The sequence below is a fragment of the Pinus tabuliformis genome, chromosome 2_2 (genome assembly GCF_031772625.1).
Source record: "Pinus tabuliformis cultivar Carrire ecotype Pingquan chromosome 2_2, CPIR1, whole genome shotgun sequence".
In the NCBI taxonomy this organism is placed as follows: domain Eukaryota; kingdom Viridiplantae; phylum Streptophyta; class Pinopsida; order Pinales; family Pinaceae; genus Pinus; species Pinus tabuliformis.
The window spans coordinates 52,503,852-52,648,030 of NC_142300.1; the positions used below are offsets into that span (position 1 = coordinate 52,503,852).

Below are 144,179 nucleotides of genomic sequence, written 5' to 3' on the forward strand. Positions count from 1 at the left end.
GCTCTTTAGTATCTGACTACTCTAGCCTTTGTCACTTTGATCTTTGACTGCATCAATCACATTGATTCCTCCTGCTGCATCCGTTCTGTTGCTGGTCCTGTCTCCCGGCACTGCATTCGTATTGCACCTCCTCTCATCATGTTGCATCGTGCTGCCCACTACTGCAATGCAACTCAGTTACTGAGAAGTAAGTAACTGATCACCCAAATGACCTCCCTGTTGGGCTAGAAACACACTTTGATGCTGAAGCTCCATCCACATCTATCTCTACCCACTCAGCCAGTCCTGCTACTCCTTGTTGGGGCTCCCGTAGCAAAGTCTAATCAAAGAGGTAGGGTACCTCAAGGATCCTACTCCTATTTCAACCTTCTTGGGACTATCACTTCACATCGCCCCACCTCACACCTGGAGGCATGGCTACATGTGATCGCTCTGCTGACTTGGCTCTAAATTCCCCCCTACTATAGGTCTCTGCATGAGTGGATGCCTCCATTTAATCTCCTCTCGGCTTCTCCAGTTGTGGCTGCTCCACGACCTCCTGAAGCTGCTTCACCAATTATGGCTCCTCCACAATTGTCTGAGACTTCTTCTGGTACTGCATGTTGAGAGGTAGTCTACTCTCCCTCTCAACCACCAAGTCTCCAATAGTTGCCTTGCTCCTCAAGGCTTTGCTTGCATCTTGAACCTCAAGAACATATAGCTTCTTTACTCATGAACTAATCTACTTCACCTGTATCGTGGTGATGTGTCTAAGGAAAACCTTTCCCTTACTGAAGACTACATCATAGCCTTTGTCCTCCAGCATCGCGATCGATACCAAGTTCTTCTTCAATCCTGGCACATACTTCACATCTGTCAAGGTAATGTGAGCTCCATGCTCCCTCTGAAAAGAAATCGTGCCCACTCCTGAAACACTATACTTTTCATCGTTACCCATCTCTATGAGTATCTTGAGGTCTTTCTCCTCCAAGGTACTGAACAAACTCTTATCACTAGTCATGTGAATGAGGCTCCACTGTCAAGAAACCAACCAAAACCCATTATCGATGAAACCATGCATGTGATGAGGGTAAAATCCAATTCGAACTAAGAGGCCAATGCCTCACCTTCAGATCCTTCCGCAGATCCCTTCTTGTATTTATTCAATGGACAATTAGTTGCATAATGGCCCACCTCATGACAATTAAAGCATCTAACTTTAGATTTGTCAATCTTCTTCCCTCCATGATAAGAACTCGATTTGGGATGAGAATCCTTCTCCTTCCCTTTTCTTGCCTTACTCACTAAGGCACAATTTTCTTCATCCTCCTTGGATGAAGAACCATCTCTGGTGCTTCTCCTGATCTCCTCCTACATCATATCTGACCACAATTGTTCCCAATCTGGCAGTTTCTCTCTTCCATTCATTGAGTCTTGGTAGCTATGCCAGCTTTTAGGAAGACCGAGGAGAGCAAGAATCACCATGTCATCATCGATGTCATGATTCCTACACTTCCAAGCTCATCCCTGCAAGTGGTGAGCTTGTTCAGATATGTAGAGATTGTGTCACCCTTTTCGCACTTGATTTTCTGAAGCTTGTCTTTTAGTGCCAGCTTCCTCTGATCATTGTTGTTTTGATACAAATCCTTCAATGTCTTCCACATTGAAAATGATGTCTCCTTCCCACGGAGACTCGAGACAATATGGTCTCGAACTCCCTCCAGAAGAATCCTCCTTACTCTAGCCACACATTTCTTCCATTTCACCAATTCTTGGGCATTAGCTGCTACTGGCTTGGGGACTTCTTGATCAATGAAGTCCTTCAAAACGTTGTCCTCTAATATCGCTTCCATGCAATCCTTCTAGGCTATATAATTCGAGCTGCCATCCAGGGCATACTCGAGTCTCAAACCATTGAACACCATTGGAGAACTTTGAGATGTGATAAGAATTTGATTTCTACAATTAATAACTTCAAACTTCTCCCTTCTTTGTATATTGTTCTCTGCTTTGATCACCTTTGCTCTGATACCATGTAGAAATTCTCTTGTAGATTAAACTAATAATGCAATGTAACTAAAGCAATATAATTAATCTACTTCTACAATCAAACTTGTGGAAGCTTAATCGATTTTGAGCAAGATCAAATAGAACACATATAACAGATGAAGAAGAAATCATTCACACATGAACATAGAAGAATACTCTAGGGAAAGCCTCAGCTAAAAACCCTGATCTCTATATCATCATACAAGTGGAAATATATCAGGATTACACAAAGCGTTAGCTCACAAGCTATCCATCTCTCAATACAATCCCTCACTGTTGCTCATATACATAATAAATAATACATATGCCTTCCTTTAGTTCTCCAAGCCTCCTATTTCCTTGCGCAGTTTCTCCTGGGTCCTCAAGCTGCCACCTATGTGTAATTACCTCACACATTGCTCACAAAACTCTGAAATAACTGTGCAATCCTGAAGGAGATGATTCCTTCTGCATGGATGAGTTTCCTATATAGGAAAATTCCTCCAACTGATAGTACATTGTCCCTTCCTTTGATCTCAATTGGGTCTTTGTCTGAAATAACATGCATGAGTTATTTATGAGAGAATATTCAGTTATCTGGAGAACACTAGTTGCATGCATGCATGCATTAACTAACTAAACTCACAATTAGTTCCTCCAACTGTTTGGAATTAATTTAACTGGACTTAACTCAATTAACTGAGCTAACTAATTACAACTCAAATACAACTCATCCTTATCTCCTTAATTAAGGGATAACTTCCTCAATCAAAGGGATAACTATTGCATTTCTTCACATAGACTTCATGTTTGATTTTCTCTAACTAATTAACTCAAGATAAATTAATTAATTATTTTACAAACAACTGCTCAACTCAGATTCGAATTTTAATTCAGGGACTAATTAAAATTGGAGTCTATCTCGAAATGATATTTATAGTAATGTTATTTTTAGCATTTCTATTTTATCATTCCTTGTTGCTATTTACAACACTGGTACCTGAAACACTATTTATAGCATTTCTTGTTGCTATTTTCAACAATTTGGAAGAGACTGCTCAAACAAATCAAGGGGCAAGGGATCATGAGAAAGATGTGATATAGGATGGCATCTATCCAAACCATATTCAATACTAAAGTTATGAGCATTAATAACATCTTGCATAATAGAGGGGTTCGTGTTCACCTTAGGCTCCATAAACCATTCCAAGGTTTCCTCCATTAGATCTGGATTACGGGAAATGGATTAAGGTTGAAGAGACAGATCAACCATTTGATTTTAAAATTCCCCAATTTCAATATTATCACCAGGAGGCACCCAAACTAGTATTAGAAAAGGAGGAGGACAATGAAGAAAAGGAATAGTAGGTTCCTCCTCTGAAATTAGAGGTATCTCATGATTTACAAAAGTTGGGGAAAAAACATCAGGGGGTTCAGGCTCACCATGTAAAGAGATATGAACCAAACACTCAAAATTTTGTTTGAAGAAATACCAATTTGTATCTTCTTCTGGAAATTCATAACATAGGTGAGGAATCAATTAGAAAAATACTCAATTGATTCATTAGGGCTCATTCTTAGTTGATTAAGTCTTTTAAGGACATCCTAGTAATCATACTTGTTGAAGGCTAAAAGAAACTCCTTGATGAAGTGTTCAAAAGAATGAATGGAAGCAAATAGTAGGTATGACACCATCAGTTAAATCGACATTCATGTGTAAGGAATAAAAGAACACAAACCACATCTTCACAATCGATTTCATAATATTCACAGAACTTAAGAAAAATATATATATGCTCAACTCTGGATGTATTAACCTCACCATCAAACTTGAATTGAGACAAGCCATAAAGAGGTCCATCAGGGATAAAAAGATTACCATCAGATCAATTGGAAAAACATCCCGCGAGTATGATTTGGTGAAGAGCCATTTAATATTAGAGATTCAAAATAGACTCAACGGGAAAAACTTGTCATTTAGCCCTCCTTCTAGCACCAAACGTTGACAGTGTTGTTAATTCGTCAACTAAGGGGGTCTCTCCGATGTGAAGTCCCAATTAGACCTCACACTGTTTGGAGTAGGAGCCCCATCCGGAGTATCGACCCGACCACCATAAATCAAATGTTTTCCTTAGTTTCAATGAATAACATAAGAGAGTACAAACATAACCTTTGAAATCAACAAGCAAGTTGAAACTATGAAACACTAATTGCAATGTGTAAAAGGAGACTTTCACTAGGGGAGAGAGAGGAGTGAGTCTCTAGGAGGAATTAATAATACTAACCTAAAAGAGACACATGAAAGCATGAAAAGGTTCATTAGTTATCTAGCGAAGTAGTTCACATAGACACAATGATCATTAAATAAAATACAACACACATTCAACAAGATAATCACCAAATCCACTGAAATAGTTCAATTTCCTTAGTACATGTGAAAAAAACAAACACCGCAAGCATATAAAGAATAATATTACTACATTCACAATACATGCATGAAAATGTGTTGGTTCATCAAATTTCTAATTATTAGGTGAAAGATCCAAGTACATTGTTACAATGGTGAGCCACTAGCTCCAATAGTGGGACATTAAGTCACTTCTTGCTTCTCCAAAGAATGACCTTCTCTCCTATGCTAAGCTCGAGAAACCAAGGCTATCTCTCCAAAGGCTAAGCCTCCAAAAGCCATTTGCTTGAGTTATGAGGGTGTATTTATAAAAAAAGGAATGATATTTCATATCCAATGACTCTTGAGTTACCCTCATGACTCTTGGAATCGTAAATGAATTTTGAACTTCTATTTGACTCATTTTTCCTCATGTGACTTTTCATATTCCACACATGACTCTTGGACTTCCACTTGCTTTACATTTCTCATTTCATTAAAAATTACATAATTACATCCACAAATGATGTGGCATATGACGACTCATATGACCCTTGAGATGACTCTTTGACATGACATGAATTGACACAATGACATGGACTTGATGATGATGTGTCAATGTCAATCTTACCCTCTTTGCTACTATCTTTTTGCCTTCATGAAAGGTGTTGCATGTTCTTCAACTTTTTCCTCCAAAGGCTTTAAGATAGGGAGTCTCCATTATGATCTTGGTATTTCATTCTCTGTCGCAATCTAGTGTCCCTTCATCTTCTTATTCAATGATCACTTGTCTTCACAACTTCGTAAGTGTCTTCTAGCCTAGTTTCCTCCTCCTCCTTTCTAAACATCATCCTGTCATGTCAAGACATAGTACTTTCAAGTGAAATTCAGTCATGATAAGATGACATCAGTCTAGAAATCTCCAAGTATAACTCTCTTCATGAAATTGACTAATTGATCTATAATTGAGTAGTGGATTGGGAGGAAGGCTTGGGAATTTCACAATGCATAGTTCTATAGGATAGGAGTGAGGGATTGAGGTTTGCAATTATATAATGCACCACAAATAGAGGTTTGGAGAGAAGGATTGTGTAGTTGAGGGTTATAGTGAGCCGAACTTGCCCACTATAATTGCACAATACACAGTTATGGAGGGATATTAGGCAACTGGATTACACAGTTTCACAGTTCAAGGATCCATGGAAAGAGATTGCTCTGTGTAACAAAGCATTGTGTAGAAAGAGGCTAATTAGAAGGCTGAATTGCACAGTTCTAGGGAGCAGGAAGCTTATCTTGAGAATTGTGATTGTGCAATGTGTAGTCCTTGGAGGCAGTGACTACGCATTGTACATTTCCAAGAGGAAGGGATGCATGACTGGAGTTTACAACTGTGCAATGCACAATTTAGAGGGGCAGAGAGGGTCTAGGTTGATTAGGCAGAAAATATTCCTGAATTTGACCAAGTGTGGGACTAGTGAGGTATAGATGAAACCAAGATAGGACTTGATCATGATCACACACTCAGAAAAAATTACAACACAACATTGAAAATTCAGCACTCAGAATTAACATGATACCCTTAGTGCAACAGAAAAACAACATCCTCCTCCAAGTGCGACACTTAGGATACACTTTGCAACGACAATGAAAAAACTAGTACAGCATTACATAAAACTTAGGGAATGTGTATAATGCATGTCTTTATGATAAATGGAACACATTAGTGAATGAGAATGCATTAGAACCACTCTTCAAGAATGTACAAATGACTCTCTTTAACTAGATGTGACACTTTCCTAACCATAAGATGACACTTGCAAAGTCTTAAAGAAAGTAAAAACGACACATGCCAAAGCAAAGATAACATGAAAATGAAACTTGCTAAAGTGAAAGCAAGAAAAAATGATAGTCTTAAACATGAAAGCGACACTTGTGAAAACAAAGGTGTTCCAAAGTGATAGATGAGAAAAATAACCAAAATAAAAGTACAATCACGATCAAAGTATGGAAGACTGTTAATGGAGAGTGTGCACTGACTATCACACGTGTTGCGTATTACACTATTTTTATGGATTGTGCAGTCATTTTCACTAGTGATTGTGTAAGCCTTACCGTTAAGAGTTGCACAATTCCTATCTGAGCTTACATAGAAAGATGTGTGTTTGTGATTTCATTAAAGACTGAACACATGTGAGCAAGTGACTTTGAAACTTACAAGAATATTTAATAGCTTTCAAGACATTAGACGATCATAAAGTGACCATATAACGACAAATCACAAGAACCTTAATAGACCCCAAAATTCAAGTGTAAGCAAAATTTTGGAGGGTGTTTGTCGCAACGACAACAACACATCTCACCAATCTTCCATATAGTTGATCATTAGTCCTTCAATGAATCAACACATAGGGGCTCTTGTTGAGTTGTTCAAAACTCCATTTGTGAACAACTTTGAGACTGCCCACTGTTGTTCCTCAACTCTTAGGGACTTCTTCCCTCTAGTGCCTTCTTGTGATTCTCGAATGAGGAAAACTTAGGGCATGAAGGGCTTCTGACTATGACTGTTAAATTTCCTTCTCCAATTGTCAACTTAGGGTTTATTCATAAGCCTACTTGGCCACACTTATTCCTCCAAGAAACAAACCATTAGGATTTACTTCCTCCTTCTTACATCTATCAAAGTCCTTCTAAAAAAGTTGATCTAAGGCATCAAGTACACCTCCTACTACCCTCCAAACAAGCCTTAAGATGCCTTTCCAAAACTGTCCAAACTAGGATTACTTATCTACTAGCAAACAACATCAATTCAAGAGGTTAAACATACCTTGTTCTGCAACCTTCTGTTGCTCCCCTTGACCTCAGCTTCTGTGCATTTTTCCTAAAGTACTCAACCTTTTGTTAGGGATGATTGTAACTCCTATGGCAGTCCCACAACTCAGCCTAAATCCTCTTCAAATGATTGTGGTATAGCTCCACCGGTAAGCCTACCTTGTTTGTTGTCCCTTTATCCCTTTTACAACCACTATTGAACTTTTTAACGCTCCAAAAGGCCACCTACAAAACTCGACCTGCACTAGGGCACATAGAAAAAAATTAGACCTATTCCTTGAGATACCCATCCTCAAATGTGGTACAAAAATACCCTGAGATTTTTCCTCCTATTCATTAGCTTATCCCTGCTCAATCTTAGCCCAAAAAGTCATGAAAAACCATCTCAAAAAAGACTTATTCCTCTCCTTCATTTGGCCTCCTAGAGCTGAGGCTAGTTCAAAGGTGTCTTGCTTTGATGTGTTGCTCTTTGGATGTGCCTAGTGAGCTCCATGACTTATTTTCTATTTATATGTCAATTATGGTGTGATAACTAGCCCTTCAGTCATATTGTTAATCTAGGTTGACTTGTCACTTTTAATTACAACTCTACACTTTGAAACAAAAATATATTTTCTCAGCTTGTAGCCCTCCTCTCTTGGTGCTTGAAGCTGCCCCTTACTCCTCTAAGGGTGCTCTTCCATCTCCAAGTTTCCAATCAATAAAAATCATATTTGGTTGCTTCTTCTTCTCCTAAAATGGTTTCAGGCCATTCCATGATTCCTTATTTCTAGTTGTAGAAGCACCCTTTCTCCCCACTGGACATGCGCTCTTCTTGGGCTACACATTCTCCCTCTAAACCTACAAAACTTCGCTAGAACTTGACTCCCACTGAACCTATGGAACCTGGACCTTCTCCTGCTTCTGCTTCTCATGATATATAGGCTTGCCTACCATCCTATATAAACCATTCTCCCTACCTCTAATGACCACTCCACCAGATCTAGAGCCTTTAGGCCTAAGATTCACTTTCCCATCATAGAAAATCATGTAAAACCCCTTGTGATCGATGATTGAGACATACAATACATTATATTTGATCTCTAATACATATAGTACATTCTTCACTTGGATCAATTGACTTGAATCCATCCTGAATGGCATAACACCTGATCCTATGATCTCTTTCTGACTCTTTTTGTCCACAACTGTTATAGACATTTTTGTGCCTTACAGCATTGAGCATGAAATGTCCATAATCCAAGGGATCCAAAGTCCCTAAACATGTTGTTCCTACCCCTAGAGGAACAAGGCTAACAAACCACAGCAATTCACAGAAGTTCTCCACCAGAAACTGCTCAAAAACAAGTCAATTCAGGATCAATTCAGAGGCTCCACTAGCTGTCTGCGCTGAAATGCAAAGTCTGCACTGCAACGCAGGTAGAAGCACTACCAGGGTGCGCTGAGCGGGAATTGACAAATGGCAAGTTCATTCAACAAGGTGTCAAGACCCTGGAAGCTTCCAGAATCTTCCTCAATGACACTTGCCTCAGTGAATTCGACTAGTGATGAGTAAGAGGTTCTCAATCTCCAAGTGGAAGCAAGAACTGACAGAGGGAGAGGACACTAGTCAGATCTCAAGCTGACTCATCCTCTCTCCAAACATCTATATATGGATCTCTCCTCCATGAGATCTAGAGGCTGGAATTTTGTTATTGCAAAGAATTGTTGTTGGTTTGAGGTTGGAATCATTGGGTGCTTAATGCTTTGAAGGAAGGTGAAGATAGGAATTTCATTTGCTGGGAAGGAGATGCTGGATTGGAACCCTCTGGGTTGTATCTCTTCCTGAACCTTGTTATTCATCAATAAAGCTATCTTGGTTTCTCCTATATGCTGATGTGTCTTTGATGTATGATTACATTAGTGTATTTAGTTTATTTCTAATCCTGAACTAGTTATGAATATGAATCTATGCCTTTGTGTAGTGTTCTCTTCTTGTGATCTTGCAGAAACCTGTTGAAGCTGGGCGAGCGAGAAGGCAAGTAGCTGGGAACTCTCAAAGAGAAGAGAAACCGGATCAAGGGACAAACGGAAGACACCGGTGAGTCCATCCATCTCTCTTCATTCTTAATTCATAAAGGAAGAATACTAGAATAGCTGTTTCTGTTTGTTGCTAAGGCACTGTCACACCTTAGGTGGATAGGATCGTCCTGCATAGGCATTTTTCCCCACAACAAATTGGCGACTCCGCTGGGGAGATCTGTTTAGTCATTTTATTTGTGTTTCTATCATTGTTTGTTTCATAGACTCAACAGCAACAATCGAACTGCATCTGCTATTCTCAGATGCAAAGTAGACAGCTGCTGCTTTGATCCAATCACTGGATTTTTCTATGATCTAAACAATGGACTCACAAATGATTTGATGATCCTTTGTGATAGATCTTAGCCCTCCCTCAAAGCATCCCTTTGATTGTACCTTGCTTGTTGCTTTTATTTGGCCTGTAACCAGCATAGGTACCTGTCCGATAACCCCTTTTCTCTGCTTAAATTCCGCCTCCTTTTGTACAAAAAGACTGTGAGTGTTTTTATGTGTTTGTGGCGTCATTTACAGTTTTCCTTTGCAAGAGTGAAATAATCATCCTGTAGCCCTTGATTCAGATCTGTTGATTGTGATCTTAGGAGAGAGTTCATTGGCTGTTTGCAGTTGATTGTACATTTACTTTTGCTTTTGGTTTGAGTTTGTCTCTTTTAAGTGTCGAAACAAGTATTCATTTCAAAAATCGTTAAGTGTTGTAATCTCTTCTACCCTTTCTGATTTCGAAAAAGTAAACTTGTTTGTATTTGTCATTTAAAAGCAAATTCAAAGTTGTACAAAAAGCTTTCTTTTTAGGCATCAATACTAAGAAAGCGGAAAACAAACACCTGCATTGTGCATTTGCATCTTGATAGTTTGCATGCTTGATTTAGGAAAAGTGCATTAGAGTGTGCTGATTGCTCTTTGAGAAAAGATGGTGTCTTTCTTTTCCCTTTGTAGCTAGGATTTTCATTGTTGAAAAGATAGAAAAGCTTGCTTATCATCTTTAGACTGCATTTAGGAATTGTATCATACATCTCGTGGTGAACCTCGAAAGGCAAACTTCTAAAAAGATAAACCTAAAATAAATTGAATGAACTTAACAACGCTTTGTAACTTAACGCACAACATAGAGGTCTAGGCTAGAGACGTGTTCTGGCGTCGTAAAGCCTGGTGACTGTCGATCTCGTTGATGGTGGGTGATTCCTCCTGAGGGAAGATAGCGCCAGTACGGATTGTGCTCCCACGTACTGTTGAGTATATATTGGGAGACCCCTATAGGCATAAAACCTTTATCCTTAGGAAGCCGTGTCGGTCGCCCTACTGATCGCAATGCACTGAACACAGCATTCAGGAAGATCGACCGCCCGTACCTTAAAAAGTATTCTGCGGTTTTGCGAAAAGTTTGGCACACCCTCTACCTAGAACTCCAGAGCAGTTCCTTTTGGCCTTTTTCAGACTCTATAACGGAAAAAGTCCATCCGAGCATTTGTCACTTCGGGCTCGTTAAAACATCGAAGGAGACTAGAGTCATCTTTAGCTTTTTCTCGACTCTTTAAAATTGAAAAAGCAAGTTGTGTCTAAAGCGTCGTTAAAATTTATTTTAAACGGAACAAACACCCCTATTCCTGCGTTGATCTTTAGGTTGAGAAAATGGAGCACACCAACCAAGGAATTCCCCTTGGTGGAAATCCTAGTCCCTTCTCCTCATGGGGAGATGTTGGAGCGCCCCATATGGCCACATTGTCGCTTCCAGGACTGACAATTGGCTTGCCGGTCTGGCTCTTCTCAACCAATGTCGTTCAGAACACCACTATTCCTGAACAGTCGAATCAACAATTAGACCAGACTAGAGTTACCCACCAGCCTTCTACTTCATCTAATTCTTCCTCTCCTCCTTCCTCTTCGCTTGACGGAACTGGTAAAACAAAAAACCAAGTTCCTAAGGAGAAGAAGGAAAAGAAGAAGAAAGAGAAGAAGAAGAAGGAGCCAAAAGCGACTGGGGGCAAACAAGTGTCGTCTGACAAAAATCCACACACAGCACTGACTAGGCCTAAATCACCATGTGTCATATGCAAGGGAGACCACTTCCACAGAGATTGTCCCTGCATCCCTCGGATACTAAGGGACTGGTCTCCCCGTTTGCACAATTCGGTGGCGTCAACCTCTGATAGCCATGTTGACAGCTCACCGTCAACTAGTGAAAGTGAAGTCACAGGACAGAGAGGGAAAGCTAGATTTCCCTGCAAACTGTGTGAAGGCGACCATGCCATCCACCGTTGTCCCTTCTTAGACGAGGCTAAAAGAGTTTTGGAAGATCGCCCGGTTTTACCAGTGCAACTTCCTCCTGGATATCAAAAACTCCTGCCAAGTCCTTCACCAGTTGAGAACCCGGCTGGCCCGCTCAGGTGGTCAGCCGAAGCACCTATCATTGAAGATGAACCGTCTGATTCCATACCTGACGAAAGTCAAAAGGTTGAAGCGGCAGTTGACCCGGTTTTGCCTTCAGAGGCTCTATCTTCGAATGATACCATCATAGAGGAGAATAAAGACGACACCGTCCAAATTCTCTTCATCAACACAGACTCCGACGAACAAGGGGGCAATTTGCCCATTCCTTTATCGCAGGAAGGAACTTCGTTAGAGTCATACCCGGCCGTCTATTCGGTCCCACCACCAAGCAACCTAGTTGTCTCGTTCGACTGGAACCAACTAGGCAGACCCCGTTTGCCACCTGGCACCATCATTGATGAGGGGGCATCTGTGAGTATCCTTTCCTCTATTGCTTGGAAAGCGCTTGGTTCGCCAGCGCTTTTGCTTGAAATGAGAAATCTGACAGGCTTTGATAAAGGAACCAGTCGACCTTTAGGGATCCTCCCCAATGTGCCTATCACATTGAAAGGGAAGACCGTTCAAATGAACGTGATGGTCGTTCAAGGACCCTTGGATTATAACCTACTCCTTGGACGAGACTATATATATTGCATGGGAGCCATCGTCTCCTCACTCTTTAGAGTAATGTGTTTTCCGCACAAAGGAAGAGTGGTCAAGCTCGTGGACCAGCTTTCATTTCCCGGATCACGCATCGCAAATAGTCATATACCATCCCTAAATGGTCTCTTCACGCAAGAAATGTCTCAACCCACGGTCCGTCCTCCTGATGAGCGCGAGTAATCCGGGAGGATATGACTGGAACCCAGGGGGCATGCGTCCTGGTCTGCTTCGGCAGGAAAACTTTGGGTATAGGGTAGGTTTCCGCGGGAGAATATGACTAGTCTGTACCCCGCCCATGCTGGAAGAGGGTTATTCTAGAATAAGATTCTCTTGTCAAAGTTATGTGAGTTGACAGACGGAGTCTCTCACCTTTGTCTATTTCGGTAGATATCGCCGAAGAAGTGTTTTGTTTGAAAGATTAACGAGACAATCTTTGGGTAACCTGAAAGAGGTAGGCCTCTCCCGGTAAAACAAATGTTTTATTGGACTAAGAAGGGGTAACCTTGAAATCGTACTTTATGCCTGGGGGCATGCAAACCTTTTGGAGTGCAAGCAAGGGGCGGCTATTTATTTTTTAAATTTTTAGGTCCTCCCTTTAAACCTGTAGGTCTAACCCTTTAAACTCGTAGGATTAGTCGTTTCCGAACTTGCATAACGAAAGGATCCGGAGCAAAGCTTTGTAAGATGAAGCTCCATAAAAAATAGCATCTTCAATGAGACATTCTTATCATATGACTGGATTAATCGAGCAGTTTTAGCACACAGTTCATGCTCGTTAAAAAATAAATGCAAGATCCGAGCAGTTTTAGCGCATAGTTCATGCTCGTTAAAAAATAAACATAAGATCGAGAAAATGTTTCCACCCGCGTTTAAGCTCGTTAAAAAATGAACTATCCCGGTAAATAACCACAGTGAATGTAATATCATCAGCCATTAAAGCCTTGGTCGTGTTTGCACCGTCACCTCCACTTTTCCATTGGCTGATCGTTCACCTCCATATGATTGTTTACCCATTTTGAGGAACAGCTGCGAAGAGTGATTTCACTAGCCATCCTTGTGACACTGCCGTGATTGGAAAATTCCAACCCGTACCTGGAATCAGCTGCTAACCCGTTTTATCACTCATTCCTCAAAAGACGAGTCTTCTTTAAGCTCTTTTCATCTGACTCGTAAAATATGAAAAGATTGCCGAGTTTTGGCCTTCCAACTCGATAAAGTGACCGGAAGAGCTATCCCTCCTCTAGATTTTAATTTTTTGGACCTGAGGGATTATTGCACAAAAAGATCGAGCGCTTGTTTTTTTCGGCTCGTTAAAACTATCGAAAACTCATCCATTCTGTATTGTTTTATACTTTTTCGGACTTAAGGGATTAGATGACGAAAAAGGACTTTTGGAGTTAACTTTATGTACCTTTTTAGACTCTCTAAAAATGAAAAGGACCGAGTTATCCTTGTCGTTAGACTCGTTAAATGCATTAAATAGCGACAAACTTGTCTTTAGACGAGAACGAGTTTCACTATCGCTAGGCTCGTTAAAACATAGCGATGGGCTTGCCCGAAGGGCAAGTTATAGACAAAGCATATGTTATCCTCCTCAAGCTTGACAAAAATAAAGAGGTACTGGTCAGCAATGACTGGGGAAAATTGGGAGAAACTCAAGAAAACTTTGATGGTAGCAAGTCGCTCTTGAACATGACACTTTTCCTCCGTACCATAATCGGGTTGGGTTGTTTCATTCACCGGTCACATCACCATGGTCTCGCCATACCATCCATATTTGGGGTAATGCTACCGATCCATCGCATAAGTGTCGCCATATGTTCAAGAGAAGTCGTTCAGAGAAGTCAACCGTGTCCCATCCACTGCCATACATTATCCTTCATCCTTTCATGACCGCCACCCTGAATCATATGTCATCAGATCGTTTTCACCTCCATCAAAATCATTAGCTCCGTTCCGTGTCATTGATGTGGGATTCATTAAGGCCCTCCTTTGACGGATCGCTTCTTGTCGACATCAGCTCATTATCCAAGAAGTTGATCTAGGAACAACCCCTTCAGTACTTTGAAGCTTGCATGCCTCAATGGCAAGTTTCTCACTTCCGGCGACAGGTATACATCAATGACCTTCGACCGAAAGATTTTGCGTGGTGTTCGACGCCAAGTCCTTTATTCACACCACGTGAATTGTACTGCAGTACCTTGACGGTCATTATCGTTATCGGTGATTCCTCTCGCGCTTGTTAACGGTTTACCTCATTGACCGGTAATCAAGCGATGTCTTTCCATGTTCGACTTCAGGACATTTCTCACATGGATCGACTTGTACTTAGAGTGAAGATCGAACGAGTTGGAAGACCCCGGATCTAGTTTCATCCATCCGGGCTACGATATGTATTCAGGAAAGATAAAGACATTGACATGTACATCATTGCAGCATATAATCATCCTACCCAAAGTATGATAATTTCATCAAAATTATCAGTCTACCATCAGACGATTGTCTGTTCTATGTACAGAAAAATGAATTTATAAAGCTGAGCATGGGAATGCCCGCCTCAGCTAGATCATGAAAGCAGTATGAAAAATAATGTATTGTATTGTATTGTATTACAGGTCTCCTCCCAGCAATGAATGAACTTCGGATCCTCCTGATAAAGCATTTCACCCGATAAACGGCCTCATACTTTAGGGGGCAACTGTTATAGACATTTTTGTGCCTTACAACATTGAGCATGAAATGTCCATAATCCAAGGGATCCAAAGTCCCTAAACATGTTGTTCCTACCCCTAGAGGAACAAGGCTAACAAACCACAACAATTCACAGAAGTTCTCCACCAGAAACTGCTAAAAAACAAGTCAATTCAGGATCAATTCAGAGGCTCCACTAGCTATCTGCGCTGAAATGCAAAGTCTGCACTGGCTACCTACACTGCAACGCAGGTAGAAGCACTACCAGGGTGCGCTGAGCGGGAATTGACAAATGGCAAGTTCATTCAACAAGGTGTCAAGACCCTGGAAGCTTCCAGAATCTTCCTCAATGACACTTGCCTCAGTGAATTCGACTAGTGATGAGTAAGAGGTTCTCAATCTCCAAGTGGAAGCAAGAACCTCCAAGTGGAAGCAAGAACTGACAGAGGGAGAGGACACTAGTCAGATCTCAAGCTGACTCATCCTCTCTCCAAACATCTATATATGGATCTCTCCTCCATGAGATCTAGAGGCTGGAATTTTGTTATTGCAAAGAATTGCTGTTGGTTTGAGGTTGGAATCATTGGGTGCTTAATGCTTTGAAGGAAGGTGAAGATAGGAATTTCATTTGCTGGGAAGGAGATGCTGGATTGGAGCCCTCTGGGTTGTATCTCTTCCTGAACCTTGTTATTCATCAATAAAGCTATCTTGGTTTCTCCTATATGCTGATGTGTCTTTGATGTATGATTGCATTAGTGTATTTAGTTTATTTCTAATCCTGAACTAGTTATGAATATGAATCTATGTCTTTGTGTAGTGTTCTCTTCTTGTGATCTTGCAGAAACCTGTTGAAGCTGGGCGAGCGAGAAGGCAAGTAGCTGGGAACTCTCAAAGAGAAGAGAAACCGGATCGAGGGACAAACGGAAGACACCGGTTAGTCCATCCATCTCTCTTCATTCTTAATTCATAAAGGAAGAATACTAGAATAGCTGTTTCTGTTTGTTGCTAAGGCACTGTCACACCTTAGGTGGATAGGATCATCCTGCATAGGCATTTTTCCCCACAACAACAACCATGTGCAACTTTGAGTCCCACTCAACTAGATTCTTAAACACATCCTATGATCCTATCATATTCTTTGACAAACCATTTTCCATGTTCCATGTAATCTTGTTGATGGCACCCTCATAGAAACGAGTGATCAAAGCAAAATCCTCACTCTCCAATCTCTTGGAGAGGTCCTCTATCTCGATAGAAGTGGTGACATCTGAAACCGCCTTCTCCTTCTTCTTATCATCATCTCCTTGCTTCTTCTTTAGAAACTTCAACGAGTAATGAGCATACTTTCCATGGTTGAAACACTTCAACTTACTCAAGTCCTTCTTTTGCTTGCACTTCATCCTTGTTGCAAGAACCATGTCATCATCATAAGGCTTCTTCTTAAGATGAAGATCCTTGTCTCGTAATTCTTCCTAAATGAAGTCATTCCACATCCCACTCTAGTTTGGTAGCTTCTCTCTCACAATGATCCCTTTGATGAATGACTTAGATTCTGGAGTAAATGCATTCAAAGCAATCCTAACCATCTCATAATTTTTAATAGTTGCACCGATGGTGATAAGCTCATCTCAAACCCGATATAATCTCAATAGATACAAAGTCACCCCTTCACCTTTTGTCATCTTGGTGGCCTTCAACTTATCATATAATACCAGTTTTCGCTTCTCGTACTTATTATGGAATAGATCCTAGAGATTTTTCCACATCTCATGGGTAGTGTTCTTAACAGGAAAATGAGGTATCAAAGTATCCTTGACACCATCTAGGATGATCAACTTGGCCCCCATATCCATATTTTCATACACTTCCATCTCCTTAAGGTTATTCAGATTCTTGATCTCTTTCTCAGTAAAGTCCCAGTTCCTTTTCACCATCAGAACCAACTTGATCCTTTCCTTCCATGGACTATAGTTGGACAACCCTTCCAACCCATCCTTGTATCATAGACCAACCAACATCTTTGGCATTATTATTAGTCCTTCAATAACAATGTGACCTACTCCCTCTTGATTTGTACTTGTTGTGCACACTTTGATTCACTAGCCCTTCAAAGTAGCTCTAATGCCGTGTTTTTTTCCATGATAGTGGAGAATCTATGTTAGGGTATTAGAATCTATGACACTACCAACTCAAATGCCACAACAAACTACTTTGCGTAGTGGAATAAATACAATTGTAAATCAACACATGCACAAATAGACACCTTTTTACATTTATTTTTAATAACCCAACTTTGTTATATTATCAATCTATAATACAATAATATAGGGCTCTCGTACCAGGTATCATGACCCTCATACAATCACTGATACAAGAATATAAAATAGGGTTTGTTGTTAACAATTATGACAACCAATCTACCCATAATAAGATACAACTGACTGTCTAGTTGATATAGTATACATCACAACTCCTCTTGGTTGTACCTTGAACACATATGTTGGTTCATCTACTCCTAATCTGAACATGGCTCACCAATATTCCCTCTAGTTGATCATTAGTCCTTTAACGAATCAACACACAAGGACTCCTATTGAGTTGTTCACAACTTTGTTTGTGAACAACTCCAATAATGCCCACTACTACTCCTCAGCTCTTAGGGACTTCTTCCCTCTCCTTCCTTCCTATGCTGCTCTAATGAAGCAAACTTAGGGCATGGAGGGTAGCCCACTATGGTTGTCAAACGTCCTTCTCCAACTGTCAACTTAGGGGTGATTCATAAGCCTACTTGGCTACCCTTATTCTTCCAAGAAACAAACCCTTAGGCTTTACTTCCTATGCCCCTCTTAAAGTTGTCAAATTCCTTCTCAACAAACTGATCTAGAGCATCAAGGACACCTTATGCTTCCCTACAAACATACATTTAGATGCCCTTCCAAAACTGTCCAAACTAGGACAACTCATCCACTAGCAAAAAACATCAATTCAAGAGGACAAACATACCTTGTTCTACAATCTTCTGCTACTCCCCTTGACCTCGACTATTGTTCCCTTTTTCTGAAGTACTCAACTGTCTGTTAGGGTTTACTATAACTCCTATGACAAGCCGCAGCTCGGCCTAAATCTTATGCAAATGATTGCAGTCTAGCTCCACCAACAAACCTTCCTTGTTCATTGTCCTTTTAGCCCTTTTACAATCCACTCTTGGCCTTTTCGGCCCTGCAAAAGGGTACCTACAAGATTCAACCTGCACTAGGGCACACACATAAAACTTTAGACATGTTCCTTAAGAAAACCATCCTCAAACTTGGCACAAAATTTCCCTACGATTAGTCCTCCTCTTCACTGTCTTATCCCTACTCAAACTCAGCCCAAATAGTCATGAGAAACCATCCCAAACCAAACTTCTTCCTCTCCTTCATTTCCCCTCCTAAAATTGCAACTAGTTTAGAGGTTGCTTCTTTTGATGTGCCTAATGAGCTCCATGACTTCTATTTATATGTCACTTATGGTGTGACAACTAGCCCTTAAGGGCATATTCTTAATCTAGGATGCCTTGTCACTTTTAATTACAACTCCACACTTTGACCAATAAATATATATTTTCTCAACTTGTAGACCTCCTCTCTTGGTGCTTGAATATGTCCCTTGCACTTCTAAGGGTGCCCTTCCATCTCCAAGTGTCCAATCAACAAAACCATTTTTGGTTTCACACCCACAAGCTTGGGTGCAAAGCCCACATGTTGGGTTCTTAGCCTGTAAAGCACTTTTGTGGTGCCAATTCCTCCACAACCCTTAACCCTAGGGTTTGGAGTATCTCCAAAGATAAAAATCTCAATAGCCATCGACATGGTTCCCCTCCCTCATGGGGCTTTTATCCTTGAGGAACTTGTATACCAGGGCCAATCCATTGCAACATGGATTTTGGGTGTGAGGTTGTCTTCTAGGTCTTGCACTCTTTTCTCGAGGTTTTCCATAGTTTTAGCTCGTGTAGTTACCTTAAAATTGTTTGGATCAAAATTTTTGGGTTACTTGAAATTTGTATGGTTGCAATGAGTGTGAGACAAGGAGTCTCTTGATGTAGGTCACTTGAAAGCACTTCTAAAAATATTGGGAACATAGAAAAATTAGACGCTTACGAACATATGGTATCACTGCGATCAACTTGTTGTCTTGAATCTTTTGGGCTAGGTCACTTGCAAGTGGAATTTTGGGACTCTGATAGGAGTATTACTCTCCGTTGAATAATATTGCGATAGCTGAAATCCAAAAATCTTGATACTGCAAAATATGCAGGAATTTGGTGGTCCCACTAGTCTACATTGCGACTGTGGAAACCCCAAGTGTTGGATACTGCAAAAACTGATAATTACTGTGATTGCAGAAATCCCAGCTTCTGGATAGTTCAAAATGGGGTGACCGATCATTGGAAGAGAGGGAACTATGGCAGTAAAAGATTGTTAGGTGCTACAAACCACGATATACGTCAGGGGGCCAACAATAGTACTTGGCCCAATCTTTCAGAGAGCTAACTAAGGAGGATCAAACATGCCCTTAGTTGTAATACTCAACTACCCCAGGTATGTGCGAATAATATCTCTGAGTGTTGTTCTTGGTGTATTGTAGCAACAAGATGATAAACAACTTATCTAGGGTTGGTTTTAGGGTAGCCTTGCGGGATTTCTAATATACCAGAGGTACATGGAAGTGTAATCCATGTACATATGTTGTCTAATGCACTACTACTCGAAGGGGTACCAATAAGGGTTATAAGGGAGTTCAATAGACATGAACACCTCTTGTAGTTCTTGTGTGTATGCTTCCCCAACAACAATTTGATGTGCATAATGACAGATCTCTGCAGTTTAAAGACATCGAAAACATCTCTAGCCTAATTTTTTTGTTGCTAAAATTGGTGGTGCGGCTGGCTTGGGAAAGTGCTCTGATACCATTTGTAGCATGCTAGACCTACAAAAAATAACTACGAAATATGCTATAAATACCACTAAAGAATACATAATGCGATGACAAAAATGAGAATATTCAATTAAGATCTACAACACTTGTTCACTTGCCTCTTCGAGGAGGCAACCTCTAATAGAGTAGAGCTCAATTACTCAACACAAGACAAGACTTTCCTTACTATCTTCGACATTATATGGTTTCATGAGACCCCAAAACCCTAACTACTCGTGGTCCCTTGCACAATGCAGGTTAACCACTTTATTTATTAACTATGGCTCGCTATAATTAATTGTGGCTCCTTTTTTATAATGTGGGTCAACCACTTAGAATGTTTACAAGCTTTATTTATTAAACTAACTAATCATGACTCTTATGGTGCCACTTTGGCTTATCAAATTAATAAAGGGGTTAGGGTCAAACCCTAACACATCACGGAGTGCCTTAACAGTATACCTTGTCACCGTCTATTCTATGCCCTGTGGGCAATGAACACCTAACTTCTTAAAATATATATTCTACTATTTTTTCTCCATAACATCTATGCTATTTTTTCCACCATATCTTAAGTGGTTAACATATTTCCAAATAGTATCCACTAAAATGGTTATATGTGTTTTTTTTTTTTCATTTCATAGTTCATCATGAGTTCATGATGGCATTACATGAATAGACATAATATCTATTTGTTTGTTTGTGACCTTTTATAGATGAGGATGATATGTAAGATGTAGTTGGATATGCATATGTATCTAGGAGGCATCTTTCATTGGATAGAAAGGAAACATGTAAAAGATATTGGTCAAGTATCAATGAATCTCAAGTATTTGATTAAAGGAACAACTCTAACCATGATGGTCATCCCTATTATCATAAATTACATTGAACCTCCAAATATTTACCTCATCCTAGAGATATTAGGAAACCTCTTACACACCATGATCACACAAACTGGAGCCTTGGTTGACATTGTTTCACCAAATTCTTTATTGACGTAGTTGTTCAACCTTGATTCCTAGAAGAGAGCACTCTCTCCATGGACCTAATTGACATATATGCAAGGATGGTCAAGCCTCATTTTCCATAAGGTTCTTAGTTGGGACATGAATTTTAACTTTTGAAAGAAAATAAATATTGACTCATTTGTAGATTTCAAAGCTAACTAAATTCTCTAACTTATTTTTCAATTTCCAACAAAAATATTTCATTTTATCCAATTTCTAACAATTTGAAATATGCATTTTAATATTTTGTCATGACATACATAAATGAGATCAAGTATATTTTACCCTATATTTTGTAAAGTGTCATCTATTAATGTGGCCAAAAAGGCCTTTCATCTTTAAGATATGGTTATATGTCATGATTCAAATAATGTTTCTCCTCCATATAATAAGTTTATATTAAAAATTTGTTATATGTCATGATTCAAATAACACTTCTCCTAGATATAAACAAATTTACTATTACAAATTTCTAGATACTAAAAAAATTCCATTTATCAAACTTTTTCTTAATCATAATGTCAATATTCTTAATATAAAAATCTATCTCAATTCTATTTTCTATTAAAATTAATAAAAATTTATAAATGATAATTTTGATCTTATTCTTTATTTTCATTAAAAAAATTCATTTTAAAAATACTAAAGAAAATCTACTGAATCTCAATGATGTTTCTAAAATAAGATCCAAATACAATCAATCTATTATATAAATCATAAAGAGTGAGTATTACCTATATAGGTATAAAACAAAAAAAACCCACAAAAAAAAAAAAATATATATATATATATATATATATATCATCCCATGCAATTTTCAATAATGAGCATTACAAAAAAAACTATAATATCTTATCGTCTTAAATTTTTAATAAAATAATATACCATAAATATTAAACAACAAAGTTATAATTATATGCTATTGTTTATTAAAATGATTACACACTTTACCATATAAACTCACTTTCTCCCAATGTGATCCGAATACAGTCAACCTATTGCATGAATGATAAATGGTCAGTGGTCACTGTCAGTCAACCTATTTCATGAATGATCCTATTTTGCATACCTCAAACTTTAACTACTGCCATGACAAGTCTTGACCACTGTGAAGATGAGAAAACATCCATTAAAATTAAGCATGATTGGCCAAGAAACCATTAAAATTAAGAAAAGAGCAAACTGCTGAAATAATGAGTTCCAATTACAACACCACGGAAAAATGTTATAGAATTCAATGGAAGTAAGCGTGACATTGTCATAATTGAAGTGTACAATTAGTACTGGGCCAAATCAGATTGTAGCTACGCTGTCGCTGAACTTATCTCAATTATTGATTTCAAAAATATTATAAAATTTGATCGACAGGAATGAACTTGAACTTATCTCAATTATTGATTTCAAAAATATTATAAAATTTGATCGACAGGAATGAACTTGAACTTATCTCAATTATTGATTTCAAAAATATTATAAAATTTGATCGACAGGAATGAACTTGAACTTATCTCAATTATTGATTTAAAAAATATTATAAAATTTGATAGACAAGAATGAGATAAAAATCGAATAGGATTTTAATCCTCCTAACAAAACTAGCTTATTAAAACACAAATACATCTCGAACACACACATACCAAAAAAAAACCATTATCCACTGAGTTCTCCGTGATTCCACCGGTGACAGCACCAACGACGTTCACTGAGTGCTCCGTGATTCCACCGGTGACAGCACCAACTTCGAAGCTATCTACCACTTTAAATGCTTATCAAGCTTCATCAGCCACTTCATCAATCTGTGGCTGTGCTAGTATTAATACCTTCACAATCTCATGAAAATGATGTATAGCTAAGCCATTTTTATGCACCACTCATCAGTTTTTAAAAGTTAGTTCTTTATTTAAAATTCGAAAAAGTGCTCTTATCTACTTATCCTGTATGCATAGAGGGTGAATACAAATGCAGAAGACCGACCGAGGTTGGTTACTCTCTGTTCAAACAAAGTATACATACAATGTTTGGTCTGAACTCTGTTCCAGAATCATACTCATTCTTATAAACGAGGTCTCTTTCTTCATCAAGCTTTTGCAGAGTCGAAGACAAACACATCAATGGGGTCGAATTCATGGGAATCAGATACAATTCGTCCCTCAATTACAGTAAAATATACCAAACTCTTTATCAACGGAGAGTTTGTGGATTCAGTTTCAGGTATTTTAATTTGCGAGTCCTTTTGCAGATAGAAGAATCAACATTAAGAGCTCGTGGGTTTTTTTAGTAGATGAAATTAAGAGTTTCTAACTTGTTTCGAAATCACTCTGAGATGGTTAGAAACCAACAAAAGTTTTATTTCATTTTTTTTTTTTAACTTTTTTTCTTTTTATACACCCTATGGAACACAAAAATCGCATTAAGAGTTGCCAACTTGTTCAGAAATCAGACTGGATGATTCGAAACCAAAAAAATCTCATCTGCTTTTTTCTGAGAATAACTCTTTTTTTAATATACATTATACACAACAAAAACTGAATCCCTTCAGAATTTCCTGAAAAATGCTTTTCTTTATATACATTATGCATCACAGAAGCTTCCATTCAGAGTTTCCAACTTGTCTCAGGGATTTTGATCTTCCCTTCTATTGTATAAATATTTTGATTGTTCTCAAGATGTTTTCGGTTTCTGGTTTTCATTCGTTTTCGGTTTCTAATTTTCATGTCTGTTACATAAATATTTTGATTGCTGTCCAAATTTATCCGCCATTTCATTTATGTAACTGTGCTTGTAAATAGCTATTACATTTATGAGGGCTTTGTAGGAAAAACTTTCGAACTTCATTTATGTAACTGTGCTTGTAAATAGCTATTAAATTTATGAGGGCTTTGTAGGAAAAACTTTCGAGACGTTCGATCCTCGAACAGGGGAAGTGATAACCAGCGTATCAGAAGCCACAAAAGAAGATGTGGATTTGGCTGTAAAAGCTGCTCGTGCTGCCTTTGATCAAGGGCCATGGCCTCGCATGTCCGGAGATGTAATCATAAACTACTTGAATCTAATATTGTGCTCTGCTACTCTTCCTAATATTTGAATCTAATTTCTGAATCGGCAAAGTAAGCAATTGAGTGTGTGGATTCAGGAAAGAGGACGGATCATGTACAAGTATGCAGATCTGATTATGCAACATTGTGATGAAATCGCGGCGCTTGAAACCCTAGACAATGGAAAACCACTGGATATGGCTCGGATGAGAGTTGTACCCTCCACTGCTGCGCTCCTACGATACTATGCGGGTGAGTCCTAAGTTCTACCTTTCCTTTGCATTATAGAGAAGGGTTTGAAATTTGTTTGAAATTTTGGGAATATTTTGGAATTGAGAAGGTCGTCAATTTATTTTTGGGATATTTTTAAATGCTAAAATGGCTAAATTTTGATATATTGATATTTGTAAATGCTAAAATATTTTAATATAGATTGCAGATATTTGTAGATTTTAAAATATTTTGAAAATTGTAAATTTATATAAATTTTGAAAATTTCTAAAATTAGAGTGCTAATATACTTTACTATACATTCTTGATATAAAGAAAAAAATTCTTATTCAAATTTAAAAATAAAAAATATATAAATTTCAATAAAAAATTTGTTTTTCTAAATCTAAAAATTAAGAACACTATATATAGACGATCTTCTACAGTTCGCTGATTTTCTACAGTTCACCGATCTGGGCATCTTCTACAGTTCGCCGATCTGGGCGTCTTCCTCTTTCCCTTACCGTATCATCCGTCTGTATGGAGGCGGGATTTGGGTTTCCACCACCATCCTCGATCTTGCTCCTGCTCCTGCTCCTACTTCGTTGATCTGGGCTTCTTTCTCTTTCTCTGATACTATTATCTTGTTGCGAGGAGGAGGGATTTCATCTTCTACCACCATCTTGACTCTGGTTCCTACTCCTACATTATTGATCTGGGCTTCTTTCTCTTTGATCTTCCATATCCATAGACTCTAGAAGTCGGATTCAAAAGATTTGACCAGTAAAGGGAAGTGGAAAAAAAACACAAGACGCCTTACCAGTGACAAGATGATGCGCAACGAAATAGAGGAAACACTATGACATTTATATACTATTGCAATCATCTTGATGCAAGATTTACCTATTCAAGACTAACGTAGGTTTTAACCCTATATGGACCTAATCACCGTCGATGCCTTTGTATCTTCCAGGTTCGCATTCTTCCGCATGGTGCATACATAAGCTTGGGAATCATCGATCGGCCTTGATCCAAATGGCTCCCGGTTTCGCGAAGATAATTGCTAGCTCAGTTTCGTCTGCCTCTAGGGGGCAAGCTCCTGCCCATATTGTCAGTGAAGCCCCAACTCCCACTGTCCAGGTGGTCAAGGCCTCACTCGATGAGGCTTTGAAGTTTTCTGAAAGTGCCCTAATCTGCCAGTTCAATGGTTTTTGGCCGCGGCTGACAGCTCTCCACAGTTAGATCTCGGAGGTATGGAAGCCTCTCATTTCTCATGAAATTAATATCTACCCCTGTGCTAGGGGTTTCTTTATAGTAGATTTTGAAACCCCTGAAAGTAGACAATGCATTCTAGATTGCAGCCCTTGGTTTTGGGAAAACTCAGGCCTATTCATGGAGCCATGGAACCCATCATTCGATCCCTTAACAACAATCATAACCTCAACCCCAGTTTGGGTGAGATTGCCAAACCTACCCTTGTATCTCTGGAATTTCTCCTCGCTAAATGCCATTGGAAATGCAATTGGGAAATTTCACTGCAGGTGCCCAGAAACAGAGGAATATTCTAGAACCCCCTATGCATGCATATGTGTGGAAATGCATTTCAACGCCAAATTCCCAGCTGAAATAAACCTAACAAGTAAAGACTATGTGTGGAACCAGAAACTTGATTATGAAACTGTTCTCTTCAGATGTCGATCCTGCTTTGAGACAAGCCATTTAGTCAAAAATTGCCCAAAAGCCTCCCAGAAAAATTCTGCTAGAAAGAATCACCACAGATCTACATGGTGGGAAGGAGCACAAAAAGAACATTACATTGTCATCAAGGAAGAATACTCTCCAAAAAACTCGGTATCACAAGAAATCGGGCAAGAAAGAAACAACTCTTAAGACAAGCAGGGGGAAAGCCTCGCCCAACAGCAAAAAAGTGAACTCGACAACCCCTCAAGCATCAACAGTTATGAGGATTCGAATACCGCAAAAAATAAATCTTAATTTAACAGCTGTAGAGCCTCTAACTTACACTTGATTATCCATCATTACCTACAGCTTTTCTTCACTTATCCCTCTCTTTTGCTCTATTTTCCGCCCAGATCATTACATTTGATGTCTCTAAGCATAATTAGTTAACTTTGCTTATGTTTTACTGTTGGTTTAGATTTTTGACATATAAACAGAGTTTCCGCAGCTGTTCAGCAATTCCGCAGCTGTTCAGAGATTCCGCAGCCTTTTTGTTGTTTGATATGCTCCACGTGTCTTCTCAAGGAACGAGCCACATGGGCATGTTAGGTTGGATGTACACATGGATCGTATGCTATTGGTTGAGCCAAACCAGTCATGTATGCCCTTGGTCAACGCAGGTATTCCCTCAGTCAAACGGTCAAGTTCTGAACGGTGGCACGGGAGCCGTGAGCAGTTGGGACACGGAACTGTAGCTGGCACCTCTTCCATGCCACGAGGACAGCTAAAGACAGGATCCAAGCATAGATTTGTCTCCCATGATGACCGTTTCCCTCAAAAGTGCACGGGGTTACCTACGTGTTTGCTGCACAAGTTAATTAGCTATGACTGCGTGTTGCTGCGTAGTTAATAGGTTAAGTTGTAGTTGCTTAGTTCACGCAGAGAGTAGTTGCCTCTGTGCTTATAAATAAGCGTGTGCCAACGCTTGTAGATTAGCTTTTGGGATTATTGTAATTGCTGCGCTGATTTTGTATAAAAACTCTGTTTTAAGAAGGCTGTTCCTACAGCACTTTTCACTGTATTTTTGACATGCTGTTTTTATAAAAGAAGACTGTTCTGTTCACCTTTTAGTAGCTGATCTTTCAAGTTGGCTGCGTGGATGGAGGGCCCCCATCTGTGACAGCCGTGTACATAGTGTTTGGTTTCATTTTCATGCTTTCAACAATCTTTATTTCTTTTATCATGTATAATAGCATACCATTTGATTTCATGTCATTTCATTTCCAGCCTTTATTTTAAACTGATCAGTATTGTTCTTTTGCAGGTTTTTAACCCGAGATTGTTTTTGTCTTTGTGTATTTGCTTTATATCTGATGGTATTTTCAGTTGACAGATTCAAAGTTGTTGCCTTTACTTTATTTTCATAGCTGATTTCTAGTTTAGTTTCTCAAAGTTGTCTGCTAACATATTGATGGTCTCTTTATCATAAATTGTTCATCTTTTAGAGATCAGAATACTAATAAATTACAGCTGGCTTTGAGTACTTTTTAGACTAATCTTTAACTACTTTCTAATCGTGCTTTACATAGTACCATATGTTGGAAGCAGAGAGTTAGGAAGAGCTGAATATTATAACTAGTCTTTAAAGTAGATTTTTCTCATTTTTGATCACTTTTTAAACTCATCTCTAACTACTTCCTAATCGTGTTTTACATAGTACCATATGTTGGAAGCAGAGAGTTAGGAAGAGATAAACATTATCATTGGTTTTTAAAGTGATTTTCTTACCTTTTATTTGCAGCAGCATGAATGGTGTCTAGTGCCATTAGAAAGTGGTTCTTTGCTTTCAGTTCATTTCAAGTTATTTATTTCTTTCAAGCTTTTTCTTTGCAGTTTAGAAGGTAGTTAGAAATCACCTGTAACACACACTCACTCATCTAGAAATCACCTTACACACACTCACTCATCTGTTTATAAAAACTCCATTTCATCTTAGGAAGATAAATTGACCACAAACAACACCCCCAAACGACAAAAAGATCTAAGAGGTTGCTTAAGTACATATAGTACACCTTCACTTCATCAGCTTACGAGCCCCGAGTTGACAATTAATGACATCAATTTAGAAACACTAAATTGACTAAACAACAGCAAAACAGATCTCCCAAACCAAACTTCTTCTCCCACTATCTTGAAAAGGACGAACACAACAGATTGCGAAGCTAAGAAATCAGTGTCCCAAGAATCAGAAGAGATGAAGGAGATGCAAGATAAAGGAAGTTGGAAGACCGTAGAGAAAAAAAAAGAAAGCTACAACACCAATCTCGCCAAGAAAGACAAGAAGCCAGACAATTAAGAACTAATAAAATTATAAGTCCAATAGACCAATTTGGTCTCAGTGGACATTAACCACCACCACCATCATCATCATCATAATTCTTATAAATTAAAAACATTACATATCATTTTTATATTCAGCAAAAATTTAATATAAGATAATGCTAAATTATTTTAAAATTTATATATATTTTAATTTAAATTCTTACGCATAAATAATTTCAAAAATAATTTATTTAAATATTTCAAAATTTATATAAAATTTAATTATATAAATGTAAAATCTAAAATTACTCATAAAACTATTAACAATTAAATCTAAACATAATAGATTTAATATTCAAAATCTGAAAATAGCATAGCCAAAATTGAAGTATTCAATATTCAAAAGCTTAAGTGAACAACAAAATAAAAGAGAAACGCAGTATAAAGACATATTCCAATTCTATTAATAACATCAATCTTATAGTTTAATCTTTATTTTCATTTTTTAGATTTTAAGTTGAGACATATTTCAATTCTACTAATAACCTCAATGTTAGATAGTTTAATCTTTATTTTAAGTTAAGGCAGTTGATTGAAAACACTCAACATTATATATTGTTACTAATAATTTTATTTATAGATTTGAATTTTTTTGTTTTATTTTAATTTTATTTCTTATAAAATTATTATAAATAATTAAAACTATATATAATTTAATATTTACTTTTCAAGTGTTAGGTTTTAACAGACAAATAAGAAAAACGTATATGTTTAGTGTATTGCTCTCGTTATAATATCTTATTTTGAATTTTAGTTGAAGTTATCATTGAACTTTGAAAAAGTGTGGGCATTTCATTTGTATTTCTTAATTGCTATATTCAAAAGTAAAGTGCTTTGAACTTATTTATGAATGAACATAACACATAAAATATTCAAAAGGGTTTGGTTATTTAGCTTTTCAACATAGTATAGAAATTATAATTATATATGTTATTTAGAGTTTGGTTATTTAGCTTTTTAACATAGTATAGAAATTATAATTATATATGTTATTTGGCTTTATTAATCAATATAGAAATAAAAAATTAATATAACATATTATTTTTCTATTTTAAAAATTATAAATATTTTAATTTAAATTAACAATCAAACCAAAATATGATAGATTTAATATTCAAAAACTTAAAATAATGTAGCCAAAATTGAAGTATTCAATATTCAAAAGCCCTAGTGAGAGAGAAAATAAAGAAAACATCCAAAGATATTCCAATTCTACAAATAACCTTAAATCTTACCTAGTTTAATCTTTATTTTCATTTTTTAGATTTTAAGTTACGAAATATTTCTATTCTACTAATAACCTCAATCTTAGATGGTTTAATCTTTATTTTAAGTTAAGGTAGTTGATTGAAAACACTCAACATTATTATGTTTACCAATAATTTTATTTATAGATTTTAATTTTTTCTTTTATTTTAATTTTATATCTTATAAAATTATTATAAATAAATAAAATTATATATAACTTAATGTTTACTTTTTAAAGTTCTTGGGTCTTAAAAGACAAATAAGAAAACCATATATGTTTAGTATATTGGTCTCGTTATAATATGTTATTTTGAATTTTAGTTGAAGCTATCATTGAACTTTGAAGAAGTGTGGGCATTTCATTTGCATTTCTTAATTGTTATGTTTAAAAGTAGAGTGCTTTGAACTTATTTATGAAGGAACTTGAAACCAAAAATTGAAAGATATTCAAAATGGTGGGTGGTAGAGTTTAGTTATTTAGCTTTTCAACATAGTATAGAAATTATAATCATATATATGTTATTTGTCTTTACAAACCAATATAGAAATTTAATTATATCTAAGATTCACTTATTTATTTATCCACTTGTATCAAACTTAAAAATGGCTCTACTCATTTATCCATTTATAAAAAACTAGAAATGATTAAGAGTTTATTAAATACTTGAGAGTCCTCACTCTAAATATAGGTGCACAATTTGTGAAGATGACAATGGTTAGACATTGTTCTAGCAATTTTTAAATCTATATCCAACTCAACTCGTAACACTCCTTATGCATTTTCTTGTCTAGAAGTAATTTAAATATATTCCCAACCCAATGAGCAACACTCATGCATTTCCTTGTCTATTTCTCAAAAATATAGCACACTAGTGCAAACTCTCACTGGACGACATAGATAAGATGCAACAATGGGAGTGTTACCACTACCAACTCAACAACAACTTCCCTAGTTTTAATGATCGACACAATCCAACACAAGGCAAATTTACCTCGTAGAGCTTAGGAATCAAATAACCCAATTACCTTAAGTTAAGTTCCCCCCTAAATGTTATACAATGATTTCCACCAAAGGATAAGAATAGGAAATTAGGGTTTAGGGTGGATAAGAGAGTAATTTCTAGACTTGGCTTCAAAGGTTTCTATGGCTCAATCTAAAGGATTATATTGACTAGTAGAGGCTCAATTAGGTCCCCCAAATTCACCAAACTATAATAAACTATCTAGACAATCGATAAGTTGCAACAATATAATAGTTTATGACAACGTCAAATTTAGCCCCCAAAATTATGATAATAAACTATAAACTGAAGACTAAATTTATGAGTAAAGAAGAGAATAAATTACAACAATTTTCTATGGCTAAAATATTACATAATAACACTAGAACCCTAGGTGTTAGTCCTAATTTATGGTTGGAAATTATTATGAAATGTAAATCTCACTTATTTAGTGTTTTCAAATAATTCCTAACTCAAAATCATTTGCATCTATGTCAATAAATGTGGTAAATATAAGGTTTTATTGTAAAAAAACCCTACTTTATGCTAGAACAAATTAAAAAAGATATATTGCATGATAAAATATGATTGCCACAAGAGAGAGGACTAGTGCCTTCTTAATCTAGGGATAAGGGAATCTAGGAACAAACTAATATAGTGTTTCCTTGGAGTAGAAACAATATTTAACAATTTAATAGGCAAAGTAAACCTACTTACCCTAGGGTTTAAGATCAAGGTTTTCAATTTTTAGAATTATTTAAGGGAATAAGCTAACATGCTAATTCCTCATAGTCTTGGAAGAAGGGTTAGTTTAACAACGGTCATAAAACAAATACCATGCTAACTAGCTTAATACATGAATCATCCATCCAATAAGAGATGAAACCAAGATAAAATAGGTAATCCTACTTACTTCAGGTTGCATTCATCTAAGATTCACCATAAACATCCATGAAACGAGATTAATCCACATCACTAGAGTCCCTAAGAGAGGTCACTCAATTAATTCTCCATAGTGAACTAGAGAAGGGATGTTAATATAATGCATGAATGATCTCCAAGTGTGACAATGGTCAAATTAAGTGAATTGATCCCCTATTGATATGAGGGTAACCATGCCATTAATCCAAATTAGGCTAAAAGCCCCTAAAAACATGAAATGCATGATACATGTTGGATAAGTCATCAAGATGACCCCCAAAATAGCTCAAATCAACCCACACGTATGAATTTCTCAAGGGTGATTACATCTCAAAATTGGGTAAAAGTCACTGAAAGGTCATGTCTCATCATGAAAAGGTGAATCTCTTCATCAAAAGAGCATATTCTAGCCCACAAAGTCACCTCCAATCATTAAAAGGTGCCCCAATATCTCATCAAGATAGTGTTTATCCAACAGGTGACATCCTCAAGCATAAGTACAACACCCTATCTTCAAAGGGAAATTTATGAGATGACGAGGGGAGGGATCGTCTTTAGGTGTGTGCCACATCATCATCTAATTAGACTTCCCTCAACCAATGTGAAACATCCAAGGTGTAGTGGGAGTCCCTCCAAAGGGGTTATCCTTAATGGCCAAAGAGGTTTGAGTGAAGCATCATCAATTTCACAAAGGACCATGACCATGTAAGGATCATCATCAAGCACACGCTGAAAACTGGTCTATATAAAGGATTTGACATGTCCCATTCCCAGGTTGATTAGGAACAAGGGGTGGTGTAGAAGGATTAACTTCATTGAAGGCCACCTAACCTTGGAAAGGATTCCTTAGCACAACTAGTTGCAAAGATGAGGGTTGAGTGGGAGATGGGGGTGGTTGATTAGCATGCTTGGCACTTTCCACTACTTCCCACATACAATGCATTTTAGGAAGAAGGGGACACTAATGAGTGTAATTTCCATAATCACTGCAACTAGCACAAGATTTACTTGTCCATATGTTCTTTCCCTACTTAGATTGGGTACGTTGGATTTTGTTGTTGGTGTTTTGGTTTCCCCTGATGTTGGAATTAGGTTATTGGCCTTGCCTTCCTAGGCTCCTTAGTTCTAGGTGTTGTTTTTACCCTTCCCTTTATTCTTATTCTTAGGGTTCATATTAGGGGGATTGGAAACATTTTGTTGTGCATACGCCTACCCTTAGGAGGGAGGTGCAAAATTGACTAATGGGAACTTGGGGTGTTTTGACTAGAGGAGTTTGGGCACCGAGATATGGAAAAGGAAAGGGGTAATATGGAACCAAAATCAAAATTGTACAAGAAACACCAATATAAGTTTACCTAGACACATGACGATGTGGACTGGAAGGTGTATAAGAAGTGTCAGTTCCTAGTTGCGAGGCGATGTGAGAAGGATCTAGGGGAGGATACAAGTATGTGTTAAAATTGGAAACTAGGGCCAAAATCCATGTGGGTCATCTTATTTATGGCAGCTGATATTTTTCTTGGACTCTTCTCATCAAGAGGTGTAGGATTGATCTAAAGATCATCCGATTCCGATAGGTATTCATGGAGTTATGAATTTATTTGTGTTATAAGACAATTCATCAAGGTCGGCCAACAACCAAATAACCCACACATATGCTCAACGTTTTAGTATAAAAGGAGATGACTTGAGAGTCATTTCACACACACTTCACTCTTGATTTCTCTCCACTTGTTTTTGGTTTTAGTGTGAGAGAAATCTAGGAGGATGTAGCCCTAAGACGCAAGAGAAAAGGAGGGATACAATCTGCCCTAGACGCAGTCCTAGCTTCTACGCATAACCTAGCCGTAGTCAAGAAGAGGATATACATTGTCCTAAATATAAGTATGATTCCCTAACCGCAGTCTAGACTAGGAGGTGAAACTGTTGTCTAAGCCATGCACTTATCTGCAATCAAAGAAGGGCTAACACTGCCTTAAACAAAGTCTTACAAGAAGGGTTATAACCGCAACTTTTGGAGGAACCATATCTAGAGTAAAACATTCCCTAGCTGCAAAGAATAGATGGTTTAATGCGACCCTTAGACACAGCTAACAACAAGGCAGTTTAAGGACCGTCTTAGGGCTCATTGAAGGATATCCAAACTATGGTTAGAAGGCTGAAGTGTTAAGGGATAAACGTTGTTGTGTTGAGCATAACCAAAAGCCAATTGTTGTTGTGCTAGGCCTCAAGCCATAACACCACAGTTGGGCTTGCGTTGGGTTGTTAAGAGCTGTCATATACCCTATGGCAGCAACCTAGCAAGGAAGGAGTTCACCTTCAACAAGCCATAGTATTTTAAGGTTTGTTTGGGGCAGATTGGATTACTGCAATATGCACTAACAAACAGGGTTGGAGCAACATGCCAAAGTGTGAAGACTGTTGATGATAAAGGCTGCCCAAAATACATGGAACAATATGACAACAATATGGAAAACATGGAATAGCAATGACAGTGGGACAAAAACAATGGCATAGTGCAATGATGGCACAACGGGATAGCAACAACAACAAAGTGACCCATGAAGTTTGAATGCATACTAATGTGATAATGCAACAAGATGCATGGGCAGCATAATAGCAACAATGACATGTGGCAGCAAAAGCACATTGGGACAGCAGTAGCAATGCTAAACAGTGGGACAACAACATGGTGTTACAATGTACAATAACATGGTAAGTGGTACAGCAGGACATGGTTCTTTTTGGAGCTCGGTACTTGGGACAACAAGCTATGACATGGTACATCAATGCTAAATGATGGGACAACAAGGACATGGTGCTTGCATAGGACAACAAGCAATCATGGTGCAACAGTATGATGTGTGCAGCATGGTAATGAGGTCCAACATAGTGATGATGGGTGCAGCATGATGCAGCACAGTGAGGTGCAGCATGATGACGAGGTGCAACATTATGATGGGTGATGGAGTCACTTGGGAGAATCAGTTGAAGCAACATGTCTTCAACTACCTCATGTATCATCTACTTAGAGATGATCTATGCTCTTATTTAAGATAAGTCAAAGTGTTGACTTCTATTGTAAATGTACTATCTCTCTCTCTCTCTATGGGGTGCTTTGGAGATATAATCATCATTATTGGAAAACTGAAAAATCATTTGAAATGATTTCCTAATATACTTGCATAGCAACTCCTCCATTTCTGCTGGTATTTCCTGCCCCATCTTAGATTTATTTTCCTTTGGAAAAAAAATTCCACTTCTATCAACCTTTTTATCAAAACCATCATACTCTATGCTGCTACCATTTTCCTCGTACTCTTCCTTCATTGGCCGCACCTCAAATTTCTTACCATCCTTGAAAATTTGGCAAGTGCTCTTCCTTCCTCCATTCATCGCATTCTGATCATATTGCTACTGTCTCCCCAAGCAGATACAACATGCTTCAATTGGCAACATTGCACAATTTCATCATGACAATACCCACCCTGAAAATTTACCATGTTGTTCCATCACAATCATTCGGCCGCGACCTTTTAACAATCATGACACTTAGTAAGAATTGAGATGTGTTGTTTATTTTAAATTCAGCTTTTGCACCCTTTCGATGGACACCAAATTATCTATGTTTCCTCCATCTATGATCATTTTGCAACACATTTTTTACTCTGAAAATGCTTTTTCTGAGCCTGGGCCCATTCACTTTTTTCTCCAATTTTAACAACGCTTTCTTAATCATCAAATTCCACATGTTGTACTTGTACTCTCCTTTGCTTATGCATCTTTTCTTCTACCTTCATTACTATGCCCACATTTAAAATGTGCCTGCGAACCGCCCACCATAGCTTCTTCAATTATATCCTCGACCTCTTTGGGGGTATTTCTCTTCTTTGTTTCCTTGATGAGTGGTGCCACTATCTTTTTCCTGCTTGTTGAAGGTTTCATAACCTTGAGGACCTCCTCCTCTGTTTGGTTTGTTGAACACATATTCTGTTAGGGTTATGGTGCTTTATCTAATTAGTTACTAAAGTCCAAGAAACCCTGGAAACTGAATTCAACTGTTTCAACATTGTATAAACCCTGGAAACTGAATCCAACTGTTTCAACATTGTATTTATATGTAAAATTATTTATAATATGAATTGAATTCATTTTCCAATTGTGTTTCCAACCATGATATCAGAGCATTGGTTTATTTTGCCGTTAAATAACTTGAGCCATTAGTTTTGTGGCCTTCGTGGGTGCTCCTTGTTTCTTAGACTTTTAGTGGAAAACACACTGCATTTATGTGACTTTTATCCGGCAAAGAATAAGGTTTTGAGTGAAATTGTGTGAGGAAAAAAAAGTGTTATAGGGAATGACAATGAATTAGAGGAGGAAGGACGAGTATACGGAGGTCTGATTATCAATCTGTGTTGGGTGGATGCCCCTGCCATGAAATGATTGATTGAGAGAAACAATTCTAGACACCCATCAGGATATTGCTCAGTGGATCTTCACGTCACTCTTCAAGTTTGCAAATCAATTTCCATATTTAATTTTACAAACACTGCTCAACAACAGACATAATTGGAAGTAACTAGTTTCACTACCTCTTGCAATTGTTGAAGCCAAACCATGAGATTTTCATTCCAATCATCAAAGCTATAAAGTTATGTTATAGATATCAAAGGATGTTGTTTTGTTAGGAATTTGAATGAATACAGTAATAGGTTCAAAGGAGATTTTGAGGAGTATTTGTTAGTCTCCAAGATGAAGATGGCATCAATAGTGTCCTGTCATTGTCGGATTTCAAGGACTTCAAAGAGATGAGAAGTAAATAAAAGAACTATCCAGGGGTAATTCCTTGAAGGTGTAGATTGTCAATCCTTTGACGAATTCTCATCCACGATGTCATGTTTTTCGAGATCTTGAGGTGGGGGTGAAGGTGAGGAGACAAATTTCTTGGAGATGGAAGGGGAGATTTCCTCATAGAGGGACTAACTCCCCCCTTTCGCCTCTCCTTTGATTTCTTTGCAGTCTCCATGAAGATTTCTTGCGACGACTTGGAGACTTCCTTGGCTAATTCTTGAGACTTCTTGGCGGCTTCCTGTGCGAAGTCACGGGCTACCTGAGCGACTTCTGGTGTTCAAATCTGACCATGAGAGTGAGATCTTATCGATGCTGCAAGAGGTGTTTGTTCTCAAAATTCGAAGCGTGTATCAGAGTTCCCTACCATGACCATGTTTTAATTACTGAGATAACTCCTTCCTTTGGGCGTTGTCCCACTTAATTTTGTCAATATTGTCGTAGAAGCCATTGTTTTTGGGATCCAGTCACCTCTAGCCCTGCAACGATTGAGACAGTAAACACGAATTGGATAAGATTTGCAACATACTTAGGGCTTGAATTTATGATCAATTCAAAGATTTATATATTTGAAATTTCCACCTGCATCTATTCCGGTATTGTGGCGTTATTATTGTGATCCGGAACAGTCAAAATATGGTTGTGTAGACAACGACCTCTAGCATTACAGGATTGACACATGGTCGGACATCAGGTTTTGAGTTTTGTTGAGATTTGACTTTGGTTTGGTTAAGCTTAAATTTGCTACTATTTGCTATCTGCAATATTGAAGTTATCTAATGAATCTGCTACTCATGTTTGTTGTTTGATGAACATTGTCATTTCATGAGCACGAGTCATATTGATTCTAGAGAACTACTCTACATTTCATACATTTAAGTTGAAGTTGCTTTGTAAGCGAGTGCATTTTCGGTTGAATCCGACAACCTTTTTCAAATTTGATTGCAAGTGTCTTATGTGTTCTAAGGAAATGGCCAAACTCGAAGGAGTATTAGAATTACTAAATATCCTGATACTATCAACTGTTGATGACAGTGAAAATCAATAAAGTCACTCTTGCTGATATCAAAATCTATTTACATCATGCAAATGAGTTGGTTGAGTTTCCCCAGCTTGAGTCACAGGTAAGAGAGATGAGCTACAACAAAAGAGTTGTGATTCTGAACTGGTTCTTGTTTAGAACAACTCCCCATTTGAGCCTAAATCCGATTAGTAGATAAAGATTAATCATGATAATAGAGCCATTTGAGGAGAGGATTTGCATGCAGATGTGAAGGTTCAACTTGCACTTCCTAAGATCTTCATCAAACATTGGGATGAAGTTGTGAACAACAAGAATAAAACTAGTGTCGGAGATGACAAGGATGTGTCCTTTCATATTCTGAAATATTCCAAGCCCATCCAGTTTCACAAGTGCTAGATTATTCCAAGCCCATCTAGTTTCACAAGTGCTAGATTCCTTCAGGATGATCCATCTTCACTTGCTCCTGTTGCACAACAACCATAAATTGTCAAATGCCAACATTGTGATCGAGTTGGCCATGTGAAAGATCAATGTTTTGATCTTCATCCTTGTGAGCATTGTGGTAAGCACACTCATCATTCAGACAAATGTTCTAGAAACAAAACTCCTGCAAGAACAAAGATTCACCTTGGATGGATTGCTTCTTGGCAATGGTCTTCAACAACCAAGAAGATATATCGGTCATACCACAAAATTTGTTCTCGAGTATTGACTAGTCTTGCATTGACCAGTCTTGCAGTGAATATTTCTTCATCTTCTCACCTTGTATCTGACAGGGGGGAATTAATGGTCAATTAGCAGCTTCAAAGATTCATCATTCAAAGATTTATTAAGTGAGCCTGAGCCACAACCTGAACCTGTGCCAACTGCCAAAGCCTAGAGCCAGAGTCAGCCATACCCAAATTCAGAGTTGTAGCAAGAGCCCCGTGAGCATGCCTTTGGTTGGTGGCCTTCTTTAAACCATTGCAGGTTGAGACCTCCCTTTTTAGGTTGAGGTTCTCCCTTTTTTTTCTGCTTGAGGCCTAGAGTCAGAGTCATCCATTCCCAGATTCAAAGTTGTAGCCAGAGATAGAGCAATGCCCCATGAGCATGCCTTTGGTTGGTGGCCTTCCTTAAACCACCGTAGGTTGAGATCTCCCTTTTCAGGTTGAGGTTCTTCCTTTTTCTGTCGGTTGAGACCTCCCTTTTCTAGGTTGAAGGTCTCCCTTTTTTTAGAACATTAGGAACACTTCCTCTAGAAGACGACTTCAACTTCTAGCTAGATTTGGAATTATTCCAGGGACTGCTTCAAGTTTTAGTTCTAGAGTCGGTGGTCAGCCTTAAACCACCACCGGTTGAGACTTGGAGTTCTCCCACCTTTTGGTTTGTTTTGGTTTGAAGTTTTTTTCTTAAGCCACCATTTCAGAGAGCATATTTAGCTATTGGTTGTTGTGCATTTTTTGCATTTTACTTGTCTTCTTGGGCTCATATACATCCCTTTGGATTAAAGGGGAATGCTGGACACATAATATGTTAGGATTATAGTGTGTTATGTAATCAGTTACTAAAGTCCAAAATTTTTTTGGAAACATAATCCAATTGTCTTAACATTGTATTTATATGTACAATATTCTTAATATAAATTGAATTCATTTTCCATTTGTGATTCACTGCATTTTTGTAAGCTTCCCTTTTCCCTTTTTCTCCCGGAGTCAACACTATGTGAAATCACATCAAACTAATTTCCACCGGGAAACCTAGGCCATTAATGTATCAAGCAATTTTTTACTAGTTTTCATCCATATGTCTGGATCTAATGGTGATGTTAAATTCTTCCATGTATTCTTTTACGCTCATCTATTTTTGCCTTACCTTTTGCAGCTTCTTCCGTAAACTCCAGTGACAATCATAGGAAGAAATTTCCCTTTCAACTCAGCTAACCTCCTATCCCAAGCCTTAATTTTCTATTTATCCCTTGATTCGTGTCGATCTGACCTCTTTCCACCACAATGCCGTATGCCCTTTCAAATTCTTACAAACAAACTTAACACTTTGACCCTTTGAGGGCAGTCAACATGTTCATGGCCAAAACTTTCTTCGAGCGAGGTTACCGAATTGATGAATTCATCTGGATTTAAACTACCGGAAAATGTAGGAGTTTTAATGGAGCTTTACCTGCCATTTTTGCAAGGGCTTGAAAGTGTCTTTCCTCCAGGTAGGGTTCTTCTTCGTCTTGCAAATTTCATCCCGCTTTCTCCTGCTGGCTCATCAGCATCAATCTCACCATCAGCGGCGGTAACTCCCCTTCTGTCCAGTTTCTAAGCGTCAAGCCTGGCTTGCACTGGCCTCAACATTTCCGCAATGTCTTCACTGTCAACACCTTCTCTACGTGGTCTATATATACCCCATCCAACTTGAATGGCTCCTCCCCTATGGGCCACACTCAATAGTTGATTGATAGGAAAGTATACAAATAATATAGCTGTTTCTCTGTAACTAGAATTGATTAATTTAATTGATTGAAGTTAACAATAGATATGCTAATCTTAACTAGTACATGCATAACTAACTGTTACTAAAATGACTCAAGATAAATTGCAAAAGAAATTACAAACTAACTATATGAGCAATTATCTAACAACCTCTGCAATCTTCTCTCAGCTGAGAGGCTGTGCTCTAACTATTGCCTGTGGTAGTTTGATTCCACAAGTCCTGAGATCCATTCTCGGGGAAAGCTATGTACTGATTCTTCCTTGACTACACAACCTCTTACCTTGATTCCTCCAAATAACAGGAAGAGTATATAAGAGTGAAAAAAAAAAAAAAGTCTTCTCCCTACTGTTTAGACTTCTTAACCACACCTTAGGAAGTCTCCTTTGCAGGACTATTACCAATTGATGAAAAAATAACGTAGTTTCCAAAATTCAGAGTGTGCAGCCAAAGGAAGGAAGCGAATTCAACACATTGTACCAAACAGAAATGACTTTATTAAGTAAAGGAAGCTAATCACTAAACCTTAACTAAATTTACAGTTTTTCGTCGTTCGTATTCCATTTTTATCTTTTAACCTTGATACATCTTAACCCATATTTCCAGAAATAAGAAATCGGACACCTGGCCTTTCTGGGCAAATTATACTACTCTGCTCTCGTACAGGAAAGCTATCTCTCTGTGGCGAAGAGATATCGAGAAACACTAATTATGGTAAATCTGAAATACTGGAAATCTTTTTCAGCTATATAAAACACACATATATATAATTTTTGAATCTTGATCAGTTGATAAACAATCAACGTACATAATTTCCAGTCTGCTCTTTGCATGAGCTTTGGGGTTTAAGTTAACAGCCATATTTGCAAGAGTGATCTTGTTTTCGTTTGCCCTTTATAGATTTTTTTAACCCAGTAATACAAATAACATACAATTAATATTGGAATGAATTTATGTATGCAGGATCAGCTGATAAGATTCATGGGAAAACGTTGAAGGTTAGTGGAGAGTATCAAGCCTATACATTGCATGAACCTATTGGAGTTGTTGGTCAGATAATACCGTGGAACTATCCACTCACAATGTTTGTTCTTAAGATCAGTCCTGCCCTGGCCTGTGGATGTACAATAGTCATTAAATCTGCAGAGCAGACTCCCTTAGTCGCATTATATTGTGCCCACTTGGCCAAAGAGGTATTAGTTTATTTCTTTAAACTTGCAGACAATGCAAACATCAATCATCATAATAGTTATATCAGTGCAATATTTAGCAGCCTGGCCCAGATATTGCACATGCAATGCAAAGTTTGCTGAATCATATTTTGTCTCGATAAATTATGTTACAGGCTGGCATACCGCCTGGTGTGCTTAATGTGCTGTCTGGCTTTGGAGAAACGGCTGGGGCTGCCATAAGCAGTCATATGGATATCGATAAGGTCTGCGTCCATGGCCATACTGTGCTTGCGGATGATTCATTTATTCATTGAATATGGTGAATTTCATACTGATAAACTGTAAATATGTATTGTAGATTGACTTGCGGATGATTCATTTATTCATTGAATATGGTGAATTTAATACTGATAAACTGTAAATATGTATTATAGATTGACTTTTCGAGTTAACTGTGTAACTACCCTGAAACGTCCGACCTTTTGGCCAGATACTCTGCCTATCCTGAGGGACGGAGGGCAGAGTATCTACCCTAAACATTACAGTATTAGCCTACTTACACAGTTCAGCTTCAGAAATCTATCTACGATATGAACAGTTTAGCTGCGGAAATCTGTACATTTGATTATGAAATTTTACTGAAAATAAGTACTTTGGCAAGCTAGCTGTGGAAATCTGTATATTTGATTATGAAACTCAGCTGAAAATAAATAGCCTGCTAATAAGCATTAGAATTTGGCAACCTAGTTATCAAACTTGGTAGGCATATACAGCCTCACTCATATCCGTTGACGAGCCACATATTTGTTGCCATGAAACTCTGCTCAAATAATAATTTAATTTAGTACTCATGTTTGATTGTACTATTCAATTTGCATTTCTAGGGCCAACTTAACTGAAAGTTAGATTGTACTTTTCAGATTGCATTTACAGGGTCAACTGAAGTTGGGCGACTTATCATGGAAGCTTCTGCAAAAAGCAATCTGAAGCCCGTGACATTAGAGCTGGGTGGAAAATCTCCTCTCATAATCATGGATGACGCTAATGTTGATGAAGCAGTGAATCTTGCCCATCTTGCAGTATACGTTAACATGGTACAGATGGCAAGCAGATGCTTCATAAAAATGGTGTTGCTTTAGTAGATCCTAATGCTGATGTGATTTCAATTGGTGTGGTCTATTATGTTATGAGCGCAGGGTCAAGTATGTTGTGCAGGGTCGAGGGTGTTTGTTCAAGAGGGCATCTATGATGAGTTTCTGAAGAAAGCTGTGGCAAGGGCCAAACAACAAGTGGTGGGAGACCCTTTTAAGCCTGGAGTTCATCAAGGTCCTCAGGTAAGTATCTATGGGATTGTGAGTATTTTAGAATCTGCACTTGGATGAAAAGTTCAGTAATTTCCAACTTTCGGTTCAAACAGAATTCGACAAAGGAGGCCGTTTATATCCGGGAATTTTCCATTTTCATTTCGTTTAAAATATTGGGTACTTAGGAAATATGTTTATATGGTGTAGGTGAACATTGTTTAATCTCAACCAAAAACCTAGTCATCATCCCATTAGGATTCCTTAAGCTCAATATTATTTCATAAGATTTTTAAAAAGTCAAAATAAAATTTATATGACTCCTCACTTTCTTATAGTGACGGTAAGTGACATGAATCTAATCACCCATGTGTGGATTTTCATACACTCATGAAAATATTCTTGGTTACCTTCTTTTTCATATATATGGTCTTTAAGTTCTTTTTCATTTAATGGAATATTAGGCAAATTCTCTTCTGGAAAGTGTTAATCTCATCTACCATTTGTCTTGCTTATTTTTCTCTCTTTATTAGAGATTAAGATATGATCTTTCTCCAAATATGAGGGAATTTAATAATCCTCCCAATTGGCACATCCCATTATAAAATCCAACCATGATCACCTTGAGGTTTAAGCTGTAGGTTTCATATGTTTGTGATTAGTGAAAAAATTCCTTAAACTCAAGATGTGAATAATTTAGTTTCAAGGAAAATCAAGTGGAGAGTGAAGATTCATCTTCAATCTTCATAGTGTACACTATTGGGAGATGATTTGAACTTTCATACTATGGAAAGGTACCTACAAATATCTTTTAGAATGAGAAACAAAGTCCCTCTTTAGGTGCTTAAATCTAACATAAACTTTGTTGATTTTTTCATTCTTCTTTCCTCTTATTAGAGCAACTAAACCAACATCCATAATCCAAATGTGATGTATTTCCATTTGACATAAAATTTACGTAATCTTTTCCTGCAACTTACCCATGCATCTAATTGGTGTATCGAAATTTCCCTGCACAACTAACAAGGGTTCTTCCCAGTGAAAAGTAGTGAAAAGTCCCAATTAGACCTCTCAACTTTTGGAATGGGGAGGTTGTCTAGATTCTAGTCCAACAAGCATTCTCATCTGTGGTTTTATTGCTTGTGGTCTGGTCCACTATTTAGGATTGTCTAAAATGCAATAAATGTAATGCAACTACTCTAATCTGAAAGATGTAAAATAATGCCCAAGCTAACCTAAATGGAAGCATAAACATAACACTAGATATATCACTAATTTTATCTTCAATAAAAACTTAACGAGTAAACAAGAATATAGAAATAACTATAAGTAACTAAATCTATACTAAAAGGCTCAATGTTGAGTTGATTACAATATTATGCTTATAACTATAAACAAACATTTTGAGAACATCCTTACATTCTTATATAGGAGAATAGTTTACATTATAAAAGAACATCCTTACAAAAATCCCATAATTTAGCAAAGTAGTAGAAGTTCCACGCATCAAGATTTTAGAATCAATATTTGTGTCCAAATGATTTGGCCAACAATGACTTCTCTTCATTAAAATTTTACAAAGAAGTCTACCAAAATTTTTACAAAGAGGATCCACACTCATATTGAAGTGTATAAACCTTAGCATATCTTACTAATTCTTAAAATGTCACTAATAAAATGTTCGACAATATTTTCATAAAGAAATTAAAATCTCTAAAACAATTATATAGTTTTTTGAAAATTCAGTTTTTTTTAAAATGTATAACACTTTTATCTTATAGTATTTGGGTGAATCATTTTAAATCAAGCTATTTCTCTAGGAAACAAAACATAGAAAATTAGCCCCTAATAAAAATATTTTGACCTCTTTCTCTTTAAAAAGAGAAAGAAAATCTCATGGTCCTCATGAAGGGGAATCCCTCTTTGATTAAAACTCCAATAAAATATCAATCCTTAACAAAATATGACCTGAATGGAAAGTGGTATTGACCTTTGATATTTACGCATGATATCTACCCATGTTATTTTCCCATGGTATTGTAACTTAAAAAAGGCTATAAATACAAGCCTCACTTTGTAAAAAGACAGATTGGTCCTCCATAATGTAGCAGCCGAAAACTTCTTTCATTTAATAAATGTTTTCTTAAACGGTTAATGGTTATCTTCTTTATGTTTTAAGTGTGCGTATCTTGAATATTGTGTTGTTGCTTTCCTCTCCCAGTGTAGTGTTCATTGTTCAGGTCTCCTAGATCTTGGCCCCTCTCAAGATTCAGATCAATGGCATAGCAAATGGACCTCAAGATAGTTTACTTTCTTCACGAGTCATGTCACAGGAACAATAAAAGTAAATCCACTTTCTTCATATGCACGGCGACAAGTCCCATGTTTGGAACAATGCATGGGACAACCCTGTAACAAGATGGACATTATAACTTGATGACTATCCAATTTAAGATTGCAATCTCCAAATAGCTATAAGCCTAGGCACCAAATACCCTCCCATGGGTAGATGATATCTAAGTTCATCTCTGTTTGCATACTTTTACCATTGAAATTTCCATTCCATCAGAAACGTTTCTATTGTAATCCCAATTGTGAGGAGTTGGGAAGCTTCCAAATCTAGCATAAATGTCAAAAGATGAGCTCAACAAATATGACTCCTCTAGCTGCATCAAAAAGGCACTTAAAAAATACTAGTCATTTTTTGTTGTTGCCACATAGCTAAAAAGGATCTAACCACTATTAGCATCAATTATTCGTAAAACACCATCAATGCCACCTAACACTAGTGTTATTATATCTATCACTTGAGAATGCATAGAATATATCATGTTGGGGCTTACTCGTGTCTCCCACGGTGGCTTGTACATTTATAAATTCCAACTGTATGCATGGCTAGATGTTGTTCTTGAAAAAAAAAGGAAAAAACAAACAAACCTTGCCTTACCTAAAGAAAACTTATACTTGTAGCTGCAGTTGAATGTCTAAGAGATGTTATTTTTTGCCCAAAAGTTGCATCAAAGACATAAAATAACCTAAGGGGAGTACCACTGATTAAGAACTCCTCATAAACTCTGGAGAGGCAAGTCACAACACCACCATGCTTCCTGAATATATGAGAGCATTGACTCATGTACATGTCAAATATGCGAATTGTTCCATCCCCACATCCAATAACTACTTCTGGGTCTGCATAACATAAACAATGTGCATGTTGAATAGATCCATCGCGAGGACGAAGCAAATGACTATTCCTATGACGTTTCCAAATGAAAATGTCTCCTCTAACAAGCCCTACAATCTTGCTCTTGCCAAAGTCTAAGTCAACTACAAGAGCCTTATTTGGAGTTGAATATTTCACCAAACAACGAAAACTCTTCAGGCACCAAATTTGTGCTATCTAATCACAAAAACTAGTTAAAATTGATCCCATTTGCATTTGATAATGGTTCACTCCAATAGAATGTCCTTTCCAACATGAAACTTGAACATAACCATGAACCAGTGTTACTCCATGCTTTCGATTGACAAGTTGTTTGACCAAGTCCTTTGGTGGTGCTTCAGATATGAAACCTTCTTTCAAATTATTTATGAGTGAATGTCTTTGTTTACAATATGCATCACTCCATAAAGAAGATATTTGGATAATACTATACCACTGATCTGGTTATTAAGAGGGGCCAAGATCTAGGAGACCTTAACACTGAACACTACACTGGGAGAGGAAAGAAACAACACAATATTCAAGATACGCACACTAAATACATAAAGAAGATAACCATTAACCATTTAAGAAAACATTTATTAAATGAAAGAAGCTTTTAGTTGCTACATTGGGGAGGATCAATTTGTCCTTTTGCAAGGTGAGGCTTATTATTTATAACCTTTTTTTAAATTACAATACCATGGGTAGATACCATAGGTGGATACCATGGATAAATACCATGGGTCAATGCCACTTTTCATTTGGATCAATCCTCCCCCCTTAGGAAGCAATGGTCCCCATTGCATGAAGTTCCCTCTAGGGAAGACTGTGGGTTTGTGGATGACCCACAACCAAGTGTTGTTGAAGACAAGGGTTTTGCGGGGTTGACCCATAACCATGCATTTATGGATAACCCTTAACCATGATGAATACAGATATGAGGATAGAGATACCCTGTAATGCTTGTGGGCCAATTGTGATGTTGACAATGTGCAACCTAGCAAATGGACTTCAGTGGCAAGGGTTTTGTGTGATTGACCCATAATCATGATGAACGAAGATATGAGGATAAAGATACCCTCTAATGCTTATGGGCCAACTGTGATGTTGACAGTGTGCGACCTAGCAAATGGACTTCGATGGCAAGGATTTTGTGTGGTTGACCCATAACCATGGGTTTGTGGATGACCCAAAAACCATGGTGAACGAAGGTCCGAGGATGGAGATACCTTGTAATGCTTGCGGGCCAACTGTGAGACTGACAGTAAATGGCATAGAAAATGGACCTCAAGATAATTCACTTGTCAGTCTGTCAAGCAGAAATATGGTGGTTTATCTTTGTTTTTTTTGGTTCATCCATTGTAGACATAAATCCATGAACTTTAGGGGATAAAACCTCCATGAGTCCTATCGCAAGAACAATAAAAGTAAGTCCACTTTCTTCATAGGCATGGTGACAAGTGCCATGTTTGGAACAATGCATGGGACAACCCTGTAACAAGATGGACATTGTAACTTAATGACTATCCAATTTAAGATTGCAACCTCCAAACAACTGTAAGCCTAGCACCAAACACCCTCACATGGGTAGATGATATTTAAGTGCATCTTTGTTTGCATACTTTTAACATTGAACTTTCCATTCCATCGGAAACATTTGTATGGTAATCCCAATTGTGAAGAGTTGGCAAGCTTCCAAATCTGGCATAAATGTCAAAAGATGATCTCAACAGAGATGACTCCTCCAACTACACCAAAAAGGCACTTCAAAAATACTAGTCATTTTTTGTTGTTGCCACATAACTTGAAAGGATCTGACCACAATTAGAATCAATTATCCGTAAAACATCATCAATACCACCTAACACTAGTGTTAATGAATTTATCACTTGAGAAGGCATATAATATATCATGTTGGGGCTTACTCGTGTCTCCCATAGTGGCTTGTACGTCCGTAAATCCCAATTGTATGCATGGCCAAATGTTGTTCCTAAAAACAAAAACTTGAAAAGAACCTTACCAAAAGACAACTTATACCTAATCTTTGGACCATTGCTTCCAAAGGGGGGAGGGTTGATCTGAATGGAAAGTGACATTGACCCATGGTATCCACCTATGGTATCTGACCATGGTATTTACCCATGGTATTGTAACTTAAAAAAGGCTTTAAATAACAAGACTCACTTTGTAAAAGAACAGATTGGTCCTCCACAATGTGGCAGCCAAAAACTTCTTTAATTTAATAAATGTTTCCTTAAAGGTTAATAGTTATCTTCTTGATATATTCAGTGTGTGTATCTTGAATATTGTGTTGTTGCTTTCCTCTCCTAATGGAGTGTTTAGTGTTCAGCTCTCCTAGATCTTAGCCCTTCCCAAGATCCGGATCAAAAGATTACATAAGCTTCTAGCTCTATAATTAGCTTCTTGCTAGTAAAACCCTAATTACTTGTGGTCCCATGTTTCATGAGTATAATTCACCTATTGGGCCTTATAATGATACTCTTACATTAAGTAAGCACCCAATAATTATCTAATATAATTTATTAAAAAAAATGACCTCGTACATGCCACCCCTCTTCAAAATCAACATCGTCCTCAAGGTTGGAGGTGTGGAAATAGTTATAAAGTTATTGTTGGTTCCTATGGCTCATTTTTAGGCTACATATTCTTCCATTGTAATAGAGATTTAATAATAATGTGGGGGTGAAGGTTGACACTCTCTTACAACAAGTATTATGGACCCTTCATCATCCAATTCTAGAAGGTTAGTCTAAGCTCAACAATTTAGCCCCATGACCTTGTTCAAATAGGCCCATATGAATGATCAAATGGATCTTGGAGTGGGTAAGAAGAGCCAACCTATAGGCAACTTGTCCAATGGGCTAGAGAAGATTACAGGGTCCATAGAACTTTAGTATTAGCTTATGGTGGCCGTTTTGTTTTAGATAGGTCTTCTTAAGGTATGAAAAAAAAAATCTCAATCCCCTTCAATAAAAGAATGCTCATTATGATAGACATACTTTGCTTCATTTGATTTTGAGCATAAGGAAAATTATCCTTAAGTTTTCAAAGATAGTGTTGGTACTAGCAGTGGGTATAATTTCCTAGAAGTCTTCATTATTTCCCCTTCATTCCTTTGATACAATTCACTTTTCGCTACAAAATAACATATCTCATTTTTCATGTGATCCCAAAGGAAAGTGCACTTAATTAATTTGCAAGTTTTATGAAAACCAAATTGACCCAATGCAAGGGAGGAATGCAATTTCTCTAGCACACATTTTTTCAAAGAATAATTCCACACTTGGATAATGCACTATTTATAACACAAGTTATCCTACTACCAAGAATGTCCCATAAAGGAATTGGGGTCATCTTGAAGTCTTTAAATGAGTTGAGTCATTATGTCACTAGCCATCCATTCTTGTCAAGTGTCTACAAGCCAATATTGTACTAGTAAGGATAAAGAAAAGAAAGATCCCCCTTCCTCATATATTTGATACAAGGAATGCATCAAATGCCACATTCTCTTTTCCCCCTCTTGTATATGAGCTCATAATCATATGCTGTCATATTACTAATTAGTTTGTGCTGCTATGGTGAAAATAGCTTTTGTTCCATAAAATACTTCAAAATATGATGGTTTCTCTTGATCTATAAGTGCATATCAATGATATATGGGTGTCTTGATAATTTTTACCTTGTAGGTGGATTTTCACAAATTTCTATCACACATTTGTTTACTAGTGAATTCCATTGGGAACCTTTCTTGAACAAATTTGATCCCAAACCTTAGCCCAAGGAATCACATTCCAAGACGAAATCTTAGTGAAATCAAGCTAAGAGTGACATGGTAGACATTACTTCCTTTAACAATATGTGATAGGGTTCCATACAAAGGAAAACTTGTTTAGTAGGATATTTAATGGGGCTACAACTTACACTGCATAATTCTTCACAAACCTATTATAGCATCCCTTAAGTCCTAGGAAGCCACATAAGATTTTTAGAGTCCTAAGACATAACCAATCTTGCATGTCCTTGATTTTCTTCAAATACACATGCACCCAATGTGACCCAAATATTCAACTCTAGGAGTGCAAAAAGAAAATTCAATATGTTTGAGGAACAAAATGTTATCTCAAATAATTCGAATGGAATTATCGGCATGTGCCACATGTGCTTCCTAGGTCTTCATATAAATCAAGATACAATCAAAGATCTGTGTAGGAAAGATCTGAAAATATTTTTCATGAGGCTCCAAACAATGGAAAGGGAATTGGAAAGACCAAAAGGCATCACTAAAAACTCATAATGCCCTTCATGTGTGTAGAATAATGTCTTGGGAATGTTTACATTATTCATCCTGATTTGGTGATATCTTGAGTGAAGGTTTGATTTAGTGAAGAAATTGACAGCTTGTTTCTCATCAAAGAGATCAACAATAACTAAGATAAGAAATTTGTCTTTGATGGTCAAGTTATCTAGAGCACAAAAATAGGGACACATGCACCAAGTACCTTCATTCATCGATACCATGTCTAGGGATGAGTAGGGGCTAGTACTAAGATGGATGAAGTTGACCTCCAATATTTCCTAAATGATTTATTGAATGTCATTATTTAATGCAAAAGGATGCTTATATGGATACACATTTATTGGTTGATTTTTTGGAATTAGTGGAATTCCATGATCATGCTCACAATGGGGGTAATAAGCCACAATGTCTTTTGAACATATGTTGATGTTTAGTCAAGAACACCTACAAATTATGGTGAATTTCCTATGGTGAATGCTCATAATCTTTTTTTGTAAGAAAATATATTTCATTTTTTAGATCCAGAAAAACACACATAGTGGCTTGTGTTAATTTTCAGATTTTTCTATGTTGTATCAATTACTTTAGCCCAATTCAATACTTCAATTAGAAATCTTTTCAAGACCAATTAATCTTTCTTATCATAAAAAATAATTGAAGATAGAACAATAAATGTAATGACAAAGGAGACAATCAACACACATCAACAAGAGACACCAGATTTGGTTAAAGACCAACGAAAACACCACAAGGGGGAAAACCCTTTAAAATTCTTCTTCTATTAAATTGTCATAAAATGTTCAGCAGAGAGTACAATGAGCTCAATACAATATCATCCAACAAAATTATCCCAACAATGTTCAGAAATATGTTTCTAGCATCAATATAGATCAGAGACAACTTTTCTTGTTTGTGGTCAACTACGGTCAATTGTCAAATTTTAGCCCTACTTTCCAGTCGCAAGGAGGAGGAGGTATGCGAGCAATGACAACTTCTAGTCACTCCCTTGAGCCTGCAAGCCATTGACTGCAGCCGAAGATTTATTTTGTCAAGCCAGTGACTATAACCCAAAACCCTAGAAACACGTGCGAGCTTCGGGCCCTATAATCTCAGACCTTTACGAACCTCTTTCGTCGACCCAACCTCAAAACTATGCGAGCCAATCAATGAAGAAGAGAAGAAGAATATGCTTGGTGATGTCCAAATGAGCTTGAGGTCACTTGTATTTATAGACTTCCAAGGGTGACCAATTGCTTGTTAGGGCTAACCTGTCCAAATGTGCATATGTGGGCTTTTCTCCATAAGTACACTTTCTATTATCCAAATTGAGCGCTTCAATAATCAACATTGGTCCTCTCGAAAAGAGGAATCTAGTCCCATGGTTGAAATTTGTCACTGAGCTGCCAAATCGACACTCCCTCTTAGCTAGGGAGAAATTCCAACTGCATCATGTCATGTGTATCTTGTCGTCATATCATGTCCCATCTTTGCTCAACTTTATCTGCTGAAACATTCTTGAATCTAAAGAAGAAGAATCATCGGGGAGCATTAGCTACCACCCTCTATAACATCGGAGAACACATCTCAATCCAAAATAATATCAGGGAGCACATATCAACCTGAAACTACATCGAGGAGCACATCTCAACCTGGAATCTCATGGGGGAGCAACATCTTCAACCCCATATCGAGCAATAGGTGATATAGGGGAGCACATCTCAACCCATCCTATTACCCACTGATCTTCCCAATAATGACCCTCAAGAGTCATGTGGTAGAACAACTGCATCATAATCAACTTGGGTTGTACACCCCCAAGTACACTCTCAACCCGTTGGCCAAATAGGGAGTGGTAATCCCAACAAGTGCATCTTGTGGGTATGGTGCCAATTGAGGTATACTCTGCAAAGACCTAGATAGGGTAGCTAACATCTCCAACCCTATGGGTGACAGATAGGTGAGCAACATCTATGACCCTATTGTCCATAGATCCCTCAACCCTAGGAGCCCTCCATCTCAATTCCTCACCCTAGTAGCTCAGACAGGGGGGGAGAGTCGGCTCAACGTTCTCAACCAGTGATGCCCCTTATTAAGAGGGGTCACATCCATTAGTCCAACCTACTATATGAAGACCAAGATTTTCCCTTTTGGTAAAGCTTTGGTGAGAATATCTGCAGTCTGCTCATCTTTCGCCATGTGATGGAGTCTAACAGCTCCTCTCTGCACCATGTCTCGAATGAAGTGATATCAAATATCTATGTGCTTGGACTTATCATGAAATACAAAATTCTCTTCCAGACGAATCCCACTCTTGTTGTCGCAATATATCACTGTAGTGTCTAGGACCTGCTTAAATATCTCTCCAAAGAGCTTCAATCAACCCAACTTCTTTGTATCTAGCCATGCTAGTGACAATGTACTCTACCTCTGTGATACTCAATGCTACAAACTTCAGCTTCCTGCTCATCCAAGATATCATGGTAGATCCAAGGCTAAAACAACATCCATATGTACTCTTCTTATCGACAATGTTTCTTGCCCAGTCAACATCAGTGTATCCATGAAGTCAAACATCTCCGATAGAATATCTCAAACAAAGTGTGATTGTCCCATGCAAATATCTCAAAATGTGTTTGGCAGCGATCTAATGTGCATGGAGAGGCTCGGTCATAAATTGACTCAACGTATTCATTGCATAGCATATGTCTCTACGACTGTTCACTAAGAACTTCAGATACCCAATCAACTGTCTATACTTAGATGGATTCACCAAATCATATCTTGCAACTTCTCCACATAACTTCTTGAAGTTCATTTCCATGGGTGTGGGTAGGGACTTGCATTATGTCATTCCAAATCTATCTAATAGCTTCACAACCTATTTTCCTTGTGAAAGGAAAATCTCACTAGGACTTTGCCACACTTCAAGGCCCAAAAAGTAGTGCATGAGCCCAAGGTCCTTCATTTCGAATCTAGAGGCTAGCTCCCTCTTACACTTGATCATCAGGGGCTCTCTACCTGTCAAGAATAGATCTTCAACATATAAAACAAAAATCAATGACATACCTTGGACTACTTTGAAGTAGAGGTTTGGATCGACATTGCTTCTTGTGAATCCCAACTTCACCAAATAACTGTCTATTCAGGTGTACCATGCTTTGGGGGTTTTCTTCAACCCATATAATGCCTTCTTCAACCTGCAAACATGTATCTTTCAATCCTCTACTTCAAATCCCTGTAGTTGCTCAATGTACACTTCTTCTTGTAACATAGCATAGAGGAATTCCATCTTTACGTCCATCTGATGAAGGGTCCCTCCTTGACTTGCAACAAGGGAAACTATCGAACGAATGGTTGTATATCATGCCACAGGTGTAAATATATCGTCTTAATATTCTCCCTCTTCCTGGGAGAATCCTCAGGCCACGAACCTTGCCTTATATTTCTCAATGCTACCATCAACTCCATGTTTGATCTTGAATAGCCATTTTGAAGTCACCATGGATTTCCCCTTCAGTCTCGACACAACATCCCATACATCATTCTTCATAATTGATTCATATTCTTCGGCCATAGCATCTTTTCAGACTTGTTCTTTCACAACTTCTTCAAAGGTGGGAGGTTTGGTTTGAATCATAGTGCTCATGGCAGCAACATATCCTTGGTATCTGCATGGATTCTTGCTTTCTCTAAATGATCTTCGAATGGGAACTCGTCTCTCATCATCCTGTAATGTGTCACAGAGCCAAAGTGACCTCTTCCTTGCAAGAGGATCACATGGAGGAGGATCTAAGGGATCCATAGGCTCCATGGGATTATCAACAATATTTGTCTTGGATTAAGGCATGGAAGGACTATCTAAAATATCCATATCATCAGTCTTCTCAGGAGGAGGAGGTGGAGGAAGGTCCCTTTCTTTCCCAAGGGAAGCATCTTCATCGAATGTTACATCCCTGCTAATTTCAACCTTCCTTTGACCAGTAATATATATTCTAAATGCTTTACAATTTTCACAATATCCAACACACGTACCTTTTCTTCTCGTGGCTTCCATCTCATTTCTTTTGTCCTTCAGCATGTGGAAATATACGGGGCAACCAAAGATACAAAGATGGCCAACCTCGGGCTTGACACCTGTGAAGACTTCTTCAGGGGTCTTGTTATGCAATGTTTGATAAGGCACCTTGTTGTGAAAATATACGACAACATTTTTTGCTTCTCCCCAAAGGAACTTTGGCAACTTTGATCATGGAGCATGGCACGAGCAACTTCTATAATGGACCTATTCTTTCTTCCATCCACTCCATTTTTTTCGGGAGTAGAGGGAACAATTGTTTCTTTCTTGATACCTTCCTTCTTGCAAAAATCAATGAACTCCTTTGATATGTACTCTCCACCATTGTCAAACCTGAATATTTTGATTTTTTTCCTTGTTTGATTTTTGATCAAAGCTTTGAACTCCTTGAACATTTCGAAGGTTTCATCCTTGTGCTTCAAATAATATATCCACATCTTTCTTGAGAAGTCATCAATGAATCTAACATAGTAGATATGACCACCAATAGAATGCACGAGCATCAGACTACATATGTTGGAATGAATGAGATGGAGGATGTCATTTGTCTTGTTCTTGTTAGAAGAGAATGGTCCCCTTGTCTTCTTTCCACTGGCACAACCTAGACATACTCCATCATGTTGCACTTGAACCTTGGGAATCTCTGAGACAAACTTCTCCAATTTCAGAAGAGAATCATAATGTAGATGGGCCAATATTCAGTGCCATAGCTCGCTTAGATGATTAGTATCATGGACCAATGCTAGAAGAGGTCTTCTAGTAACCCTGTAGAGTCCTTCAAATCTCGATCCCAATGTAAATGCATATCTCGTAGGTGATCCAACAAACCAAGTAAGAACCTTTCCCTTGATGAAGGAAACCCTCATCCCTTTGTCTTCTAAAATGGATATTGATACCAAATTCTTCTTCAAGCCTGACACATACATTACATCATGGAGAAAAACAAATTCCCTAGAATCCAAATGAAATTTTCAAGATGACCCTCTTGAATATAATTTTTACCTCATAGGTGGATTTTCAAAAATTTCTATCACACATTTGTTTACTAGTGAATTATAATGGGAACCTTTCTTGAACAACTTTGCTCCCAAACCTTAGCCCAAGGAATCACATTCCAAGATGAAATATTAGTGAAATCAAGCTAAGAGTGACATGGTACACATTACTTCCTTTAACAATATGTGATAGGATTCCATACAAAGGAAATCTTGTTTAGTAGGGTATTTAATGGGGCTACAACTCACCTTGCATAGTTCTTCACAAACCTATTATAGCATCCCTTAAGTCCTAAGAAGCCACATAAGCTTTTTAGAGTCCTAAGACATAACCAATCTTGTGTTTCCTTGATTTTCTTTGAATACACGTGCACCCAGTGTGACCCAAATATTCCACTTTAGGAGTGCAAAAAGAAAATTCAATATGTTTGAGAACACAATGTTATCCCAAAGAAGTTGAATGGATTTATCGACATGTGCCACATGTGCTTCCTATGTCTTCTCATAAATCAAGATACAATCAAAGATCTATGTAGGAAATATCTGAATAACATTTTCGTGAGGCTCTAAACAATGGAAAGGGAATTGGAAAGACCAAAAGGCATCACTAAAAAATCATAATGCCCTTCATGTATGTAGAACATTGTCTTGGGAATGTCTACATCATTCGTCCTAATTTCGTGATATCTTGAGCGAAGGTATGATTTAGTGAAGATATTGGCATCTTGTTGCTCATCCAAGATATCTACAATAACTATGATAAGAAATTTGTCTTTGATGGTCAAGTTTTTTAGACCACAAAAATAGGGACACCTACACCAAGTACCTTCATTCATCGATACCATGACTAGGGATGAGTAGGGGCTAGTACTAAAATGGATGAAGTTGACCTCCAACATTTCCTAAATGATTTGTTCAATGTCATTATTTTATGAAAAAGGGTGCTTATATGGATGCACAATTATTTGTTGATTTCTTGGAATTAGTGGAGTTCCATGATCATGCTCACAATGGGAGTAATAAGCCACAATGTCTTTTGAACATATGTTGATGTTTAGTCAAGACCAACTACAAATTATGGTGAATTTCCTATGTTGAATGTTCATAATTTATTTCATAAGCAAATATATTTCATTTCTTAGATCTAGAAAAAATACACATAATGGCTTGCCACTAGGAAAACTAGACTAGTGCCAAAACCAAAGTATTTTTAGCATCCAAAAATTTCTAATGTTTTGAAAATTCAAAACTAAGAAACTATTTTTGTGAGGCTTGTGACCTTCTAAAATAACTATTAACCAAAAGTTGAAATATCATAAATGAAAATGAGCAAAAGGAGAGAGCACTTAAGCTATCATCTAATCTTGGGGGAGTATGATTCTTCCACAATAATCGGTTCTTCGCTTCTCCTTGGTGAGTAACTTGGATATGGAGGGAATACCCAAATGTGCTTCTATATGCTACAACCAGCTATCCATCCCTCACACTATAAGTTGAATCTTGTCAAATATCAGTACGATCTCCCCTCGTACCGCATTCCAATCGACAAAGAATTGTCCCAACAACATTTTGAGATGCCACTATATGTTAATTGTGTACACATACTAGTTCAATCTCCCTCTAGTGTGCTTAACATCTTGAACCCAATTCACAATTTTGTTGGATACTTCTATATCTGAAATGAAACCCCGCCTTCCAATTATCTCCCTCTCAGTATTGCCAATTTCCTCTTGCACCTGTAGTTGCATGTTGGCCCTATAACAACCAACCAAAGAATTTCCCCATTGTTGGGAAAGAGTATTCCCCATTTCCTTGTAGTAGCCCACCCCACACCTAACTCTTTGCACGCTTTTTAGGCATTGTAACATGTAGACTAACACCCAGATAGAAAACTTGTTGTGAAGAGATGCTAACAAGAGAGGTAAGTGGACTGAAAGTTGAAATTGGAAAGGACATTGAAGAGAAGAAAAGAAACTCATTCAGTGGTCGAGCCTCATGCCGAACTTTCACCCAAGAGCCAAAATATTGACCAGAGGAGCTCCAGTGGCTATGTGGTTGCATAACCAGGGGATGGTGATGAAAATTCTAAGGAGGAGTAGGTCAGGGAGAGAGAAGGTTGACAAAAATTGAAAGCAACAATAAATTAGGATCAACACTTGCTTAAGAAGGAAATAACTAAGTGAAACTAGCTCAAGTGATGGAGGAGTGGATTTAAAAGAGTGTTCCTCTCCTTTCATCCCTAAACTTTGAGAGTGGAAGCTAGAGGCCATGAATGGTAAACTTTTTCTAGTCTCTTCAAAACTTGTTCCAAGGTCCCCCCCCTAGCACATGCAAATAACTCTAGTACTTGGGCTTGGTATACTTTAACTCGTGTGATGAATATTTCGCATGAAAAAATGAGGTTGTAATAACTTCAAATGTTGCACCTGCGATTCTTTGTTATCAATGTTTACCATTGTATTAATAACCCATCTTTGCAACATTAAACACTACTTGCTGCCTTGATCACCCAAGGTCATAGTTTGGTGTGTAGAGACAATGTTTTGCATGTGGAAAAGATCGTTGATTTATGCGACGGGGGGCGTTGTGCCATGCATGCCAACAATTATCCTTGGTAGGGTGGTGAGCATGTGCAACACACCGACCCTCCCCCCCACCCAACAACCCCAACTATCCCCTCTTTATCACCCCATCTGAGGAGGGGATACTCATAACTTGGATGATGCTAAATTGGGAAATAATGTTCATTGGCATTTTTTGAAATTATTTTCCATATTTCTGTATTCAAGCTTATGTGATCCATGATGAATTGAGAAAAGTCTTTCGGTAGAAATCACATAAGAAAATTTTTTGGCTGATGGTTTCGAACCAACAAGTGTGGTTCATCATCAAGACCAGATGAAGACGCAGACCATGGCAAAGGCTTAAATAGAGAGCAATGTAGAGACAAAATTTCAAGTAACAACTATATTTCAACAATAATATTTAAATTATGATATTAATTTATTAATATATTAAAAACAAATATTATTAAGTAATGGTTATATTAAATGACTAGTTTTTGAAAAATAATATTTAAATAATGATATTAGTTTATTAATTTATTAAAAATATTAATAGGTAACGACTATATTAAATGGCTAGTTTTTGAAAAATAATATTTAAATAATGATATTAGTTTATTAATTTATTAAAAAATATTAATAAGTAATGACTATATTAAACGGCTAGTTTTTGAAAAATAATATTTAAATTAATTTATTAAAACCAAATATTACTAGTTTTTGAAAAATAATATTTAAATTATGATATTAGTTTATTAATTTATTAAAAACAAATATTAATAAGTAACCGCTATATTAAACAACTAGTTTTTGAGAAATAATATTTAAATTAATTTTAAAAAAATAAATCAAAGTCAAACTCTAAACAAGGAGGGAAGTCAAAAATTATAAAAACGAGTCAAGACCCTAATCGAGACAAGATCATTTGATAAATAAAATAATTAATGGAAATAAAATAAACTAAATTAAAAATAATTAATGGAAAAATAAATAAAATAAAACAAATATATACACAAGTCAAAAGAAGTAAATGAATAATTGAATATATATATATATATATTCAAAGAAAAGTAATCAATAAATAAAACATGGTCAACAATAAAATATGGGGCTGAGGCCCATTAAACAAATAACAAAAATACTAAAAGGAGTTAAGAACGAATAGGATGATAAAATACATAAAAACATGAAGGATCAAGAAAATAAACTCTAATGAAGAATAAATCAACAACAAATACTATAAAAATGACACCAATACCTACATAGATAAACAAACAAACAAAATAAATCCAAAAAAGAAGCCTAAAAAACTAGGAGGACAGGACAGGGACCCAACTTCTACTAATATTCCAACCATCATCTCTATTCAAATTATTGGGTTTTTTTTCAATTTTTAGGGCCTCCCTCAATTTACGATGATGGAAATGACTAACCCTAGCAACGACTTGGGCCTCCTCAATGCAGATGTGATGCTTAGATTTATCTGCATGCTCTGCCAAAGCAGAGGAGCGGGTCCTGCCATGCTTGATGTCAGCAGCATGCTCACGAATCCTTTGATTAATTGAGCGACTAGTCTCACCAATGTAGGGAGTCCCACAAGAGCATGGGATAACGTAAACACCCTTCATATTCTTGGGGTCCACTGGGTCTTTTACAGATCTAAGGGAGCTCCGGATGGTATTTAAAGGCCTAAAGGTTGAAGCCACCTTATGCTTCCTTAGGATCCTCGCAATCTTGTCAATGGTCCCTTGGATAAAAGGAAGATGAACACCAGAAAATCGATCCTTGGTATCTTTCTTAGCACTAGGACCTTTTTTAGCTCTGAGGAAAGCCTTAGTACATTGGTGTCGACTATACCCATTATTAAAGAAAGCACTTAGGAGATGTGCTTTTTATTAATTGAGATGGTTGTTATCAGAAAATCTTAAAGCTCTAGTCGCTAAGGTGTTGAGAACACCAAGCTTTTGAGCTGGGACATGATGAGAATTAACATGAAGATATTGTTCCATATGAGTTTTCTTAAAAAACTAGCCGTTTAATATAGCCGTTACTTATTAATATTTTTTAATAAATTAATAAACTAATATCATTATTTAAATATTGTTTTTCAAAAACTAGTAATATTTGGTTTTAATAAATTAATTTAAATATTATTTTTCAAAAACTAGTCATTTAATACAGCCGTTACCTATTAATATTTTTAATAAATTAATAAACTAATATCATCATTTAAATATTGTTTTTCAAAAACTAAACGTTTAATATAACCGTTTCTTAATAATATTTGTTTTTACTATATTAATAAATTAATATCATAATTTAAATATTATTGTTCAAATATAGTCATTACTTGAAATTATGTCTCTACATTGCTCTCTATTTAAGCCTTTGCCATGGTCTGCCTCTTCATTTGGTCCTGATGATGAACCACACTTGTTGGTTCGAAACGCGTCGGCCAAAATTTGTCTTATGTGATTTCTACCAAAAGAATTTCATTAATTTATTTTCCAAATGTTGAGAGACGATAATTTTTTGGGATCTTGACTTAAGGCCATTGAGCCAATGCTTATATCCCTCCTAACTAAGGCTCATGTATAACTTCTTGAAATCCATGGTAATTAGACACAATTTTCTTAATCATTTGGATCTTAACAAAACATCATAGCCATCCATTTCAATAGCAAATGTTTGGGATTTGAGTTTATAGTCTCCTTGAATTCTTGCACTTGCCACAACATGTCATCAAGCCCTCATTATCTATCATAATTTTTAAATTATGCATGACATAGACATAACAAGGGGTTTCCTTAGACAATCATCTATATATTCTTGATGTACCCAACCATCTTCAAGGTCTAGGGTGTGGGAATTTCTAAATAAACATGGAGGGAAACTTGGAGTTTCTCATAAGGAGGCTCTAGGGTGGTTTCTTCTTGAGGAGAGTGTAGTAGTCTATAACTCTATCTTTAAAATGGATTCCTTAGAATTTTCCTTAGGCATATTAGATTGGGTCACATCAATTTGGTGGAGGAGTCAACCCCTTCCCATTATATGAGTGGATCCAACCACTGCTTACTTGGGTATACAATGGAAAGGAGAGACTATACATTGGTATTGACGTCAATAATCTCAACTTTCATGCCCACAAGTTTTTTTTACATGTTTTAAATGTCTATTTTCATATCATCTATCTTAGAGACTTTGTTTGAGAACCCTAAAATCTAGTTTTCCAACCCGGTGAGCTTCTTCTCCATGGAAATGCATCAAGTACCATGGGGCCTTAGTTTCCACCATAAGTGTAGTTTGAGAATTATACCAATACAATAATATAATTTCAAGGACTTTGATGAGATAGGTCACTAACAATAGTATGGTCATGTCCACTAAAAATGTTTGTAGGGTCCTAAGGACAAAGGATTGTAAAGTGCGATAGATTTATCATATACTTAAGGGTTCTAAAAAATAATACTCGGAAGAATATTTTACAACATAAACTAAGGAAAATATACCATACCATTGGTCATTGATCCATAAATAGTAGGCCTATGGTCCATTTGTCTCATTAATAATGATACTCTACTTAAATAAATTTAATGTCTATGTTCTCTACATTCACCAGTGTTTTGATGGTGCTAAGATCAAACCTCTATGCATGAATGCGATTCTCTACTTTTGAGAAGGATTACACTACTATTTACATGCCAATAAATAAAGCATTCTATGCTCAATACAAGCATTCTTATAAATATCTAAGTGCACTCTATTGAAATTACTTGCAATCAATCAAACTCAAACAAAATGTGAATTCCAAATAACATACTTTACATTATTTTTAGATGAGAAATTACAACATTCTAGATAACAACATATATACTATAGAATACCTTGGGTGGGGGAATTTTAGGGTGATTCAATATGGGTAAATGCTTCACAATTTTTATAGCATACAAATAGTTATATTCACCCAACAACCAATTTAAGAACTAATTGTCATATAGTTGATTTCCAAAACCATGCATCAATATTTTTTCCTTTCCAAAGATACAATAAATAGTTGATTGGAGACAACAAAGGAAGAAACAACAATAAAAGTGTTTAGTAGACTAATGAAGCTAGTGATCATGTAAACACATACTTAGTTGTAGGCGCTAGTTTCCATAGAGATTACTCACTAGAATAAACCTAATTAACAAAGTTGTGTTGGTAATTAGCAAACCCGATAGAAATTACCCATTGATGTTTTCAATTTAGATTAATCAAGATAAATTGGGTATGAGCATTGGGAAAATCAAGTCACCAAGCCATTTATTCCTCTTTGGATATAACAAATAATCCAAGAGAACAACAAATACTATCATAAAATCATTGTAAGGGCATATGCAATTTATAATCAACAACCAACGAGGGAAAATTTTACGGGCTAATATTCATAGGTGAGCTAATTTTCCATGTTTTTTCAAACAAAAAGATTTGCCAATTTCCATTTTTTCTAAAAAGAATTCGCCAAAATTTTATAGTATAAAATTATTTTTCCATAGAAATCGCCAAATTTTATAGAGAATATATAAAATCATTAGAAATTTGCCAATACTTTTACAAAAATATCGCCAAACATTTTATAGTTTTACATATTAAGGACTAGTAAGATTCCCAAGGTTTCTAAACTTTTACATAACTTTCGATCCTTAAATTTTTATCAGCAAGTAGTTGATTTGAATACTATATCTGACGGGCTAACAAAATGGTGAAATGTAGGTGTTGTAGCATGTGGTTACACAACATGTGGACAATTAATTACTTAGCTACCAAACTAATCCAAAAGTGTTATAACCAAGGGGTAAATACCAATGATTCAAGCAAATTACAATGCTGGTTTTCCTAATGGTTTAATGCTTGAGGGGTTGACATGGTAACGTATAATGCATGCTAGTGCACTTAACAAAAAATGAGTTGTAGCATAACATCCAATAATATGTAATTAAAAATGAGCTTTGACATTCAAACAAGTGTATTGCTTAATCACAATTATCTAGTAATAAATACAACCCAACAATAAGATTTCACTCTCACTCACTAGCAAAAATTTCAAATGGCTTTAGCTTAGAGATGGGCCATCAATCTTCAAGCAACCTCCTTCTTCCCAACCCCTCATGCTTTGCTACTATCCTTCTTTTTCATTCCTCTCAAGTTTCCTTTTCTTGAATTCCCTTCTTAACCATAACCTTCATATTTAATGGGGTACCTTAGAAGGCCAATCATCACAATGGTCATTTTCATCTTCCAAGTAAGAAGAATTTGTTGGCCTTTCACTCAACTTTTCCAAAAAAATTAAGTGCTTACTACAATGTTTACAAAAGAGATTTAATAAGGATCCACTTTGGATAAAACCTTCCTATTGGCAATCACTTGGTACCCAAAATATGTAACTCCCTTTGATCTTCTTTGTTTGTACATATATGTGCCTACCTCTTCTGCTATTATAAAGCAATCTCTGGTAGATATCCAAGAATGGGAACCTTTATTGCTAGAAAAAGGATAAGAGATGAATAAGGGACACTTTTGTCATGAGCATATTTTCCATCTCATGGCTATAGGTGACATTCTCTACTACAATAGGTCATTGGACAACCACTTCTCCTTTGGCTACATGTGCAAACAACTCCTCTTTGCCCTTGACGTTGAATCTTTGAACTTTCTTCTTGTTCATTTGGTTCTTGAGATGGAATTTTGGGTGAAGCCTCCAACATTTGGGCTCCAAATTTCCATTCAACTTGTATTATCAACAATAACTCTTGCATGAGCTACTTAGCCTTCTAGGGTGCAAAACAATTTCTATCTTTGTGACCTATCTTCTTGCAATATAAATAAACCAAATATATCATGCCATAGATTTTCAATTTGTGATGATGCTAGTTTATGTGGTTGCTTGGTCCCTCAAGTGTTCAAGAATATTTGGGTGGTAGAATCACCCCTTTACTACCCTCTTCCAAGTCATTACAAATAAATTTTATTACCCTATTTCTTACTACATATCTAATTTCCTTTTCCTCCATGGGAATGGCTTCTTCTCCAAATTCTCTTTCCTTGACAAAGGTGGTTTGAGTTGAACTTGTGCTTCCATATTGTCCACTTAATCTTATGCTTTCATTCTTAGATGCCCATTGAGCTACAATGGGGATCACAATCCCCTGACATTTCTTGCCCATTCCTTTTCTTAAATAACTTAAAATTGATACCTCTAGTATTCTTATAAAAAAACGCTAAAAATATTTTGAGGAAGGACATTCGAAGGAAAGTTAACCATGTTTGAATTCATCATGGTGCTAGCTTCATGGTGGAAACAAAAAAGGTTTGTTTGGTCTCTTGGATAGCTACTTGTAACTTCCTCAATGTCTCTTTCTTTGCTACTAGATACTGATATGGTTGATTAGTCATTTTAGTGAGCCTCTCCTCTTATCATTTTATGGTTGGTTCGCTATAATATGTTTTTTTTAATTATTATTGTCCTCATGGTGGTCCAATAATACTAGTGTTTGGCAAGTTCCCTTTCCATCTTATCTACTTTATACCTAGAAATATTAACTTCCCTCTTGAATACACTTGTTGAAGTCTCTCAATTCTTCCATCCTCTCTCTTTTCAAATCTTGTCCCATGGTCGTTGCTTCAAGGTCTTTGACAAACCTACTCTAAGACCAATATAATATGTAAAAATAGTAGGCCTGTGACATGTCCATATCATCAATATGGATATTCTATTGAAATAGAATTCAATTTCTTTGTTCTCAGACATTCACCAATAATTTGTGAATGTTGGGATCAAACCTTTGTGTATGTAATTCCTTGTTTTTTAGTTGAATTACACTATTGTTCGCAAACATTCACCAATAATTTGTGAATGCTGATATCGAACCTTTGTGTATGAATGTAATTCTTTGTTTCTTAGTCAGATTACACTATTATTCACATATCAATTTGCTGATAAATAAGGCATTCTATGTGTTGGGCAACGGATCCCCCCAAAGTATGTTTTTTGGGGCTTGAAGCTCGGATTTTGGTCAAGTAATGTAAAGACCCCGCGAAATATGGGCACAGAGCGTGAGAGTCTAGGGTTGTCCACCCTAAAATAATGTAGTTTAATGTAAAGTGTGTCGGCCTACCCAGGGTCCGCAGACCATGGGATTGTATAAATAGAGCAAGGCTCTAAGTGTAAAAGAAGTCTTAATTGGGAGAAGTATTATGTTCTTTGGGATGATGAATTAGCTCTGAGTCTGTAAGTCCGAGTCTTGGGTTGTAGTAGTAGGAAGAGGCTCTGCAGCTATGTGCATAGAGGCCTGGTAGAGTCCGCAGCTATGTGCGCGGACCCTTGCAGCTGAGTGCGCAGGGCAGAGTTGGGATTGTATTTGAACAGAGGATTAATAAAAGATAAGTTGATTCTAAAATACTATGTGTTCATGTTTCTGTTATGTTTATGCATCTCTTTATAGTTTTATGATTGCGCACACTTGCTATGAATGTTGAATGGTTAATGAGAATATTGGGTACACACAATTAATTTAAGATCTATAATAATAGCCCAGTAAGGATAAAGGATCTAGACAGCACCTCTTCGTGCTCTTTACAGAGTTGTGCGGAAGTAGTCGCACAAGCTGCGAAGGACATATGGTTGCGCGGAGCAGCGTAGGTGCGCGGGTTCGGTTCACGAACTTCCTAGACTTCATCAAGACATCCCTAGGGTGCGGAAACCTGGTTCTAGCACCCTCCCATACTACCTCGAGTGAGACCTTAGTCTGCGCACCGCGGACTGTTGCCGAAAGGGCCGGTAGTTTCGGGATTTGTTTGGCTAAATCACTTTTGAACTTAGGTCAGGCCCCAACAAGCCAACAAATGGTTCCGTTGCTGGGACTGGGATCTACCTAAGGGATGTTTGATGTCGTGCCATTGGAACCCAACAAAGAAGGAAATTAAAGAGTGGTTGTAGAAGAAGCTTCACGAGTTCATGACACAGGAAAACAGAACTCCGCAGATATCTGAGAAAAGGTGGCTGGATCGCTACGTATATTCGAAAATCCACGAGATCTTCTTTTCATCCTTCCCTTCTGAACTGTATGAGTGGATTGCGAGGTTAGTCGACAGCCAGGGAAGGTATAAGCTCGACCAACCGATAGTGTGGACTCCAGAATTAGTGCACAGACTAGAGGCATCAGAAGATAAGATCGCGCGAGCTGTGGACCATTGGCTTGACCGGATAATAGGGGGGTTTATCACTGAATTTGCGATAGACATGACCGTGAGCTACAGCGAAGTAGAAAGACATTTCCTCAAGGGACCGCGAGGTAAGTACATTAAATCTCTGAATACCTGGATTAAGATGCTGTTATGTGAAAAACGGGTGATGCGAATACATTAATGTTTGGAACGACGCGGAGTGGAAAGATCTATAGAGGTAGCGGGGAATTAGGAAACAGTCCCTTGATTTCACCTTCACGAGAGAGCGAGGAAGAGCTCACTCGGGTCTCTCCGAGAAGTGCGGTCAGTTTGATAAGGCAACACATTCCACAGTTACCACCTCCACTTACACCACCACCCGCATCACCTCCTTCACCTCCATCTTCACCCCCCCACCTCCACCAAACCTGCAGTTTAGCATGGCGAGTGCAATCAAGCTACCCGTATCCAGAGGAGTAGGGAATGAGGATCCAAATCAATTCTAGTTCGTGGTAAGAGCAGTGTGGGAAGCACAAGGGGTTATGGACGACAACATTAAGAAGGCTACATTGGTGAGTGCACTGTAGGATCGCGCGTTGACATGGTATATCAAGCACTCTAATGATCACCCAAATGCAGGAATAACAGAGATCCAGAATGCGCTGAACAGAGAATTTAGCCGGCCGAAATCAGAGACACAGTTAATCATCGATTTAAAGAGATCGCGATGCTTCCAGGCGAGACCCCCTGGGATCTAGATCAATGGCTGAAGAGTATGATCCATGAGGCTAATATGACGCTAACGGATGCGCAGCACCACACATGGTTTGTGGCATCTTTGACACCACACCTGAGGATGACACTGTCACAGCAGAAGCTTTCAACCCAGGCCAAAGCATTGGAAATGGCGATGAGGTTGCATGAGACACCGATACAGGATCCAGGGTTGGGAGTTCATCAAATCCACGCGCAACTACAGAATCTTTGCCTAGAAATGCAGAGCTTGAAGCAGGATAGGGCACCACGGCTGGAGGTGCACGATGAAGTGTGGCGCATAAAATGCAAAGGCTAGGGCCATGACAAAGACCACTGTCCAGTATTCGCGAATTGCTTGGCAGGAGGGGGGCCAATGCCGTTGAGACCAGAAGCACAGGCAGGGTCGAGTGCAGCACTCGCACTATGGTGCGGAATCTGTCAGATAGGGGGAAAGCACAACGGATAACTATCATTTGTTACAGAAGTATACACAGACTCCCCAATAGTTGTTTTGTAATTTCTGCAGGTCAGTAGGTCACGATGAGCATACTTGTCGCAGTTACGAGTTAATGATGGATTAGACCCCAGCCTATAGAATGCAGATAGAAACGCGAGGCCTCGACCCAGCCGCGGGGATGGAGCGCGCTGGATTTCGGGGGCGAGGTCAAGGACGAGGAGGAATGGGGCCAGGAAGGGGCCGTAGACAGTTAATCTGTTACAATTGTGGAGGACCAGGGCACTACGCCCGTGATTGTACCAACCCAATGAGAGTATACTGTTCATACTGTGCTCAGTTTGATCATGAAATGGTAGATTTTCCTACATTGATCGCATAGATGCCCGAAAAATGGGTACTCTAGCCTACTCCGACTTAGAATATCCAAATGATGAGGTCTAAACTGTTCGAAGAAGACCCAAATGTGAACATAGTCCTCAAAAGCAGTGCGACCATAGGGGAGGATAAGGGGAAGAAACCCGAGGAAGACACATGGGTTCGTGAGGCTCCTATAAAGGAACCTTAGTTTGACCTAGAATGCACAAAGGAGATGTTCATGGAAGGTAAGAAGAGCTTCGCGGAGGCCTCTACTTTAGGTAGTAAGGATCAACCAGAGCCAGGGATGGAGCCTTCTATGCTTACTACCTTTTTAGAGACATGCATGAAACTGCTGCGTAACAATAAGGCAGTTAAGGGACTACAGGAGTTGATCACTAGGTGCGCAGGGTTCAAGGAACCGCGCGTAGTCCGGAAATTGGGGAAGCATACATTGTGCACCGGGAGGGAAATGAGATTGACGACATAGATTGGCGAATATGAAATGGACTAGGTAATCCTAGACCTGGGTTCGGATGCGAATGTGTTACCAAAACAGACATGGGAACACATGGGCAGGCCCACGTTACAGTGGTCCCCTATTCAATTGCGAATGGCGAACCAACAAAAGATTTTGCCCATGGGGAGGTTGCAAGGGGTAACAGTTGATATCGAAGGCGTGAGCACGCAAAAGGACTTTGAAGTGATAGAGATTGTTGATGACAACAATCCTTACCTTGCGTTGCTAGGGATAGACTGGGCCACCGATATGAATGGAGTTATCAACCTGAAGAAGCGGAAGATGATCTTCGAGAAAAAGTCCCTACGTCGAGGGAGTGTATTACACTGAACTAGTGCGCGACAACGAAAGCGACGATGAGCTAGATTGTATTTACCAGATAACGACGCAAGACCAGGATCGGGTGAACCCGACTACAGATGGGAGAATCTCATGGGAGCGCGACAGTTCTTGTACTTTGGATTTAGATGAAGTAGAATGCTGGCAGAACCAGTTGCACGAAGTGACAACATTGAATTGCAACATGATGATTAGATCACTGTGGTGCGTGATGACAGAAGCAAGGGAACTACCAACATATGATGGGGTAGCAGCGGTGGATGAATTCTTAGACAAATTTGAAAGTGCAGTACCGGAACAGCAGCGGTACGGTGCACTGGAATGGGCATTGTGTGCAACAATGGCACGATGGTGGAGTACACATCAGAAGACCATTGGAAACTGGTGCAAATGCAGGAGACCGATGTGCTTACGATTTGGAAGCCCCCAACGTCGAATGCGAGCTAGGCAGCCAAGACGAAGCAGTTTGCACGCCCACCTGTGTCGATGGGTGCAGAAGTGTGCTGTGCAAGCACATCCCAAACTACGGATCGAAAATCAAAACCAGACGCGACAGCAGGGAAAGCGACGCGCACCACAAATATTCCACGTCGAAGCATTCAAAAAGCTATGCGGCATCATGAACAGAGTTTTCCAGGCAAGACGAATTGACTGGGACCTGCGCGTACTAGCGGCTCGATGGGCCTATAGGGCCATAAGCAAAAACCAAAGCGCGGAAGTGATCCCAACACTGATGAGAAGAGATGAAACCATAAGAGCAGAGAAGAATCCCCCTAAAACAACTCCCACAGTTGGGACAGTACGCGAAGACCCGGGTAAAGGAATTATGTAGTTACAGGAAGCCATTCGGCGAGGGAACTTGAAACTTTGCAAACTCGACGATGATTGGTTACGACTGAGAAAGAAAAGTATGATATTGGACGAAGAAATCAACAAACTGGAAACTGAAGTCACGCAAGCATGCTGCGCCGAGAAACTAAGCATGATGGGACAAGGAATAGTCAGCCATACTACTGCAGTAGAGGAAGTTATGACCCTACTACCATGGCTGCGACTGCACCTTACTAGACAAAGTAAACAGGGGAGCGCACTGCATAAGGAAGAACGTGAGGCGCTGATTAGTGCGAGGGTAACTAAGGAGGGCCCGCAGATCGGGTTGGAAGGTGATTTGAAGCCTCGCACCGGTGGTGCAACCACCTGACTATCTGTAGGAAGCATAGTCTCAGTGCTCCAAGCAGTTGAAAGAGAGCGTGGGACTATAAAAGAGTCTGTATGGGAGCTGCGCGACAAGGAGGTTGCGCACAGGATTGGTATGCCACAGAGATCGCGATTGTGCATAGGGGGCTACGCTGCTGCGCGGGTAGGATGGGAGGTGACCGTTGGTGTCACTGTTCATGACAAGAGGTCCAATTTAAGGCAAAAAGGAGTGGGCGGCAGACAATTAAGACACTAATTAAGAACGAGATTTGGGATGATCTGCCGCCAAGAAGGAATTAATGATGTAGAAATGGAGGGAAGGGTCGAATTCAAATTCAAAGGACGCTATAAAAACCTTAGGGCCAGCTCCAAGGCAACACTTTGTTGGTTGATAATTGAGCAAGGACAGAGCATTGAGTGCCACGTACTCTTACCATCCTCAAGTGTAAACACAATGACAGCTGCTAGAACAAGAGTGCGATTCACCGCTCCAGTAGAGTGACTCGAGACGAGTCACGATGATTGTGTTGGGGGCCTGTTGGGCAGTGGATCCCCCCATATCGGGTTTTCGGGGCTTGAAGCCCGGATTTGGTCAAGAGTAATGTAAAGACCCCGCGAAATATGGGCGCGAAGTGCGAGAGTCTAGGGTTGTCCACCCTAAAATAATGTAGTTTAATGTAAAGTGTGTCAGCCTACCCAAGGTCCACGGACCATGGGATTGTATAAATAGAGCAAGGCTCTAAGTGTAAAAGAAGACTTAATTGGGAGAAGTCTTATGTTCTTTGGGATGATGAATTAGCTTTGAGTCTGTAAGTCCGAGTCTTGGGTTGTAGTAGTAGGAAGAGGCTCTACAGCTGTGTGCGCAGAGGCCTGGTAAAGTCCGCAGCTGTGTGTGTGGATCCCTGCAACTGAGTGCACAGGGTAGAGTTGGGATTGTATTTGAACAGAGGATTAATAAAAGATAAGTTGATTCTGAAATACTGTGTGTTTATGCTTCTGTTATGTTTATGCATCTCTTTACAGTTTTATGATTGCGCGCACTTGCTATGAATGTTGAATGATTAATGAGAATATTGGGTACACACAATTAAGTTAAGATCTATAATAATAGCACAGTAAGGATAAAGGATCTAGACAACACCTCTTTGCGCTCTTTACAGAGCTGTGCGGAAGCAGTCGCACAAGCTGTGAAGGATAGATGGTTGCGTGGAGCAGTGCAGGCGCACAGGTTTGGTTCACGAACTTCCTAGACTTCATCAAGACATCCCTAGGGTGTGGAAACCTGGTTCCAACACCCTCCCATACTACCTCGGGTGAGACCTTAGTCCGCGCACCGCGGACTGTTGCCGAAAGGGCCGGTAGTTTCGGGATTTGTTTGGCTAAATCACTTCTGAACCTGGGTAAGGCCCCAACAAGCCAACACTATGCTTAGTGTAGGTTCATAACAAATTAAAGTGCACTCTAATGAAATTTCATATGGTATATCAACCTCATAAAAAACTATACATGCCAAATAACATATTTTACATTCTTTTTAGATGAGAAATTACAATACTATAAACAAAACAATCTACTATGAAATGCCTTGGGGGCATGCATTTTGGGAGTGATTTGATGTGGGTAAATATTTCATAATTCCCATGATATACAAGTGATAATATCTATAGGACAACGAATTTAATAATTGAGTGTCCTACAATTGATCTCCAACACTATGCATCTTTCATTGCCAGTGATTCAATAAACAATTAATTAGAAAAACCAAAGGAATAATTAGCAATTAAAGTGTTGATAGACTAATTATGTCCTCAATCATGTAAACTAATGCTTGGTTTTAGGAGCTACTTCCATAATGATTACTTGTTTGTGATTATCCCAATTAAAAAAGTTATGTTGGTAATTAATTAAGCCACTCGAAATTACCCACTAACACTTTTACTTTAGGGGATTCAAGGTACATTAGGTATGAGCATGGGGAAATCTAGTCATTAAGCCATTACTTCCTCTCTAACCATTAAAAATTATTCAAAGATCAACATTTGCATAATCTTAGGGTTGTTGTAATTTTATATACAATTTACAACCGCAAACCAGTTGATTTGAAAATTGTAGCTAATGAGCTTATTGAATGGTGAAATGCATGTGTTGGAGCATGCTATTACATAACATTAAGAACTTAATTACCTAGCTACCAAACTAATCCAAGAGTGTTGTAGACAATGGATAAATACAAATGATTCAAGTAAATGAAAACTCTAAGGTGACTAATAGTTTAATGCTCGAGGGATCAACATGGAAACTAATAATGTATGCTAGTGCACTTAAGAGAAAACAAACTATATAACAACATTTAACAACAAGTATTAAAAAAAAATCTTGGGCACTCAAACAAGTTTACCAATTCTTAATCAACAATTTGTTTATAAATGTGACCCAATAATACATTAACCCATTAGTAGAATTTGCATTGAAAGTGTATGCCATAAATACACTAATAAAAGTAGGTACACAATACTCATATTTTACCTTAAAAACCCAAATGGGGAAACCAACATTTGGTGGTAAATGGTTATATAGGTGAGCTATGCATTAATAATTAAGGTTTTAATGCATTCTCATTCATTGGAAAAAAATCTAGATGGCTTTGACTCAAAGATAGCCTGCAATATTCAAACAAGCTTCTTCTTCTGAGTCCTTTATGTTATACTATTCATTTATTAGTTTATTTCTCTTAAAGGTTTATTCACTTGAATTCCCTTTTCCTCCATAACCTTCATATTTAATGGGTTGCCTTGAAAGGCTAACCATCTCAATGGCTCATTTTCATCTTCCATGTTAGAATCATTTTTGGACTATTCACTCCACTTCTGATTCATATCTTGGGGGGGTGGGGGAGATCTAAGAGACTTGAACACCAAGAGGGAGGAAGCAAAACACACAATCTTCCCTTAAACTATTCTAAAAAAATTACACATTGAATACATCCCAACATATGAAAGGAAAGACAAACATTTATTAAATGAGAGAAACTTTTACCACTGCATCATGTTGGATGAATCTATCTTTTTGAAAGGTGATGCCCATTATTTATAGTATTTTTGGTGCCTTCTTGAATTACATCATTCAATACCATGTTTAGGTACCAATTTCCATTCATATCAATACTTCCCCCTTTGGAAGAAATTGCGTCAAGTTCCTTCCATAGAAGCTTTTGTTGAATATAAGCCAAAGAAGGGTTTTGTGTGGTTAACCCGTAATTGCAGGTTTCTAGATTACCCAAAACTAAGTATTGTTGAAAACATGGGTTTTTTGGGGTTGACCCATAACCAAATGTGCCAAGTGCTAATGATGTTATGTAACCATATCACAAAGCATAAGAAAATATAGATCAATGACTTGAAAATAAGCCTCTTCAAGGGGGAAACCTCCTTTTACATTACATAAATGAAAAATTGTTCGATGATTCAAATGACAAGACCTCCTTGGTATATATAGGAGTTTAAAGAGTCAAAATATAATTAGGGCCTACATAACAATAATAATGTAAGGGCTCAACAATAATAATAGCCGGTTTCTATGAGGCACAACAATAACAATATGGGGGCTACACCAGTATTATATATCTAACATGCCCCTCAATGCTTGAGTAGTTCTGGATGCTTCTGTATGAAATAGTCATCCTCCCTTGTGGAATCTTCAACATGTAAGTTCTTCCATTTAATGAGATACTCTGAAATTGTTCAATTTCATAGTTGTTGGATTCTTGTTTATGTGATTGCTTCAAGCTCCAATATGATTTTTCCTTCATCATCAAGTTCTGGAAATATAGTTTGAATTGGAAGCTTGTCACCTATAACCTTCTTTAAGCATGAAACATGGAAAATAAGGTGCACTCGCAAAGATGCAGGTAGCTCCAATTTGTATGCCATAATACCCGTCTTTTACAACACCTTGTAAGGGCCACAATACTTGGGTGATAATTTATTATCCTTCTTAGCTTGCTTGAGGGACATTTGTTTGTATGGTTGTAGCCATAAAAATACCCAATTGGGCACATCAAAACTTATTTCATTGTGATGTTGATTTACCTGTTGTTTCATTCGATTCTGCACCAGAGTCAAGTTATCCTTTAAGAGTTGGAGAACTTGTTGTTGATGCTTGATGCAATATTCCACTTCCTAAACCTTAGAATTATCTCTTAAAGGTGATGTGATGGATGGTGGATCATATCCATAAAGTGTCATAAATGGGGTCATTTTTGCTACGGTATGAAAGGAAGTGTTATATCACCATTCTACCAGAGTTAACCATTTGACCCATTGTGTTTGTTTATCAGATACAAAGAAACAAAGATATCCTTCCAAACATTTGTTCACTATCTTAGTTTTCCCATCAGATTGAGGATGATAGGATGATCCATGAGCTAATTGAGTACCAAGAAAATAAAATAATTATGCAAAAAAAATTCTAGTGAAAATGGGATCCTTGTCATTTACAATAATCTTTGGGTTTCCATGTAGCTTTTGAACTATTTCCGTAAATGTAGTAGTGACTGTACTTGCTTTGAAAGGATGAGATAGTGCACAAAAGTGTGCATACTTAGTAAGTCTATCAACTACCACCATGATGACACTGTTTCCTTCGTACTTGGGTAAATATGCGATAAAATCCATTGAGACCTCCTCCCAATGCAGATTTGGAATGGAAAATGTTTGTAAAAGACCCGAGGTCTTAATTGTCTCAACTTTATTTTGTTGGAAAACCAAACATTCTGCCACAAACTTCTGAATATCAGATTTAAGGCCATTCCAAAAAAATCCTTCTTAACTCTATGGTAAGATTTTAAAAATCCCGAGTACCCTCCTATAAGAGAGGTGTGCAATTCCAAAAGAACATTTTGTTTGAGTTGGGAGTTCTTACATAGATATAAGTGATCTTTGTACGATACTAAATCATTTTTCCAAATAAATGTATCAGATGCATTGGGATCTTGTTGTAGCTTTTGAATTAGTGTCCACACCTCTTCATCATTCTTTCATTCATCCCCTGTTTCAATTATCCAATTAGGTTGGATAATAGAAATGGCATAGAGAAAAACTTCCACATCCTCATCCCTTATTGAGAGTGCATTTGCAACAACATTTTGCTTCCCTTTTTTGTAGATGATTTCAAAGTCATAACCCAACATCTTTGTAACCCATTTTTGCTACTCTTCTAAAGATAATCATTTTTCCTTGATTGGATGGATTTCAAAAGCAATGAGTCTTCCTTCTTGCTTTAAAACAACATTGATGCCATTTCTTGAGGCGTCATATTACACAATAAAGGTTTTTGTGAAGTCTAGTGTAGCTAGGACTGGAGCTCGACACATTGTCTCTTTAAGATGTTCAAAGGTGTTAGTTGCTTCCGGAGTCCAAAAAAATGCATATTTCTTCAATGATGTTAGTGGTGCTGATATTTTCCCATAATTCTTAACAAACTTGTGATAATTCCCTATCAACTCGAGGAATCCTGAAATATGCTTTAATGTTGTGGGGATTTTCCATTCCTTTATGGCTTTAATTTTATTAGGGTCTACCTTAACACCCTCATGTGATACAATGTGACCCAAATATTCCACTTCTTATACCCCAAAGAAACATTTGGTTAGTTTTGCATACAATTGTTCCTCCAATAGTTTGAGCACCTTGTCAACATGTTGAATATGATATTTCCAAGACTTGCTGTAGATTAGTATATCATAAAAAAAATGCTAACAAATTTTCTAAGGTAATGTTTGAAAATGGAATTCATCAAACCTTGAAATGTGGAAGGTGCATTAGTAAGGCCAAAAGACATGACTAAAAATTCATAATGACCTTCATGAGTTACGAGTGTTGTTTTTGAAATGTATTATGTATTAATTCTAATTCGATGATGTCCCGAGTGAAGATCCAACTTGGTGAAGTAAATTACTCCATGTAGTTCATCCAACAATTCATCAATGACAAGAATGAGAAATTTATCTTTAATAGTGAGCTTATTGATCTCTCTATAATCCATACATGTACGCCATGGTGCATCGTTCATGTGCACCAATACTACTAGAGAAGAGAAAGAACTTTGGCTAGGTTGAATTATATCTGCCTCTAGCATTTTTGCAACCATACGTTCAATTTCACTCTTCTAGGCATAGGGATATCTTTAAGGCCTCATGTTTGGAGGAACACTTTCTGGAATCAAGTGAATAACATGATGATGATTGCGAATAGGTGGGAAACTATTGGGAGTCTCAAATACCTTTGAATATTTGTCAAGGACTCTTTGGAGATTCAGAGAAATGGATGAATTAGATGTTTGAACATCTAGTGAGCATAATTGTGCAATTACTCCTTGTTGCTCCTTCTTCAAAAGCTTTGTCATGCCATTAGAGCTAATTAGCTTCCCAAGTTTCCCTACAATACCTCTTAATTCAATTTCCTTTCCTTCCCAGAAAAGTTTCAAGGAAATTTCTTGAAAATTAAACGATATCGCCCCCATAGATTGTAACCATTGGAATCCTAATACAACATCAGCACCACTCATTAGATTAGAAAGCATTGGAATATTCAATACATATTTTCCCATGGCTATATTGATATTATGACACTTCCCTGAGAAATTTATAGTTCCTCCATTTGCAACCATCACTTGACTATGGCGCCGAATATAGAAAGCGATTCAAATCCTTGGCTATCTTACAATGAATAAAATCATGGGTACTACCTAGATCAATCAACACTATTACCTTTTTCTTCTTGATATATCCTTCTATCTTGAGAGTTTGAGGAGTGGTGATTCTTGCCAATGCATTACAAGATATGGTCAAGTTCATTTCTTCATTTTCAACCTCTGGTGTTGGTTCCTGGTGCATATATTATTCCTCTTATGTTTCTTGTTCCTTTTCTTCCCCCTCTTCACGATCTATGTAAAATAATTTATTCTCAATGCACTTATAACCATTAGTGTATTTTCTATCATATCTGTAACAAAGCCTGTTTTCTCTTTTTTCCTTCAGTTGTGGTATCAAACTTGTAGGTTGTGGGAGGCTAGGAGCGGTAACACTTCCATCTTTATAGTTGTGAGTAGTAGACCTCCTTGTTGCCATAATTTTGCTTTCAAATTTTCTTGCCACCCTGAATGCATTCTCCAATGACTTAGGTTCCCAAAGGCGAACCTCATGTTGGATGTTATCCTTTAAAGTCCCTAGGAAGACATCAATCAGATGCTCCTCTGGAATATCCATTACCTTGATATTTACTCTTTGGAAGTCCTCATTGTGCTTCGCAATTGAAACCTTTTGTATGAGATTTATCAATTGGCTAAAGAAGGTATTTATCTTTGTATCCTCATAATGTGCTATTAATTCTTTCATAAAAATTGTCCAAGTGACAAGTGATTTATGAGAACAAAGCCATCGATAACAAAAGAATTGATTGGGTTCTAAATATAAAGATGCAATGCATACATTTTGTGTGTATTGCACATAGTGTAGTCAAAGAACTTCTCCATCTGAAGAATCCATGTTACTAGATCCTTCCCATCAAACTTCCTTATATCGATCTTTGGAATGTGGTTGGTCTTCAATCCAATTTTAGAGTCTCTGAAAACGTGATTCACATTTCTTTTGTTCTCATCATGAGTTTCATGGACTACCTTGTCACCACAAAGAAGCCTTTCTTGTAACAACTTTGTCAAACCTTCTTTTAAACATTCCATGTCCCTTTTTATGCTTGATTTTATGTCTGCTTTTAAGCCTTCCATTTTTTATTTTAAACCATTCATCATCACTTTCATTTCATCTTTGGTTGCTCTTTGTTGCACTTGGTCTCGTAATTTTGATATATCATGTTGCATTTCTTCTTCTTCTTTATGTGTTCTAGTAGATATTTCTAAGGGCTTAGTGGGTGTAGATTTTATTTGTTTGGGAGGAATTTTGGAATCAATTAATAATATATATGCTTCACTATGCCCTTTGAGTCACTTCAAACCGATTTTTCAAACAAAAATTATGCAAATTTAAAAATACACACCTTTTAACAACTTAATTTTGAGCTTGTCGATCTAGTTGACCTTGAAATTGTTGGATCTATGCGATTTCAACCTCCCAAGGTATAAATTTGTGTCCTAAAATATCTCTCTGTGTCTTCTTTCTAATGCCATAAGTCAGATCAAGATTGGATTATTCAAGATAATGTTATGCCAAATCTCCCACAATGACATGATTACGGATTAGTTCAATAGAGAGAACTTGTACGTGATGCCACATGTCACTGTTTTGACCTTTAGCCTTGAAACCCACACTTTAAAATCTACAGTCCATGCACTTTTTATGGAATTCAAATCCAATTCTTGAGGAGAAAGTTATGAAGATTTTCCCCAGGACACCTGTTTGAGACTGAATTCTAGAGCATATAAAAACCCTAACTTCCTTGAACCATATCTCCAAGAATATATCAAACCAAGCTCTGAAATTTATACATGATGTTCATCAAGATTTCAAATCCACATGGTCGTAATTTTAGCTTTTGAAGCCTTGCGAAAAAAAACGTTATAGTGAAAATTCCAAGATTCCCTGTAAGCAACAAAACCCTAGGATTTAGAGTGTTATGATACCAAATGTTATGTAACCAGATCACAAAACAGAAGAAACGATAGATCAATGAATTGAAAATAAGTCTCTTGGGAAACCTCCTTTTATATCACATAAATGAAAAATTCTTGGATGATTCAAATGACAAGGTATCCTTGGTATATATAGGAGTCTAAAGGGTAAAAATATAATTAGGGCCTACATAACAATAATAATGTAAGGGCTCAACAATAATAATAGTGGGTTTCTATGGGGCACACCAATAACAATACCTAGACTAAACTAATATTATAGGGATCTAAAAAATGAGGACAAGAGTTTTGTGTGATTGACCCATAACTGTGGATTTGTGGATGACCCAAAACTGAGTTGGTGATGGAAAGAGTTTTGTTTGGTTGACACATAACCATGGGTTTATGGTGACCCATAACCATGATGAATGAAGGTCCGAGGATAGAGTTACCTTATAATGCTTGTGGGCCAACTATGATACTGACAATGTATGGCTTGGCAAATGGACTTTGAGATAGTTCACTTGTCGGTATGCTAAGGTATGGTAGAAATCAAGTGGCTTATCTTTGTAAATTCTCACTATCCAAGTACTCTCGTTTAACCTTTTTGTTTCCCATTGCTATGATGTGATAGTTCCACAATGAAATTACATTGGCATCGAGAGGGTATTTTGTTGTAGCTAGAAGTATGCTTTACAATAGTCATCAAAGATAACCTTGTCACCATGGGCACCGCTAACAGTGAGAACGATATATGGAGATGAGTATGTCTTTGATGTAACCCAATTATACAATGGGTGACATACCTCGTAAGTAAAGTACACCTGAGAGTATGATGCATGCACCCTTTCTATAGAATGACAATGCCTAATTTGCAGACACCCTTGAAGATGCCTTCAAATTTCTTGAGTCTTTGTTGGCAACTGTAAATGCAAATTTAGGTGTAATGTGAACCAAAGTTGCCAGGTTTTCCATAGTTCAAGGCATTGCTATATCACTAACAAGGTACATAGTTGGAACTGCAACAAGGATAAGATGAACAATCTCTCCAGCAAAAATAATGGCATCTGTCAATATTTGCAACAAAAGTAAAGCCCTGTCGGAAAGAAGAAAATCAAGATGTGAAAGTTAAACATAAATGATGACCAACATTGATGCAAAAGTAATGATTATCATATGATCTATGATAAGAAAAATATCTCTTGGAAATCATGTTCTCTCCATACTGCACATGCTAAAATCCAAATCAGATCTGCATCACAAGAAGCATTCCTAGGATGTAGATGCACTTGTATGTCATATAATATCTTTTGGGATATTGATAGGAATGAAAATATAACCTCTCTATGCAGATACCATATAAAAGTAAGCGAAAGTTAAGGTAACCAACCTCTATGTCATTTATGATCATGCGGAGTGCTATTGCACAGAGGGCAATGAGTAAATGGGCTTGCCTATTTTGTAGACTTCTTGTATGGCATTCATTTTCTTGGCATCGGGAAGTGATCCAACGACTATGTATATGTTCTTCTGGAATAAGCTATTTTTGTAGGAGTCTATGTCTGGAAAAAACTATGTGCTCCTTCTTCTGAGAAGATGAAGCTTGTGGTTGCTTGCGAATTCTCTAGAAAATAACCCGGATTGATCATTCTCTTTGGTGCCTGGTTGAATGTTACTACCACTATGATGGAAATCATGCCTCCTGTCAAGATACCGAAGTCTTGAATCACGAACATTGTGACAAAAAAATCCCCATAGGTTTTCTTGCTCACGTACTCTAACATTATTGTGGTTGACAAGATGTGGTCCCCGCCAACACCAAAGCCTAGCCAAAAGTTGAAATCATTGTCATTATATATTTGGTCGTATGGCCAAACGCGATTCGATTGGCTATGGAACTGATTACCATTTCCATGAGCGTCATCCCGTAGACTTTCTTGGGGCCAAGTTTGTCCCCAAGCCAGCCGAAGAACAACTGGCTTGCAAACATTCCACACAGGGCTACACCATTCATTACTATCGATATGTTAGGTGACAACGATTCGGGCTTGTCCGCCATTGGATTGTAGTAATAGTATCTGTGATGGTAGTAATATAGAACAAATCATAAGCATCTATGAAGAAACCAATGCCAGAAATTATGATCATTGTGAAATGATATAGTTGCATTTTGGTCTTGTCCAATGCTTTTAGCACCTCTATCTATCCCCTAGTCTCGACATGATCGATCTTGAAACTCAAATATCGATCCTAGATAGGAAGATATGAACCTACTGGTTGTATACTGACAAAGTTTTAGGAATTCCTTGTGTTTCACGAATCACACATGCCTTTTTGTTGAGCCAAGAGACTCATTATATAACCCAATATGAGGGCGATATGCAATTCTGTCTGTGTTCAATGTGGAATTGACATGTGTCCTTGTTAAAATAAAAATAAAATATTTTCTAAATAGAAAAAAATGTCCACTATAATAAAAACAAAAATTAATATGCTATGCATGTTTAGTTAGTTAGTTGTCCACATGAAAAAATATAATTTCAGGTAAAGTAATTAGAAGTAAAAAAATTGTGTGAGTAAGATGTTTAAACCTTATATCTATAAAAATTATTTCAACATAGGATTTAAGTAAACTATTTGAAGATCTATGTTAACTAATTTATTGATCTCTTCTGTTATGATCTCAGAAGCAAAAGTTGCAAAGGGTCAATCACTCACCAGGCTACAAGCCATAAACTAGTATATCTCGTGGAAACCCTTATAAAGCCTCGATTGCCATGGATTCATAAACCTCTTTGATACCACTGATTCAAATCTTGGGGGGCGGGCGGGCGAGCGGAGGGGGGGCGGGCAGGTGCAAGATCTAGAAGACTTGAACACCAAGAGAGAGGAAACAAAACACACAGTCTTCCCTTAAACTATTCAAAAAAATATGCATTGAATACATCCCAACATTGGAAGGGAAAGATAACCGTTTAAAATAACCATTTATTAAATGAGAGAAAAAAATTACCACTACATCGTGATGGAAAAATCTACCCTTTTGAAAGGTGAGGGCAATTATTTATGGTATTTTTGGTGCCTTCTTGAATCACATCGTTCATTACGATGGGTGGATACCACTTTCCATTCAGATCAACTTTTAAAAAAAAATGCTTATTACAAAATTTATAAAGGATATTTAATTATGATCCAATTCAAGTTAGCCATACTACCTAGTTCCCTACTACAAAATATTGATCTTTAACAGTGTTGTTAGTAGTGTACCATAGTAATAATACGATGAAGAAGCTTATGCAAAGCTAGTTTTAGTTGCACCCAAATGTATTTTGGTAGGAATGAGTGTACATGAAAAATGAAATTGCTAGGTAGTTTTTGTCTAATGCCATACTGCTAGAAAGAGTACCAGTAGATATTACAAAGGTGTACAACTAAAGGAATATAGTTATATTCACTATGTGTATTCTTCCCCAACCATTTGTTTACCCATTGTATGATAGATATTTATGTCTAAAGATGTTAGAACACATCTTTTACCTAATTAAAAAGGAAAAAAGAAGAATAAGGTGTGTGATGGTCTTATGAACCAAACACCCAAATAACATACAAATAGAAATAGAAATCACTCATTTCCTTGAGAATGAGAGAGAAAAATGAATGATAAACTTCTTCAAGAGGGAAACATGTTTTTACAATATAACAAATGCACAAGATGAGATGCTCTCTAAAACTAGGTCTTCTTGGTACATAAGGGAGACAAAGGGTACAATTACAATTAAGGGGTGTAGAAGACCATTAAAAGGCCTAGTTTATCAATAAGGATAACACTAATACAATAATAGAAATGCAATAACTCTATATCTAGGGCTTGCCATGCTCCTCCCCTTCAAACAAATATTTTCCTCAACACTTGATTCATCGTGGATGTTACTACATGAAGAAATCACCTTCCCACGTTGCATCTTATATTGGTGGGTTATTCCACTTGATAAGGAACTCAACAATAACTTGAATGCATAGTTGCTTGATCCATGATTCAAGGATTTTTTTTTTTCAATTTTAGTATGATTTTCCCTTTGTCATTAATATCTAGTAAAATAGTTAGAACCATGACCTTATCACCAACCATCTTCTTTAAGAAAAAACATGGAAGATTAGATGTGCATGTGAAGATGGAGGCAATTCCAATTTGTAAGCGATGCTACGAATCCTCTGCAACACCTTTCAAGGACCATAATACTTGGGTGCTACTTTATTGTCCTTATCTTTTTGCTTAAGAGACATGTTTGCATGGTTGTAAAATGAGATTTCCTCCTCGATGAGGTTTTTATTTCATGTTATATCTATTTCCCAAGGCATGGAGTTACTTCTTTATCTATTTTCAACCTATTTTAGTGTTTATTCCCTAGCACACACAAGATGAGATGTGTAGGAATTTACAGGGTAAGTTCCTCAGATAGAACACCAAAGGACACTGCTCACAAACAGATCACATATCAATACACCAGTATTCTTGACGCAATTAAAACCCTCAAAGAGGGAAACAGTCCACAGCCTGAGCCAACGCGACCACTTCAGGAAATTTATTAATAAAAGAATGATAATTTACATAAGCTTCTCCCATGAACGGTTACACTACAAATGACCCTCCATGCTCTTTAAATAGAGATCATGGACCAATTGGGTGTTAAGCCACAGATCAAGTGTCGGTAATACTGAGGAGAGAATGAACCGTCAGATCACTTCATGTCTAGAACATATCATGACCGTCAGATTGTAAGTTACAAAAGTACATAGTAAAGAAACACACTTTACCTAACTCTACACTAAACCAAGTTATACTTAACTATTTCCTATGTGTCATAATATCCTAACATCCCCCCTTAAGAAAAACTTGGGATAGGATTGAAGGATGTAAAAATATGACACAATAGGATAAGGAAGGAGGCATTAGAGTCTATCCCCCCTTAGTTACAACTTTCTGAACTCCAACCATAAATCAAAGTTTAGTAAACTTTGCCTCTATGAGAGCCTTTGTAAAGATGTCTGCAACTTGATCATCTGTTGAACAATATTGCACTTCAAGAACATGGTCATGAATGAGCTTTCTGATGAAGTGCATGTGCAGTTCAATGTGTTTGTTCTGTTGATGTTGGACTGGATCTTTGCATAGTTGAATGGCACTTTGATTATCACACCAAAGTGTAGTTGGATGTTGCTGCTGAAAGCCAAACTTTGACAGGATCTGATGAAGCCATAGGGCTTCCTTACTAGCTTCTACGGCACCACGATACTCTGCTTCTGCTGAAGAAAGAGAAATGGCACTTTGTTTCTTGCAAGCCCATGTAATAGGTCCTGAACCAAGAGTGAACACATAACCTGCAGTAGACTTCCGATCATCAGGGTCACCAGCCCAATCAGAATCAGTGAAACCAACCAATAGAGGAGATGCTTATGCACTATAATGAATCCCAAACTGAATTGTACCTCGAACATAACGAAGTATTATTTTAGCTGCTTTCCAATGACTTTCATGTGGGTTTTGCATAAACCAAGCAATAAGGCCAACAACAAAGGAAAGGTCAGGACGAGTATGGGTCAGATACAAAAGTTTTCGTACAAGTTGGCGGTATAAGGTAGCATCAACTTTAGGGGAAGTACAAGTGACTGGAAGTTTGGCTCCAGAAAGAAAGGGAGAAGGGCTAGCTTACAGTCTTCCATGTGAAAATGGCATAGAAGATCACAGACATACTTGGATTGGGAAAGGGAAATACCTTCCTTGGATTGCAAGACTTGAAGACTAAGAAAATAATGCAAGTGTCCTATGTATATCATTTCAAACTTCTTTTTAAGGCTGGACTTCACATGGTCTATAAGGTTGGGATCACTACCAGTAAGGATAAGATCATCAACATAAAGAACAAGAATTATAAGAGACTTGCCCACTTTCTTGGTGTAGACAGTATTGTCAGAATCACACCTAGAAAAGGTAGTTTCTAAAAGAAAGCTATCCATTTTGGCATACCAAGCCCGAGGGGCTTGCTTGAGACCATAAAGGGATTTCTTAAGCCGACATACAAGGCTGGAGTCTGTTTGTATAAAGCCAGTAGGTTTTTCCATATAGATTTCTTCATGCAAGTTCCCATGCAAGAAGGCAGATTTAACATCCATCTAATGGACTTCCCATTTGAAAGATGCAACAAGGGAAAGAACAAGGCGGATAGAGTTAATTTTGGCAATAAGGGAGAAGGTTTTAGTATAGTCAATGCCTTCAACTTGTGAAAAACCCTTAGCAACAAGACGAGCTTTATGTTTATCAACTTTTCCATCTGGTCCATACTTGGTTCTGTAAACCCATTTGCATCTAACAAGTTTTTGTCCCTTTGGAAGAGGAACAAGATCCCATGTATCATTTGCGAGTAATGAACGATATTCTTCATTCATAGTTGCGTCCCAATCTGGATGGCCTAAAGCTTCTGCAAAGGTGTCAGGATCATAATTCGCTGAAGCTTGAGCCAGTAAAGAAGAGGCTTTATCGAACTGAGAATGTGTACGTCGCTGATCTGTAGGATCACCGACAAGAGCACCTACTGCATCCCGAGTAGCACGGACCCATTTTGGAAGCTTAGGAGATGAAGCGGATCCTAAGAAGGTGGGGGAGGATTGTCATCCTCGCTGTCATCATTTGAAGAAGAAATATTTTCAAAAGTAGAAGGGATAGAGAGAGGTGGCACATCTGCCAAACTAGGCTCGTAGGCTGATATATTTTCAACAAAATTTACATCTCTTCTAATGATAACATTTTTGGACTTAAGTGGAATAAGTCTATATCCTTTGACATCTTCAGAATATCCAACAAAAATACATTTTTCACTCTTAGGTTCTAAAGCTTTATGTTTCTCATCTGGAATATGGGCCCATGCTTCACTTCCAAAAACACGAAAGTGACTTACATCTGGTTTAATTGAGCTCCATGCTTCTTTTGGAGTGATATTCTTTAAAACCTTAGATTGAAGCATACAATTAGCCATTTCCTTTAAGGTGTGATTCTTCCTTTCAGCTACACCATTTTGTTGTGGAGTATACGAAACAATATGTTGCATTTGAATTCCATTCTCAGTGCAAAAGTTGATGAATTTGTTGTTAACATATTCTCCGCCATTATCAGATCTTAGCTTAAGAATTTGATGTCCAGATTACTTTTCAACAAAGGCCTTAAAGGCCAAGAACATGTTAAATGCTTCACTCTTTAGTTTTAAGAAGTATACCCAAGTGTGTTTGGAGAAATCATCAATGAAAGTTAAGAAATACTTGTAGCCAAAGAATGAAACAATTAGAAGTGGACCACATAAATCACTCTGCACAAGCTGTAAAAGGGCTGAGGCATGCCAAGAGGGACGTTTTTCAAAACTATCCCGATGATGTTTTCTGAGTACACATCCGGAACAAACATCATCTCTGCAAGATACCATTGGAAGACCTGTCACCATACTTTCTTTACATAGATTCTGAAGGGAGCGATAGTTTAAGTGACCAAATCGCTCATGCAAAAGTTTGCTCACTTCATCATTATGAGCAACAAACACCGAGGGAAGATTTGTTGACCCAAATTTGTTAAATTTATACAACCTTGTAGAATCATCAAAAATGACAGTAGTTAAAATTTTCCTAGGATCTCTTAGGCCCTTAATTACAACATCGTGAGGTGAAAATTCAATGATTTTACCTTCACCTGAATGAGTTATTTGATATACAGATAGAAGGTTGCAGGATAAGGTTGGAACACATAATACATCATTAAATTGAGCATTGTCTATATGAACAGTTCCAGTCCCTACAACACTAAGAGATCTATCATCACCAACATATATATTTTTAGTGTTACAATCATTTAAAGAAGAAAACATGGCTTTGTTTTTGGCCATGTGATAAGAAGATCCAGAATCAATGAGCCACTCATGAGAATGAGAAGAAGAAGATACATTTAGTGCATAACCAGACCGTGATGCTTGACAACCACATGCAGAAAGTGTTATTCCGAAGATGAAGTTGAAGTTGAAGAGTGTTCCAAATGGATATTATGCTTCTTCATTGCTGCTTCCAAGGCTTCCATCTTCTTAAAGCATTTGGATTCTAAGTGGCTGTCTCAACTACAAAAGTGGCAATGTCTATCAGTCTTCTTCCCTTTGTTTTTATTTTCGTTATCATTTTGTTGAAATGATTTTTCATTTTGAGAATGAAATTGCTTAGGACCCTTGTTTGGTTTAAGATCATTCTTTTTAGGATACTGCTTCTTAGGATTCTTTGAATTTGGTTGCTGCTAGGCGGATAAGGCTTTCTTAGAAGAGTTTCCAAGATTAAGAAGACCAAGATGTAAGATTTTTTCTTGTTCTTTTATTAAGGAATCACAAAAGGCATCAAAAGAGGGGGACTTGTAGTCTTGTCCTTAAGAAATAAATGCTTCTATAGTAGAACGGAAAGTGGAAACAAACATAGAGTAGGCTGGTCCCAACTTAGTAAGAATGGAATAGATAAGGCTACCATTTTCTTTCTTAGCCTTAACACCTTCCAAGAGAAGTCTAAGGGTCTTGAAATTGGCAAAAAATCTTCAATGGAAGAAAAATTATTGGGGTCCAACGTAAGCAACTCATTTTCAAGTTGATGGGCTCTAATTTCATTTTTAATTCCAAAAACTTTAGTGAGTTGTTTCATTGCTTCATTAGGGGTATCAAGTTCTGCGATATGGAATCTAAGGTTTGGAGAAATAGACATCCCTATCAACCCACGTGCTTGATCTTGCCTATTTTCCCATTTGGCTGCCTTATCTTCATCTTGAGGTTTGGTTTCTTGGCTTGAGGCTATTCTGTAAAGACCTTTACTTCTAAGTAAATCCACAATGTAGGACCACCATTGGAAGTAGTTGGTGCTGTCAAGAATAACTTGGCATGGACTTTCCATTTTAACATAAACTGAAGCTATAGATGTTGAAACTAAGTGTTCCAATGGAAAGATTTCGAAAAATTATGCTGATTAAAAAAAACGGCTTTGAAAACGACTTCCGGATGAAGAAGTTATGCCTTTTTGAAGAAAAGTTGTTGAAGATGCTGACGAAGTGCGTGAATGTGCGGAAATGAATGATAATGTTATATTAAAAAAAATCCATTCGCTTTCCAAACTTAATCTAATTAGCTCACTTAAAAAAAAGGATTTTAAGTGACTCACTTTTATAAATAAGTGAAAGTCACTTTTACAATGGTGCGTTATGAACTACCCACTAAATTGTAACTTAAATAAAAGATAAAGAGACTTTAGAATTATAAAGGACTCACTTTTTATAATGGGTGAGAACACTTTTACATAAAGTAACTTTAAAACATAAGTTACATGTGCTTTTTGAAAAAGTAACTCAACAAAAAGAAAGACTTGAACCCAAGATCTCCATTCTCATAAGGTAACTTTGGACCAAGTGAGCTAGTTTAAAAAGTTAGTAATTTTTGGAAAAATTGAAGGGTGTTTTTTTTTTTTTATTTTTTTTTTTTTTTTTAGTCACTGAAGCTTTGGGGTGTGTGCTTACTTGAAAAAGCTCTTTTTTTGCCTACAAAACAAAAACCACAAAACCCAACATGGACATACAAAAAAAAAAAAAAACTTATGGCTTGGAGTTAGCTTTAGCTGGAAACTAAATATTTTTCTCACTGTTTCTAATTTTCTGAGATCACACTAAGGCGCGGCAGAAAAGAGCATATGCATGAGAAAAATCCTTCATTTCTGTTTCTAATTTGCCCAAATCGCACAGAGTCGCGGGGCAAAGAGCATACACAGAAATGAAAGGTATAGATCTGGTAATAAAAAACAGAGAGCTAAATAAACCGAAATAAATAGAGAGATGAATAGCTAAAACTGCAAATAAAGACTGTATACCTCTAGATCTTAAAAATGACGTAGCTAGGGCTACCAGAAACCTTTTCGCGTGAAACGAAAGGGGTTCTTCACTGGAACAGATGCTTCTAACACAATAGAAAAGTCCTCTTAGCCTGAAAGCAGTCAAAAACAGTAGATCTAGGAAATGAGAGTCGGATGAAGTTGTATCGGCTTCAGATTTGGATCACCAACGGATGCGGCCCTCAAATAACTCTAATACCATGTAGGAATTTACAGGGTAAGTTCCTCAGAAAGAACACCAAAGGACACCACTCACAAATAGATCACAGATCAATACACTAGTATTCTTGACGTGGTTAAAACCCTCAAAGAGGGAAACAGTCCACGGCTTGAGCCAATGCGGACACTTCAGGCAATTTATTAATAAAAGAATGAAAATTTACATAAGCTTCTCTCATGAATGGTTACACTACAAATGACCCTCCATGCTCTTTAAATAGAGATCATGGGCTAATCGGGTGTTAAGCCACGGATCAAGTGTCGGTAATACCGAGGAGAGAATGAATCGTTGGATCACTTCATGTCTAAAACATATTGTGACCGTCGGATTGTAAGTTACAAAAGTACATAGTAAATAAAGACACTTTACCTAACTCTACACTAGACCAAGTTATACTTAACTATTTCCTATGTGTCGGAATATCCTAACAAGATGCTCTCTAAATCTAGGTCTCCTTGGAATATATAGGAGACAAATGGTACAATTACAATTAAAGGGTCTAGATCACCATTAAAAGGCCTAACTAACCAATAAATACAACTTTAATATGACAATAGAAATGTGACAACTCAATATCTAGGGTCTTTGACATGGCTCTCCCCTTCAAACAATTGTTTCCCTCAACACTTGATTAGTTGTGGATGTTATAGCATGAAGAAATCGTGTTTCCGTGTTGCCTCTTTTATTATTATATTTTTCCACTTGATGAGGTACTCAATAATTGATCTGTAAAGGTTTGTGGATATTCCGCTAGACAATTGATCACAACAGATCTAATAAAATGATTTGAAATCTATACAATCAAGGGCAAATTCCCTTAGAATCCATACATGTTATTATTGATTTTGTTACTTATACATGCAATATATAAAATGCATAAAATAGAGAAGAGATAAAAAAATACTCTCAACACACAAAAACACCAAGATATAACCTAGGAAACCCTTTCAGGGAAAAGCTAGCTGGAAGGTGAGGTTGCTCTATTGCCTTTTGTCTAGAATGGAAATGATGAAAGTACAAAGCAAGAATAAGTCTTTATGATGTTGGCTAAGACCTATGGTCTATGTACTACTAGAGAACACAAACCCCATGTGTTATGCTCTCTTTGTCCACACGTAGTGACTTTTCTCTAGTATGGAACAAAATGCAAGCATATAGAATGGAACGTCTTTTCCTCCTAGTGGCACAATTATAAGACAACTTGATAGCCAACTAGGGGTTAAATTTGACATAGAGTTACAACTCAACTCTTCTAGATTGTTCTTCATAAGACCCATATGTATAGCCTATTTTCCATGACTAATAGGGGTTGACGTGTCATCTTCTCAAATTATGGTAGTTAATCACGATAGATCAATTTTAAGGAGGCGTAAATTATGTGTCCTAACTCAGATTAATGTGATTCTTAGACAGTTGGAAAGGTATTCAAGTGTAGAAAAGCATCCATGGATGTACTTCAAAAAAGATTACTTCAAAAAAGCATCATTTAAGTCTTCAAACTGGACCTAGAAGGTTTCTAGCCTCAGTTCTCCAAACTAGATCTTGCCACTAAAATCGTTCTTGCAAGATTATTTACCTGATTTTTTCCACCTTAAAAGCATTTACATGGATGAAAAATAATATGATGATCCAACCTAGACCAATAATTGCTTGTTTTCATAGTTTCTTGATCCATGTTTCAAGGATTAGTATCAATTTTAATATGACTTTCTCTTCTTCATTAATCTCAAGTAAAATAATTTGAACTAGTATCTTATCACTAATTACCTTCTTTAAGAAAGAAACATGGAATGTTAGATATAGAAGCGAATATGGAAGCAACTCCAATTCATGGTATATACTTCCAATCCTTTACAACACCCTACAAGGAACATAATACTTAGGTGATAATTTATTGTCATTATTTTTTGCTTGAGCGACATATGTTTGCATAACTATAGCCCTATAAATGTTGGAAAATATAACTAGTTTCAGTCTTCATAATTGTCTATGTACTCATATCATTATGTATATCTTATGTTACAAGAAGAAGAAGAAAGAAAAATATCATTTTTAAGCATGGGTTTCATGCTACATTTTGATGGTCTTCTAGGTCAAGCATGTTCTTCATGCTTCTAGGGTTTGTTATGTCAAAAGAATATTTTTCTTGAATTCAGAGAGTCCTTTTCAATTCTATATGATTTGTAAACTTAAAAAGAATATTTTTCTTGAATTCAGAGAGTCCTTTTCAATTCAGAGAGTCCTTTTCATTCCACTGGACAACAGATCTTATAATAATACATTAAAATACTAAAATTTTACACTATTACAATTTTGATTAAAATTCTAGATTTGTAGATTTAACTGTAATTAGTGCATGCATGTGAATGGAAATTATGTAGAAAAGTAGAGAACAACGAAAATAAGCTCACGCACACACATAAGACACAAGATATGCTCTTTGGGAAACCCTTTCGAGAGAAAACCCAACTGGAAGGTGAGGCAACGTCGCTCTCTTTCTCTGTATGGAAAATAATGTTACAGATACAAAGAAGTAATGTATGTGGCTCGTGGGCTACTATAATGCACAAATACTCTTTGTGTTCTCTACTTCCTATCTCTCTTATCTATATTTACTCAACTATGGAACAAAATCCTCTCGAAAGAATGGAATGCCTCCTCCTCCTAGTGGCCCGATTATAACACAACTCGATAGCCTACTAATGGTTAAGTTTGACTACATTGACTCTTAACTAGAGTTTCAATATAGTCTCTTCTAGAGTATTTTACATTAGAAACCTGTGGCTAGCCCCTTTTCTATGAATAATGGGGGCTGATGCGACATCCTCCCTAACTATAGGTGCGAACACTGAAAACAAGAAGGTCAACTTTTGAGTGGCATAACTTTTGCATACGGACTCCGATTGACACACTTCTTGCATCGTTGGAAAGATCTATGTGTGTAGAATCATGTGAAATTGTGTGGCACTACAGTGCCAATTTTTTACCCCTATAAAAAGTCGTTTGATGCCTCAAAACGCTCCCGAAATATTTCAGACCTCATTTTTCCAAACTGTGTCTCGCTGGTAAAAATGGTCCTGTGAGCTAATTCCTCCACTTTTTCCACTCCAAATGCATCAATATGGATGAAAAACAATATAATGATCCAATCTGGATCACATCTCCCCATTTTGGGGGGATTTTGTTCCCCTAAAGCTTCTACTGAATGAGGTGAGGAAATGTTTCTTCCACCTTCTCTCTGGTGTACCATTTAGCTTTACCTGGAAGTTGTCCCTTCAACCCAATCTGCCAAAGGTTAGCTGCCTTTATTTTGTAGTTCTGGACTTCTTCTGCAAAGTTGTATCTTCTTTCAACTCTTCCTGAGCATTAGGTGCCAAATCCTCCACAGAAGGTGGGACATGCTCCTCTTCCTAATATAGCATGGAAGGCTCATAGAGTTTCAAATTCTCTACATTCACAACTGAGTAAATGTGCATATATGCTGATACACTAAGCCAATAGACATTATCGCCCACCTTTTCCAGTATCTCAAAGGGACCATATATGGTATCCTTGATTTTCTTATGAGGTCCTTGCATCCTCTCCTTGTTCAACTGTAGCCATACTCTGTTTCCCACCTAGAATGATATCTCTGTTCTATGTTGATCATGCCTAGCCTTATACTTTTGTTGTGACTTCTACGGTGTTTCATGTACCTGTAAATGGATTTGTATGATCTTCTCTATAAAATTTTCAGCCGTCAAAGCATCTTCGGTAAGATCTTCCCTCAATCCTCCTTGCTACCCATATGCAATATTCAAAGGTGAAGGTGGAAAATATCCAAACCAAGTCTCAAATTGGGACTTTCTTGTAGAAGTGTGGACTGCTCTATTATAAGAATGTAGTATATATACTAGATTTTCATCCTAGGTTTTTGGATGCTTCTGGTTGTATCCCCTCAGAAGCTACACCAAATTCCTCTTGACTACTTCTGTTTTCCCATCTGTTTGTGGATGGAATGTTGTAGATATCTTCAACTTTGTGTCCATTTTTTCCCACAATGTAGTCCATAATGAATTGAGAAATCTTGTATCCCTATCTGAAATGATGCTCCTTGGTATCCTAAAGTGCACCCAGACTTGTCCAAAGAACAAGTTTACTGCTTCTTACTCGTTGATGATACTTTTACAGGGCATCAGAACACACATCTTGTTGAACCTGCCAACTACCATAATAGGCAGTCATGTCCCTTCCTGGTTGTCGATAAACCTCCCACAAAGTCCATGGAAATGCTTTCCCAAGGAGGAGTAGGTACAGGTAAGGGATGATATAAACCTTGTTTCCTGTTACTAGGATTGTTGGTACAACAAAGCATGCATCCTCTTATGAACCTAACTACCTGCTCTTGCATCTTGGGCCAATACACATGCCTCTACAAGTTAGCCACGATCTTCCCTACACCAAAGTGCCCTGCAACCCTGGAGATGTGAGCCTCTGTAATTAGCTGCAATCACTCACCTTTAGGAACACATAACTTATCCAACCTGTAGAAGAACTCATCTTATAGATGGTAGTTAATGGTGTTGTCACCATTGTGCACATGACTTTGATTCTACAACTGTTGATACACCTGCTTGAAGTCCTCATCCTCTGAATATGTCTCTCTATAAGCATCATGGGTGAATGGCTCCATGTGCATAAGAGTCCCCAAAGTTGTAATATTTTATGTGGGTGTCCTTGAAAGCATGTTGGCCAACTTGTTTGTGCTTCCCTTCCTATATTTGATCACCAAATGAAACTTTTGTAAAAACCCTATCCACTTGTAATGCCTGGTCTGTTGTAACTTACTTTGGGCTTGCAAGTACTATAACGACTAGTGATCTATGTGGATTAATGTCTCCTCTCCCATCAGATAATGCTTCCACTTCTTCACAACTTTCACCATGGCATAGATCTCCTTGTCATAGGTAGGGTAGCTAATAACCACCCCATGAAATACTTTAGAATGGTAGAATACATGCCTTCCTCCTTGCATTAAGTCAACTCCCATAGAATACCCACTCGCATCTGTCTCCACTTCAAAGGGTCGCTGCAAGTTTTGTAATGCAAGAACTGGTGCTTGGATGATCTTCTTCTTTAGCTCTTCGAAACCCATTTGTTGACCTTTTCCCTAGTGGAAACTCTTGCCACTTGTTGTTATGGCATGGAGTAGTGCTTCTACTGCTGAAAACAAGGCTATGAATTTCCTTAGGTACTATGTTGCCCCAATGAAACTCCTGACCTCATAAACATTAGTAGGCATCGACCATTTCATGATGGCCTCCATCTTGGAAGGATCTATCTTCAATTCTCCTCCATCAATCACATAGCCCAAATACACCAAGAACTGTTGTGCAAACTCGCACTTCTTGAGATTTGCTAGTAGCTAGTGCTTCTTCAATGTTTCCAACACCTACATCAAATGTGAAATATGCTCCTCGCATGTAGCATTATCTACCTGTATATCATCCAAATAGACAATAACAAATGAATCGATAAAAGGGTGCAATACATCATTCATTAATTTCATAAATGTAGCTGGTGCATTATATAGGCCAAATGACATGACTAACCACTCATACAAAACTTTCCTAGTTTTGAAGGCGATCTTCCATGTATATTCTTCTTTGACTCGAACCTGGTGATATCCAAACTTCAAGTCCATCTTTGTGAAGTACTTTGCTTGCTACAACTGATCCAACATATCATCTATCTCGGGCAGAGAGTATCTGTTCTTGATTGTGATTTTATTCAATGCCCTGCAATCTATACACATTCGCCAAGTCCCATCATTCTTTGCTACAATGATGATGGGTGACCCACATGGTGATGTACTGGGTCGAATGACACCCTACTCAGCAATTGTTGCCACTGTTTCTTCACCTCACTTGCTTCTATAACAGACTGCCTATACAACCCAATATTTGGCAATGGGGAGTCCGATAATAGCTGGATCTCATGTTCCACTTCTCTCATAGGTGGTAACTGTTTGGGCTCTTGGAACACATCCCTGTATGCTTGTAACAAATCATCCAATTGTTGTTTTTGTTTCTTAGTACACCTCTCTAGGGATGCTTTGCCTCTTATTGAATCTTCTTCAGACTGACTTTCTCTTAAAAACAATAAAACATACTTCTTGCTGGAACTAATTAATTTCTTGGCTTAGTTGGCACTTACTAGTGAAATTTTTTACTTTCCTTTGTGCGAATTGATGATGAACGATTTTCCATCCTTAATGAGCCAGTACCGAATGACTCTCCTCGTGAATATTTCATCGCACATGTACTTGTATGGACTCCCAAAAATGACTCCACATACATCAAGGGGAATCACATCCAGATCTACTTCATCAATAAAATCAACACTGACAGCAAATGTAATTTTGCACTGTTTTGTTACCTTCAACTCTGCATCCTTATTTACCTGTCCCAATGGATATGGGTTTGGATGATCTGAATTGGATCATTATATTGTTTGTCATCCATCTCGATGCATTTGGAGTGGAAAATGTGGAGGAATTAGCTCACGAGACTATTTTTACCAGCGAGACCCAGTTTGGCAAAACGGGGTCTGAAACATTCCAGGAGCGTTTTGAGGTATCAAACGATTTTTTTGAGGGTAAAATATTTCTACTTTAGCGCCACTCCTTTCCATGCTATTATACACACAGATACCTTTCCAACGGCACAAGAAACACGTCAATCAGAGTTTGTATGCAAAAGTTATGCCACTCAGAAGTTGACCTTCCTGTTTTCACACTTATAGTTCGGGAGGATGTCACGTCAACCCCCATTATTGATTGAAAAAGGGCTGGCCACATGTTTATGATGTAAAAAAATCTAGAAAATTCTATTTTGTAACTCTAGTTAAGAGTTGATGTAGTCAAATTTAACCACTAGTAGGCTATTAGGCTGTGTTATAATAGGGCCACTAGGAGGAAGAGACATTCCATTCTTTCGAGAGAATTTTATTCCATAGATGAGAAAAGATAACCGAGAGAGATAGGAGGTAGAGAACATAGAGAGGATTTGTGCACTGTAGCATCCCATGGCCACAAGCATTACTTCTTTGTATATGCAGCCATATTTCCATACAGAGAAAGAGAGTGAAACGACCTCACCTTCCAGCTGGGTTTTCTCCCGAAAGGGTTTCCCAGAGAGCATATCTTGTGTCTTATGTGTGTGTGAGCTTATTTTTTTGTTCTCTACTTTTATGCTTGATTTACTTTTACATGTATGCAATAATTACAATAAATGCTATAGATCTAGAAAGTAAATAAAATTGTAATATTGTAGAATCTCATATATTTAATATAATATTATCAGATCTGTTGTGACAAAATGTCTAGTGGAATATCAATGGAAGTTTACAGATCATTTTGTATTGAAGCTAGGTTTCTTTGAGTATTTTGTGGATATTGCAGGGAGCTAGATCGCCGGGGTCGAAAATCGTAAAACCCTAATCATGGGCGATGAATCTGTAAATGAACCTCGTGATCCTACAGAGGTGAGGTTTTCACGACTTGAAAAACAAGTCGCGGATATAAACCGAAATGAAAACCTCCTCATGGAAGCCCTAAGTAATAATATGGGGATATTTAGAGAAGATGGGGGTTCGGATACAGAGGACAAATCAGAAGGGGGATCAGGAGATTAGGAAGACACAGAGAACCAACTGAAGAAAGAACCTGGAAAAGATCAACCAAGTTCGAGTGTCGTGAATCAATCCCTATTTAAAGTAGAATAAAAAGTCGATATCAAGCCGTACCACAACGATATCAACGCTCTGAAGCTGAACCACTGGTTGCAACAATTGGAAGTTTATTTCAGTGTCCATCAAATCGAGGAAGGGCAAAAGATCTCATTCGCATGACTAAAATTAGAGGGCCATGCACTAACTTGGTGGGAGAGCCACACAAAAACCCTGAGGTTGGAGGGAGAACCTCTAGTGACTAAGTGGGAGGATTTCAAAATCGTCATCAAGTCACAATTTTATCCCATTGGGTATGTGGAGGACCAATGGATTCGGTGGCATTACCTCAGGAAAAAGCTGGGCCAAAGCGTGCAGTGGTACACCACAAAATTCAGAAATATGGCTATAATGTTGGGTATATCTCCAAAGAACCTAGATGCCCTCCTAAAAAATTTGGGGGATCTGCACCACCATTTGAGTGAGAAAGTGATGTTTTTCAAGCCCAAATCGGTGGATGAGGCTTATGTACAGGAACAATACCTAGAGAACATAGGCCTAAAAAGAGCGCAATCAAGTGGATCGAAGCAGAAGGAGAAACAAGAAGCTTCTAAGGAGGGGAAGAATAAGCAAAAAGGGGGAAAAGATAAAAAGACGACAGCCACAACACACCAGTGCAAATATCCTAGCATCCACTGCAACCACTGCAACCACTGCAACATTGATGGCCATACAGAGGAGAAGTGCTGGAAGTTGCATCCATAGCTAAACTTGAAGAAAAAGAAAAAATATAATAAGAAGAAGAATTTCATGGCCACTGATTCGAGAAACTAAGTTGAAAGCAACTCGTACATGGATGAGAAGATCATATGGACATCAGTGCAGAAGGAGGTGAATCTGAGTAGCCTTCATCAACAGGAAGATAAAGAAATGACCAAACTCTTCCATGTAAAGATACATGTCAAGATGACAAAGATTGATGCTCTGTTTGACTCAGGATCATAGGGGAATCTCATTGCAGTAGACCTGGTTAAGAAGTTGGGGCTGGATGTTCATGATCATCCAAATCCATATCCACTGGGATGGGTACATAAGGATGCATAGCTAAAGGTAACAAAATAGTGCAAAATTAGATTTTCTATCAATGCTGATTTTATTGATGAACTAGATCTGGATGTGGTTCCCCTTGATGTATGTGGATTCATGTTTGGGAGCCCATGTAGAAATTTTGAATAATTTAACACATATTAAACAGAGATTATCCTGATCATGTACTATTGCGGAATACATACACAATACATAAGCTCCTCTACATTGATCATCAATATAGCAACATCAATAACAATAAAACATCAAGAGCATTCACACATTAACACAGTATGTAACCCGGGGAAAGCATCTCGCTAAAAACCCCACACTATCTGTATATTAATGATTGAGACCATGTAACATTACAAAGTACAATGCTTATCACAAGCAATTCAGTACCAGCTCCACCTGTTACACACAATACAACTAAGATCTTATCTCCAAATCTATTCCACTGCTTGCCTGCCTCCACTGCTCAATACCTGCTCAAGAATTGATGAGAATGGTTTACCAAACTCGTATTTCACCTCCAAAGAATCACTCACACTTTGTAAGACATGAGCAGAGGCTATAATACTGGGAAAATACATGAGAAAACTCATTGGCATACTCAATCCCTTGATTGTGCAAGATCTGATGCACAACTATAGTCACAACTGATAGCAATCTGATTCTCTAACACCTGTCCCTACTGAACTGAACATGCACTGACATGCAACTGAGTTAACTGATGTATTCTATAGTTGTATTATGAGTTAATAATTAGTTTAACAACTCATCATTAGTCTATTTGCAGTTAGACTAACTACAACTAGTTTAACCAAGTCAAACTGAACACAACTCCATCAACTCCACAATCAACTCCACCAAACTCAACTGATTGAGTTCTAACTGAAGTCATGCATGCAACAAATCAACTGACTCATACGAAAAGCGTACTTCCGTCTGATAGCTGCATGGGCCACATCTGTAGCTCAAATTGAAGTGCTCCAAGAGAATAAGATCAAGTTTATAGTCCAAATATTATTATGAGACAATAATATTTTACTTTTCTATTTTTGACAGCCAGTCTAAAAATAGACTTTGATCACTCACACTGTGGTCACCCACACCGTGATCACTCATACTGTGGTCACCCACACTGTGGTCACCCACACTGTGATCATCCCTGCTGGGATCAAAAATAGAACTCGCGCCATAATTTGCCTGCAGGCCCACTTAGTGAAGGCGACTCTTTTCACTAAACTCCATCATCTTGTTGCAATCTCAACAGCCCATACATGTACATGCATGATACAATATTCATGAGGAGAGCTAACCAGTACTGGCTCATCAAGGATGGAAAACCGTTCATCATCAATGCGCACAAAGGCAAGTCGAAAATTTCACTAGTAAGTGCCAACCAAGCCAAGAAATTGATTAGTTCCAGCAAGAAGTATGTTTTATTGTTTTTAAGAGAAAGTCAGTTTATAGATGAGTCAATAAGAGGCAAGGCATCTCTAGAGGGGTGTTCTAAGAAACACAAACAACAATTGGAGGATTTGTTATGGGCATACAAGGACGTGTTCTAAGAGCCTAAAGGGTTACCCCCTAAGAGAGAAGTGGAGCACGAGATCCAGTTATTGGTAGACTCCCCATTTCCAAATATTGGGCTGTAGAGGCAGTCTGTTATAGAAGCAAGTGAGGTGAAGAAACAATTGTAGGAGATGCTGGAATGAGGTGTCATTAGATCGAGTACATCACCATGTGGGTCACCCATCATCATTGTGCCAAAGAAGTATGGGACTTGGCAGATGTGTATAGATTACAAGGCATTGAATAAAATCATGCTCAAGAACAGATACCCCCTGCCCAGGATAGACGATCTGCTAGATCAGTTGTAGCAAGCAAATTATTTCACCAAGCTGGACTTGAAGTTTGGATATCACTAGGTTCGAGTCAAAGAAGAAGATACATGGAAGACCGCCTTCAAAACTAGGAAAGGTTTGTACAATTGGTTAGTTAATCCATTTGGCCTATGTAATGCACCAACTACATTTATGAGATTAATGAATGATGTACTGCGCCCTTTTATAGATTCATTTATTATTGTCTATTTGGATGATATACTAGTATATAGTGCTACCAGGGAGGAGCATATTTCACATTTGACACAGGTGCAAGAAACTTTGAAGAAGCACCAACTGCTAGAAAATCTCAAGAAGTGTGAGTTTACGCAAAAATCCTTGGTGTATTTGGGATATGTGATTGGTGGAGGAGAATTGAAGATAGATCCTTCCAAGATGGAGGCCATCATAAAATGGCTAGTGCCTCCTAATGTTACTAAGGTTAGGATTTTCATTGAGGTAGCACAGTACCTGAGGAAATTCATAGCCTTGTTTTCAGCGGTAGCGTCACTGCTGCATGCCATAACATCAAGTGGCAAGAGTTTCCAGTGGGGAAAAGGTCAGCAAAAGGCTTTCGATGAGTTAAAGATCAAGATCAGTGAAGCACCAGTTCTGGCATTACCAAACTTGCAGCGACCCTTTGAAGTGGAGACAGATGCGAGTGGCTATGCTATGGAAGTTGTCTTGATGCAAGGAGGAAGGCATGTTTTCTACCATTCTGAAGTATTTCATGGGGAAATTCTTAACTACCCTACCTATGATAAGGAGCTCTATGCCATGGTGCAAGATGTGAAGAAGTGGAAGCACTATATGATGGGAAAGGAGACAATAATCCACAGAGATCACCAACTGTTACATTACTTGCAGACCCACAGTAAGCTATAACAAACCAAGCATTACAAGTGGATGGGTTTTTTACAAAAAATTTATTGGGTGATCAAGTATAAGAAGGGAAACACATACAAGTTGGCCGATATGCTTTCAATGCCACCAATATCAAAGATTACAACTTTGGGGTCTCTTATGCACATGGAGCCATTCACCCATGATGCATACATAGAGGCATATTTAGAAGATGAAGAATTCAAGGAGATGTATTAGCAGTTGTAGAGTTAGAGTCATGTGCACGATGGCAACAACACCTTTGACCACCATCTCCAAGATGGGTTACTCTATAGGTTGGATAAGCTATGTGTTCCTAAAGGTGAGTGTTTACAGCTGATTAGAGAGGTTCAAACCTCCAAGGTTATAGGGCACTTTGGTGTAGAGAAGAACGTAGGTAAATTGTAGAGGTATGTGTATTGGCCCAAGATGTAAGAGAAGGTAGCTAGGTTCATAAGAGGATGCATGATTTTTTGTACCACTAAGCCTAGAAATAAGAAACGGGGTCTGTATCATCCCTTACCTGTACCTACTCATCCTTGGGAAAGAATTTCCATGGAATTTGTGGGCGGTTTACTGACAACCAGGAAGGGACATGACTACCTATTCGTGGTAGTTGACAGGTTCAACAAGATGTGTGTTCTGAGGCCCTGTAAAAAATCCATCATCAGACAAGAAGCAACAAACTTGTTCTTTGGATAGGTCTAGGTGCACTTTGGGTAGACAAGGATACAAGATTTCTCAATGCATTCTGGACTACATTGTGGGAGAAAATGGACACAAAGTTGAAGAGATATATAAAATTCCATCCACAGACAGATGGGCAGACAAAAGTAGTCAACAAGACTTTGGTGTAGCTTCTGAGGGGATACAACCAGAAGTATCCAAAGACCTGGGATGAAAATTTGGTATATATACAACATTCTTATAATAAAGCAATCCACACTTCTACAGGAAAGTCCCCATTTGAGACTTGTTTTGGATATTTGCCACCTTCAACTTTGGATATTGCATATGGGCAGCAAGGATGAGTGAGGGAAGATCTTACAGGAGATGCTTTGAGGGTTGAAAAAATTATAGAGAAGATCAGGCATATCCATCTGCATGTACATGAAACACTCTAGAACTCGCGGGAGAAGTATAAGGCCAATAATGATCAACATAGAACAGAGAAATCATTTAAGGTGGGAGACAGAGTATAGTTGAACAAGGAGAAGCTGGAGGGGGCTGGTAAGAAAATCAAGGCTCTAAGGTATGGTCCCTTTGAAATACTGGAAAAGGTGGGTGATAATTCCTATCGACTCTGTTTACCACCATATATGTGCATTTACTCAATTGTGATTATAGATAATTTGAAACTCTACGAGCCTTCCATGGTAGATCACGAATAGGAACAGGTCCTACCTTCAGTGGAGGATTTGGCACCAGATGCTCAGGCAGAGTTGACATAAGATACAGTTTTGTAGAGGAGGTCCAGAACTACAAGATAGGGGCAACATGACCTGTGGCAAATTGGGTTGAAGGGACAACTTCTAGGGAAAGCTAAATGTTACACCAGAGAGAAGGTATAGGAAACATTTTCTCACCTCATTCAACAAACGTTTTTGGGGACGAAAAGCCTCCAAAAATGGGGAGGTGTGATCTAAATTGGATCATTATATTGGTTGTAATCCATCTTGATGCATTTGGAGTGGAAAAAGTGGAGGAATCAACTCACGGGACCGTTTTTACGGGCGGGACCCAGTTTGGTGAAACAGGGGGTTGAAACCTTCTAGGAGCATTTTGATGTATCAAACGACGTTTTTTGGGGTAAAATTTTTCTGCTTTAGCCCCACACCTTTTCATGCTATTCTACATAGAGAGACATTTCCAACGGTGCAAGAAGCACGTCAATCAGAGTCTGTATGCAAACGTTATACCACTCAGAAGTTGGCCTTCCTATTTTCACACCTATAGTTCGAGAGGATGCCGTGTGGATATTAAAATACTGAAATTTTACACCATTACAATTTTATTAAAATTCTAGATTTGTAGATTTGACTGTAATTAGTACATGTATGCGAATGGAAATTATGTAGAAAAGTATATAATGAAAAAAATACGCTGATGCACACACATAAGACAAAATATATTCTCTCTGGGAAACCCTTTCCGGAGAAAATCCAGCTGGAAGGTGAGGCTGCTTTGCTCTCTTTCTTCTAAATGGAAAATAACGCTACAGGTATAAAGAAGTAATGCCTGTGGCTAGTGGGTTTCTATAGTGCACAAATATTATGTGTGTGTTCTACCTCCTATCTCTCCTGGCTATCTTTTCTCAACTATGGAACAAAATTCTCTTGAAAGAATGAAATGCCTCTTCCTCCTAGTGGCCCAGTTATAACACAACCCGATAACCTACTAGTGGTTAAGTTTGACTACATCAACTCTTAACTAGAGTTACAATATAGACTCTTTTAGAGTCTTTTACATAAAAAACAAGTGGCTAGCCCCTTTTCCATGAACAATGGGGGCTGACGCGACATCCTCCTGAACTATAGGTGTGAAAACAGGAAGGTCAACTTCTGAGTGGCATAACTTTTGTATATTGACTCTGATTGATGTGCTTCTTGCATCGTTGGAAAGATCTATGTGTGTAGAATAGCATGAAATGGTGCGGTGGTAAAGTGGCAAGTTTTACCCCCAAAAAAATTCATTTGATACCTCAAAATGCACATGAAAGGCTTCAAACCCCGTTTTTCCAAACGGTGTTCCACCGGTAAAATAGTCCACTCCAAATCCATCGAGATGGATGAAAAAAAATATAATGATCCAATCTGGATCACACCTCCTCATTTTGGGAGGCTTTTGGTCCCCAAAAGCTTCTACTAAATGAGGTGAGGAAATTTTTCCTCCACCTTCTCTCTCGTGTACGATTTAGCTTTTCCTAGAAATTGTCCCTTCAACCCAAGTTGCCAAAGGTGATGCTGCCCCTATCTTGTAGTTCTGGACCTTTTTTGAAAACTGTATCTTTTGTCAACTCTGCCTGAGCATCTAGTTCCAAATCCTTCATAGAAGGTAGGACATGTGCCTCTTCCTGATCTAGCAAGGAAGGCTCATAGAGTTTCAAATTCTCTACATTCACAATTGAGTAAATGTGCATATATGGTGGTAAAATAAGTCGATAGGCATTATCACCCACCTTTTCCAGTATATCAAAGGGACCATATCTGAGATCCTTGTTGAACCAAGCAAAGAAAAGCCTCAAGAACTAGAAAAATACAAGAAGAGATAAGTAAGAGTACAAAGGATTATTGTTGAATCCATTAACGATCATCTTGTTCCCTTTATTGTTCATCTAAAGACATCCAAGGTTATGTATGATAAGTTGGTAAAGTTGTACTCCATAAGTACATTAGGTCAACAAATTTCCTTGAGGAATCAACTATATAGAATAAGGAAGTCCAAATATGAAGACACGACCATGTATCTAATGATGATCCACAAATAAGAGATCAATTACAAGGGCTTGGGGAAACTATTTCCAACTCTAAAATGACTATTTGTGTATTAAGTGATTTTCCACTTGATTAGAGCAACTTTGCAACAAGTATCTACTCAAAGAAGGATACTACACCTTTTAATGACTTATGGGCTCAACGTGTCTCGGAAGAATCTAGGATCAAGGAGAAGGATGACACTGTATCAAATGAAAGGTCTCAAACTTTTATTGCAAGGTCTAAGAAGTTGAAGAAAGGGAAGTTGGGAAATTCCAAGAAAAAGACATATATGTCCAAGATTCATTGGTTTGGATGCTATGAGTATGGAAAATTTAAGAGGGATTGTCCAAACAAGGTGAACAACAAAAAAAATGAAAGTAGTGAAGGTCACATAGCTGAAGAAATGGGAGAACTTGAGAAGAAGCAAAAAGGAGAAGATCCCAAAGATCTTTACTATTGAAGGAAACTTCATCCCTACCAGGTTCTTTATGAAATTTGTCTTTCTTTTATTAAGTAAGAAAGTAGAGTAGCATGCATTGTTTTATACTCTAGAAGAGTCTTTTTATTGTAAAATCATGACATCATAGATAGTAGAAAAATTAGTCTACATAATGAAGTTGCTTTGAAAGGTCTTCTAGCTATGAAAGAATGAGAAGATTGGATCATATTGCATATTATTGTTCATCCAAGCATTTTGTAACATCATGTTAGAGGTATTCATTCTCCAAAGTGGGATCATCAAGATCCTATAAGAACCATCATTTTGGAAGGTTCTTCAAAAGAGCATTATGACATGACTAGTATATATTCCATATAGTATGGAAACAATGCTTCTAAAGGATGAAGGAATGTAGATGGAAATTTGCAGTGTGAAGGGCCTAATAAAATTCTTTCTACTCCTAGGAAAAGGAACCTATCTTTGACAAGTCTAAGAAGCAGGCTTGTTCAAGAACAGATGGCTAGATGGTTGTATGGACGCAAAGGTGTGCCTATTTTAAGTAAATCTTCTCTAGGAATCATTCATGAAAAGTTGGTTGTGAGATTTTTCTTGGTAAGTCTTCCACATGGTTGCATTATGCTCGAAAAAAGAATTTGGACATGATTTGGAATGGATAGAGATCAAGCACAATATTACATGGCATAAATATAATGATGTTGATCAACATCAAGCATGCTCTCTGAAAGAAAGAAAGGAAGTCAGTAATGATAACTCCAAGGAAGATATTGTAACTTGGTAATCAAGTTTGATGCATGGGCACCTTCATTAAAATGAAGGCATAGAAAAGTACTCTTGTACAATGAGGAGATGGATTGTATGAAACCATGTTGATCTCAAAAGACTCAAGCAAGCAAATGCTTTGATGAAAGGGGCCATCATGACAAGGTAAATATGATATTTAATATTTTTTATTGGTTATCTGGTTAACATATTGTTTTTCTACCTAGAAAGATACTACAAGAATACATGATGACAGTTGAGGCAAGTTCAACTATTAGTATTGTACTCAATTCAAAGAACATATGGATTGATTAACTATTTTTGGTAATTCTTAAAGGACTATGAACTCAAGATGTTTATATCCTCATGTTGGAATTGAAAAGGTAGCAATGTACAAAGATAACTTGATGTTCATGTTCCTACATCGATAAAATATCACTTTCATGTTTAGAGGAAACTATGACTAGCTTAAAGTTTGATAAGGCTCAATATAATGCCTTCATTGATGATGACTAAAGGAAAGTGATATGCAAGATTGATGGCCTAAATACTGTCACAAGATTGAAGGGAGAAGATGGATTTACAACATCCAGGAAGAAATAAAGCTCAATATAATGAGGTACAAAGGAAAGAAGGATCCATGCAAGTATCTCCATGAAGAACTGGTAGTTGATACACTTATGAAAAAGAGCTAGAGGGATTGTGGTTATGACTTCCCAATTAAAAGGAAGTGAAAGAATCTCTACTATGCTTGAGTCTCGAAAGTTCTATAAGCCTCCTGGCACAAGCCAACCTTGCCAACAAGAATTTGACTTGAAGAAGGGTATTTGAACCCCTCATACATGCATAAATTTACGCAACATTGACCTCATTTAGCATCAATTCAATCTCTCTCAAGAAGAAGTTCGATCTGAAGTTGGGAACAAGGAAGAAGAGAAAAGGTCTAGGAAGGAAGGAGAAACCAAGAAGAAGAAAGAAAGTTCTTTTTTGGGCTCTATTCTCTCACACGTGTGAATATTAGGGTTTTCACAACTTTTAGAAGGCTGAAAATTGCAGGTCGAAGTTGTAGTCGGAAGCTGGTTGAAGCAAAATTGATCCACATTGATTTGGTTAATCTCTGACCTAATTGGAAGGGCTTCTTAGAGGGATGACTTGGTGCTTGGAGTAGAACTTTGTCTAGGGTTTTGGGTCGTGGTTTTCTCATTTAAAGCAGATTCTATAATAAGAGAAGAGATTTTCTGGGGTTTTCACTTGGAGGGGTTTTGCCTTCGCTTGGAGCTTAATTTTTGTGTCCATTGTCTTTATTGTTTTTGTTCTTGATAATTGTTTGATTGGAGGATCTAATAAAGCAGAAAAATAAGATAAATAAAGTTCACAAGAAATTATTAAGGTTAAAGGAGAAATTAAATTAATAGTTTCTCAACCGCGTTTTCCAACATGGTATCAGAGCTAAGGTGAACAAGAGAAGGCAGCTGGAAGATCATCTTTAAGGGTTTGTCAAGGAGAATCATTTGTAGAAGGACACAAGGAAATGAGAAGAAGACCCATTGATCAAGCTTTCATTGAAGAATACCTCATCATTAAGCTCTCATTAAAGGAAGGAGGGGCAAATCTTTGTTGAAGATTCTCTAATGCATCATTTTGAAGAAGAGGAAGCATCAAGGAATCTTGGTATCATCTTTCACTCTTCGAAGTTGTTCAAAGACACTGCTATTGAAGGCATCCTAGAAATCGTCATTCTAGGGCATCGTGGAAGTCTCCTTGAAGGTCTTGAAAGAATCAAGATAGTTGGAGACATAATCAAAAAATAGGACTCTTGGTTGACAAGTAAGTATTATATTGTCTACTATGTCTCAATCTATAGATCATATGGCTACATTTTGCAAGGAAAGCGACAAGATCATTGGATCAAAAAATTTCCAAACATAGAAGAAGACGATTGACCTGACACTCATAGAAAACGAATTCATGGAATATGTTCTTGGTGAAGTTGTTGAACCAAGCAATGAAAAGACTCAAGAATTAGAAAAGTACAAGAAGGGAGTGTTGAAGAAAATGTAACTAGGTTCGGTTTTCATTCTGACTTGTAATTATAATATTATGTAAAAGAAAAGTTGTTATTTCTTGCATCATGGGTTTCATGAGCAAGGTGTGTTTACCATAGGTCAAATACTTATTCTTGATGTTTTTAGGATTTTATGTCTCATCATAATTATTATAAAAGTCATAAGGTCAAAATATTACGCTTCAAGAACAAGTGTCAATATCCTCTTGCAAGTTGGCTCTACAAAAAGACAATGATATCCTTAATGATATGTTGGCCTACCTTTAAGGCACTCATGTCGACCTAATGTATCATAGATGATCTATATATATAAGGAGTGATGTTGAGTCAATGAAAAAGTCTTCGGATCATTCATCATAGTCAACGAAGATTGTACGCATACATAGTGATATCTCGGTGAAGTGATCAAGGGTAATATCAAGCTCTCGGAAGTCTATCTCAGAGGTCTATACAATGATAACTCTCGGAAGTCTAAATATTACTATTGAAGGATTGTATATATATATATATATATATAGATATAGATATAGATATATCTATATATACAGTGACTGCATTTGGTATAGCCCTCGGTGGTGGACTCTCTCATCATTATCTTAAACGAAGAGCATGGAGGACTGTCTCAAAGACAATAACATAAATGAAGCAACTTATTTTTGAGTGATCTGTGGCAACCGAAGAAAGGAGTTGAGGACTGTGACTAGACAACGAAGAAACAAGGAGACCGAGAACTGAAGGAGGATAGTGATATCAAGACTGTGAATTGCAGGCCAAACAATGCAAAGGATAGTGACAAACATCTTGGAGGTAATCTTGTGTCAATTTTGTCAAGGGTCATGGTATTCTTCAACTAGAAATATATAAGAAGAGATTGAAGGGTTTTCCTATCAAGAGGAGAGGTTTTAGCCCTGAATTAAAAGCCTAAACATTGTGTCACTGTCTTATTGTTTTGGTTGCTATTTGATGTACTGAACACACACAATAATAAGGATCTAAGATAATATAAGAAGATGTACACAAGTAGTAATCAAGTAAGAGAATTTGTAATAAACAAAATGCCCTTAAATTCTCAACATGGTATCAGAGCTATGGTTCAGTCAAGGGCAGTCAATACAGTGATATTAGGACACCTAATGTAAGGATCAATCCTCTTGTGGCATTATCATCTCGGCATACATTCAACCCTCTCGGATCAAGTCATAGAAAGGAATTTGGTGCTAATTTAGGCGATATGATCTCGCTGTGAAATCACAGTCTCCCTCTTGACACTATTTCAAGATTATAGTGAAGATCTTCATCTGACAATCTCAACAATACTACATGATCTCATGACTACAATGCAGACCTTTATAACTAGATGACATATCTTAGTGTGGACCTAACAAGGTGAAGGAGGAGAATACACTGTCTCGACATTTCTGTGATCACAACGCAATCACAGTCTCAGCTTCCTCATGATCACAGTCCTCAACAGAGTCATATAAAACGCAGTCACTATAATCGTGGATGGAGAAATACACCCTCGACATATGTACAATCTCTAGATCCCAGTTCTTCGATAGGTAATACAATAAGGATCTCTGAGCAGGCAGAAAACACAACGGATGATCTAAATGATCTCACAAGTGCTCTCTCGACAAACTAAACGCAGTGATCTCACAGTGTACCCTCGGCATAAACTATACTTTCAGAAACTTAGGTAGACAGTCTCTCTATATAGTGCCTCTCTACACAAAGACATCATTGTCTCGGTACAACGTCATAACAATATACTTGTCACAGTCTCGGATCTTGAACAACATGATGCTCATATCAGAACATAAGTCTCCCTATATCACTATGATAGTTTGAATAATGCTCGATGAAGGTGTTTGCTGATGCACTCCGAGGAATACTGAGTGTGATAAATTCCACTTGTGGGATAGCAGTATCACTAGCATGTCAACAATATGCTCAAATACCTTAAAGATGAATTAGGAGTCAAAATGATCTCAAGGTCATGAAGCAGTTTCAGTAATGTCAAGATCACTAATGTCATGGTGCTAGAAGGTCTCCAAGGAAGTCTTGATAAAAGGATACTAGTGATGGGAAACTCAAGCAAAGGAAGCATCAAGGTGAAGATCTCCTCTTCACATGCCAAGTAAGTATCTTTCATGTTTAATCAATTTTTGGTTTAATGACTTTGTTTTGCAAGGAAATAGAAATACTGGAGGAAAGTCATAGTCCTCATGGAAAAGGTCCTTGCATAGAATAAGGAGGATTGTCATAATCCTCATAGAAAAGAGAAGTCATTGATGTCTATGGAAAGGTCTCTAAAGGTCAAGCAGTGCTTGAATGCATCAAGAGACTCATAGGATTCATATGAAATCACTCAAAAGTCCTCCCATGCCTATGCAGTATAAGAGGAGACATAAAGAGATATATGAAATCCTAGAAGATATATTCTTTGAAATTATAGTAAAGGTCTCAACACTCAGACCTACACAAAAGAAATGGTATCTAAGAACAAAGGAATATCTTCATGAGATCTCAATTGGGAGATCTAGGAAAGATGATAAGAAGAAGGGTACCTCATTCAACAATCTGTGGTCTCTATGCTAGATAGAGAAAGACAGTATAAGATTCAATGCTATGGAAAGAATGTGAATAGAAGCTCATATCGTTGGAAAGATGGAGGAAGTTGAAGAAAAGGGCCAAAGAAAGAGGGAGCAACAAATCTCTCACAAAAAGGGGTCCTACCATAAGTTCCTAAATCTTTAGATATGACCATAAGATTAAGATGCATCGTAGCATCATGAAAGTATTAGGAGCAAGAGCTCGTGGCATCACCATGGGAATCATGAAGAACAAAATCCATGACAGTCAAACATGAAGGACATAACTCTTGGAAACCTCATTAGACATTGAAGGAAAGAAAGAAGTCATCCAGGACAAGTCTCATCATACATCAAGTCAAAAGGAAACATCTGCTAGATGAGGATATACAAGATCCTCAAGATTCTTTGATAGAATCCTAATCGGAGGATTCACTAATCTAGAGAGAAAGCAAGTGTTTCATCAAGAACTCCAACTCATGGAATTCATGGATGATGTCATGGTGACATAAGAAAAGAAGCAGAAGAAGATCAAGGGGTTGAAGTCACTTCAATCAAGGAAGTTGCTGGAAGGAGCCTAGATGACCTAATGGTAAAATAAGGTATGCATACTTATGTTTAAATTTTATAAAATAAGGTATGCATACTTAAGAAGCATGATCGAGGGAAAAGGATCTCCTCCTCTGAAAGGATGCAGAAAGGCATAAGTCACACTAGATGAAATCAACATAATATGTCCTCATATAAAGTATGAGGTGGCTGACTACAATTACAGAACTCTGATTAGAAACCCTGAAGAATGAAATGTGTGAGAAAGGAAGAGATCGTGAGCTATGCAACCATGATGAAAGCAATCAACATCCAAAGACCAAGAAGAGTTGACTAGGAAATCTCCCGAAAATATATGAAGACTCTGATGGAAGTCTGGAAAAGATAGAAACCCTTGACAACATATATCTTTGGGAAGATGTGTCAACATGAATGCAGGATGTTGATATCTACAGAAAGATGTCATGATGAAGAGCCACCTAGTAAGGTATGATTTGATTTAATGATATTTTGATTTCTTGAATAATATCTGGATAAGTTCATGCAGGGCTACTTACAAGTACAACTAGCATTCATGTGATGAATGGAAGAAGTGTGATGAGAAAGAAGTAGTCATATGATGAAGGTTCCAGATATAAAGAATGTCACTTTCCATGAAGAAAGGAATGACATGATGAACTAAGGAGGAAAGTGATCGATGACTATTTCCCTACAAGGAAGAAGCTCAACTAATTTTCATGACATCAAGGAGAGAAGTTGATCAAGCAGCTGAAGGACCCACGAAGAAGAAGTTGCTGATGTATAGAAGAGTCCCTTGTTAAGAGGGAGCTCTGACAAATCCCTAATTAAGAGGGAGCCTGGATTGAGTCACTCCTAATTAAAAGGGAGTGATAGATGTGTTTTTCATTTCATGTGTCATGCACTAGACCAGGACTAACAACCATAAGTCTTAGTGAAGGCCATGAATGGAAATGTAGACACATGATATATACAACATTCTTGTCTTCACTTAGGAAGAAAGAATGGAGGATTGGGAAATCATCTGGCATCCGATGCTCTTTGAGGATGTGTAGGGCATCTAACATAAGAGTAGGCAAGAGGATCGATATTCTTTGAGGGATGGGAACCCAAGATAAGAATATTCCTAGAAGGCCATACTCAGTGAACACCCAGGTGGGTATGTACCTTGAGAGACAATGATGAAGGTGTCTACCATCATTGGTCTCACCAACATTGCGATCCGATCTATTAAGAGATAAAGTTGTTAGTCAAGGCCTTGCTATGTGACAATGTTGGTTACAATGATGCTATGCATATGGATTACTAGTCCGACTCTTCTTATGAGTTCTCTTTAGTATTGAAAATAACCATGTAACGTTTAATGAATACCTCCCTAATTAAGAGGGAGTGTTGAAGAAAATGTAACTAGGTTTGGTTTTCATTATGACTTGTAATTATAATATTATGTAAAAGAAAAATTATTATTCCTTGCATCATGGGTTTCATGAGCAAGATGTGTTTACCATAGGTCAAAGACTTCTTCTTGATGTCTTTAGGATTTTATGTCTCATCATAAGTATTATAAAAGTCATAAGGTCAAAAGATTATGCTCCAAGAACAAGTGTCACTATCCTCGTGCAAGTCAGCTCTACAAAAAGACAATGATCTCCTTGATGATATGTCGGCCTACCTTTAAGGAACTCATGTTGGCCTAATGTATCATAGATGATCTATATATATAAGGAGTGACGTCGAGTCAATGAAAAAGTCTTCGGATCATTCATCATAGTCAATGAAGATTGTACGCATACATAGTGATATCTCAGTGAAGTGATCAAGGGTAATATCAAGCTCTCAGAAGTCTATCTCAGAGGTCTATACAGTGATAACTCTCGGAAGTCTAAACATTACTATTGAAGGACTATATATATATATATATATATATATAGATATATATATATATATATATATATATATATATATATACAATGACTACATTCGGTATAACGCTCGGTGGTGGACCGTCTCATCATTATCTTAAACAAAGAACATGAAGGACTGTCTCAAAGACAGTAACATAAATGAAGCAACTTATTTCTGAGCGAAGATTTGTGGCAGCTGAAGAAAGAAGGAGCCGAGGACTGTGACTAGATAACGAAGAAACAAGGAGACTGAGAACTGAAGGAGGACAGTGATATCAAGACTGTGGATTGCAGGCCAAACAATGCAGAGGATAGTGACAAACATCTTGGAGGTAATCTTGTGTCAATTTTGTCAAGGGTCTTGGTATTCATCAACTAAACATCTATAAGAAGAGATTGAAGGGTTTTCCTCTCAAGAGGAGAGGTTTTAGCCCTGGCTTAAAAGCCTAAACATTGTGTCACTGTCTTATTGTTTTGGTTGCTATTTGATGTACTGAACACACACAATAATAAGGATCTAAGATAATATAAGAATATGTACACAAGTAGTAATCAAGTAAGAGAATTTGTAATAAACAAAATGCCCTTAAATTCTCAACAAGAAGAAGTAAGAGCACAAAGGAGTATTGTTGAATCCATTAAAGATCATCTTGTTCCCTTTATTGGTGCTCTGAAGACATCCAAGGCTATGTATGCTAAGTTGGTAAAGTTCTACTCCATAAGTACATGAGGTCAAAATATTTCCTTGAGGAATCAACTATAAAGAATAAGGAAGTCAAAGTATGAAGACATGGACACCTATCTAATGAAGATCTCACAAATAAGAGATCAATTGCAAGGGCTTGAAGAAATTGTTTCCGACTCTTAAATGACTATTTGTGTATTAAATGCTTTGCGACCTGACTGGAGAAAATTTGCAACAAGTATCTAATCAAATAAGGATACTACAACTTTTGATAAGTTATGGGATTAACGTATCCTGGAAGAAATGGAATTTTGTAAAGTCCATAAAAAAAGACAAATATGTAAATAAATATGTTTTAAAATTTCTAACTAAATAAATTATACATTATTGTAATACCTTTAAAAATATTTTCAATTCACCTCATTAGGTAAAGGATGATACTGAATCACATTAAAGGTTATCTCAAGGTCCAAGAAATTGGAAAAAGAGAAGTTTGCAAAGTCCGTGAAAAAGAAAAATATATAAATAAATATGTTTTAAAATTTCTAAATAAATAAAATATACATTATTGTAATACCTTTAAAAAGATTTTTAATTCATTTTATCAAGGTTTTAAGGTTTTTTTATCCAAATAAAAGTCTTATCCTTTTAAGAATATCATAAACATTTTCCATATGAGAAATAGTTCCCTTTGATGGAGGTTCTCATGATTCTTCATTGTTTCAAATATTAGCACTATTAGCTGGTTTAAAGGAAATGATTTTGCTATCTCAATTTTTATATAATTTTTTTTACTAATTTTTTTAACATGAGAAGTAGTTTGTTTTTTTTGGAAAACTGGTACAATTTTAATAAAATTTGGTGGTAGAAATTTTTGGAAATATGGGTTACAGCGATAAGTTTAAGGATTTTGGGTGCTTCAAGGATTTTTGATGGTGCTGAATCTATTTCCACCATCAAAAAATAATTCAAAAATTCTGATGATCAAATTAAGAAAATAAACATTGACCAAATTCCAATAAAAAATGACCATCTACAAAAAAATGTGACCTCAATAGATAACACCGTTATAAAAATCAAAATAAAATAATGACATTGATACAATATATCTGCATATACAAAAATGTTTTATGGTAAATAGTAAATAGTTTGATATAACTTGAGAAAATATTGAAATACATTCGATAGGGAAGAAGATGATATTATTAATTTTTTTCTTCCAAATTGCATATTGATATTATTAATTTTTTTCTTCCAAATTGCAGATTGATAAGGTGCAATATGAAAAAGTACTGGAGTACATTCAATATGGAAAAAGAGAAGGAGCTAATTTATTAACAGGTGGTAATCATTTAGGTGATAAAGGATTTTACATTGAACCTACAATATTCTCTGATGTCAAGGTACTAATTCTAATTCATATTTATTTAAATGGTAAAATTGTTATTATTTTAATTTATGTAAGTAAAATTATTTAAAATATTTTGTTTATATAATTATTTTTTTTAAACCATTTTGCAGGATGATATGAAAATTGCACAAGAAGAAATATTTGGACCAGTTATGTCCATCTTAAAATTCAAGTAAGAACTTTTAAAATTACTTATTTATCATATTTTCTAAAATAAATATTAACACGTTTAAAATTAATATTATAACGTTTGAGATATAATAAAATAATTTATAATAGGAAATATTGTATTTTATATTTGCAACTATAAATAATTATTATATTTTTAAAGTAAGTTTTTTATTTTTTAATTTAATTTAATTTTTATTGATTTATGTGATGCAGGATCATAGAAGAGGTTATATTTTTAAAGTAATTTTATTTTTTTATTTTTTTCTTTAATTTAATTTTTATTAATTTATGTGATGCAGGACCATAGAAGAGGTAATAGAGAGAGGAAACAAAACAATATATGGTTTAAGTGCAGGGATTGTTACTAAAAATATAAATGTAGCTAATAGACTCTCTAGATCTCTTCGTGCAGGAGTGGTATGGATCAATTGTTACCTTGTATTTAGTCCAGATTGTCCTTTTGGAGGATATAAGATGAGTGGAATAGGACGAGAGTATGGGTCATATAGTCTTGAAAATTACTTACAAGTCAAATGTGTTATCACCCCTCTTCAAGAGTCACCTTGGTTGTAAGAGTATACTATCATCTTTATTATTTTTTATACTATTTATTTTTAAATGTTATGTAATATTAAACATATTTTTAATTTAAATATATTTAATAAATTGGTGTAACTATTTAGGTTACAAAAATAAAAATAATATATATATTTTTATTTAAGTTTATGTGGTTGTTTTTGTAAATTTGGTAGGATTACATTTTTATCATGTCTAACTTCTTAACCCCATATATATTTTTTATTTAATTTTATGTTGTTTTTTTATAAGTTTGGTAGGATTACATCTTCATTATGTCTAACTTCTCACTCCAATCTGGGGATATCACAAGATTTGAACCCAAGACTTCGAGTTCAGTAAGACTTCATTTCAAGGGCCATTGCCAATTGAACTACCCCAAACAAATTAATTTTATGCGATCTTATTATTTAGATTTATATTTATATTTCAAAGAAATAATAAATATATATAATTTTAATAATATATATATCTCTATATATATTAAATAAATAAATATAATATAATAATATTTTGATAGATTAAAATTTAACCATTATATAAGAAAATGAAATAAAGCAATCATAATAATTAATTTAAAAATATAAACTTAACATTAAATTCTACACATCATATCCTCTAATAACATTTAGAGATAAATAATATTTTATATTCAACTTGTCTATGGATATGTTCTATTTCTCATCCCTTTATTATGTATTTTAAATGCGTCATCATTAGAATTCTCATACCTTTAATGTGTATTCAAATGAGTAATCCTCATTTATTCTAAGAACATTCAAACTTGTATTTGGATGGGAGGAGAATTTATAAAATTGCCTGGGTATTATATTTTTCATCGCTTTAATGTTAATTCATTAAACATATTTTGGGGCAGTATTTTATTTTCTTTTAGAGGAAAATTATTTATATATATATATATATTTTCACATTGCAAAGAAAATAAGGATTTGTTTTTAATATTTTTGTACTTTACATGATTGAGATTTATTTTAGTGTGGATTTGTTTTTAATATCTTTGTATTTTACATGATTGAGATTTATTTTAGTGTGGAAGTGTGATTTTTTTAGTTAACAATGAGTCTAGTCTTTTGGGATAACATTATGTAGAAGTTGCATAATATTTTTTTACCATTATTGAGTTTTTTTTAAAGTAATAGAAGGTTATGTTTTTTTTGGTTGATGGTGTATGTATTAAGTATAAATTATGTTTATAATTTAGATATTTTCAAAATTTTATTTTATTAAATTAAAATAAATGTTATTTTGATGGGGTGTTATGTAGTGATTTCAAAGGGGTTTATGCTTGATGCACTCTTTTGCTGCTATTTTCTGTGCATTTCATTCACTCAATGCATTTTTATGGAATCTCACATCCCAAGGAGGGATGTTGAGGCCCCTTGGTAAGCTTGTTGTATACGTGTATGCGACATCAATGAGCGCTCTAGTATGTCCCTTATCCTTGGTTGGTGGCTTGAACTTTGCTTCCTCCTCCATCATTTCCTTTTCCTCTTGTCCTCACACACCATGCACTTGGATTCTCACTTGATTGTGGGGGTGGGTTGCTTCCCGTCTTTATTGTTGAGTTTCCCCTTCCCCTATTGGTTTTTTTCGATGGAGAAGGTTTGGTCCTGAGTTCAACACTATTGTAGCTTGACTAACAAATAATTATGTCATCTCTCTTTCATGGCCACCTTATGCAGCTCCCATCCCATTTCAGTCCTAGTCCATGTGATGTCTTGCTACCTCTGGTAGCCATGACAAGTTAGAGAGCTCATTTTTAGCATCGTAGTAGCATTCATGGTGCCTATGGGGAATCTTGAGCACACTTACAAGTAGAGGTTTCAACTCACAACTTTAATGTCAACATGCCCTTGAACATTCAGGAAGAAATAAATTCGTCATGAAAGGGAAGTCACTTTGGACTTAGATGTCATGGTTGTCATTGCATCTTGGGTTCCCTAGACAGGTAATTCATGAGGTCTCCAAAATCATTATTTGCATACTGTTGAATTATATTGGCATGAAAGTTGTTGCTAGGAAAAATTGTGGTTGATAGGAGATAGTCTTAGGTTAATATTTTGCATATACTAGATGAGCTTAGACACCTTATGCTTAATGTGGAAGACTAGCTAACTAGGCTTGAGATGGGTTCTCTACCTACCTCTCCAATTCCTCCACCATGCAAGGTTGAGGAAAATGCAGACAACTTAGATGCTTCATTTTCATCTTGATGCTCTAGTTCCCTAAAATTTCATTTCAGTTCTTTCTATTCTAGCCAGCCCTCAAGGCCATAGACATGTTCCTCTTTGAGTCATTGTTTAGTTGATTTCTTTTATTATCTCAAACTTTGCAATTTAATAAGGCTACTCAATTTGTCTCTTGCTTCTAGTTCCCCCTTGGTGGGGTAGCAACTAATTTAGGTTTTTGTTATTTTGACACTTTGATAGTTTTGTTAGTTTTTAACTCTTTGCTTTATCGTCTATGGTTTGGTTTCCAAGGTAGTTGGCCAGATACAATAATCTCGCCATATCCGATGTAAATATTTGTTATTTTAATGCAAAGACACATTACAAAAAAAGAACAAGTTATGGTAAATGTTTACTTTTTTTGGTTTTGTTTCCCTTTTATTTGGAAGGATTTTAAAACAATTAGCATAATTTTTCACAATTTTTTCATAGAAGTAATGGTTTTTTAGTAGGTTTTGAATTATTCTTGTTTATTTAAGATACTCTTATTTTGATCTAGTTCATAGTTGGTTGCCTTTTTCTCTTTTATTCATTTTGAAGTTAACAGATGCTTCATGGTATTGACGTTCTTATTCTTTCCCCTAAAGAAAATATTTTGGGGAAATTGTTGGCTTGAGGGGCCTGACCCAGGTTTAGCGTTAATTAGCCAAACAAATCCCTACACTATTAGCCCTTTTGGCATCAGCCCACAGAGCGCGAACTGAAGTCTCACCCGAAGCAGTATGGGGGGATGCTGGAACCAAGTTTCGCACCCTGAGATGGTTGTGATGTCGTTTGATTTCTCCTATCCCTGCCTTCGCGCAGGTGATCCCATTCTAGGGCTTGTAAGACAAACTCTCTATTCTGCCTTTCAATACCCCCACGAAAGGATACGATCGTCCTTTGCGCAGCCTGAGCCTATTGCTCAGGGACTTTCGCGCTGCTATGCCAGCGTGCCATACAAATTCCCCAATTAATCTAAGTGCCTTGCTTATCTTATCAAACAATTAAAGTTATCCCCGCGTAGACAGATATTCGTATATGCATTCAGTTATTCAATGTAATTGCACTCATTCGCGCACCATATAAGCATAATAAAGAACATTCATACATAACATATCAAGATGCATTAACAGAACAAAGACACAAAAATTGCAAAATATCTCTCTTTATTAATATCTTCCAAGTGGTTACAAACTCTGTCCGCCCTGCGCACACAACTGCAGGGGTCCACGCACTCAGCTGCGGACTTCTACTCGAGGCCTCTGCACACTCAGCTGCAGAGCCTTTACCTACGCTACAACCCAAGACTTAGATTTCTTGCTCTAAAGATATGACTCTCTTACATCATCCATCATTCCATGTCTCTAAAACTACTTAGAGCTTAACTCTTTTTATACAATCCCATGGTCCGCGGACCATGGGTAGATCTCTTACAGTCGACTTTAATTTACAAAACTAAGGGCAGACTACCCTTTATGACACATAACACCTTCGCGCTTCGCGACCACAAAATGTAGAGTCTTTACAATAATATTACAAAAATTGACTTAAACATGGGCTTTTAGCCCCAAAACTGCCCTTGGGGGATCCCACTCCCAACAGGCCCCCAACACAAACATCGTGACTCGCCCTCGAGTCACTCGGTAGGCGTGGAGATCTTTGCGTGAAGCCCGTCCAGCTCGACCCTGATGACTGCAACTTTGGCTGTGCACTGAGCTGCTGCCTGCTTTGCATCTTCGACTGTCTTCTCGGTTATTGCCCCTGCGCTATCAGCCTAAAGCTATTGTTGTGTCACTTGCAGAGTCACAAGCTTGCCTTCAATGTTTCCTGTGACTGCATAAGCTTCCTCCAGCCAGGGCTTTAGTTGCGCCTTTAGCACTGCTTCCTTGTGCAACACTGTGTCCACCTGTTCCTTCAGCTGCTTGGCTTCCTGTAGCTTGGCTAACCTCTGTGTCAGCACGATAGTTCGTGCTGTGCCCTTAACTTCATCATAGCGCTGTTGGAGTTCGCGTGCTTTCGTCTCTAGCCTCTGGATGTTTGGGTCCTCCTGCAAGCCGGTCAGGACCTCAAACTATTGTTCGAACAACTGTGTACAGTCTACTACTGCACTCTCCATCGCCACAACTGCACTTTCTAGCCGACCTGCGTGATTTCTCCCTGGGTAGCGCAGCTCCCTCCATGTTGTCGCGGACCCAGTGACACATCCTTGCTCTGCACCATCTTCCAATCGCGCAGCTCTTCAACTCGGGCAGTGTAGTTTATAGTCTCGCGCCTCCTTTCAACTATCTGGAGCGCTAAGACTATGCTACTTTCAGTTAGTCACATGGCCGGACCGCTGGTGTATGGTTTCAAGCAACTGCCATTCACCTTTCCTGGGAAGGGTTCTCCATTTAATTTGACCAACTGTACTGCTCCTCCGTTGGTAATCTCCTTAATAACATAAGGCCCTAACCAGTGCATCTTGAATTTCCCTGGAAATTTATCAAACTTACTATCGTATAACAAAACCAAGTCATTTACCTTAAATGTGTGCAGCTTGATGTGTCAATCATGCCATGCCTTTTCGTGCTGCTTTTGGACCTGCTAGTGAAATCCAGCCAAAAATATTTCTTCTTCGAGCTCCTCTAGTTGCGCGAGCCTCTCCTCCAGGGCTTCGCGATTCGTCATACCTGTGAGCGCTACTATGCGCAGACTAGGCACGATGTATTCCATAGGCATTACAGCTTCCACACCATAGACAAGCCTAAAAGGGGTTTGTCCTGTCAATTTCTTGCATGTCGTTTGATAAGCCCACAATACTACAGGTATGCGTAGGTCCCAATCACTTTGCTGAGCATTGAAAACCTTGGTCAGCGCGTTTTCAAGCACTTTGTTGAACGCCTCCACTGTTCCGTTAGCCTGTGGGTGATAAGGTGTGCTCTTCTAGTGATATACCTGAAATTCCTCCGTTAGTGCGCTGATCGTCTCATTCAGGAAGTGTGTACCATGATCACTCATCAAGATCCTTGGACATCCAAATCGCGTCAGTACATGCTCAAATAGGAACTTTGTGGTCGTCGCGCCCATGCAATCCTTCACCGGCTACGCTTCTACCCAACGAGTCAAATACTCTGTCGCAGTGATAATGTACCTTGCTCCAGTCTTCCCTTGTGGCTGAATGGGTCCTACAAAATCTATCGCCCACTTCTCGAAGGGTTGCAACGTCATTTGTGGATTCAAAGGAATTTCATCCCTCTGTGATGGCCTACCCGTTCTTTGACATACATCACACGCCTTGCAATATGCTTTTGAATCCTGATGAAGGGTTGGCCACCACAACCCTGTGCGTAGAATCTTCTGCGCAGTTGCTCTCCCTGCATAATGTCCTCCTGCAACGCCCCCATGAGCGTCCGCGAGGACGCTGCTTCTCTCGAACTCAGGTACATATCGTCACAATATCTCATTAGTACCCATTTTGTACAGATGCCCAGCAATGACAGAAAAATCTACCGCACGCACCACTAATTCCTTCTTTTGCTGGACAGAGTATCCTTCTTTTTCTGGACAATTCCTATTGTTAGGAAGTGTATTATATCCTCAAAATGACCATTCGTGACACATATTGCAAATAGTTGTGCATCAGGGAATTCTTCTTCTAAGTTAGTAGGTTCCTCCCCTGTTTTGATGCATGACAGATGGTCTGGTCCCGCGTTCAATCATCCAGGCTTCACAACAACTTCAAAATTGTACTCCTGGAATAATAAGAGCCATCTGCAGATTTTCCCCCACAACACAGGCTTATTGACCAGGTACTTCAGCGCAGAGTGATCCGTATACATCTTAAAATGGCCTCCTAGCAAGTAGTGCCTATACTTCTGGAGCGCATACACCATAGCTAGCCCCTTGCGCTCAGTGGTAGAATAGTTCTTCTCTGCTTTGGATAATTTGCGGCTTGCGAACATGATAGGATGGTCCAAGCCCTCTCTGCTAGCCTTTGTTAGTACTGCCCCTAGCGCTATACATGACGAGTCGACATGTACATGAAACACTTTCTTCCAGTTCGAGAAGACTAGGATTGGCGCGGTAACCATCTTTTATTTCAATATTTCCAAGCTCTTCTTACAGTCATTGTTCCAGCAAGACGGGACATCCTTCTTTAACAATTTTTCCATAGGCACGATGATCTGGGCATAGCTTTTGATAAAATTCTGTAATATCTTGTATGTCCCAGAGTAGCGCGTAGTTGTTTCACACTCCTCAGCACTTCCAAGTTCAGTATCACCGCGATCTTCGTGGGGTCTACCATCAGTCCTTGTCTGCAAACCACATGCCCCAATAGGTTCCCAAAAGGAATGAAAAACAAACACTTCTTGAGATTGAGTGCGATCTGGTATCTTTGACAGGTATCCAGCATCAGGCGCAAGCTTGCTACATGGCGCTTAACCAGCGCAAATACAATCCAGTCATCAAAATATACCTCCAGGAACTTATGAATAAATTCCTTGAATGCCGCAACCACCACGCACGAAAATATTGCAGGCGCATTCTTCAATCCAAACGGCATTACAATGTATTGAAAACAACTCCACTCAGTCACAGAGGTGGTCTTGCTCCTGTCCGCCGATGCGATTTTGATTTGGTGGTACCCAGAGAACCCATCAGTGAAGGAATATGCTTCTTGGCCACCTACATTGTCCAACACTTCATCCGTGAACGAAGTCGGGAAAGGATCATGCACACAAGCATCATTCAGTTTTCTGAGATCCACGCATATCCTTATCTCATCCTTCTGCTTCTTCTCTTGCACCACCATTGGGCTTACCCAATCCGATTCTTCCACAAGCTCAATGATGCCTGCTACAAGCATCTTGTCTAGCTCTAAGCAAACCTTCTCCTTATATTTCAGATTGAGATAGTAAGGCCTTTGCTTAATTGGCTTTGTGTTGGGCTTTAACGTGATCTTCATCATTCCTAGGTCCCCGATTATTCCTTTTAGATCCGTAAACTTGGTAGGGAATAAGTCTTGGTATTCACGGAGCAGTTCAGCAACCTTATCCACTGTCACATCATCCCAGTAGTCTCCAATATTCACGAATTTGGGTTCTGCCTCCATACCAATGTTCACTTGTTTCATTCTCAACAACGCGGTTATATCAGGGTTCTCAATCTGCGATCCTTGAACCTCGCGGTGGCCTTCTGTTTCTGGAATGTTAATCTTCTGCGGATCCTCGTCCTCTTCTTCAGTAGTTACATTATAACATTCGAGTGCGCGACTCAGCTGAGTAGCCCATTCAGGCTGAATCAGGTCTAAAGGATCCTGCGGTATCCTAAAGATAGCTGCTTTCACCTCTTGTAGCACTTCATCAATACTATCAAACCCATCCTCAAAACTAAATGTCATCATGAATCCTTCGCGCAGGATATCCCATTCACTTGTCCCATGGCGAAGCTCTGTTTCTATATACCAATTCATTGGGATAACATCTAGGGTATGACAGAACAGGTGCACCCACTCAGGTTGGGGCTTTTCTCCATAAGCCTGTGTCCATTTGGCCAGATGCATGCGCAGATCGTTCTGCCCATCATATGTGTCTGTCAGTCGCATCTTAGGCTTCCCAAATCGTGTTCTCATCATTGTCCTACATTCACACCAATCATCAAAGCTTCCCTTGTGCATACCCCACCATCTTGCGAGCGTAGTGCACAGTGCCCAGTCCAAGGCTTGGAAGCGCTGCTTTTCTGGTACCTCCCTTTTAAATGCATCCAAAAAGATATCCAACTCATTCAGACCATCATAAATAGGCAGATTTCTTACCTTTGATGACACACAACGTAGCGACCGGGTCATCATGTTGCAATTCAGCGTAGTTACTTCATGTAACCGATTATGCCAGCATTCTATTTCTTTGTCGGAATCCGAAGTGCAGGAACTCTTGCGATCCCATGTAATCCATCCATCTGCGGTGGGATTCACCCAATATTTATCTCACGCTGTTATCTTATAGATACAGTCCAGGTCGTCATCACTCTCATAATCGTGGACAGGTTCAGTGTAGCGCTATCCTTTAGTAGGATTGAGGGGCACTATTACGCACAATGATTTCTTCTCAAAGATCATCTTTCGCTTCTTCAGATTGATTACCCCATTCATATCAGTAGCCCAGTCAATTCCCAGGAGCGCAAGATAGGGATTTCTATCATCCACTATCTCTATTACTTCAAAGTCAGCCAATGTGCTCGCTCCCTCAATATCCACGGTCACCCCCTGCAGCCACCCCATGGGGATGATTTTATGCTGATTCTCCAATCTTAGCTGAATCAGAGACCATTGCAGCACAGGTCTCCCCATTCGCTCCCAAGTCTGTTTTGGTAGGACATTGTTAGGTCCCTATACTACTAGTGTAACCCCTTATTGTTATTAGTACAACCCCCTTATCATATTGTTGTGCCCATGTAGTCCCCATATTGTTATTATTGTGCCCTTACATTATTATTGTTATGTCGGCTCTGATTATATTATGACCCCTTAGACTCCTATATATAGAAAGGAGGCCTTGTCATTTGTATCATCTAAGAATTGTTCATTTGTGTAATGTAAAGGAGGTTGCCCCCTCGAAGAGGCTTATTTCTAAGGCGTTTATCTATCTTTTCTATCTTTTTGTGAACTAGTTTCATAACATTTGGTATCAGAGATTTGGATTCTAGGGTTTCGCTGCTCCAAACAGGTCATCGTGGAATTTGTGCTATAACTTTTTTTCTGCGACATTTCAGATGCTAAAAAAAACCCATTTGGGTTGAAATTGTTATGAACCTCGGGTCTAAATTTCAGAGCTTTTCGTGCTATATTTGTGGAGATATGGTCTGAGGAAGTTGGCCTTTTTGCAGACTCCTGAATTACATTCCAAACAGGTGACCTGGGAAAAATAGTCATAACTTTTGTTTTGAGCATCAGATTGAAATTTCGTAAGAAGTTACAAAAAGAGGACGGACTGTAGTTTTCTGTATATCAATTTCAGGTACTAGGGTCGAAACAGTAACACGTGGTACGTCGTACAAGTTTGCTCTACTAAACTAGTCTATAATCAGGTCACCGTGGGAGATTTGGCATAAATCTTCCTTGGAGAATCCAATTTGGATAAGACTGGTGGCATTCGAAAGAGGACGCATAGGGCTACTGCAGGTCATGATTTCAGAACTGGAAGATCCGAAATTACAGAGTTACAGTCATTTCAAGATCGAGCTCCTAAAATTAAGAAAAAACGAGATGAGGAAGTTTGATGGCAAGGATTCAGTAAAGTGGATACTACAGATGGAGAAATATTTTGATCTACATGGTGTACCACTGTTACAAAAGGTATGTATTGCATCTAATTATTTAGAACCAAATTAATTTTTATGGTATAAAGGGCTTTGTTCTCGTAAATCACTTGTCACGTGGTCAATTTTCACAGAGGAAATGATAGCACATTATGAGGATACAAAGAGAAACACCTTTTTTAGCCAATTGATAAATCTAAAAAAAAATGGTTCAATGGCAGAGCACATTGAGGACTTTCAAAAATTGAATATAAGGGTAAATGATATTCTAGAGAAGCAAAGGATTGATGTCTTCATAGGTACTTTAAAGGATAACATTCAACATGAGGTTCATCTTTGGGAACCTGATTCATTGGAGAAGGCATTCAGGTGGGCAAGAAAAATTGAAAGAAAAATTATGGAAATAAGGAATCCCACCACTCATGACTATAATTATGGAAGTGTTTCTTCTCCTAGCCTTCCACAACCTACAAGGGTGACACCACAACAATTGGAAGAAAAAAGAGAAAAAGGGCTTTGTTACAATTGTGATAGCAAATGCACTAAAGGTCATAAGTGTGTTGAGAAGAAATTATTTTACATAGATTATGAAGAGGAGGAAGAAAAGGATCAAGAAACATCAAAAGAAGAGGATATACACCAGGAACCAACCCCAGAGAAAGAAGAAATGAATCCGACCATATCTTGTAAAGCATTGGCAATAATTATCAGTCCTCAAACTATCAAGATAGAAGGACATATCAAGAAGAAAAAGGTTCAAGAAGTGAAAGATCACATCAAGAAAGAAGAAATGGATCCAACCATATCTTGTAATGCATTGGCCGGAATTACCACTCCTCAAACTATCAAGATAGAAGGGCATATCAAGAAGAAAAATGTTCAAGAAATGAAAGATCACATCGAGCATCAAGAAATGAATCTGACCATATCTTGTAAAGCATTGGAAGAAATTACCACTCCTCAAACTCTAAAGATAGAAGGACATATCAAGAAGAAAAAGGTTCAAGTATTGAAAGATCACATCGAGCATCAACAACAAGTTCTCCAACTTTGAAAGGATAACGCCACTTTGGTGCAGAATCGAATGAAACAACAGGTAGATCAACATCATAGTGAAAAATGTTTTGATGTAGGTGATTGGGTATTTTTACTGCTACATCTCAAGCAAGCTATTTATGAGAAGGAAATTTTGGCAATACTACATGCACTTAAAAAATGGCGACCTTACCCAATGGGAAGACACTTCAAGGTAAAAATGGATCATGATAGTCTTAAATAATTTTTAGAATAAATATTATCTTTAGAAGAACAAAAAAAATGGGTCACAAATATGTTGGGTTATGACTTTGACATCATCTATAGAAAAGGGAAGCAAAATTTTGTTGTAGATGCACTCTCAAGAAAGGATGAGGATGTGGAAGCATTGTTTTGTGCTATTTCTATTATCCAACCAGATTGTATAAACGAAGCAAGGGATGAATGGAAGAAGGACAAAGAAGTGTGGCCAGTCATTCAAAAGTTGCAGAAGATCCCAATTCAAACAATATTGCTAGAACTTGAAGAGGAAGGAAAAATCATATCGAAACCTGGAGCAGTCACAAAAACAGGAACCTGACAGCTACGAAATCGATCAATTTCAGAGTATCTCATCAAGTGGAAGAACTTACCCGCTGAAGATTCCACATGGGAGGACAAGAATTTTATATAGAAGCATGAAGAACTACTCAAGCGTTGAGGACAACACTTTTTGAAGGAGAGGGGCATGTTAGGTCCCTATACTACTAGTGTAACCCCTTATTGCTATTAGTACAACCCCCATATTATATTGTTGTGCCCATGTAGTCCCCATATTGTTATTATTGTGCCCCATAGAAGCCCACTATGGTTATTATTGTGCCCTTACATTATTATTGTTATGTCGGCTCTTATTATATTATGACCCCTTAGACTCCTATATATAGAAAGGAGATCTTGTCATTTGTATCATCTAAGAATTGTTCATTTGTGTAATGTAAGGGATGTTTCCCCCTCGAAGAGGCTTATTTCTAAGGCATTTATCTATCTTTTCTATCTTTTTGTGAGCTAGTTTCATAACAGACATTCGAATCTGACCCGAGGTCCATGATGACCTGATCCATTTCATACTCTCCTATCTACACGATCAGTCTCATCTCCTGTCTCGTCCTTGTTTTATTCTTGCCAATCTTACATACTACGCACGGCTCACCTGCTGCGGTTCCATCGCATCTATCGATGAGTTCTTGTAACCCTTTCATAGCCTTACTGTTGCATAGTAACTTCATACAAGTTTCCAGAAAAGTTGTGAGCATAGAGGGGTCCATCTCCTACTCAGGCTTATCCTTGCTTCCTGAGGTGGAGGCCTTAGCGAAGCTCTTCTTAGACTCCATGAAGGTTTCACGTGTGCGCTCCAAATTTAACTCAGCCTCCTTCGCCGGAGCTTTGCGGACCCACGCACTATCTTTTGGCTATTTCCCTTTGTCATCTCCCATCGCGATTCCACTTCTGAGCACTATATTTACGTTTGGATCTTCTTCACGTGGCTCAAACCTCATCATTTGCAAGTTCTGAGTCAGAGGAGGTGGTAGCGCCCCTTTTTCACGTATCCTAGCTATCAACGTATGACAGTCTTCCGTTTCATGATCAAACAACGTGTAATACTTGCAGGACGGATGCATTGGATTAGTGAAATCGTGGGCATAATGTCCTGGTCCTCCACAATTGTAGCAAATCAACTATCCTCGCCCTCTGCCAGGTCCTCCTCCGCCTCGGCCTCGTCCGTACCCCTACAATCCTGTCCACGTCATCCCTGCATTCTGGTCAAGGAGCCGCATTTTGGCCTGAACCCTATAAGCGGGAGTTCTATGCATCATTAATTCATAGTTCCTGCAAGTATGCTCATCATGTCCTACCGACCTACAAAAGTTGCAGAATAGCTATTGCGGTGCTTGTACATACTTCTGTAGCAAGTGACAGTTATCCGTGGCATGTTTTTCGGATACCTGACAGATAGCGCACCATAATGCAGGCCCCGCGCTAGGTCCTGCTTGAACTTCTGGCCTTAAAGGCATCGGTCCTCCTCCTGCAATGTAGTTTGTAAAGACCGGGCAATGGTCTTTGTCATGACCCTGACTCTTGCATTTCAAGCACCATACCTCCTCGCATACCTCTGGTTGGGCCATCCTATCCTGCTTCAAACTTTGCATCTCAAGGCACAGATTCTTCGGCTGCGCATGGATTTGCTGAATTGCTAGATTAGGATCTTGAATTGGAGTCTCATGTAGTCTCATGGAAATCTCCAAGGCCTCTGCTTGAGTTGTTATCTTCTGCTACAACAACGCACTCCTTAAGTGTGGTAGTAGCGAAGCCACAAACCACTCACGATGTTGTCCATCAGTAAAATTCATGTTGGCTTTGCGGATTATGCATTTTAGCGTCTGATCTAGTTCCTAAGGCATCTCACCTGGTTGCATCGCGATCTCTTTGAATCCCACAATCGACTGTGCCTCAGATTTAGGGCTACTAAATTCCCTATTTAGTGCTACCTGGATGTCTGCTACTCCAACATTTAGTTTATCGTTAGAGTACTTAATATACCATGTTAGCGCGCGATCTTGTAGAGCACTAACCAGAGTCACCTTCTTTATATGATCATCTGTAACATCTTGAGCTTGCCATACAACCCTCACAACAAACTAGAATTGGTCCGGGTCCTCATTTCCCAAGCCTTTGAACAAAAGCAACTTCACTGTATTTTCCATATTGAACCACGGTGGAGGTGGAGGTTGTACGGGCGAAGTTGGAGGTGAGGGTGGTGAAGATGGAGGTGAGGGTGGTGAAGTTGGAGGTGGTGTGGGCGGAGGTGGTATTTGCGGGAATCCTTGTCTTATTAATTGAATAGCACTTCGTGGAGAAACCTTCGCTATTCCTTCTTCATCACTTCGCGGAGGTGAAATCAAAGGGCTATACTCCGGACCCTTTTTCCCTTCGTTCCTATAAGTTTTTCCGCTTCACGTAGTTCCGAACATCAAGGTAGTTGCATAACCCATTTTTCACACAACAACATTTTAATCCAAGTATTCAAAGATTTTACGTACTTACCTCACAGTCCTTTGAAAAAGCGTCGCTCCGCCTCGCTATAGCTAACTGAGGTGTCGACCACGAATTCAGTCACAAATCCTCCTATGACGCGATCGAGCCAATGATCAATAGCGCGGGCAATCTTATCCTCCGATGCTTCCAACCTTCGCACTAGCTTCGAGGTCCACACAATAGGACTGTCAAGTTTCGACTTTCCTTGGATATTTGCTAGCTTCACGATCCACTTGTATAGCTCTATAGGGAAGGAGCAGAAAAAGATCTCGTGGATCTCTGTATATAGGTATCTGTCCAACCACTCTTCCTTTTTCAGTCATGGATTTTTGTTCTCTTGTGCCACGAATTCGTCGATCTTTCTATCCAACCAGTCTCCAATCTCCTTCTTAGTTGGATTCCAATGATACGACATCCACATCTCTCATGCAGATTTCGGTCCCGGCAATGGAACCATTTGTTGGCTTGAGGGGGCCTGACCCAGGTTCACCATTAATTAGCCAAACAAATCCCTACACTATTGGCCCTTTCGGCATCACCCCGTGGAGTGCGGATTGAAGTCTTACCCGAAGCAATATGGGGGGATGCTGGAACCAAGTTTCCACACCCTGAGATGGTTGTGACATCGTTTGATTTCACCTATCCCTGCCTTCGTGCAAGTGATCCCATTCTAGGGCTTGTAAGACAAACCCTCTATTCCAGCTTTCAATACCTTCGCAAAAGGATACGATCATCCTTCGTGCAGCCCAAGCCTGCTGCTTAGGTACTTTCATGTTGCTATGGCAGCGTGCCGTACAAATTCCCCAATTAATCTAAGTGCCTTGCTTAACTTATCAAACAATTATAGTTATCCCCGTGTAGACAGATATTCGTATATGCGTTCAGTTATTCAATGTAATTGCACTCATTCACGCACCATATAAGCATAATAAAGAATATTCATACATAACATATCAAGATGCATCAATAAAACAAAGACACAGAAATTGCAGAATATCTCTCTTTATTGATATCTTCCAAGTGGTTACAAATTTTGTCTGCCTTGCGCACTCAGCTGCGGACTTCTACCCTAGGCCTCTGCGCACTCAGCTGCAGAGCCTTTACCTACGCTACAACCCAAGACTTAGACTGCTTGCTCTAAAGATATGACTCTCTTACATCATCCATCATTCCATGTCTCTAAAACTACTTAGAGCTTAGCTCTTTTTATACAATCCCATGGTCTGTAGACCATGAGTAGATCTCTTACAACCGACTTTACTTTACAAAACTAAGGGCGGATTGTCCTTTATGACACATAACACCTTCGTGCTCTGTGACCACAAAATGCACAATCTTTACAATAATATTACAAAAATTGACTTAAACATGGGCTTTTAGCCCCAAAACTACCCTTGGGGGATCCCGCTCCCAACAGAAACCCAAAGGATTCTTCCCCACATTTTTGGATGGTATCCCTAGTAAATCTACCAATATAAACAATGTAGAATAGTGCACCTCATCTATAGGGATTTTAGATGGGAACCTATTAGCAACGAACTAGCATTTTTTTATTTTTATTTTTAAACCAAAAAGAGTATTCATAGTATAATTCTGCGTTTGTTTTGTGGCAAATACATCATGCATTGCATAGCTAATTCATCAAAATTATCCAATTGTTTTCTCCATTCCAATAGTAATACATGATTTTCTTGAGGAGAATATATTTAAGAAACAAAATAGTGAATACCTTACAAAACTGCCTCAACAAAACACAAAATTTACAACACATAACACTACTAATTGATTATAAAATCTTTCATGACTATGAACCTACTACTGTCCTGGAGAGGTTCATTTTAGTTTATGGAAATTAATAGTTGTCAAAGTGCTTGAGATGGCTGATTCACTTAGGTCGAGAGTCAGGTTCTTGATCTAGTCTTTAAGCTCCTTAATCACCCTTCTCAAAGCATCCATGTTGTCTTCATGATGCCCTACTTTTGACTTCAATCCTTGAATAGAATCCATCTCACTGGAAATTGTGGCCCATTGATAATTATGTTTCGATTTGATTGTTAAGAGGTCCAACTAAATAACATCCAATTGCTGAGAAAACTGAGTTAAAAGGACTTTGCATTTGCAATCATTTTCACTTTATGTGGTTGTCCAACAAAAATAATATGATCCATTTTGAGGCCAAATAAATTGAAATTTTGTAGGATAGGGGTCACAGGGAAACATAGCCTCAAACCTCCTCAACAGTGCTCAAATTACTCACTAAAAAATTGCAAGCCTTATCTAGGTTGCACTATCCCGCATGACATACAATTGATTGGGAGACATGCCACTTGAAACCACACAAACTACATTGTAGATGGAAATTCCAAAACGAGAGGTCACAATAGCAGAGATATTCTTTCACAATCTCATAGGTAGGATAAAAAACAATCCACCATTTGAACAACTTCCCCTTCCAACCACATAGACTACACTATAAACGACAATCCCAAAATTGGGGGTCATAGTTGCAGAGAAATTATTTCACAATCTTGTAGGGAGGATAAAAAACATTCCACCATATAAACAATTCCCATAGCACACTGTTAGCATATAATTTACAAATAAAAACTTCACCTATGTTCCTCCTCAAAAAAATGTTCTCAGAGGGTGATTCCCCTTCTAAATTCTCACTAAAAATATCCCTTTAAAAAAAAATTCTTACAAGGAGAAGGTCACGGGGGAGTCCCCTTCGAAGACCTAAAAACCCTACTGTCATTAGAAACTTGCCAGTCTATCAAAGATTCCAAACTTCCACAACTCAATTTCCAAATAAGGAAGTTAGAAATGCATGGCTTAGGGAGGGTGGCATCATGATAACCACGAGCCAACTCCACAACAAAGTTCCACATTCAATGGGGTCCTATACACCATAACACTTCATAATTCCTCCCTCCTAAATTATAATAATGGAATGATGCCACCATAACTGTAAGGTTGGGTACATTGTACTTTGAATGCGCATCACCTTGATTTCCATGGTTTGTGAAATATTGTGGCATTTAAGGGTTGGCTTGTCTACATGCATTGTTTCCTTAGGGTTGCCATGAAGTCACTTGGGTGCCCAATTTTCCATTTTTATATTTTATTGTCTCAACCAATTTAACTATTTTTTTAAATTTTTTTTTATAAACATCATCTGCCATTATGAAATTATAATAGACCTATTTATGTTAATTTTTAATTCACATATCTTCAATTTACACCCCTCATTAGTATACTTGCCTGTTTCTCTATTGAAGTCTCATAGGACATGGAAATATGCTTTGGGTGTGATATATTTTGCAATTATCTTGATTCTTTTCATGATGTTTCCTAAAGATTCTTCCTTTGGGAGGGATCCTTTGACTAGATGATGCAGGATTAGGAGAGAATCTCCCATAGTCGTAAGTGTGTCCATCCAATGTTCTTTGGCTAATAAAAGTCCTTGGTAGAGACCATATATCTTTGCTTGATTACATTTCATATGAATAAGACCCCATGAGTACCTGAACATTTTTTCCTCTTTGGGGCCATAGAGTACCCCTCCCCCTCTTTCCACCCCTAGCATGAAACTAGCAAATTGCCTATAAAGAAATGGAAACAATTAGCTAAGCTAACCCCTAAGGATTATATTGAGGTTCCTATTGTAGGTTGAGAAACAAAATTATATCTTGTATATTTATCTCTCAATATGTGAAAGAAACAACATGGGTTCTCATTCTAGAAGATTCACCATACCCATGTAGTAGACTTTGATGATTCATTGGAACCTCATTTTTTCCCTCTCTAGGGAAAAGGCTCATCAATGGTTAAGAAAATAATGAGTAGTTCTTCCCTTTTTTCTCCTATAAAACTCTAAGTGTTAGACCTTATCAAAGGAATCATCTTAGTCATGAATTTGGTACATGTTATTCTAATATTGCTAGTATTTGAGGTAGTTAATATTGTAAAATAATAAGATAGTTGGTTAAGAAATATGCAAATCTCTATCTTCTAAGAATTCAAGATTTGGTTATGGGAATAGAAAAATTAAAAAAGATCATTATATTTGTTTCCAATAATCTACATTATATTAAGAAGTCTTCTCTTCAAACGTATGATTTCATTTATGATTATAGTGTCTCTATAATTATTTTTGGTACAATATTCCTTCCTCTTTTCTTTCAAATTTATGAGCCAATTTAAGATAGTGATCATAAAATCTTTATGAAAAAATGTCTTTCCAATATTCCTTCAAATGGATGCTTGCAATTAATTGATTATATAAAATTAAGAAGAATAATAAGATGAAAAAGACAAAAATATTTATAATTAGGTTTTTTTGTTTTTTTAATGCAATCTTCCGCATAATTGTGAAAATAACTTAAAAAAAAATGTTTGGCAACTATTAATTAACTACCATCAAAAAATTTAAAGATTAATAGAGAAATGAAGAAAATAATAAAAAATTGCAAGTATATAAGGACACTAAATTTAGTTATAATAACATTCTCCTCTATAAGAAGAGTTTCGGCGTAAATCACATGTAGAAAACCTTTGTTGACGCGTTTCGAACCAACTAGTGTGGTTCATCGTCAGGACAAGTTGAGGAGTCAGATCATGGCTGCATATTAAATAGGGATAGCAGATCTTCCAAACGGCTAGGTTGACTAGGTTGACCATCAACGACTATATAAAAAACAGCTAGATTATATAATAATATTAAAATGTTAATAAGTCAAAGGTAATAACTTATAGTAATAAAATAATATTATAATAATAGTAAATAATTTCTTCTTAATAAATAATTTTATATATTATAATATATTATATATTGGAATGTTATTTTATTTTATTTTATTAATATATTTTTCGTTGGTTAATAAATTAATTAATTTAATTCCTTTTTGATTTATTTAATCATTTAAATCACTAGGGATAAGAAAAGGGGGTTTTTAGAATGTTATTCTATTTTATTTTATTTATATATTTTCCCTTGGTTATTAAATTACTTTATTTAATTCCTTTTTAATTTATTTAATCATTTAAATCACTAGGGATAAGTAAAGGGGGTTTTATATATTAGAATGTTCTTCTATTTTATTTTATTTATATATTTTTCTTTGGTTATTAAATTAATTAATTTAATTCCTTTTTAATTTATTTAATCATTTAAATCACTGGGGATAAGTAAAGGGGGTTTACTAATAATAATGATTTAATGGAATTAATAAACTATCATTGAATATTGGTTAAATTTTTTATTTTTATTTTTATTTTATTTTTATGATAAATGTAAAAGCTTAATAACAAATATACAAGTAAAGCCAACTAAAATTATTTGTATATTTGTTATTAAGTTTTTATCTTTACCATAAAAATAAAATAAAAATAAAAATAAAAAATTTAACCAATATTCAATAATAGTTTATTAATTCCATTAAATCATTATTATTAGTAAACCCCCTTTACTTATCCCCAGTGATTTAAATGATTAAATAAATAAAAAAGGAATTAAATAAATTAATTTAATAACCAAAGAAAAATATATAAATAAAATAAAATAGAAGAACATTCTAATATATAAAACCCCCCTTTACTTATCCCTAGTGATTTAAATGATTAAATAAATTAAAAAAGAATTAAATAAAGTAATTTAATAACCAAGGGAAAATATATAAATAAAATAAAATAGAATAACATTCTAAAAACCCCCTTTTCTTATCCCTAGTGATTTAAATGATTAAATAAATAAAAAAGGAATTAAATAAATAAATTTATTAACCAAAGAAAAATATATTAATAAAATATAATAGAATAACATTCCAATATATAATATATTATAATATATAAAATTATTTATTAAGAAGAAAATTATTTACTATTATTATAATATTATTTTATTACTATAAGTTATTACCTTTGACTTATTAACATTTTAATATTATTATATATTCTAGCTGTTTTTTATATAGCTGTTGATGGTCAACCTAGTCAACCTAGCCATTTGGAAGATCTGCTATCCCTATTTAATATGCAGCCATGATCTGACTCCTCAACTTGTCCTGACGATGAACCACACTAGTTGGTTCAAAACGCGTCGACAAAGGTTTTCTACATGTGATTTACGCCGAAACTCTTCTTATAAATGTTATGGATCATAGAAGCCTCAATTCAACAACATTCTCCTGATTTACAAAATCTCCATGGAACTGAAAACATGTTCATCATTTAGTGTATATGGTTTGAGTATTCTTTAGTTATTACTTCTTGTTACATAACCATTACAATAGAGATATTTCAAAATTGTATCATAACCATTACAATATAATTGGTTGCATCATAACCATTACAATATAACAAGGGCAACTATGTAGCGGTAGTCCCTGCCGTATTGCCAAGAAACACTAAACAATTATAAAATGAGTTGCAGTCACCAGAATTGCTTGAAGTGTGTAGTCACTCATGTGTATAGAAACAAACAATATGCAAAACTTGAACTACCAATAGCTTTAAGCAAACAATAAGGGCCACAAAGTGACAGCGGAATAGATGATAGAAATAAGAACAATGGATCAAGATTGGAACCTAGGGACTACTACAAAGTGACGGAGGAATAGATAATAGAAATAAGAACAAAGGATCAAGATTGGAACCTAGGGGCTGGCTTTTTACCGTAAAAAATGATGGCAAAACAAAGTTCTTAAAGTTAGTTTTCCAAAAGAAGTTCCGCTCGACAGAAACTCGTAATATAATGAAGTTGGTAATGCTTCCTCGATCTAGAAATGGTTAGCAGTGATGCGACTAGGACTGGTCTGGTTCTGCCATAAAATTCACCTCTAAATGTGGAATATTTTGGGTAAAAACTGTGAATCTAGAACCTGCAGCGGAAACATAGGAGGCCAGAATAAAACGTAGGGTTTTATTTATATAGATACAAAAGAGGCAGGAACAAACCATAATAATGGGCATTTTTGTGGCATGCATCGTAATAAATATATTGATGATGCTTGTCCTTGTCTTGGCAGGTTTCAGTGTCCCGTTCCTAGGATCCCAGGATTGAGCCATGTGGAACCAAATATTTAAACAATGAAACATGTTGAGAACCATCTGGGCTCCTCACGAGGGCACGACCTTATTTTCCAGAACACGAGGGCCACTTGCCTCACGACCCTATTTTCTAGAAATTTCCAGAAAACAACATGCAATACATGGATGAATAGCATGCAATACGTGGATGAATTAGCAACATTCCTTCCAGGTTTTATATAGTTCAAATTGTGTTTAAGAATTTTTTTAGCATTGACCACTCCATCCCTGGTGCCTGTTTTAGATTCAGCGAGCAATCATCTTTGCGGGCACTATAGCCTTCTCTTCTGCAATAGAGTCCAAAGATCAAACTTTTCCAACATCTGAAGCCGACACTTCCAAGGTGTAAGCAATCTGGCTCTCAAATTTGAAGATTTCACAATTGAAGAAATTGCCGACAATGAGATGACGATGAAATTGATTTTTATTTCTTATTCTGAGCGAATTGATTTACTCGACAGAGAGATTTAGAGAAGGTTTGCTCAGCATGGATAGTGGGATGTTGGAATGGCAATGGCATTTTTGGTCATCGCCGAACATGATATTGGATGCTCTCGGTTTGTGACTGAAACAACAACGGCTAAAGATCATTTCACTTGGTTAATGGTGAGAATGCATCGTACAGACAAGCCTATTCAACTCTCATAGCTCCATGGCTATTTGACTGAGCTTGGCATGCTCGTAAGTAAGGTGGTTGGCTAGGATAGTGGCAATGACTTGGCATGAGGTGGGGTATGCATAATGCAGACAACGACAAACTTATTATGTTGAAATAACAGAATGCCAACCCTTATTATGTTGAAAGAATAGAATGCCAACCCGATAGGGAACCCACTTGCTGCTTTTTATAAAACATACATAGACCTGAAAAACTGTTCTTGGTAGAGCCCGGTGATTGAGGGCTGGCGCTTGAGAATAACTTCAATATAGGGGTAGTTGAACTTGAAACTTCTAGCCCAGCTGGGGCTAGTCAGTGCCGGAAGGGCAGTTGATATTCAGTCATCGCCAGTGCTCATTACCGTTTCCGAAAGGTAATAATCTAATAATCTGGTAATATTCTGCATGTAAGAACTTCCAAAAGCACAATCATTAATAATATGGTAATATTCTGCATGTAAGAACTTCCAAAAGCACCGTGTTAATCATTAAAAGAATGCATTTTTACTTTATTTAATAGTGATAAATTGCTTGTTTATTCAGACAGAAGGCTAGAGCCACAAAACAGGCTTGGTTCGAGGGTCACCATACATTTTTTTGTCTGCATAGGTATGTTTTTTTACAGTGAATCTAATTATATACTTCAAATTTAACATTGATACAATCTGAACATTGATACAACAACAAAGGACTGGAATATGAAACTGGAACAACAACAACGGCGGGTAGGTCCAAGCTGAAAGAACAAAACAAACTGACACAGGTACTAGCGAACATTTGCAAACTTGATAAAAGATCTGTCCATTCAAAACATTCAAGAATCGATGTGGATGATGCAGGATTCATAGAGGATCTTGCCTTCATGACAGGGAAGCTTCCGGGACCCTCTATAGTGCTCCAGAGGCCTTTTCTTCAGGGACGTCCCCCTTATTTCACATAAAGAAGGGATGATTACACACTTACCTCATGTCGGCTTGTCACTTGGATGGGCTTCTACTTCATTTGGAGATTGAAACTAGCCTTTCAAGCTTAGCTACTGGTAGCTGCCTTCTGCGGAGAATTGATAGCCCGAGCGAGGAGAAAAGCCCAAGTTGAACCACTCTCCCGGTGGTACCTCGTTGTCCAACACTATAAAGAAGCTCATGACACTTACCACATTTGTAAGTGACACTTGTGGTCCATGCAAATGTGTTGGCATGTCACAATATCGGCCAGAAAAAAAATGTGTTGACGTCTTGCAATATCGGGGAAAACATTGGTTAAAGTATGGCAGTCGATGAATGAGTTTTTTGAAACTTTGGATAAAAGTTTGTTAGCCATTTTTGAAACTTTGGATAAAATCTTGTTAGCCATATAACATTACCTCGAGACGCGCAAGGGTTCCAATAAGAGTCTCAAATCAAAACTTCAGATAAAATTTGCGTGAAGGGAAATTGCAACCCGAGAGTTTGGTTAAATTTTGATAGCGCACAAATTTTTTTGGTCAAAAGACTGATTAATGTCTGGTCAACGCCGTATCGATTACTAGAGTCCCTGCATTGCCGGAGGCAGGGACTAATAAGTTATTACAAAATCCTAGAGACATTAAAAAATTGTATTGACTTTGGTTTTTCCCTCCTTTCAATTTCTACCTAATGGAAGACCACTTATATTTATGTTAGATTACAACAAGAAGAAAATAAATGATGCAGTGAGTGTCTCAAGTGGAAAGTAGATACAGAGGAGAAAGACTAATGTTGGCATATAGAATTAATAAAAGGTGAAAAACAATGTGTATATGGAAAATATTTTTTCACATACATAATATATAAAGATAAATATATGAACATAAAAGGTGGAAATTAACTTTATCTAAGAAGATGCAAAGATAAACCATTGTAATAAAGTAGTTGAGTTCAATGATATTCAAAAGTTCATGGGGATGTAAGATAAAGATAAATTAGTGTAGCATGGGGAGGTAAGATAAATTAGTGTAGCATTGAGATCGATTGGTTTTAAAAAGGAGAAAGAAGTATATGAAAATGAAAGGTTAGAACGGTGGAAAGTAATTTTATCTAAAAAGATGGAAAGATAAACCATTGTAATAAAGTAGCTGAGTTAAATGATATCTAAAAGTTCATGCGGATGTAGGATAAATTAGTGTAGCATTGAGGTGTGCACGTTATTTCCCATTGAAGTTTCCTTCAGTTGATTCCGAAAAAGAGAAAGTTGGTTTTGAGGATAAGGAATAAGGAAATGTTAGAAACCAAGAAAATTAGATTATTGGTTGAATATAAGAGAGTGACATTGGATTGCCTTGATTCTAAAGAGGAAGAGCATGAAAATGATAGATTCTAGAATTTATTGATGTTTAAGGCAATGAAAGAATATCTAGAATTTATTGATGTTTAAGGCAATGAAAGAATATCTAGAATTTATTGATGTTTAAGGCAATGAAAGAATGCAAGAATAAAAATTATGTACATATGAGAAGTGAATGTGGGGTATTTGATGTAGAATAGGAAGTTAAGATGTGAGAGAAGGATGAGTTTCCTTGTAATTCTATGATACTCCACATTATATGTATAAACTTGTGATACTTTGTAATGAGAATGAGTAGAAAATCTTGAGAATTTTGTTGTGTATTTTTATTGTCTTGTGTGAGATTATGTTTTGGTTATTTATTTTGCTATAAGTAACTTATGCTATGAGCATCTAGGTGCACAAGGAGGGAGTGAGTTCCTGTTCATGTTGCGTTATTTTTGGTACATGCTAGGAGAAAGTTGGTGATTGGAATTTTGGTGATTAAGGTGATTTAAGAGATATTTGAAGGTGGAATTATTAGTAGTTATGATAGTTGGAATTGCAACAATGGAAAGAGCAAGATTTACAACCATTGTAAATCGAGAATTACAAGGATTGAGAAGGAAAATTGAGTTTTAAATAGGACAATGTGGTGGATAACTTAATGCCAACTATTCAAAACAAGATCATGAAGATGAATAAGAAACAAAGTACGAAGACTCATGTCAAAACCAAATTAATCATTTTTTTAAAGAGTGAGAGGGGAGACCAGGTATAGTTTTTGCACTATGACATAAGTATGAGACAATAAATACTAGTGGATTGGATCAAAAAAATAGACAGGTAATTGAAGTATGAGAAGATAGGAGAGACAAATAATTTGAATTATGTAATCACTAAATCAAGTCATGTTGCTATTTGGTTGGATTTTTATAGTGAAATAAGTTTGTTAGGGTAACACAATGTCCAAGATGAGATATAGATTTTTTCTAGTGGATTATAAATAATTTAGTTTTAGAAATATAGAAAACTCACATTAGAGGGACAAAAGTGTGTAGGGGTACATTAAGGAATTATAGATTCTCGAGGTATGTGGATGACTTGAAGTTTCAATCCAGTATGACATGAAATAATGCACAATATTAGTACAATTGAGGATTCTATTAGCATGTTTGAAGGGAAGAGTAAAAGTTAGTCCATACAGATTGTTATTAGAGGAAGAGATGGCCAAGGTAGTAGTAAAGGTTCAATGTAGTGTACAAATGAGTTGTGTGAAAACTACAAGGATTATAAGTCATATGAAAGTAGTGTTGGCATTATGTCTAATGTTTTGCCCTTGATGGAAACCTACTTGACAAAGATGTACTTGATGTGAACATTGTGATAATATGATGATTGTGGAACTCATGCATATTGGTACAAATGTTATGGATAGAGAAATGGCAGTTTAGTGACAGATGGATGACAAAAGTGAAGTTTGAGAAAGTATAAGTGTTTCATGTAAAGAAGGGTCGTGTATATACACAAGTCATGTGAGAAAAAGTTGTATACATAATCCGAACCATGGAAATCTGGATCTTAAGGGTCATTACCATGGTATTTTTCAATAGTAATTGGGGTGAAAACATTTATTTGATCCTGTCAAAGAATACTAACGACATTATCAAGGGATGTACCTGAGGTATTGGCTAAGGTAAAATCTATATAAGGAGATAGATATCGAGGTGTTAAGTATGCAACTAATGGGTTATTTATGTGTGATCTGATCTGGAATAGGTGTGCACCAAGGAGCAAGAAGGAGACTCAGATCTAAATATATGTTGAAATGTATGGTTGATTGATTTACTTGTTGCAAATGTATAATTAGCTAATAATGATGGATCTATGATTATAGTAATGTTGTGATCTGAATGAGTTTTTAGAAGTCTAACAATGAAGTTTGTGGAACATAAGTTGTGTTTGCAGTGAATGTGTGTTTAAGTAATTTAAGATTTGTACATTGGTTTGCTTCTAAATAGTTGCATACATACACAGATCTATCTCTGTTGAGTCGTGTATATATGATAAGATTTGTTTGTCAGTACATTGAGATCTATATGTGGGTATTGCACATGATAAACACGTATATATGTAGTTTTGCCTAATAACAAGCGCGTATATATTCTGATTTAGATCTGGTCAGGGTCTGCGGTGTTGTTTGATGATAGTAGTTGATGAGATCTATTGTATTTGTTGTTGTCTGTCAATGATGTCTTTCTCTATCTAGTAGTATTGATTGGATTGGTTGTGCATTGATTTGATATGGTTGCAACGGTTGGTTGAGATTGGTTTGATTTAGTATTCAGTTGGTTTACAGTGCTTCATTGATTCATATTTTGAGGTTCAGTATTTTGGTTTGGTATTGAGCATAATGTTGGGTGTGGGTATAGTTTGAAAACATGATGAAAAGTGGCCTACAAGTTTTGATATTTTGAGACAGGTGGATCTAGTGTGAAATATTATGAAATGTGGTCCATAAAGGGTGCTAAAGGTTGGAGCCTTCAATGAGGGAGTCAGAACTTCCTTCCAGTGGTAGCTGGTAAATTTTTTTAGGGGGTAGGTCCTCCCTTTTGGTAAGAGCTGGTAAACGGGAACAAGGGGTTATAGATCCATTCTAGTGGGTGTTGGAGAATGAGTGGAGGATGTAACCTCCTGCAGGTGGGTGCCTGTGTGTTTGTAAGATTTTGCACCAATACAATATGTAAGGAATATTTTATTTATAATAAAAGAAGAAGACAAAGACGACGACAACAGTGGTTTTCTCCCACATTGGATTTCCACCTAAAATCTTGTTGTTCTATGTGTGTTTCTTATGTATTATGATTTATCTATTCTTTACTACATACTAGATGGTTAATGAATCAATAATGAAATGGTTAAAGTTAACTCAATTATGTATTTATGATAAAATAAGTAAAATGGGTATACATTGGTTTCCTTCACTGAAGTTGCATACACATGCTAGTTGCATAAATAACAATAACGTAAATAATTCATAATATGAGATGAAAAGTTAAAGTGAATTAAAATTATTGATTCATCCCCCTCCTCTCAATATTCTACCTAACAATTGGTATCAAAATAGGTCCCGCATCAAAATAGGTCCTGCAGAAGAAGCTTGATCACTTAAAGGGAGATATATCAAAATGAGCAGTTAAGAGGGAGTATTTTCTTCTAGGCCACCCTTGTTTAATGGAACACAATTTATTTTTTGGAAATTTAGAATGAGAGCTTATTTGCAGGCACTAGGAGCTGAAGTATGGGAAATTGTTGAAGGTGGATATCAATACCCAACCTCCATTCCCACAAATAATGTAGGAAAGAAGAAATACGAGAACAATGCAAAGGTAATGTATGCTATTTTGGGAAGTTTGGTTGAATTTGAGTTTGTGAAAGTCATGCAACTAAACACCGCAAAGGAAATATGAGATAATATTGTCCAAATTTATGAAGGTGGCACTAAGGTAAAAGGTGCTAAACTTCAAACATATAGAATTCAATATGAGACTCTTAAAATGCATGATGATGAAAGCATTGCAATATTTTTCCTTAGAGTAGACAGAATTGTTAACACAATGAATAGTCTTGATGACGAAATAAAGGAAATCGTTGTTGTTGAAAATATCTTGAGATCACTAACTCCAAAGTTCGATTCCAAAGTCTTCACCATTGAATAAATGCAGGATTTGAAGAACCTTACCCTTGAACAACTCCATGGGATATTGACAGCCTTTGAGATGAGAAAATGGGGTACATTAGGTATGAGAGAAGCAACCTTCAAAGCCACATACAAAGGGAAAGAAAAATTAAAGCATAAAGATACAAACTACATTTCAAATGAGGAAGAAGTGAATTTCGCGAGAAAGTTGCATTTGGGAACTGGTAAATTCAAAGGTAAGCTTCCCTTTAAATGTTTTTCTTATGGAAGAATAGGTCACTATGAATCCAAATTTCAATATAAATAAAATCATGATAAGAAAGGAAAAGGAAATGATGTTGATAAGAAAAATTCCAAAAAAAAAAATTCTTCTAAGAAAAGTTTTTATTCTAATGAAGACAGTCAAAGCCCATTTGATGATCAAGAAGATTCAGATTCAGATTCTAATAGTTGTTACCAAATACTTATGGCTCTTGAAGATCAATCAAATAATGAATCAGATAGTTGTGAAGAAGATGATTTAATGAAAGCATTGAAATAAAATGATAGACTTAGGAGTGCAAAAAAAGAATTGGAAACTAAAGAAATAAGTATGGTCAAAGAAATAAACATGTTAACAATGCAGTTGGAGGAAACCAATAGAAGAACAAAAATATTAGCAAAACAACTTCAATAAAAGGAAAATCCTTATGAAAAATTAGAATCAAAAGTTTGACTGTAAGGAAAGATTATGCAAAAGTCAATAAATGGGTAAAGGCATACGAATCTCTAGAGGAGATTATCAATGAACAACTCTCTCCTCTAATTAAGACATGTATTGGATACAACCACATAGCTTCAAATTCACAATATAATGACAAGAACAACCAACATAAAGTTTTTCAAAAGAAAACTAATTCAAGTCACACATCTGAAAGGGAATCTCTTAGATCAAATTCAAGGTTAGTCCCTAGGCATAAAGGATGGTTTCATGGATACTATTTTCTTGTAACTCATTTGGGCATAAGGTCACTGATTTTAGGTCAAGCATTTGGAATGAAAGAAAAATATGGGTAAGTTCCATAAGTTTGAGCGTATGATTAGAAATTGCAGCAGATTTGGAGGAAAAAGGAACAACATTCAGAGACGTAGGGAAGATTGTCCCTACTATAGTCCCTTGTTCTTAAACGTATACTTCTAATAGTGGATGCAGAAGTAAAAGTGAGGTACATAACCTCATGAAGAATAAATGATGACTGCCAGGTTCGTAGGATCAGTGGTGTATGATCTCAGGGGGGAAGCTATGCAATTGTATCTAGATGATGATTCCCTATGTTGTCTTGATATTATTTTGGTGATGTTTGTATTACCGACATTGCATCTGATGAAGTAGCAATGAACAATAACATGCATGTCATGTTGATGGGGATATGTGGTTATGAGAAATCAACATTTTACTTTATATATGTGTTTCTCATGAAGGACAATCACATGTATACATGGTTTTTTATCTAGACAATCGTGTATGCTTATCAGTGATGAAAAAGAAGTGGCATAGATTAAGGGGAAGATTCTCATAGGCTTCCATCAGTCATTATTGGCTTTTTGGTTCTGATATTGACTTGTTGTACTCTGTTAATGGTGCCCATATGCTGCTTAGGAATGATGTTGGTTCATGATGTTTTTGCAAAATGATATTGTTGCTGTTGAAATAGTTCTTTGGTGCATTTGCTAGTTGATATGATGGATATAATGTAATCAGAAGTTAATGGTGAAAAGTTGGCACAGGTTCAAGGGGAGAAACTTCTATGCTTATAATAGTTCATTGTTGGAATTATGGTTTCTTGAGCACTAGTTGTGGCATGATGTTGCATTATGATGAGTGCATATTGGTAATCTGAATGTATGGTTGTTACTGCTATTACCACTGAAGATACATATGCTACTATCATTAGCTATCAATAATGCATGGATTGAATGAGACGAAGTTATGGATGATGTCTATATGTTTCTTGAGTTGCACTTGGTGAAGTTGTTAATAATGTGTTAATCCTACTTGATACACTTAATGAGGAAGATTTATATGCTATGTTCACTAAAGATGTTGGTGATGTTGTCAATTAGTTCTATGATTTGTGATACTAATTGTACTACTTGTTTGCACATATATTGCTAATGCATGTATATGATACCTATGATGTTGTGGTTCAAGAGATTGATGTTGCTTCTTGTGGATTGTGGCTCTTCCTATATATGGAGAGAGTATGTTGACCTTGATGACATGAGGTCAAGGGGATGAGTTGTTGACAGAGCTTCATTGCAAAATATTATGCTTCTCGTATATGTTCTTGGTGATGCTTGGAAGCATTCATATTTGATAACGTGTTGAAGCTACACTGTCTTATCTTACATGTTGAGGATGTTCACGTTGTTGTCTATGTTGTTGCTATTAGATGTTTATGTCTTAGATTCCTATATGGTGCATGGTGGTTGCTAATGACTATCATGGTCTTGCAACCTCATTGTTAAGGTCTCTATTTTTGGTTATAAGTGTCATATATGTCTCTTGATGTAAAGGTCATGAAAAGACCAATGTTGTAAACTATTGTAAAATTTAGTC

At 37.3% G+C, this 144,179-nt stretch overlaps 1 protein-coding gene and 1 pseudogene across 1 annotated transcript; one reads left to right on the forward strand and one right to left on the reverse strand.

The window, feature by feature from the left end:
• The first annotated feature begins 22,632 nt into the window (after window positions 1–22,632).
• On the forward strand, window positions 22,633–114,310 carry LOC149191440 (aldehyde dehydrogenase 1-like). The gene is made up of 11 exons (XM_089404275.1): window positions 22,633–22,906; window positions 23,011–23,139; window positions 23,814–23,956; window positions 24,062–24,215; window positions 40,710–40,939; window positions 41,092–41,181; window positions 41,839–42,012; window positions 42,115–42,252; window positions 113,328–113,465; window positions 113,584–113,645; window positions 113,944–114,310. Exons 1-11 carry the CDS (start codon window positions 22,888–22,890, stop codon window positions 114,215–114,217), a joined length of 1,551 nt encoding a protein of 516 aa, XP_089260401.1. The 5' UTR covers window positions 22,633–22,887; the 3' UTR covers window positions 114,218–114,310.
• On the reverse strand, window positions 44,913–68,606 carry LOC149191441 (F-box/WD-40 repeat-containing protein At3g52030-like; annotated as a pseudogene).
• Window positions 114,311–144,179: the final 29,869 nt, after the last annotated feature.

Excerpts from the sequence above, each read along its gene's own strand:
- LOC149191440 (XM_089404275.1), top strand. Across the intron at positions 113,466-113,583 it reads CAATATTCTCTGATGTCAAG|GATGATATGAAAATTGCACA; the intron begins GTACTAATTCTA and ends ACCATTTTGCAG. Across the intron at positions 113,646-113,943 it reads ATGTCCATCTTAAAATTCAA|GACCATAGAAGAGGTAATAG; the intron begins GTAAGAACTTTT and ends TATGTGATGCAG.